This window comes from Canis lupus, chromosome 29 (assembly GCF_003254725.2).
Source record: "Canis lupus dingo isolate Sandy chromosome 29, ASM325472v2, whole genome shotgun sequence".
NCBI classification, from domain to species: domain Eukaryota; kingdom Metazoa; phylum Chordata; class Mammalia; order Carnivora; family Canidae; genus Canis; species Canis lupus.
The window spans coordinates 15402356-15504176 of NC_064271.1; the positions used below are offsets into that span (position 1 = coordinate 15402356).

Genomic DNA, 101821 nt, shown 5'->3' on the forward strand with positions numbered 1-101821 from the left:
CTTCCGGCCACGCTACGCAAGTATTCCTGCTTCAAGCCGTGTTCTCATGCTTGCAAAAAGAAAGCAGAAGAGCTAAGAAAAAGAATCCGCCTTCTGTGGGGCACCTGGCTGGTGCAGTCGCTGGAGTGGCCTTGGTTTCGGCTCCGGTGGTGATCTCAGGGTCGTGAGATCAAGCCCTCTGTCCCGCACTGTAACCACACTTCACTGTCTCACTACTGCTGTATTATAACTACATCTTTACAAGTTTTCTCTCCTTCTAGTTTGTGACATACACAGAAATCTTCTATTTTTATTTATATTACTAGAATCTAGCATACTACCTGGAAAAGAGTAACTCCTCTTTAAATGTATAATAAATAAATACATGAAAAAATAAGTCAATTATTCACTCATTAGGTTCTATAGATTTACAGTGTAATTTAAGGAGATATGGGTTTACATTCACTATTTTTATGTAAAAGTGTCTAAAGATAATAATTGATGAGAAATAGCTTCTTTGCTTTATTGGATGATTCGCAAAATTGTAGTAAAAGAAAAAAAAGAAGTAGAAAAATATGCTGATCCGGACATTAAGTATGCAATTATTTATTTTCTTATGGAAATGTCAATACATTATGAGGGTTAGTTAGATAAAGATACAAAGCCTTCTACCTCACTGCCTGACTTCAGAAATGAATGCATTCATCCTAAAAAAAAAAAAAAAAAAAAAAAAAAAAAGTCAGCACTAGGTTATTTTGTGCTCTCATCAAAAATGTGATGTTTTCAACTATAAAAGACTTATATTCCCAAACAAATGCTAAATGAATGCAATTCTCAAAATGTCCTATTTGGAATCACTACATCTTGTACAACAATACTAACCACCCAAAGTTGCTGAGAATCTTTTACCACTGACAATGGCTAGGTATCAAGTGTAATAGGACCAGACGCAGCAAACAAATTAAAATGTGTGTCTTTGTCAAATGACACTGTTTCGAGGAGTGTAAGTGACATGGCAATTAATGTCTGTGAACAGCTGGTTTTAAAGATTAAAGAAAGTGATTATTTTGCCCTGCCAGTGGACAGATCCACCTAAATGTGCTAAGATGTTGGCATTTTAAGATACATTTCCACGAAATACTGTGGATAAGTTCATGCTGTTTAGAAAAATTTAATACAGTCTTAACAACAGGAGAAGACCATTTTGAAGTATCACAAGAGGCAACCCAGAATTGCAATATATGAACCAGGAATTTTACATTGTTCTTTATATGGCCAGAGCCAAATTACAGACTTATCAAAGTAGGAAATTATTTGATTACAAAGAATAATTCAGATTCTTCCTGGATATGCTGCTTTTTTTATTTACATAATATTGGTCTTTAAAAATAAGGGTTCCTGCTCCTCCCTCTGCCTATGTCTCTGCCTCTCTCTGTGTGTCTCTCATGAATAAATAAATAAAACATAGATAGATAGATAGATAGATAGATAGATAGATAGATGATAGATAGATAGATAGATAGATAGATAGATAGATAGATAGATAGATAAAAGAAGTGAAGGGAAAACACATGTTTCCATTTTTTGGAGGACTGTCATGAGTTTTAACAGGAATGTTCCTCAAAATGGCTGTATGATCAGGGAGCCCTAAAACCATGAAGACAGACTATTTACAAAGTCCAAGTATCAACTTTTCTTTAAGCCAAAAATGTCACCACTGGCTGATTGGTATGGTGAGCTCCAGTTACCAAACCCATCACAGTAGAGCCTTGATGTCCCTAAGGGACGTGTCCAGTGACCTTCCAAATCTTAAGAACATTCAGGAACAGTAACACAGCACTGGCAATGGACGGTGTTTTGAAGGATATTTTCACAAAGTAACAACATTCGTAACTCCAGATTTACTCCTTGGATGAGGTCAATTAATTCACATTGCAAATATTTATTGAGGTTTTCTTTCAGAGATCAGATACCTCCAAATTAGTTTCACAACGTCCTTGACTCCCATTCACACTTCAGCAGATCTACAGGTTGAGGAATTACTTGCATATAGTTGAGTTTTCAGCTCTTAATCTCAGCTCAGGTCTTGATCTTGGGGTCATGGGTCTCGGCCTGGTGTCAGACTCTGACACCATGGTTTGTTTTTTGTGTTTTTTTTAGAAAAAAAAATGCTAAATCTGCCAGTGTAAATATTATAATTTATTTAATACATACAATATTTATATACATTTTTTAAAGGAATGATATACTCTAAACCTTCCTGAATTATTCCTTATTTGGGAAAATATGACAAAGACATTGCCCTGAGGTCAATCAAGAAATCTCAGACAATGCATGTCACCTTAACTCCCTTTCTTACCAGGACGGCTGCTTTTTACATTTTTTTTTTTTAAACAAAATAACCTTTGGGGCACCTGGGTGGCTCAGTCAGTTGAGCGTCAAGCTCTTAGTTTCAGCTCAGGTTGTGATTTCATGGTCATGAGATTGCACCCAGAGTCAGGCTCCGTGCTGGGCATACAATTGACCTCGAATTCTCTCTCCCTTTGCACCTCCCTCTGCTCTCTCTCTCTCAAATAAATAAATCAATAAAGATCTTTAAAACCAAATAACTTTGCTTCTCCTCTTTATAGAGACAGGCTTATCCCCATATCTCAGGAGCCCAATAATAAATCCAAAAGCTCTCTCCACCACATTCCCCAGGAGGCTTAGGCTCCTTATGAAAATAAGTTTTCTAGTATATACAGTTATCTCAAAATTTTAAGGTACACTTGCCAACTAGGCCCCATCTATGCTACTTGTTGCATGAGAAAACACTAAAAAACGCAAGTAAATAATAAGTCATATTAAGTGTGATGACCTATTTTTAAATACTTATGTGAAATGGATTACTTAGGAATTAGGATTTTGAGAACAAGTCATAACCTTGCTTATGAGTAAAGTGTTGTAATACCATAAACAAAAGTAGAAACCAGCACCTCTTTATCAAAAGGCTTGCCAGGAGAAGAGGCTGTGTCTACAAAGTGTCATGAATAGATAGAAGACAAGATGGTTCCTGCTCCTTCATTTCAAGCAAAGGAATTTAGATTTGATCAAGCAGATCTGCTCTTAAGTAGAAGAACAGCAGGTTGATACTTATCTGGGGAAATGTGCCCTCTTAAAAACTGGAGGAAAATACATTCGAAAGAAACCGAGCTACCATATTGTCTCAATAATTCGAACACAAAGTGATAAGAGACAAACTGAGGTCTAGCTGTAGAAGCAATGGAAAAGAACCTAGATCAAGAGGCATTGTAGATAGTGAATATACAGGACCACAGACTGATCAGACAGGAACCTGCAGCAGAGGCTAGCATCAAAATCACTCCAAAATCTGTGAAATTCGATACAAAAGGAGGTTGAATCAGATCATCTTTAAGGTCCATTCCAAATCATACTGTTATGAATTCAAAAAAGATGGACAGGGCCCTCACATTTTTTAGAAATGTGTCCTGGTTGTCAAACTTTCTTCATTCTAAAAGTACCTGCTGAGCACAAACTACATACCAAGCATTGTCCAAAGCTCTAAAAATACAGTGGTGAACAAGCCCCTAAAGGGCTTAAACTGAAATTGGTCTGATCCAATTTATGTTTTAGGAAGGTCACCTTGGGAGCACTTGGGTGGCTCAGTGGTTGAGCGTCTGCCTTTGGCTCAGGCATGATCCCGGGGTTCTGGGATCAAGTCCCACCTCAGGCTCCCCAGAGGGAGCCTGCTTCTCCCTCTACCTATATCTCTGTCTCACTCTTTGTGTCTCTCATGAATAAATAAATAAAATCTTAAAAAAAAAAAAGGTCACTTTCCTGCCCTACAGAAAATGAGTCGAAGGGGATCAGAGGCTAAAGAAAAGATTCCTTCAAAGGCAGGAAGATGAAGATGTAAAGGGGTTAATGTTAAAATATGTGAAGATAGGGCTCCTGGTTGGACTGGATGTGATGGTGAAGATAATGATGGCATCGTGGATACTGCTATGTTCCTGGTTGAAGTAGTCAGAAGTATGTGATGCGGGATGCCTGAGTGGCTCAGTGGTTGGGCGTCTGCCTTTGGCTCAGGTCTTGATCTCGCTCGGGGGATTGAATTCCCCATTGGGCTCCCTGTGAAAAGTCTGCTTCTCCCTCTGTCTATCTCTCTGCCTTTCTCTCAATGTCTCTCATGAATGAATGAATGAATAGATAGATAGATAGATAGATAGATAGATAGATAGATAGATAGACTCTTTAAAAAAAACAGTATGTGATGCCTTTTACTGTGACTTGGAAAGTTGGTGGGGGGATAGAAGTTTAAGGGAAAAGCAAGGTTCTTAAGGAAAACTTTCTTATTGGATATTTTTAACTGGAAATGTAAGTAAGGAAAGGTAGGTCAAGTGTCAAGTATTAGAGCTGTACTGTAGCATCCAGGTGTATGGAACTCATCACTCTAGGATGGATATGAGTATTTGGGGCATTGCTCTATTGGCTTTTTTAGCATCCAAGTGCAAATATTAGGGGTTTCAGTGGGCAGGGAGAGAACAAAGCTTGCAGATTGAATCTGAGTAGATTCTTTGATATGCAAGCCAGGAAAAAAATTACAAAATATTTACCCATCATCAAGTAGCTTATTAGCACTGTTACACCACATATCACTGACAGTGAAGAGTCTAGGCAGGGATATTCTTTACCATCTTAGTGCCACAGGCAAGACTCAAAGGCAAACAGAAATGTTTTGGGGAAAAAATTAAATGACTTTCCTGTAATAATTGAGGCTGAATGGCAGAGTCAACATCCTGTCCCACGGCTCATGTAATAGAAAACCTTTATTTGCAATACTGGTCTCTGTTATTGCATTAATTGGTATCCAAAAGTCACTGCCTCTCCCTTAATCCTTATTTAGAAACATCCAGTTGCAAAATATATTGATGGTACCCAGAAGCAGCTAATCAATAGTGCAGAGATTCTTTCTGACATGGAAAATCAGAACTTGGCAGGTAAATGGACTTTCTGTCTTGGCTCTCAAATCAATAGGTCAATTGGTTCTGGCTCCAAGTATTCAATATATATTTAGCCTAAAAATAATAGACTCTTTTGACCCAGTTCTACGAATCTCTATTAGTGAGCTATAAGTTATTGGGAAAAGGCTTAAAAATAATTGACAGGATAATTCAATAGTGAAAAGGCAGGGAATCACTTTCATATCAGATCTTACAGGCATCTCTGGTTCGTTTTTTTTTTCTTTAAGTCTTATAGATTCTACTCATATAAGAGCTCTCCAATCTTTCCCCTCCTTTCTTCTTACCACTGTCATGATCTCACCCTCCAATGCTATTTAATTAATACAGTCAACATATATTAATTGATTAGGCACTATTCTGGGTACTTGGGAACCAAACAGACAAAACTTCATGTCCTGAAGAAGTTTACAATCTACTGAGGCAAACACAAAAACAAGAAAAATAACATGTAAATAAATTATATAGTAAGAGCAGTCATTAAGTGCTACAAAAAAAAAAAAAGACAAGACTAAGTAAGGTAAGGAGGAATCAATATGGTAGTAAGAGCAGATATCTAGTCAGGGAGTCCTCATGGAGAAGGTGAAGTCTGAGCAGAGATTTGGCTAATGGAGGAGGAAGAGCTGGTAAAGCAGGACCTGTGGGGAAAGCGTTCCAGGCAGAGAAAACAGCCAGAATTAGAGCTTGTGGCCAGAAACGCAAGAAGCACTAGTTGCCTAAAATGGGTGAATGAATGAAAGAAGTGAGATTGGGTTCTTTCCCCTTTTCCTCCTCAGGACTTGAGTCAGACATGTGGAGTTACCACAGACCCACAGACTTCTTTTCTCCTCCCGTGGCCATCCACTGCATCATTGCGTCCTGTGGCTTTTCCCTCATCAGTACCCTTCCAATGTCTCTTCTGACTTATTTTACACTGTCATCATTCCTTATAGAGATTGCTGAAGTAGATCTTATCTCTCTTCCAATCTACTGGTTTTCCAACTGCATTCCTATGAATTTCAGTAATGCCTCAGAAGTGACTCTGGTTGGTCACCTCAGGAAATTGAAGAGGACCCATTTATTTCTCTGATAATAAAGATATATCAAAGAATGTTTTCCAAAATGTTAACTGGGGTTACACTGGGTGATCTTTACTTCTTTTTAGAACTTTTTGTATTGCTTACTTTTTCTTTGGAAAAATATGTGTTACACTTAAAATAAATAATGATTTTATAATAAAAATGTTAATAATAAGCTCCTTCATTTGGTGGGGGTGGGAAGACTTACCCTACTTATTAACTGACTTAGGGGAATACATTGTTGGGTAAAAGTCAATTAGTAAAATGATACTGTAAAAAAAAGAGAGACAGAGAGAGGCAAACCAAGAAACAACTCTAGAGAACAAACTAATGGTTATCAGAGGGGAGGGTGAAATAGGTGATGGGGATGAAGGAATGCACTTGTGATGAGCACCAAGTGTAGCACAGAAGTTTTGGATCAGTATATTGTACACCTGAAACTAATATTACACTATATGTTAACTAACTGGAATTTAAATAAAAACTTTAAAAAATAGGAGGGGCAAGATGGTGGAAGAGTAGGGTCCCCAAGTCACCTGTCCCCACCAAATTACCTAGATAACCTTCAAATCATCCTGAAAATCTACGAATTCGGCCTGAGATTTAAAGAGAGAACAGCTGGAATGCTACAGTGAGAAGAGTTCATGCTTCTATCAAGGTAGGAAGACCGGGAAAAAGAAATAAAGGAACAAAAGGCCTCCAAGGGGGAGGGGCCCCGCGAGGAGCCGGGCTGAGGCCGGGGCGAGTGTCCCCAGGACAGGAGAGCCCCGTCCCGGAGGAGCAGGAGCTGCACCGACCTTCCCGGGGGAAAGGGGCTCGCGGGGAGGTGGAGCAGGACCCAGGAGGGGGACACTAACAGACACCTGCGCCCCGGGAGAATGCGCCGAGCTCCCTAAGGGCTGCAGCGGGCACGGCGGGACCCGGAGCAGCTCGAGGGGCTCGGGGGCGGCTCCGCGGAGGGGGCTGCGGGGCGGGAGCAGCTCGGGGGGGCTCGGGGGCGGCTCCGCGGAGGGGGCTGCGGGGCGGGAGCAGCTCGGGGGGCTCGGGGGCGGCTCCGCGGAGGGGGCTGCGGGGCGGGAGCAGCTCGGGGGGGCTCGGGGGCGGCTCCGCGGAGGGGGCTGCGGGGCGGGAGCAGCTCGGGGGGCTCGGGGGCGGCTCCGCGGAGGGGGCTGCGGGGCGGGAGCAGCTCGGGGGGGCTCGGGGGCGGCTCCGCGGAGGGGGCTGCGGGGCGGGAGCAGCTCGGGGGGGCTCGGGGGCGGCTCCGCGGAGGGGGCTGCGGGGCGGGAGCAGCTCGGGGGGCTCGGGGGCGGCTCCGCGGAGGGGGCTGCGGGGCGGGAGCGCGAATCCAACAGCGCAGACCGGGAGCCCAGGGCGCCGGGACACAGCCCAGGATCCAGCCTCCCTCCGGGACAGGCAGAGGCCGGGAGGGCCCAGGACAGCGAGGACGCTCCTGCCCCGAGCTGAGCAGATCAGCGACCCCGCCCGGAGCCTCCAGGCCCTGCAGACGGAGAGCTCTGTGGTGACTGCGGGAGCTGACTCCAGGGCTCCAGAGCTGGCCCCGCCACTGCGGTTGTTCCTCCTGCGGCCTCACGGGGTCAACAACCCCCACTGAGCCCTGCACCAGGCAGGGGCAGAGCAGCTCCCCCAAGTGCTCACACCTGAGAATCAGCACAACAGGCCCCTCCCCCAGAAGACCAGCTAGACGGACAAGGAAAAAAAAATTATTGACCAAGCAGCACTGGAAAGTTCCAGGGGAAGTCAAGGGATACAGTATACAGAATCAGAGGATACCCCCCGTGTTTTTTTTTTTTCTTTTTGATTTCTGTTTGCATCCCCCACCCCTTTTTTTTTCTTTCTGTCTTTTTCTATCTTTTTCTTCTTTTTTCTTTTTCTCTTCCTTTTTCTTTTTTCTTTCTCTCTTTTCGTTCCTTCTTTCTCTCCTCTCTTTTTCTCCTTTTCCCAATACAACTTGTTTTTGGCCACTCTGCACTGAGCAAAATGACTAGAAGGAAAACCTCACCTCAAAAGAAAGAATCAGAAACAGTCCTCTCTCCCACAGAGTTACAAAATCTGGATTACAATTCAATGTCAGAAAGCCAATTCAGAAGCACTATTATACAGCTACTGGTGGCTCTAGAAAAAAGCATAAAGGACTCAAGAGACTTCATGACTGCAGAATTTAGAGCTAATCAGGCAGAAATTAAAAATCAATTGAATGAGATGCAATCCAAACTAGAAGTCCTAACGATGAGGGTTAACAAGGTGGGAGAACGAATGAGTGACATAGAAGACAAGTTGATGGCAAAGAGGGAAACTGAGGAAAAAAGAGACAAAAGACCATGAGGATAGATTAAGGGAAATAAACGACAGCCTGAGGAAGAAAAACCTACGTTTAATTGGGGTTCCCGAGGGCGCCAAAAGGAACAGAGGGCCAGAATATGTATTTGAACAAATCCTAGCTGAAAAATTTCCTAATCTGGGAAGGGAAACAGGCATTCAGATCCAGGAAATAGAGAGATCCCCCTCTAAAATCAATAAAAACCGTTCAACACCTCGATATTTAATAGTTAAGCTTGCAAATTCCAAAGATAAAGAGAAGATCCTTAAAGCAGCAAGAGACAAGAAATCCCTGACTTTTATGGGGAGAAGTATTACGGTAACAGCAGACCTCTCCACAGAGACTTGGCAGGCCAGAAAGGGCTGGCAGGATATATTCAGGGTCCTAAATGAGAAGAACATGCAACCAAGAATACTTTATCCAGCAAGGCTCTCATTCAGAATGGAAGGAGAGATAAAGAGTTCCAAGACAGGCAGGAACTGAAAGAATATGTGACCTCCAAACCAGCTCTGCAAGAAATTTTAAGGGGGACTCTCAAAATTCCCCTTTAAGAAGAAGTCCAATGGAACAATCCACAAAAACAGGGACTGAATAGATATCATGATGACACTAAACTCCATATCTTTCAATAGTAACTCTGAACATGAATGGGCTTAATGACCCCATCAAAAGGCACAGGGTGTCAGACTGGATAAAAAAGCAGGACCCATCTATTTGCTGTCTACAAGAGACTCATTTTAGATGGAAGGACACCTACAGCCTGAAAATAAAAGGTTGGAGAACCATTTACCATTCGAATGGTCCTCAAAAGAAAGCAGGGGTAGCCATCCTTATATCAGATAAACTAAAATTTACCCCGAAGACTGTAGTGAGAGATGAAGAGGGACACTATATCATACTTAAAGGATCTATCCAACAAGAGGACTTAACAATCCTCAATATATATGCCCCGAATGTGGGAGCTGCCAAATATTTAAACCAATTAATAACCAAAGTGAAGAAATACTTAGATAATAATACACTTATACTTGGTGACTTCAATCTAGCACTTTCTACACTCAATAGGTCTTCTAAACACAACATCTCCAAAGAAACGAGAGCTTTAAATGATACCCTGGACCAGATGGATTTCACAGATATTTACAGAACTTTACATCCAAACTCAACTGAATACACATTCTTCTCAAGTGCACACGGAACTTTCTCCAGAATAGACCACATACTGGGTCACAAATCAGGTCTTAACCGATACCAAAAGATTGGGATCGTCCCCTGCATATTCTCAGACCATAATGCCTTGAAATTAGAACTAAATCACAACAAGAAGTTTGGAAGGACTTCAAACACATGGAGGTTAATGACCATCTTGCTAAAAGATGAAAGGGTCAACCAGGAAATTAAGGAAGAATTAGAAAGATTCATGGAAACTAATGAGAATGAAGATACAATCGTTCAAAAGCTTTGGGATGCAGCAAAAGCAGTCCTGAGGGGGAAATACATAGCAATACAAGCATCCATCCAAAAACTGGAAAGAACTCAAATACAAAAGCTAACCTTGAACCTAAAGGAGCTAGAGAAAAAACAGCAAATAGATCCTACACCCAGCAGAAGAAGAGAACTAATAAAGATTCAAGCAGAACTCAACGAAATCGAGACCAGAAGAACTGTGGAACAGATCAACAAAACCAGGAGTTGTTTCTTTGAAAGAATTAATGAGATAGATAAACCATTAGCCAGCCTTATTAAAAAGAAGAACGAGAAGACTCAAATTAATAAAATCATGAATGAGAAAGGAGAGATCACTACCAACACCAAGGAAATACAAACGATTTTAAAAACATATTATGAACAGCTATACGCCAATAAATTAGGCAATCTAGAAGAAATGGACGCATTTCTGGAAAGCCACAAATTACCAAAACTGGATCAGGAAGAAATAGAAAACCTGAACAGGCCAATAACCAGGGAGGAAATTGAAGCAGTCATCAAAAACCTCCCAAGACACAAAAGTCCAGGGCCAGATGGCTTCCCTGGGGAATTCTATCAAACGTTTAAAGAAGAAACCCTACCTATTCTACTAAAGCTGTTTGGAAAGATAGAAAGAGATGGAGTACTTCCAAGTTCATTCTATGAGGCCAGCATCACCTTAATTCCAAAACCAGACAAACACCCCACCAAAAAAGGAGAATTATAGACCAATATCCCTGATGAATATGGAGCAAAAATTCTTAACAAGATACTAGCCAATAGGATCCAACAATACATTAAGAAAATTATTCACCATGACCAAGTAGGATTTTTTCCCGGGACACAAGGCTGGTTCAACACTCATAAAACAATCAACATGATTCATCATATCAGCAAGAGAAAAACCAAGAACCATATGATCCTCTCATTAGATGCAGAGAAAGCATTTGACAAAATACAGCATCCATTCCTGATCAAAACTCTTCAGAGTGTAGGGATAGAGGGAACATTCCTCAACATCTTAAAAGCTATCTACGAAAAACCCACAGCAAATATCATTCTCAATGGGGAAGCACTGGGAGCCTTTCCCCTAAGATCAGGACAAGACAGGGATGTCCACTCTCACCACTGCTATTCAACATAGTACTGGAAGTCCTAGCCTCAGTAATCAGACAACAAAAAGAAGTAAAAAGCATTCAAATTGGCAAAGAAGAAGTCAAACTATCCCTCTTCGCCGATGACATGATACTCTACATAGAAAACCCAAAAGTCTCCACCCCAAGATTGCTAGAACTCATACAGCAATTCGGGAGCGTGGCAGGATACAAAATCAATGCCCAGAAGTCAGTGGCATTTCTATACACTAACAATGAGACTGAAGAAAGAGAAATTAAGGAGTCCATCCCATTTACAATTGCACCCAAAAGCATAAGATACCTAGGAATAAACCTAACTAAAGAGGTAAAGGATCTATACCCTCAAAACTATAGAACACTTTTGAAAGAAATTGAGGAAGACACAAAGAGATGGAAAAATATTCCATGCTCATGGATTGGCAGAATTAATATTGTGAAAATGTCAATGTTACCCAGGGAAATTTACATGTTTAATACAATCCCTATCAAAATACCATGGACTTTCTTCAGAGAGTTAGAACAAATTATTTTAAGATTTGTGTGGAATCAGAAAAGACCCCGAATAGCCAGGGGAATTTTAAAAAAGAAAACCATAGCTGGCGGCATCACAATGCCAGATTTCAGGTTGTACTACAAAGCTGTGGTCATCAAGACAGTGTGGTACTGGCACAAAAACAGACACATAGATCAATGGAACAGAATAGAGAATCCAGGAGTGGACCCTCAACTTTATGGTCAACTAATATTCGATAAAGGAGAAAAGACTAGGGATCCCTGGGTGGCGCAGCAGTTTGGCGCCTGCCTTTGGCCCAGGGCGCGATCCTGGAGACCCGGGATCGAATCCCACATCGGGCACCCGGTGCATGGAGCCTGCTTCTCCCTCTGCCTGAGTCTCTGCCTCCCTCTCTCTCTCTCTCTGTGACTATCATAAATAAATAAAAATTTTAAAAAAAAAAAAAGGAGGAAAGACTATCCACTGGAAGAAAGACAGTCTCTTCAATAAATGGTGCTGGGAAAATTGGACATCCACATGCAGAAGAATGAAAGTAGACCACTCTCTTGCACCATACACAAAGATAAACTCAAAATGGATGAAAGATCTAAATGTGAGACCAGATTCCATCAAAATCCTTGAGGAGAACACAGGCAACACCCTTTTTGAACTCGGCCACAGTAGCTTCTTGCAAGATACATCCACAAAGGCAAGAGAAACAAAAGCAAAAATGAACTATTGGGACTTCATCAAGATAAGAAGCTTTTGCACAGCAAAGGATACAGTCAACAAAACTCAAAGACAACCTACAGAATGGGAGAAGATATTTGCAAACGACGTATCAGATAAAGGGCTAGTTTCCAAGATCTATAAAGAACTTATTAAACTCAACACCAAAGAAACAAACAATCCAATCATGAAATGGGCAAAAGACATGAAGAGAAATCTCACAGAGGAAGACATAGACATGGCCAACATGCACATGAGAAAATGCTCTGCATCACTTGCCATCAGGGAAATACAAATCAAAACCGCAATGAGATACCACCTCACACCAGTGAGAATGGGGAAAATTAACAAGGCAGGAAACAACAAATGTTGGAGAGGATGCGGAGAAAAGGGAACCCTCTTACACTGTGGGTGGGAATGTGAACTGGTGCAGCCACTCTGGAAAACTGTGTGGAGGTTCCTCCAAGAGTTAAAAATAGACCTGCCCTACGACCCAGCAATTGCACTGTTGGGGATTTACCCCAAAGATTCAGATGCAATGAAATGCCGGGACACCTGCACCCCGATGTCTCTAGCAGCAATGGCTACAATAGCCAAACTGTGGAAGGAGCCTCGGTATCCATCGAAAGATGAATGGATAAAGAAGATGTGGTCTATGTATACAATAGAATATTATTCAGCCATTAGAAATGACAAATACCCACCATTTGCTTCAACGTGGATGGAACTGGAGGGTATTATGCTGAGTGAAATAAGTCAATAGGAGAAGGACAAACATTATATGGTCTCATTCATTTGGGGAATAAAATCATAGTGAAAGGGAATAGAAGGGAAGGGAGAAGAAATGGGGAGGAAATATCAGAAAGCGAGAAAGAACATGAAGACACCTAACTTTGGGAAACGAACTAGGGGTGGTGGAAGAGGAGGAGGGCGGGGGGTGAGGGTGAATGGGTGACGGGCACTGAGGGGGGCACTTGACGGGATGAGCACTGGGTGTTATTCTGTATGTTGGCAAATTGAACACCAATAAAAAATAAATTTATTATTAAAAAAAGAAAAAAAACTTTAAAAAATAAAATAAAAAAGATACTATGTGTCTATTTGTACAGAACAGAGACTACAAGATACATGCCAGCATGTTAGTGATGGTTTTCTCTGGACACTGTGATGATAGGTGACTTTCCCTTTGTATGTTTCTATGCTATTACATGTTTTATGCATTGAATAAATATATACTGATTTATAATTTTTTATGAATAGTAGTGTTTTTTTATATGTTCTATACATTTTAGAAAAACTACTACCACAAAACTTAATAGTGTCTCACATTTACACTGCAACTACTTTTTTTAATGCTAATTAAATCTCTAACCCACTTGGGACACCTGGGTGGCTCAGTGGTTGAGCATCTGCCTTTAGCTCAGGGCATGATCCTGGGTCCAGGGATCATCAAGTCCTAAATCCGGCTCCCTGAGAGGTGCCTGCTTCTCCCTCTGCCTATGTTTCTGCCTCTCTCTGTGTGTCTCTCATGAATAAATAAATAAAATAAAATAAAATAAAATAAAATAAAATAAAATAAAATAAAATAAATCTAACCCACTTTCACCTCTTGATATGTGCTTCTAACCCTACTTACTCACCGCCATTCTTAGAAACTCAGGAAAAGAAGATGTTCATGCAATTGTTTCTCTTTGTGCAGACTTAAGATAAGGCAAAATGACAGACAAAATGGCATTGGAGAGACTGTATAGGAAGAGCTTGTCATTCTTTTAAACACAAATAATGAGGGCTGGGGCTATAAGCATAGACCTGGGCACCACATTTGTCTCCTCCAGATTCCCACACAATAATGTTGTGTGTTTGCCTGTTCATTTAATCCCTGTTCTTTGATTTGTAATTCTCAGATCCGGAAGCCCATTTTTTCCCTCATATGGAAATACATGCATTATCATTTGAACCTCTCCCCTTTGGAACTGCATAATCTTGCTCACATTCTAATCATAAAGGGTTAACTTATGGACCTTACCTTACACTTGTTCCTAGAAATCCTGACCAGAAAAGCTCTCCTCGGTGAGCCCTCCGTGTCTTTATTTTATATCTAAGCCATCTTCCCAGTCAATGAACCTCCCTAAAAGATTAATGTAGTTTGAACTTTTATAGAGGAATATCATTTGTGCGCTGTCATATTTAGCACAAATGGTGTTTCAGTCACAGCTCAGTAATATTCCAGCATATTATTTCCATGGCATTTGAGAGTTTAAAGAATTATTGAAGGGCACACTGTACTCATTTGGTAATAAGGCAGAGAGCACTGTCGTCTACATATGATTTCAACAAATGGAATCACTGCTAATTTCATTGCACGTAGCAAAATAGTTGTGATAATAATCCAGGTAAAATATCCCACTGGAGGAAATAGAGAAGATAGAGTCTTTTATAAGACCTCCAAGAAGTATTGAAGAGGAAGTCCTAGGAGTTGAGGGCAAAATGTTGAGACATCAGCATCCAATGTCGAATACATACCTTTGACGTTGTAGTTTTATCAGTCCTGGGTGTGAGGTCATGGCCGTCACTGGCCATTAGTTTTCTCCAGAAACTGCCAAAGCTGCACAGGTATCATGCAGCATGATGGGACCATTGGAACCACTGAAGAGGAATGAAGGGGCTAATGTCATTTAGGGGGAAACCATAACCACACCAAAGTTCAGGTATTTGGTAAGAGAATTCCCTGATTATTGGAGATTTGTAAGGCACATAGGTGAGCCTGGTTTGAACTTTTTCTTAACATTTGAAATGACAGATAAGCTTTAGAGGAAGGATAGGTCTTGTTCACTGTCGGGTGCCACCAAACAGTAGTTTAAAGGTTTCTGGATCTGCACCGAATCAGAAAGAGAGAGAGAAACCTGCTGCCGTGTGAAAGGTCCTTCTCGTGTATATTATTCCAACTCTATTTCAGGTACTGACCTTTTTTTATTGCATTATCCATTCCAAGCAATGCCAGTATTTAAACCTCCAAGCTACGAGAATCCTGAAAGCAGAGATGGATCTCATCTTCCATTTCTGAATCAAGAAATGGATAAATTTGCCATTTGGAGAACCGGCTTCTTCATAACACATTACAGTTCTTCTGCCTATTAAGAGTTATTATCTGCAATTAGCATTAACTTAGCGAGACATTTTGAGAATACTAGTTGTATTAGTTTGAAAAAACTCAACCCTTAATTTAGACAAAAACGGCTTCCTATCCAGTCTTCTCCTGTTGCTTCCCAACAACTTCAAGCCCCACCTCTCCACCTGCCATGTCTTTAAGGAGTTTAAACCTTTTAGGAAAATGCTCCTGGAATCCCAAAGGCAGCATCTATCTGTTATTTATTAATGGAGTGTGAAATTATTCCAGCAACCTTTTGGTATCTCTCAACCCTTGGGAATTACAGTAGACGTAAACTAGATAAAAATCATAAAAAGTATACAAATGCCAACAAATGGTTCATCCACATACAGCCGAAGCAACCACATATATGCCCAAATCCTCAAAAGTATGAAAAGGGAGTCTTGAGAGATTTTCTTAAAAAAACAGCAATTATATTACATGGTATTTGTTATTTTTTATATAATATCAGGATTTGTTTCCAAGCATCTTACTCTCTCCAGGTATCCCATGTAGACAACAACATACCAATACATTCTGTCTCCGTGGCTATCACTGTTCAGGAGTGGCAACGGACCTTAACCACACCCAGTAAACATGAAATTCATCATATCGGTCCAGACCTTTGCTTTCTCCTACTAAGATATGGAAGGAAACAGCACACTGCATTGTCAGTAATGACAAGTTACCTTACAATCAATAGGGGGCATCAGACCTGGGATAAAGATCACACTTTAGAAGGTAAAGTGGAAAGGTAAAGGTAAACTGGCCCTTAATAACATTAGTAAGCTCTAAATGAAGTTCCCAAGCCTGGCTTACCCTATGTTTTTCAATGACCAAAAAATCAATCTTTTTTAATCTTAAGGTGGTTTGAGACAGGTTTTCTGCTATTTACGACAGCAATAAAAAAGGTACTGAAAAACTGAATTACGTCTATTAACAATCTAAATCAAGAACTAATTAAAGCATTTGGTCTATAATTTTATACACTACTCATCACCAGGTCACCCAAGTGCTGTGACAAATGAGCAAGTGTCATAAACTAGAACAAGATACCATATATCACTTCTTAGGCCCTACCTACAAAAGATCTCTTTTATCTTTTCTTTTCTTTTTGTTTTTGTCTCTGAACAAAACTGGAACTGAGGATAAGATACAAGTTTCTCTTTCATTCAAGGCCCAGATGGCAGATTGCAAAAACTTAATTTCTGGTCTCTTGGTAGAAATTTTAGGACCATCAGCTCTTAAGATTTTAAGTAATTCAGTCAAGTGACTATAGACACTGTATGTTTGGGAATTGTGCTGTCTTCAGTTTTCTGTTGTTTTGTTTTGTTCTTAACAACTCTAACATATCTTAATATTCACAGCTGATCCTCAGAGAAAACCAGAGGGGGTGCCCCCTGTGTCTGACAACATGGATTGTTTACAGGCCAAGGATCCCCAAGGATCGAGCTTTGAGCAGCTGGAGCTTCTGAGGACTGGTGTAATGGAGCTCATTGAGCATTTGGGAACATTTGGGGATTGTGCCATGAGATGCTGCCTTGAGGGAGGGTTGAAAATGGGAGAACAATGACATGTGACCAAGTCCGACTAGGACAGAAAAGGAATTTAGGTTGTCCACGATACTCTGCAGAAGGCTTTTAAAGCTCACAGATTGGATTCATCATAGAGTCTTAGGAAAGAGAGGAGTGCTGTGTAAGTAGGACTCTAATTGGCCCTAAGATGTCCTGCCTCCTCCTGTCACCCCCATAATAATCTTCAGGACTATGAAATCTGAGGGCTTTTACCCTATGATTAGATTATGTTATGTGACACAGGTGACTTTAAGAAAGGAATGTTACCAAGATGTACATAACTTAATGGCCTGAAATCTTTAAAAGCTTGGAGTTTTCTCTGGCTGGCAGCAGAAGAGGAAATCAGAGATTTGGAGCATGAAAAGGATTCAACTCATCATTGCTGGCCTGAAGATGGAGGGGACAGAGTAAAGTATATGGGTGGGATCTAGTTGCTAAAAGCACTTGCCAGCTGACACCCAGCAAGTGGGCAGAAATCATAGTCCTGAAACAGCAAATATTTGAATTCTGCCTACAATAAGCATAAACTTAGAAGTTGGGTTTTTGTTTTCCCAGAGTGTCCAGACAAGAACTCAGTCCAGTTTATACCTTTTGATTTTGGCCTTGAGTTCATCCCAAACAGATAATCCAACCCTACTCTGCTGGACTTCAGACCTACAAAACTGAGGGCTAATAATTCGGTATTGTTTGAAGCCTCTAAATGCGTGATGGTTTGTTTCACAGCAATAGAGAACAAATATACTTGTCAAATCAAAGTGGTAAACAGAAAATTATTCTGGTAGGAACAGTGAAGAAACTATGTCAGAAGGTAGAGCTGAACAGAGGAATCTTACCAAAGAAAAGTTATTCACATATTAAGTGGTGAACAGTAATTGAGTTTTGGATAAGGCAGATAATCAGATATAGAAGGTACATGACAATCACATAGGGATGGACATAGTCATTATAACTTCTGAAGCCTGGTCCTTCTGGAAAACTGATAGCATTTGGAAATGAAGAACTGTAATGTATAATTACATTTATAACTCAGCTGAATATGAATTTGTAGGCAACATACATGATTATGATATATATTTACATGGGCCAAATATGTGATTTGCTCCCAAAACCTAACAGATTCGCTCAGCAAATGGTCCAACACATGTGGGGTAAGAAATCTGAAGTAACGGGATAAGCTAAGTTTTCTGTTCTCTGGTTTACACACTACCCCTATATGAATTGTTTAATTTTTTTTTAATTTTCATTGAGTGATTTTGAACTATTCCTACCAACTAGAGAACTGACAGATTAAATGACAGAAAAGTAGCTTTTTCATTTACCAAGAGTTGTATCTGATTATGTACAACTTAATACATATGAATATTGGAGTACTTAAAGAATAAGGTGATTTTTAAAAAGGATTGGGGGCACCTGGCTGGCTCAGTTGGTAGAGTGTTCGATGCTTGATCTCAGAGTCATGAGTTCAAGCACCATGCTGGGCCTAGAGCTTATGATGATAGATAGATAGATAGATAGATAGATAGATAGATAGATAGATAGATAGATAGATAGATGATAAAGTGAAGCTATCACTTACAAAAGGCTATCACATGCATAGCCTCTCTCACTATCAACATCTCCCACCACAGTGGTACATGCCTTCTAACTGCTGAATCTACTTTGACACATCATTATCACCCAAAGACTATAGTTTATATTAGGATTTATCCATTCTTGGTATTACACATTTTATGGGCTTGAACAAATGCAGTTTCAGTGCCTTAAAAATCCCCTCTGTTCTGCTCATCATCCCTCCTCCTTGAACCCCTGGCAACCTCTGATCTTTTTATTGTCTCCATAGTTTTGCCTTTTCCAGAATGTCACACAGTTGGAGCCATACAATACGTAGCTTTTTTAGATTGACTGCTTTCACTTAGTAATATGCATTTTTAAGTTTCCTCCATGTCTTTTCATAGCTTTATAGCTCACTTCTTTTTAGTACTGAACAATAGTCCACTGTTCGGTTGTACCACAATATATTTGTGGGGACATCTCGATTGCATCAAAATTTTGAAAATTATGAGCACAGGGCAGCCCCGGTGGCTCAGCGGTTTAGCGCCGCCTTCAGCCCAGGGCGTGATCCTGGAGATCCAGAATTGAGTCCCACGTCAGGCTCCCTGCATGGGGACTGCTTTTCCCTCTGCCTGTGTCTCTGCCTCTGTGTGTGTGTCTCTCATGAATAAATAGATAAAATCTTAATATATATATATGAAAATTATGGATATAAGTGCTATAAAGATCCATGTTCACATGTTTATGTGGACATAAGTTTTCAGCTACTTTGGGTAAATACTAAAGAATACAATTATTAGATCATATGATAAGAGTATGTTTAAATATGTAAAAACAAAAACAAAAACAAAAACAAACACCAAACTCTCTTCCATGGTGGCTATACCATTTTGCATTCCCACCAGTAATAGATGAGACTTCCTATTGCTCCACATCCTCACCACCTTTTGGTGTTGTCAATGTTCTGGATTTCAGCAATGCTAATAGGTGTGTAGTGGTATCTCACTGTTATATTAATATGCATTTCTCTTATAACATATGATATTGAGCATCTGTTCATACATTTACTTGCCATCTGTATGTCTTCTTTGATGAGGTGTTTATTAAAGTCCTTGTCCAATGTTTTTAATTGGGTTATTTGTTTTCTTATTGTTGAGTTTTAAGTGTTCTTTGTATATTTCAGACAAGAGTCTTTCATCAGATATTTTTTGCAAATTTTTTCTTCTAGTCTGTGCTTTTCTTTTTCCTTTCTTGATAATGTTTTTGCAGAGCAGAAATTTTTAATTTTAATGAAGTCCAGCTTATCAATTCTTCAATACACCACACCTCCAGGGGCACCTGGGTGGCTCAGTCCATTAAGCATTTGCCTTCAGCTCACGTCATGATCCCAGGGTCCTGTGATTGAGCCCCATGTCAGCTCCCTGCTTAGCGAGGAGTCTGCTTCTCCCTCTCCTTCTGCCCTTCCCCTGCTCATGCTCTCTCTCTCTCTCTAAAATAAATAAATAAATATCTTTTTTAAAAATCACACCTTCAGTGCTTTATCTCTATAGGCACAACTCAAGGTCATCTAGATTTTCCTCCTATATTATGTTATAGGAGTTTTATAGTTTTGCATTTTACATTTAGGCCCATGATTCATTTTGAGTTAATTTTTATGATAGATATAAGGTCTGTATCTAAATTAATTTTTTTATATATGGATACCCAGTTGTTTTAGCACCATTGATAGAAACACAAATATTTTCATTTCCCTACCAACTTTTAGTGAGAGGTGCCTGGTAGTATGTTAATGTATATTTGTTTCTAATAATAATAATAAATCTTGCTAAACACCTAGGATGCAGGCATTTCATATGAAGACTCAACAATAGTGTTGCTTTTATTCATTTCTCTCACAACTGTTCTGTGAGCTGGATTAATAGTGGGACATCATTTTATAGACAGAAAGGCTGACATAGAGATGGAGCAGGAGAGCTGCCTTGATTGCCTCACAAAGCCCACTGCAGAGTGAGAATTCACATTTACTGTCTCTGTCACCTGATCACCAGACTGCCTGATGCATGAGGGTCACTCATTTGTACTCTGTCATTCATAAAACAATGAAGAGGATGCACACTGGATTCTCTCAGTCTTGCATTAAGGAAACACCTAAGGATAACATTTTTCAGAAGTGACCTTTCTCTCATATTATAAGATATATGTGAGGAGAAACCCTGAGTCACCCAATCTCAAGCAGTACAAAAACCCCTTCTTATCAGGAAAGGAGACAACTTACTGTTTCAGTTGTGTTACTACAAAAGCAAAAAATACTAACCTTGTTCCCTTTCCTCTCTTTGGCAGTAACTGACCCCAAAAAATTCCAAATTGTGAGCCTGAGTTACAGGTGAAGGGAAACATTAGAGGCCTACCTGAAAATGTTATGCTCATTTTCCTAAGTGATCCTTCACTAAAATTTTAACAAAAAATAATTTTGGGAATTTGGGAAGTTGAGAGGATCAGAACACATGGGAATAATTTCAGAAGCAGAAAGAAGATGCTTGTGTCAATCTACAGCAGTCCTAACTTAAGTATTACCCTTCCTAACTGAACAATACTACTGATTTTTGTGATTACTTCACTTGTGAATGGCAGGGGCAGGGAAAAAGTTATATGGCAAATTTATATATGATTCCTTAAAAGAATACTCTAGGATTTGTGGGACTTTGCACAGACCTTTTTTCGCTTTGGAGTCTAGCCTTCCTATTGACCTGCTTCTGTTGGGGGCAGCTGCCATCGCTCTGAATCAATGCTGCTGTCACAAGGAGATCTCATACTTCTGTCTGACATGCTATGCTTCCAGACAGCTGTCCCTGTGGTCACCAAGCACTTGTGTTTTTAGAAGTTGTTCATATGTTGACTCTAACAACTGAATTTGAAAAAATATGACTCAGAAAGAGGACCCTTCAAAAAAAGGCAGTGTTTTTAACACAGAGAAAGATTTTAATTGAAATAGAGATAACTGAATCCCTTGGCATAATACCTTTTTTAAGTGTGATATGAGTTTTCTCTTTGTTCCTATATCTGGAAGGTAACCTATTGCAGTGGGGAGGGGACATGGTCCGTAGAGAAAGTCCTATCTTTGTCGTAGGACTTTGGACGAGTTCACTCACATTAATGCCTACTTTGTAAGTTCCGTGGGAGGATTAAATGAGATGCTGCCTATAAAACACACAATACAATAGGTGTGCCATTAATAACTATCTGGCTTCAGCCAACCCATTTAACTTCTTTGTCTCAGCTTTTTCAACTTTGCAACGGTAGTGATAATATGTGGACTAGCAATAAAATGGAAGTAAGGCAAAGCATGCAGAGTATGTGGGAAGCAGTGAGCACTCTGCGAACGTCAACCTCCCACCCATGATTGATACGAAAAAGACCATCTGGATGGAAGTTTTATGATTCCATGTCTTAAAATATACACTTTTAATGGCCTTGCTAGGTTGGTAAATCCTGTGACCATTGTTTTTCCTGTGAATTGAGGCATCATATATGTGTTTATGATAATTACAAGATTCCCACTCATCAACTGGTACTTTCTCAATAAGGCAAATGCCATCATTTCCTCCATTTTTCTAGATCAATGTTTTCTCAAGTGTGCCCTGGAGAGCATTCAAGGTACAGGGTATTTAATTAAAATTACATAATGAGGCAGTTCAATAGAAAAATAAGTTTAGAGCATATGAAGGAGGAAGACTTAAACAGATTCTCTTAATTGAGGATAACTTAGAGCTTTTAATGTCCAATTGTCCATCATGACACTCCAAAAAAGTAACATACTAGTACTATACACTGTTTTACAAAGTTCATCAAATTGGTGTAGGTGTGCCATGCTAGAGGACATGTATTCTTAGGAATACACATTAGAAATGCTGCTCACAGTATGATCACTAGCAGGCCATGTTGTCGACTGAGGACTGAGTAGTTTTAATTAGCAACACATAAGCTACATTCAACACTTTGGGACACCACAGACTTAAGACTCTTTAAAACATAGATTTCTAGGCCCTACCCCAGATCTACTGAGTCCAAATCTCCTAGGATGAGGTACTGGCATCTGGATCTGTAAAAAACTTCACCAAAGGGTCTGATGCCCAGTTGATGTTGAGAGCAACTATTGTGGAAGGTTTACATAGATCATGAAGACACCACCCTTCTGGATTTTAATACATGATTTGATATATAAATTCCCACTTCACAATAAATTGAGTCATATTCAGTCCTCCCTGAGGTCCTATACACTCATTAGTCCAAGATCTTGCTAACTATAGGAGGTCTTATTGAGACCCTTGTGAGGTCTGACTGGGGGCCTGGTATAAGGCACAATGCCTACAACTCACTGATACACAATGCAAGTTTTTCAAGAAAATGGCAACTTTAGTAGATTAGTTATAGATAACTCTAATGTCCATCTTATATGTTATTGAAATTCTGACAATAACTACATCACAATTAACAAGATAATCTCTATGCTTCCTTCCCACTTCACCTTTTTGTACTACTAGAGGTAGTATAGTCTGGAAAAGAAAAAAAAAAGTAGTATTGTCTGGAATCTAGCCAAAAAATATATCCAATTGGACTTGCACTTTATTCCACTAAGTGGTCTTGGATCCTTGTTAAAAGCAGTAACCCACTGTGCTGGTTTCCTCTTGCTATTACAACAAAGTGCCTCAAAGTGGCTTACAGGAACATATTTATTCTCCTACAGTTCTGGAGGTTGAGATTCTAAAATCAAGGTGTACACAGGGCAAGGGACTATAAGGGAAAAGAAGGAAACTGAGTGGGGAAAATCAGAGAGGGAGACAAACCATGAAAGACTCCTGACTCTGGGCAACAAAAAGTTGTGGAAGGGGAGGAGGGTGAAGGGATAGGGTGACAGGGTGACAGGCACTAAGGAGGGCACTTGATGGGATGACACTGGGTGTTATACGTTGGCAAATTGAATTTAAAAAGAAAAGGTGTACACAGGGCTATATTCCTTCTGGAAACTTCAGCAGAGAACTTATTTCTTTGGCTTTTTCAGCTCCTAGAAACTGCCACATTCTTTGGCTTGTGGCTCCTTCCCATCACTCCACCCCCTTACTTCCATCATCAGTTTCCTACCACTGACTGATCTTCCTGCCTCCCTCTTACAAAGGCTCTTGTGATTATACTGGCCTACTCAGATGATCCAGGATAATCTCCCTGTCTCAAAATCCTTCATCACCACTCCAAAGCCCTTTTTACTTTGTAAATGACATATTTACAGGTTCCAAAGACTGGGATTTGAGCATTTTGGGGACAAACATTGTTCAGCCTATAGCACCAATGATTTCTCAATTCATCTAAAATATATATTGACACACACATTGTTTAAAAAGTACAGGGCACTCTAGGGTGCTAAGGATAATAGACCAAGTCCCAAATCTTAAGGATCCTTTTGAGGATCTAACAAGGTGAATAAAATAAATTTATAAATGATTTTCAGTTCAAAGATTCATATAAGCAAGCAAAAAGGACAGAACAATATGGTCTCTCAGAGCCAAACACAGGAAATTAAGTAGGACACTAAATTCAGAAAGTGCCAAAAGTTAAGGTTGCCATGGCAACGTGAACTCAGTAACACAGCAAAACCTGTTCTTCAAAAGTATACACTTAACAGCTTCACACAATTATGATCTGCTGAAAGAGCAGCTTTCATTCAATGATCCAGAACCCTTTACAACTACAGATTAGCCCTTGTTCTATAGCTATAAGACAAGAAATGGCTCGCCTCAACAAAGTCAACTTCACAAACATTTAGATGTCATCCACTAGGTCTAAGATCTGTAAGACACGGAGCTAAGTTCTGAGAGGGCACAAATATTCATAAGACCTAATTCCTGACCCCAAGAAACTTTTCATCCAGGGCTAAGCATCAAGTGATGACACAGAAAGTCCATGAAACAGAAGGAATGCTAGGGAATCAGAAGTACAAGGGCTCAGGCTGCTAGGAACGATGACAGGTCCCCTGGATCAGGTGGCATTTGAAAGGAGCTTCAAAGGATATTTGTAAGGAGATGGTAAGGTGGCAACACCCCAGCAAAAGCTCAAAAGCTGAAGAGAGCAGAGTGTAGAGAACAGTAATTATCAGCGTGGCTGAAGTGAGGATTATATGAGGGGTGCCTGGGTGGCTCAATTGGTTAAAGGTCTGACTTCGGCTCAGGTCATGATCCCAAGGTTCTGGGAAAGTGCTCCACGTCAGGCTTTCTGCTCAGTGGGGAGCCTGCTTCTTCCTCTGCTTATGTCTCTGCCTCTCTTTCTGTGTCTCTCATGAATAAATAAATAAAACTTTAAAACAAAACTACAAACTAGGAACCTTGGAGAATAATGTATTTATCTTCTATCCCATAGTCTCAACACTGCCAAATTTTGCCAACTGTCTTCTGTCCCAAATGTTTCATCACTATCTCTTCCCTTCTATTCCTCACTTACTATAGGTTTAATGAGTTTATTATATTTTCTCCGCTCTTTGCCTTTATATTATCCATATTACTACTGACAAAGGTTATTTTCTGTGTGCTTTGCTTTAAATGGGGCAAGTTCACTCTCTAAGCCATAATGCCATCTCACAGGCCTTTGGATCTGGTCAAAAGTCTTCACTGTGGTCTTCCTCAAGACACTACGAGAATTACCTGAATTCTTTAGCTTCCTCCTGGTTCAAGGTCTCCCCCTCTTGTCAGGCTGATCTCCTTATGATCTCTCCCCACTCTGCCCTTCCAGTTTCTTCTCTTTCTGCTCCTCCATTCATTCAAATTGTTACAGAAATTTTCCCCTCCTTTAGACCCTTATTAGGTAGATCCTATACCATCAGGAAATCCTGTCACCATGTCCCTCAAAATATATACAGAATTTCCACATCCGCTGTCACAATGTGGGGTGGGACAGCACCCCCTCTTTCTAAGATTATAGCAAATTATATCTTGCTAAGATTATAGCAGTTGTGGGACGCCTGGTGGCTCAGTGATTGAGTGCCTGCCTTTGGCTCTGGTCATCATCTCAGGATCCTGGGATCAAGTTCCACATCAGGCTCCCAGCAGGAGCTTCTCCCTCTGTCTATGTCTATGCCTCTCTCTGTATGTCTCTCATGAATAAATAAATAAAATCTTTTTTAAAAAAAGAGAGAGAGATTATAGCAGTCGCCTCCATGGATCTCTGGCTGCCCCCACTGCACCCTGTTACCAACCAGCTGTTCCACTGATCCTTTTAAAAATATAATCAAATCACTTCTCTCCTCTGCTCTAAAACCCTAGGTGGCTCCCCTAATCACTCGTAGTAAAGGCAAAGTCCTCCAGAGCCTAGACTATCACCTGCTCTCTTCCTCTCTCACTTCGTACCGTATTCTCTCCCCCTTGCTGAGTGCTGTCCAAGCCACATATTCACAAGGCTGGCCACGGCCCTGGAGTGTTGGCATACGCTAGCTCTCCTACTTGGGGCTCTCCTTCCCCATTTATCCACTCCTTCAAGTCATTGTTCAAATGCCATCTTATTCATCCTACTAGTAAGACCTACCCTGACTTAAATATATAACCCATCCCCTTTCCCTACATTTTCTCTTTGGAACTGATCATGGCCTAATAATACTAAGACTGGTTTATTTGCTTAATTTTTGTCTATTTCTTTCCCCAAAACAGTGACTAAAACAGTGCCTGGCACATGGCAGACACTCAAAGCAAACTTGTTGAACGAATGAAATCAAAGCATTAATGCATGACAAGCTTTATATTTTGCCCTTGTTAGTACTACAACTTCATGGAGAAATAGGATAGAGAACACAGCCTGTCCAGCGCAGAAGTGCACATCCATGGTTTTGCCTTTTTTATATATTTCATTCATAAGCATCAGAGCCATGCTATTTTGTTTGTGAAGTCACAAACAACAATGCATTCGGTGTATTAAGAACCTCAGAGGGGTTCTGAGACACCAGACACACAGTGAGCAGTCCAGACGATTAGATGTAAGCACGGTTCAAAAGTGGACCAAGAAGGGGGAAAAGGTAGAACAAAAAGAAAAGTTACTGTGCAAGAATAATGATACGATGCTGCCTTACGTACTAAGAAAAAGTTGTTCCTAATGGTCTTACTTGCACTTCGTACTTAGGATCTTATAGTGTCAGGGTTCACCCCCTACCCCGATCATACAAAGCCAGAGATATTTGTTTAAAGGCCCTGGATCCTCAACTTATATAACCAGTGAGATATAAGACTCAATAAATAAGGGGATCCCTGGGTGTTTCAGCAGTTTAGCACCTGCCTTCGGCCCAGGGCCTGATCCTGGAGACCCGGGATCGAGTCCCACGTCAGGCTCCCTGCATGGAGCCTGCTTCTCCCTCTGTCTGTGTCTCTGCCTCTCTTTCTCTTTCTCTCTCTTTCATGAAAAAATAAATAAAATATTTTTTAAAAAAAGATAAATAATAAAATAATCATGGGGCTTGAAAAAGACTTCTGAACTTGAAATGTTACACGTGTCTTAGATTTTTAATTCCTGCCATTTGTATGAAATGTTGCTCCAACGTCACAGGGAATAAAGAAGAGTCTGAATCCTTTGGCAGAGAAGCCCTATTGTAAGACCATCTTTGCCAGCATTAGCCCCTCTGTGCGAAGTAGCAAAGATGACAAGATGCTGCTGCTGCTCCCCAGGCTTGTGGGCAAGGGGAGCCACCATAAGGCGACCACTCAGAATCACGCTGGAGCCCGCAGAGGGGTCTTCGCGGTGCCCCAGAGGCAGTCAGGCCCTGGCTCTGCGGGCCCTGGGGAGTGGGTACATTGCAGGGTGCCCTCTCCCTCCTGGAGAATACCCTGGCCCTGAGCTCCCAGACCTCAAGCCTTCAGCTCCTTCACATCTGGCACCGTGGAGGAGTCACAGAAAGGAGGCTTCCTGGCCAGAGCACATTTCAGTTGTACTGAGGCCGCGGGGCCACTTCCCCCTGGAGCCTGCAATGTCAAGGTTGCACGGGGTAGTGACATGCCAAGGAAAGGGGAGAGCTTTTACAAATATCCCTGCTATCGAATACATTTAAAAACTTGGGAAAGTGTGTCTTCTGTCCTCTGCTGCCACCGTTCAAGCACAGGCTTCACCTTAAAATTTTTAAAAAGAGGACACTTGATCAACATGTTCTTAGGTTTGTTGCACAGGCTCTGCCCACTTTGGGAGGATGTAACTGTAGGATTTTATTACTAATTTCAGTGGTGGCGTCCCAGTTCTGAAAATGCTGTTTGGTGGAAAGTTTAGATTTTAAGTACACAAAGATAAACATACAAAATTGTCTTCGTGCAGCATTGTTATTGGCAACAAGAATAACATGGAAAACACATTCATCAATTGAGGTACTTTAAGAAATTACATCACCAACATGTTCTGGAATAATATATGGCCTGTAAAAATTAAACATGGGAAGGTGTCTGTGATAAAGTAAATGTAAGAGGTAAGCTGCAAAACAGTGTCAGTGTTGCATGATCTCATTTCATTAAAAATGTAAATGTTTGGGGGCACCTGGGTGGCTCAGCCATTGGGCGACTGCCTTTGGCTCAGGTAGGGGTCCCAGGGTCCTGGGATCGAGTCCTGCATTGGGCTCCCTCCAGGAAGCCTGCTTCTCCCTCTGCCTATGTCTCTGCCTCTCTCTGTCTCTCATGAATAAATAAATAGAATCTTTTTTTTTTTTAAAGGAAAAAAAAGAAATACCTTCTTTCCCCAAAGCACTGCCTCTCTTCAGGCCCTACCCACACAAGCTGCCCCCAGGCCCCACCGTGTGAACACCACTTTCTTCCATTGTCTTGCTTGTTGGTGAGAGTAGATTGTCAATGACCACAAAGAACACAGTAAGATCCCAAAGTTTATTGTTCCTAGATTTTCTAAACTTACTTAAGAGAACCTGTGACCGGAACACAAAGACCTGCACCTACACTGACTGCCCCATGTTCAGACCTGACTCACCGCAAAATATGGCAAGCAAGGAAAACAACTTTAAGACAAATAAAGAAAATAAAATCCTCAGCACAGCTCTCATAAAAGGCCTGAGAAGTGGTTTGACAGCCCTCGCTGGCTACTTTTATGTTCAGAAAGAACCGAATTACAAAGGTTAGTCTGTTTTCCCGGGGAAGTGCATTTATAACAACCTCTCTGCAGATGATAAATTTAAATGAACATTTCTCTGCTGCCATCTCGTGGACTACTGAGGTAATGCAGCCAAAGCCAAAGAGCATGCAAATCTGAAGTCCTGTCCCCCTCCCCAGATTATGCCAGATATGAAGACTCATTGGTTGTTTATGGCCATTTATTGGACAAAACGAAATATAACTCTATTTATACGGCATACTATTTCTAATATATTATATTAAACATCTTCCTGAGAACCAGATTTATTTTTAAGTTTAAGATATTTTAGCTTTCAAATGTTACCTTGATAGGGAAACAAATGTTTCTGTCATTGTTTAGGCAATATTTATTATAAAAGACATTATAAATATGCCATATTGAGGCTTTGATCACTTAAAAATAAACTAATGTGGTAATATACACTGTTGGCGTTATCTCTGTCACCTAAAACTGAAATTTAGAAAACAAAGTTAAAATCCAGGGGCGCTGACTGGCTCAGCCAGAGCGACAATGCGACTCTTGATCTCAGAGTTGTGAGTTTGAGCCCCATGTTGGGTGTAGAGATTACTTAAATCAATAAACTTAAAAAAAAAAAGTTAAAATCCCATATCTAAGAGGTAATATACATGGTATTTTGGCCATAACTCCAAACCCAGCCCCTCCAAACCCACATGCCATTGGGAAATTGTAGTCAGGGTGCAGGCATGCAAGAGCACCTAACTCAGGAGTCCCAAACAGATCAGGTTCAGCCACTAGCTGCTGACAAAATCCAAAGACAGAGAAACAAGTGGTGGTGTAAGGAGAAAGGAATTTATTTCAGTGAGGCCAACACTGGGAAGACAGTAGACTACCATTTCAAAGACTCTCTCCAAAGTACCAAAAATAATTCCATGTTTATGTAAGGAAAATGTGGGACAAAGGTGGGTGGGTACCTGCAGGTAGACAGTGAAGATCGAATAGATCACTGTCTTGGAGTCCATCACAGTGAGGGTCTTGCTGGCCCAGGGCAGTCTTAATTGCTTGAGGGAGTCGTTTTGGTTCTCTTCAGGGGATGCTTTGCCCTCAAGGTCTTCTGCTTGAGCTCACCTGGTGATGTGACTGTGCAGTAGAGATAGGACACTCACTGAAAAAACTGCCAGCCTGCTTTTGACAAGGTCAGGTGGGAGTAAATAACTTCAGAGGTGTCCCCCCCCCCCCCCGCCCCGCCCCAGACATTGAGAGGAAGGGAAGAGGGAGCAGGGAAAAGGGGTAATGGCAATGTAATATTGTGATTATGATCCCATCACAGAGCTCCTAAAACTCTGGAAATTTCCTGGATGATAAAAACAATAAAGGTATCTTTTGTTACGTTAATGAGGTGACTTGGGACCACATCTAAGGATGGGCCCCAGAGTTCCCATCAATCACCAATAGCCAATGCTTTAATCAATCACACCTATGTAATGAGACCTCTTTATAAACCCAAAAAGGGAGGGTTCAGAGGGTATCCAGGTTGGTGAACATGGGAGATTCAGGGAGTGTGTTGTGCTGGGAGTGGGCACAGAAGCTCTGCCCCTTTCCGCATACCTTGCCCTGTGCAACGCTTCCATCTGATTGTTCCTGAGTAATGTCCTTTTATAATAATCTAGTAATCTAATTAGTAAAATGTTTCTCTGGGTTCTGTGGGCCACTCTAGCAAACCAGTTGCACCCAAAGACAGGATCCTTAGAACTTCCAATCTCTAGCTAGTCAATCAGAAATAGAGGTGACAATCTGGACTTGCAATTGTCATCTGAAGTGTGTGCAAGAGGCAGTCTTATGGGACTGAGCCCTTGGCATGTGATATGAGACAGTATCTCCAGGTAGTGTCAGAACTGAGTGGAATTCTAGGACTCCTAGCTGGTGCCAGAAAATTGCTTGGTGTTGCAAAACACACAGAATGAAATCGGTGTCAGGATCGTGGTATCATCCCTTGTTAGGTTCTGAATGCAGTCCCAGTGGGTGAATGCTACTCTGATGTGTGGGGAAACATTTCATATGTGGCTGCCAAACCCACTGTCAAGTGTTGTTACTGATTCATGCTGAAATGTCCCATACCATTTCTGGGCTTGCAGGCATTCTTTGGAGTACCCAAGTTTTAGGGTCAGCAACAAATCCAGAAAGGGACAGAGGGGGAAAAAATAGAAATTCTTGTTAGTCATAATATATATATATATTGGAAAAAAATTCTGCTGCCTACCCCCCCACCCCCGACTTCTTTTCCTAGTAAACCTGAGAAAATACAGCATTTTCCCACTTGAAAGAACTTAAAAGAATGTGTCAGGAGAACCTTTATGACACCCTCCAAATTTGTTCTCCAGAATCCCATGACCAAGGTGGAGGACGTGTATTTCTACATTCATTATCAGGTCCCCACCTTCCAGCAGGTTGGTATTCTGGGCATAATATATAGAGTGAATCTGTTTCTAGGAAAGATGAGAAAGCAGGGTAGTAATGTACACTCTCAGTTGGTATTTATTTACCTCTGGTTGTAATTTAGATGTCTCCATAAGAAGAGAAAGGTGCTGACCTGAGAGTTCGTATCCCCTGAGTGAGATCCTGAGATCCTGAAAGCAGAGTTGATACATGTGTGATATATACGGAATGACAGGAATCTAGGCGACCCTCAGATTTCACCCCCCTCTGACCTCCATAGAACCTGGTCTCATCACTAATGAGGTGTAACTCTCAGGTGAAGAGATTTATCTTAAACAAATGGATCTGAACTGATTCTTGGTTAACATAAAAACCTACACATTTTCGGGGTGCCTGGATGGCTCAGTCAGTTGAGTGGCTGATTCTTGATCTCAGTTCAGGTCTTGACCTCAGGGTTGTGAGTTCAAATGCTGCATTGGGCTTCATGCCCAGCATGAAGCCTACTACAAAAACAAAATAAAACAAAACAACAAAAACCCCACACACTGTCAGGTAATAAAATGATAAAATGTCAAATCTGGAAACAACCTTAAAAATCTCATCCAGTATGTCTGTTTCAAGAAACAGAAGCCTCTGGGACACCTGGGTGGCTCAATGGTTGAGCATCTGCCTTCGGCCCAGGGCATGATCCCAGAGTTCCAGGATTGAGTCCCACATTGGGCTCCCTGTGAGGAGCCGCTTCTCCCTCTGCCTGTGTCTCTGTCTCTGTCTCTCTCTCGGTGACTCTCATGAATAAATTTTTTTTAATCTTTAAAAAAACAACAAAAAACAGAAGCCTCCAGCCCTATATCGGTGACCATCAGAACAGCTGCCCCCTAATCTGCAGACTCCATCCAGAGTCTTGTCCTGGCTGCTGCTTTCTTTCTCGGGTGAAGTCTGGCCATGAGGGTGGACTGGTCCATATCTCAGGTTCCAAATAACAAATAAATTCATGCCTCCACAAACCAAAGCTGTCAAAGCAGAGAGAATTTTTAAAAGAGTTACAAGAATGACTGCTGCCACACTGTGACACTCCAACTAAAGCAAAGTGCACAGTGGGTTTCGGAAAGAAAATAGAAAAAGTTATTAAAGTCAAATGTGATGCTTCCTGCTAATTCAGCAGGTAAAATCTATTCATTCCATCCTTTATTGTCACAAAGTTGAGTCAAAAGGCTTATGTCTGAACTTAACTAAAAGAAACTGGTTAGGACAATTCACACTGTTTTGGCAACTAGTTCACAGAACAGATATTGGCCAGTCTCTTGCTTACTGCCCTCCATTTCAGTAAAATGCCCAATACTCATCTGCCTTTGCCCCTACATTTTCAAAACTTTTTGATTTTTCCAAATTATGTGATTACAGAAAATATTTGTTACATTTTGTGCCTAGGATCCTCCTCCTTGTGGTTATCCCATTTTGCTCTGTTGAGCCATACCCTGTATACTCAGCCCTCACGTTTCATTCTCACTTTGAGTTCACTCCACAATCTAGGCCTAAATTCTGAGGTCAGATAGACCAGATGGGAGAAAGATGGCTATAGCTACCCTAGTACAAAATTTCCAGATTTCATTCCTACAACCATTGGAGTATGTTTAGGAATGTGCCCAGTCAGAATCAGTGAGGTACCATGAGGCACCTGCTGGGAACTACAAGAAAGAGATCCTCATTTATTCTCATGCAACTTTAAATTAAGTAGGCTGAGCTGTTGCTGTCTCTTGCTACCATGAATGGAACTAGAATAAACAGAGGTAAAGTTTAGAAAGATAGAAAGCAGATGCTGGTATTACTATGTAAACTCCCATATAAAACTAAACTTGTCTAAAGAAAGCACTACTGCTCAACCTTTTCAGTTTTGTGAGCAATAAGTTACCTCCTTCCTTTTAGATTTTCTGTCACTTTCAATCAAAAGAACTGAATATAATTAGTACACTTAGAATATTTGAGTTAATAAATGAGGGATGCTGCTTTAAAAGGGGAGCAGAGAACCAGAAAGAGTCGTAAAAATAAAAAATATAATTTCTTAAATAAAAATTTCAGGGACACCTGGTAGCTCAGCAGTTAAGCATCTGCCATTGGCTCAGGCCATGATCCTGGAGTCCCAGGATCAAGTCCCACATCAGGCTCCCCACAAGGAGCCTGCTTCTCCCTCTGCCTATGTCTCTGCCTTTCACTCTCTGTGTGTCTGTCATGAATAAATAAATAAAATCTTTTTTAAAAATTTCAATAGAAGGCCTAGAAGACAAAGTTGAAAAAAATTCCACAATGCAAGCCAAAAAAGTGACACAGTGAAAAATATGAAAATAAAGTTGTAGAATGGAGAATCAACTGAGGAAGTCCAATATTAGTCCAAGGCGGGGGCGGGAAGAGAAACAACTAAAGCAAGAAATTTCCTAGAGCTGAAAACACAGAAAGTCTTCAGGATGATATGCCATGCAAGATAGATAAAAAGAATTTACGCCAAAGTGTGTATGTATATATACACACACACATATATATATACCTTATGCCAAGGTATATCCCTGTAAAACTGCAGAATTTTTTTTTCAACTGCAGAATTTCAAGGAAAAAGTAATGACCATTCTAGACACTAAAAACAGGCTCGCTACAAAAGAATAGAATTCAAAGTAATATTAAACTTCTCAACAGGGTGCCTGAATGATGTAAGACAATATCTTAAAACTCTGGAGGAAAAAAAATGATATAGATCTACAATTCTGTACTACATAGTACAAGCCATCCTGATCAAGGAAATAAGATAAGAAAATGATAAGAATTGGAAGGAAAAAGATAAAACTGACTACCGGTCAAATCCTTAAAATAACGAATTGATCAAAGTTCCCAGATGAAAAATGAACTCAATAGCAGTATTCAACACTCACCAATTAGAAAATATAACTGAGGGGTGCCTGGGTGGCTCAGTCAGTAAAGCATCTGACCCTTGATCTCAGCTCAGGTCTTAATCTCAGGGTCATGAGTTCAAGCCCTGTGTTAGGCATGGAGCCTAGAAGAAAAGAAAAGAAAAGAAAAAAAGAAAAGAAAAGAAAAGAAAAGAAAAGAAAAGAAAAGAAAAGAAAAGAAAAGAAAAGAAAAGAAAAGAAAAGAAAAGAAAAGCATAATTGGAAGTAAGATACCATTCAGAGCACAACAAAGCTAAGTGTGAAAAAAAATTAAAAGCTTCATAGATATTCAAGGACTCCTTGGACACATTCTTCTGGAAAAAATTTCATAGAAATTTTAAAACAATAGAAATAGAAATAGAAAACAATAAGATTGACCCACATTACTATGAAAAGAAATCGCATGATGAGAAATCGCATGATGACAGCTATGTGGCTAAAACAAGACATTAGAAGATGTAAGGAAGAATGTCCTCAAAAAGAATGTTGGAATGGATTTTACTCAGCAAATCATATGAGTAAGAAGCTGAAAGAACCTACTGACATGGCAAAGAATCTTGTGGGTTTTTTCTTTCAACAAGAACTTAAAAGACAACTCTGGAAACCCTGGGAAAACTTTAGAAACCTGCAAAAAAAAAAAAGTATGGGCCAAAAAGGAAGCATCCTCTTTAAAGTGGCAAAGATTTGATTTGGTGGGAGTATGTTTCTTTCTTTATTGGTTAAATCCTACTGGCTCTGCGTTAAATAATATTACATGTATCACTCACAAAATTTAACTTGAAATGGATTAAAGACTTAAATGTAAGACCTGAAATTGTCAAACTCCTAGAAGAAAACATAGGAGAAAACCTGTTTTACATTGGTCTGGGCAGTAATCTTTTGGATATGACATCAAAAGTACAAGCGGCAACAACAGCATCAACAACAGAAAAGTATAAGCAACAAAAGCAAATTAACCAAGTGAGACTGCATCAAACTAAAAAGCTTCCACACAGCAAAAGAAGCAATTAGCAAAATGAAAAGGCAATCGATGGAATGGGAGAAAATATTTGCAAGCCATATAAATGAGAAGAGTTTAATATCCAAAATGTATAAGAAATTCATACAACTCAATAGCAACAAAAATTTAAAATAAATCCAATTTTAAAATGGGCAAAGGAGTACCTCACTGGCTCAGTTGGAAAAGCATGTAACTCCTGATTTCAGGGTTGGAGTTTGAGCTCCATGTTCAATGTAGGGATTACTTAAAAATAAATAAACTATAAACAAACAAACAAATAAATAAAAAGTGGGCAAAGAATGTGAATAGATATTTTCCCAAAGAAGATATATTCAAATGGGGGCCCCTCACTGATAATGTATGCAACCTTTGATCTCAGAGCTGTGAGTTCAAGCCCCACGCTGGATGTGAAGCCTACTGAAAAAAAAAAGATATACAAATGGACAACAGATATATGAAAAGGTGCTCAATGTCACTAATCATCAGGGAAATGTAAATCAAAAACACAGGTTTAGACATCACCTCATATCTGTTAAGATGGCCGTTATCAAAAAGATGAAAAATAACAAGTACTGGTGAGGATGTGGAGAAAAGGGAACAATTGCACATTCTTAGTGGGAAGGTAAATTGGTGCAGTCACTATGGAAAATAGTTTGGACGTTCCTCAAAAACCTAAAAATAGAAATACTATATGATCCGACAATCTCACTCTTGGATATATGTATCCAAAGGAAATAAAATCACTATTTTGATATATTGAAGAGATAGCCCCATGTTCACTGCAGCATTATTCACAATAGCCAAAATATGGAAACAACCTGAGCGTGCACTGGTGGATGAATGGATAAAGAAAATGTGGTGTATATATGCAATGGCATGTTATTCAGTCATAAAAAAGAAGGAAATCCCACCATTTGTGACAACATGGATGGACTTTGAGGACGTTATACTAAGTGAAGTAGGTCAGAAATACAAATACTATATGGTCTTACTTATATATGAAAGCTGACCTCATAGAAACAGAGTAAATTGCTGGTTGCCAGGGCCAGGGGTCAGTGGAGGATATAGATGAAGGTGGTTAAAGGGCACAAACTTCCAGCTGCATGATGAGCAAGTTCTAGAGCTATAATGTAGAGCATATTGATTATATTTTACACTGTATTGTATACTTGGAAATTGCCAAGAGAGTAAATTCTAAAAGTCCTCACTACTGAAAAAAAACGGTAATTATATGAGGTGCTGGATGTGTTAACTACCCTTATTTGTGGTAATCATCACACTGTACTCCTTAAACTTACACAATATTATATGTCAATTATATCTCAGTAAGGCTGGAAAAAACAATTAAAAAATGAAGTTTGAAAATAATTATATTACATGTTTTATAAGATTATACGCTTGTATTTTGTGGTTATAATAATTTAAATACTATTTTTATTCCTAACTTTAGAACTGACACAAAGCATGGATGGTTACACTTTGTAATTATAGTTAAAAAGCAATATAAATATGATAAACCATGTAATGAATTAATGACAAAAGTAATGAAATAGATGACAGAATTTGGGAGAGATATGAAGGGGTTAGGGAAGGAGATGAAGGTTACTCTGAAGGGGAAATGACATCATCTTACCCATAAGATGTGTATCAGTTATCTATGACTACATGAGAAATATTCCCCAGAAAAACATACTGGCCTAAAGACCAATACACACTTCTTATCTCACAGAATTTCTATGGACAAATTAGTTGAGTGGTTCATGAGGTGGTTGTCAAGAAATCGGCTTCAAGCTGCAGTCATCCAAAGGCTTAACTGAGGCTGGATGATTTGCTTTCAAGATGGCTCATTCACATGGCTGGCAAATTTGGTGCTGGCTGTTATCAGGAAATCTCAGTTCTTTGTCACATGCACTTCCACTTAGACCTGCTTGCATATCCCCAAGACGGGGCAACCGACTTTCCCCAGAGTAAGTGATACGAAAGGCAGCAAGGTAGAAGTCGCAACATCTTCTCTAACCTAATCGTGGAAGTCACACACCATCTTTACCATCTTTCAGCAGCATCGTATCGGTTACACAGGTCAACCTTATTCAGTGTGAGAGAGTCCATGATTATAAGGAGGGAAGAATCACTAGGAGCAAGAAATGGCTGGTTCCATAGGATATTAATACTTTTTTAAGATTTTATTTTTAAGTAATCTCTATACACAATGTGGGGCTCGAGCTCACAACCCCAAGATCAAGAGTCTTATGATCTTCCAATTGAACCAGCCGGGCACCCCTTCATAGATATTTTATTTCCACTGATGGAATAAAGAATAGACATTTAGGTATATTATTTAAAGTTCGAAAAGTAACCACCTCCAAAAGAACACAAAACTATAACATAACTAAAGGGGGCACCTGGGTGCTTAGTCAGTTAAGCCTCTGACTCTTAATTTTGGCTCAGGTGGTGATCTCAGGGTCCTGAGACCAAGCCCCTAGATGGGCTTCCCACTCCTTCCCAAGCAGAGGATCTGCTTGTCCCTCTCCCTCTCCCTTTGCCCCTCCCCCTACTCATGCGCGCTCGCTCTCTCTCTCTCTCTTTCCCTATCAAATAAATAAAATCTTTAAAATAATAATAACAATAAAACTAACAAACTCAAGGGAAGGCGGGGAGGTGGGAGTTACCTTTCACATTAGGACATTGAATATACCCTAAGGATGATACATCAAGAAACAGAGAAATGTGAGTATCATTTACTCTGGTGGAAGCCACCTTTGGAGCTAAAAATAGAACAGTTAAGAAGTGACTGTCTCTGAAAAGGGATACTGGGAGATTTTAATTTCTTATTTAAATCCATTGTATACCAATCTATTTTTTAAAAAACTAATGTGTATTATTTAATAATAATAACTTAAAAAGTATAATTTTATCTTAAGGATATAAACATGTGTTTTTATATTTCACATGCTGGGATTAACCCAGAAACAGTATGCTGAAGTCCAAGAAGCTGTTAAAGTACTTTCACTGCCTCAAAGCTAAGTGATCACCTAGTAACACTGACATATGCTTAATACAGTTTTAATTCTATAAAACAAAACATTGTGCAGTCAATTCATTTGGATTTTTTTTTTCATTTGGATTTTTTAATATTCTAGTGTAAAACTCTTACTAAGATTTGTTTCAGGGGGCACCTGGGTGGTTCAGTGGTTGAGCATCTACCTTTAGCTCAGGTCATGTTCCTGGGGTCCTGGGATTGAGTCCTGCATTGGGCTCCCCGCAGGGAGCCTGCTTCTCCCTCTGCCTATGTCTCTGCCTCTCTCTCTCTCTCTCTCTCTCTCTCTCTATGTCTCTCTCAGGAATGAATAAATAAAATTTTTTTTTTTTTTTAAAAAAAGGATTTCTGGGACGCCTGGGTGGCTCAGCAGTTGAGTGCCTCCCTTCAACCCAGGGCGTGATCCTGGAATCCTGGGATCAAGTCCCACATCAGGCTTCCTGCATGGAGTCTGTTTCCCCTTCAGCCTATATCTCTGCCTCTCTGTGTCTCTCATGAATAAATAAAATCTTTTTTTAAAAAAAGAATTTGTATCAGAAGTTAGGAATTTGCTTACTTCCCATAAATTCACACTCACTGTCTTTAAGAACATTTCTTTTTCATGTTTCACAAGTCCTAAAATGCAATTGAAAATAACAACTTTTAGTGAAAGATTATATTCTTAAGCTTATGGTGCTAGGGGCTATTGACCATTTTAGGAGCGAATAAGAAGCTTCCAGAAATAAAAACTAGTTCATTGCAGAAAACCAATGAAAATATATCGTCCAATAGAAATTTCCCTGTCAAACACGTCCTTAACTAAAATTAACCTGGTGAGTTGATTTCTGGGTGGGAGAAGAGTTAACAGGATCATAGAGCGGCCTGCTTGCTGGACCTCACCCCAGAGTGAACAGACCAGCACTGACACGTAGGTGTAACAGGAAAGCAGTTGCTTCCAAAATTTATGATGAGAAAGTAGACACTGGGAAATATTTTTGATACAATATCTGACCCAATATGGATAGTAGGAATTACTCAAGCTGCCACAAAATGTCAGACAAAACAAAGGAAAACTGAGTTAGCCTAACAACTATTTTAGGGACCGAGGATCAATCTGGCATTAAGTACCAAATAGAGCTAACCATCTAGAGAATGGTTGCTTTTACTCAGGCTTCTTTCTTTATGGATTGAAAGCCTGTCACATTTCACTCGTTTCATGAGCATCATCTACAAGCCACACTAAAAATTAATTAGCAAAACAGCTTCATCACTGTGATTATAGGACACGGAGAGTCTAGAGTCAGGAATGTAATGTTTGCCATAGAACTATCTGGTTAGGCTGGAAAGACAGGAGTGCCTGACCATAATAGGATGATTAATCAAAGTTCACGAAGCAACTCTTCCGTGGTAAGCCCACAGTAAAAGAGGAAGTGCTGCAAGGCATAGTCTCAGAAAGCACAACTCCAAACAACGTGATAAAACTGTAGAAACAAGGGTAGAGAGGCCAATCTGATACATCAATCAGAAATAGAGCAGCTAATTTTAAACACATGAAAATTTTATGGGCTAAGAGCTTCCACTGCAGACATTGACAGGGCCTAAAAATCTCACATGTTATTCCAAACTAAAGGACACTGGTAGACACAAACTGGGGGAGCTGCCAGTGATCACCCAGGGTCACGTCTGTGCTGCTGCTCTTCACTGCTCTCTAACAGCTCTTGCTCCCACTGGTCCCAGAGGTAGCACATAGCCAGCTTACTCACACAGTTCCTTTCCCATCCTGGCCACGATGTTGGTCCGGGTTGGACGATGGCCAAACCTATAGCTAGGATGCAGACTCCATATTGCCTCTCAGAGTGGCACGGGAGGGTTCTGGAGTGGCTTGAGCTTTGTTCCCTGCCATTCAGAGAAAGCCCTTCCTTGGCAGTCTGCAGAAGCAAAAATGAAGCTAGTGTGTGCATGGGTTCCAATTGCATTCAAATCCCTAGATGCCACCAGACCTGGGGCTGACTCTGAACCTGCCCTTTCTGCAAGGTGTCCATATGAGCCAATGCATTCTTCTAGCTTTGATTATAGTTGGATTTTTGTCATTTGAAAGAGGCTTAATGTCTGTCATCTGTGTAAATAGTTTATTGAAGAAACACAGCTCTTTAGGGGAATAAATGTAAAACAATTTTTTAAATTATTGCCTGAAGCTATACCACTTTGAGTCTCCCTCTCTCATCTTTTAAAGATATGCACAAATTAAATGCCTTTTGGTTTTTATGGGGGTCAGTAAACTTCTGTAAAGAACCAGATAGTAAATATTTTAGGCTTTGTGAATCACATATGATCTCTGTTGCATGTTCTTGTTTATTTCGGAATCCTTTAAAAAATGTCAACACTATGGATTGGGCCTAGATTTGACCCATGGATTATTATAAGAGTTCAGTTTTAAGCTTCAGTCTCATTCTTGGGAGAAGCACGTTCCTGCCAAGTGTGCTGGACTGCCAGGTGTGTGTGTCCTCTGGCACGGAGCATATTCTGTAGCTACTGAGGTAGACAATGAAGTAAGTCAAAGTGACTACCAGGTAGTCCAGCATGACTACCAAAGCCAGGATTAGGAAGAGGCAAGCAAGATGCCCACGACAAAAAAGTTAAAGAGGTTCTCATGCTTATGTGCTAATCCTGCATTTGTGCAAACCTAGGACTCAGTGCTTCCCTAAATTTTGCATCATGGATATGATCCCTTGCCTCATCCTTCTCCCAGCCCAGACAACTACCATCTAATTGCTCACTCTTAAGAATAGGGGAACTGGCTTGCTTGCTCTTTTCTACAATGTTTGCTGCTTTAGGCCATGGTTCTCCTGTAGCATAACTGACTCCATGTATTCATATTATCTCAGCCCATGAATCACCCCACCCCCAATGGAACTCGGGAGCAAAGAATCCAGCCAATATGCTGAGGCTCATGCTTTTATCTGTGATGAGTAATAGAAGCAATTTTTCTGACCTAGGAATCTAATGTCTTTTGCCAGCAGACATGAAGGCTAACTTGTTAGCTTGCAAGATAAAATCAGACCCTCCACAGTTCTTGACATTTGTATCTGATGCAAAACCCTTTGCCCATCCTTACCCTTAAATCCATCTCCATCATGGGCTGGATGGCAACTCCAGGACTTGTAATAGCATTGTCCATCCTTGTGATACTTTTTCCCTTTCCTTTTTAAAGTCTGGATCTGGGGACAAGGAAGAAGGATCAGGGAGGTAGAAATATGGAACTGCCCCTTGCCTGGTGGTGGTGGTAGGAAGGGTCCCTCATTTCTCTTGACTGGACTTGGTTCTGTCTCATGGTGGTGATCTCCGAATAGGCTGTCTGTGTGTTCTTCTTGAGCTACTGTCAGCTTCATCCCAGCTCCTTAAGGGAAAAGGATCTTGTTGTGTCTTTGACCCATATGTGGCAAATGTCCTCAAAGCCCCTCTCGAGCTAAGTAGTCTTCTCACTTGACCTAGGTAATTGTACAGTTCCTGTCCTTCCTTTAAGTTACAAGTTCCTTCTCAAGGAGCCCAAAGAACCTCTAGATAACTATTCCATAGCCTGAGGGCTGCACAAACTTGAACAGGGTGACAGAGTGCACCCTCTTCTACGTCGGCACTCACACCATATCCACATGTGAAGATCCCTTCATACTCTGCTGACACAGGCTACTCTTGCTGACCTTCTGCCTTCAGGGACCTGTAGACAGAAGCACATAGTATCTCTATGCACATATACTGCTCCAAAATTCAATGGGAAATATCTTCTGCTATCTCTAGGCTCTGTCCTACTCCCCTACAGTGACAATGCAAGAAGGACCTATTGGCACCTTTGGTTTCAGAATGATTGTCTTGAAGCCACCCACACCACTCCTCAGGATTGGGAGAAACCACCAGGAGAAGAGTAACAAGTCCCCTGCTACACTATGACCCCTTAAGGTCAAAATTTTACTCCTCCTTCCTCAAACTTCTCCTTCCATAAATTTGTGAGGGAAGGAAGTGTTGATACAATAAATCCAGAATTTGGTAGTGCAGGGCAGTAAAATACAGTACACTTTGGGTTGAGAGGGAGAATTTAATACCCTCTCTTCTCAGCTTCGGGATTGCCATAAATTCCAGAATAATAGGGGAAAAAATTTTTAAGATTTTATTTACATATTTATTCATGAGAGACACACAGAGAGAGGCAGAGATCTAGGTAGAAGGAGAAGCGGCTCCCTGGGAGGAGCCTGATATGGAACTTGATCCCAGGACTCCAGGACCATGACCTGCGCCAAAGGCAAGCATTCAACCACTGAGCCACCAAAGTGTCCCAATAGGAAAACTTCTACAGAGTATTCTAACTCCCTCATTTGTGAGACATGGGTCTTTTAAACACATTCAAAATGATCATATGCAACAACTTTGCAACATTGTTAGGTTCTACTCTAAAATAAATCCCACAATGGGAAACTTTGTACTATTTTCATAGGTTTAGTATATATGATGATACCACAAACAAAAGCTGGTCTCAAATTTAAGGGAAATTTTTTCAAGAGAAATTTATAACACATTCAAACATATTAAGCAGTAAAGACAACTTCAGAAATTATAAAAACAAAAATTTCTTTCCTAGAAGTACAAAACTGTTTTCTGACTCAATAGAGGGTTTACGGTTTCTTCAATGTTCAAATAACCTTATTGTCTTGTGCACCAATGGTGACTCTACCAAAAATATCATCTTGTGTAGTTTTAGGGTTGGCCTCAGAGGGGTCTAGATTTTTAGAGCAGTAGCTCTTAAACTTCAGCATGTATCCATCAGAGTCCCCTGGTGGGCTTAATAAAAACCCTAATTGTGGACCCCAACCCCAGGTTCTGGCCCAGCAGCTACTGTTGGGTGAGGGTCTGAGAAATTTTCCTTGCCAACGAGTTTCCAGTGATGTTACTGTTTGCTGGTCTGGGAATCAAACTTAAAAAAACACTGCCTAGGGCATCATTTTCTAGCTCAGGGCAGCCCAGGGGCCCAATTCAACCTGTCCTCTCTTTATACACCTTTATTATAACACAGCCATGCTCATTTGTTTACATATTGTCTCTGGCTGCTTTCTTGGCACAGTTGCAAAGTTGAGTAGCTGCAACATATTTTATAGTTTACAAAGCCCTTTTCTGGTCCTTCACAGGATATTCACTGTTGGTAAATTTGGTCCTTTATAGGAAAAGTTTGCTGATCTAGAGCATCATCTTCTAGCCCATAGCCAACCCTGCCACATAGCCTCCTGGACTGGACAAAGGACGATTACAGAGCATAACCATGCAAGGCTGCTGCCATGACTAGGGCTTATTTCATTAATGATGCAAATTCGACTAAAATGTATAATAGCCTTGACTTTGTATAGGTCATTTATAGCTATATACAAAACTTTAAAACTCTTTGCTAAAAACCTTGCTTTATATTCAGGTCATTGTTTTAATTCCTTTAATGTAAAAAAAATTTTTAATGTCTCCATACACCTTGGAAGATAAGGAACTGTTGTAATTATCTATTATTATCCTGTAACAAAGGGAAACTGGAAGGATGCAGCTTTTATTATAGTGGAGTTTACTTCTCATACAGACATGTACATACAAGGGAAAAAACCTCATAAAGTCAAAATTATGCCTGGAAATCTAAGTCACCTTTAAAATACAGTATACAACATTTACAGACCATGTTGGAGGCAGACTCTCAATATGTCCAACACAGCCAATTTTTCCTTCAGCATTCAAACAGATGGCTCATTCTTTGGGTGAGCACCAGATGAAGTAGTTGGCTTGTATTTGAGGCCATCTTGTATAAAAAAAAAACTTATCTTTAAACACTGAATCACACTCTGCACAGTGAGAAGCTCACACTACAAGGCACAAGGAATCAATGACCAATTGAGGGAGCCATAGATTAATGTCTCCCTTTTTAACACCTAGTCTGGGGAATACTCGAGAGAAATGGTAGGCAGAAGTGACTGCATGACTTAAATTCTCAACCTCTCTCACTTTCTCTCTGGCCCAGCACTCCAGCTGGAGTCATAAAATTTGAATGTGTCTCTGATGGGATTCCTCTATGTTCATGAAGACACTGATAATGAAATAAAGGTCTTGAAATGGTAATATATATCCCACTCCTGGTACCAATCTCTGTTATTGCTTAGCTCAGAGTAAGGAACATGCCAGGTAAACTTAAAGGAGAAAGATTTAAGATACATCAGCATCAACGATGGTAGTAGGGCTTTGACAGTGTTATCTCTGTTTATGTCAGGGCTTTTTAGCTCCAAAAAATCCAAGCTGAAAGTTGACTGGGTCATGTTGTCACCATCCATCATCTCTGACCCCTGAAGAGTCATGGCCACGGCTGAGTCAACACTATGGCAAAATCAAACACTCCTATTCCACATAGACAAAGCTGCCTTGGGCTACTTTCCTCTGACAAAGGCAATTTAACAGGCTGTCACCTTAAGGCTCCATCTTCACTTAGTTCAAATGCCAAATCCCAAGTCCCTCCAAATGATCACAAAGATTATTTGAAGCCCTTATGTATTCTTCATGGTAAATTCACATGAGATTTTTATTTTTACTTATTTTTAAAGATTTTATTTATTTAGTTACTTAAGAGAGAGAGAGAGTGAGCAGGGGGAGGAGCAGAGAGAGGGACAAGGAGACACTGCACTGAGTGCAGAGCCCAATACAGGCCTAATCCCACAGCCCTGACATTGTGACCTGAGCCGAAATCAAGAGTTGGATGCTTAATTGACTGAGCCACCTAGGTACCCCAATGTGAGATTGTTTTTAGAAAAACAATAAAAACCTGGTTAAAAATTCTTAAAGATTCTTAAGTCCAAATTTCATTTCAAATAAAATTAAAATGCTAAGTTGAGCGTCACACAAATCCTATGAAGATAGGTATTAACCTTATTCTGTATATGAGAAATTGAAAGGCACAATTAGGTCACCCAGGTTTTGGGCTACAGCCAAGCCCTAAATCCAAATCTCCTCAGATTCCAAGAAACTGAATTAGTAGGTTTCTTGATAAGTAAATCAACAGCTAACTTTGGTGTAAGCATTATAGGGACATGAAAAAAATATAAAATAGTTACTATACAATGATTTTAATTGTTGACTGTATAAGTCCAAAATAGGATAAGGTAAGATAGTTTGTGACTTGAGTAACAGCCTTAAGAAATACAAATTTTATAGTTTCAGCAATTTGTATTATAGTGCTGGTAATGCCATCTATCCCCATCTTGCTGAAACAGAATAACACAAATTTTAAAGATTCTTGTTCCTAGTAACACAACCTTTCTGTTAGCATATTATTCATCTAGCTAAAGCAAAAGGTCAAGTGAGCAAGCTGAATTTTACCATTTTTCCTACTTTTGCATAAAAAACCAGAAATATACTTTAAGGAAGCTTGAGCTCATTAGAAAAATGGATGGTTTAAATTTTTCAAAATTAATGTAAGGAATTCAGCATATTTACCCCCTAAGTCATTGTTTGATTCAGTTTGATGAAATGTAATGGTTTCTTATATTTAATGTTATGAGTGGAGATCATTTAGATTGACCGACCCATCTTCTATTAGAACATCTGTCAATGATTAGAGAAACATCTCCCGAGACACCTGGGTGGCTCAGTGGTTTGCCTTCAGCTCAGGACGTGATCCTGGGGTCCTGGGATCGAGTCCCACATCAGGTTCCCTGAAGGGAGCCTGCTTCTCCCTCTGCCTATGTCTCTACCTCTCTCTCTCTTTCTCTCTGTGTCTCTCATGAATAATGAAACAAAATCTTAAAAAAAAATTTCCCCACATTAGGGATTTAGGACTTCATGATTTCTTACTGGTTACCATAATTTTACCTTGAGATTTAATGAACAGGTAACATAAAAAAATCTTCTGTTCCAATTTGTTTTAAAATCTGAGCTTGCTACTGATTTATACTCAAATAAAATGTGAAATATCTTAAGATATTTCATCTATTCACATATTTTCTTAATTGGCAAAATTATGGTATGATTACTGGTATGCACTCAATATATTTATCATTAATGTTTCTCTACTTGCAGTTTGGATAGAACAATTCTCCACATTTGGGATTGTCCTGAGCACTGGAAGATGTTTAGCATCTCTGATCTCAGCACGCTAAATACCAAGAGTTCACTACATTACTATAAACATAGCGGTGTGTGGGTACAATCGATGAAATGTGCTCTCAGTTACTGTCAAAACACTACCACTCCTCTCACCCTTTCCAAGACCACCATGATGGACAACATAGTAGACATAGGTAAAGTCTGGCAAAGATAGCCGGTTCTTTGGAACAAGTTTTGGGAGACTAGTCAGTGTAAGATTTAGCTAGAAAGATTTATTATAACTCATAATTTGACTTGCTGAGTTATTTGACTTTAGAGTAATGTATCCATATATTATGAGTAATGAGCTGTTTATTCTAGTAAGAATTGTGTTAAGTCAAAGAAGGGTTCGGAGTCAAAACTCTAAACTCAGGAATTGTACTTTTCTCTTCCTATCATGGCTCTCACTCATCCCTAAACACCACACAGGACTTGATTATCTATTATTATAACAGATAAACTTGATTATCTATTATTATAAACAGATAAATTTCACATATCATCCAAAATTTTTCTTTAAAGCAATTCAGATTTATTAATATTAATTGATTTTATAGAGCACATTTATACATCAGTTTCAGACTTACTTCTGGAAAACTGTTATGCCTATACATATCCAAAGATATTACACTGCAGAGCCTTTGCACAATTATGCATATGAACTCCAAATCAGAAAGCCTTAACTGAATTAAGTAAGACTGCACGGAGAAAACTTTTATTAAAATGTGTGTGAATATGATATCTAAAAAGTGGGTACAGAATCAATCTGCTTTCATACTTTTTCTTCAATAATCCATCTGCAAAAAAAAGAAGGCGGCAAAATTTCATTTAAAAACTTTCAAGTCTTGAAACCGAAACCACTCCTGAGAGAGTACACGGCCACAGAATCTGTTTTATATAAGCTTGTATTGAAAATAACCCAAAATATCCATTACATTTGTGTATTTGTTATAAATTGCAATATACATTACAGATCCCTGCATCTACATATGCACATAAACTGGCTATATTTACTGTAATAATGAGATTGCCTCTATAGAGTAAATGATACAATAAATGTTAAACTATCTCAAATGGTTGGTATTTCTATTTTATGGTCAGGGATATGTCTTCATTGTTTTGAAAATGTAGACAACTGAAATTAGATTGTCAATACCATTCCTCTACAGTAAGCACTAATAGGTATGTTATACATGGACACATCCTATGCATTCCTTTGAATCAGGTGAAGAAAAATAATAGCCATAACTTGCTAAAAAGTCATATAGAATAGCTGCCTTTCTCTGATAACATTCTTGGTTCTAGTGTTGGATTAATATTTTTAATTTGGAGAATTTATAAATATACAGGAAATGTGTGACACCCATTAACCAAGACTCACAGACTAACATAATCCCATGTTTATATAATAGAAGCTGTAATTTATAACAGATACCAAATACAATGCAAGTTTATTACAACTATCAAAGGCTTCCTCATCCTAAAACATTTATGCTTTTGAATAGTTGCTAGCTCTAAAATTTTTATATCCACTTTAAGTATTCATTTGCTTAAATTTAAGTGTTCTGGCCAGCAGTGGCTTGAGAAATTTTTAAACCACATTCTTGACTTTTTACTATCTTTTTACTTTGATCGTAGTCTAGATTATAGATATCTGGGGAATCCACACATTTTGGAGTATATGTGTAGAAATATTTCAGAACAAGTGATACTACTGGGGGCTAAAATACAGGAAAATTTCAAAGTTAAGAAACTCCAAATCTGTAAAGAATATCTGCCATCAAATAGGTGGCACCACACTAGATGCTATGTGGGGAAGACAGAGTATATCCTGACATTTATAATAGAAAACACACCAGATGTAAGTACAAGGGCAAAATGAGCACACTAAAAACCATACAAAGCCAATAACTAATAAAATAGCAAAGATATTCAACTAACAATTAAAAATTTTGTATATAAGCTTTCACTCTGAATTTCAGTTTCTGAAACCAATTGGTTGGAGGAAAGGAACTTTCCTAAACTGAGCAAAAGCTGAAGGTAACACCTCTCAGATCTTTAGATCTTAAAAGTATAAGAGCTAAGTCATGATTCTCAGTCTTGACTGCATATTAGCATTACTACAAAGCTGTTTAAACAAACAAGCAACCGCCCCCTCTGCCCAAGTCCTCATCCATGCCTTTGCCCTATCCTTAGAGACTCTGGCTCAAGTGTTTGGAGTGGGGACATGAACAATGCTATTTATTAAAATCATGCAGGTGATCCTAATGTACAGACAGGGTGAGACTCCCTGAACTAAATGAAAGGATCAGAGAAAGCGGATGGTAAACTAGGAGTCTAATGATGTCTCATGGAAAGAAACTCATCCATGCTAATATAAAAAATACAAGAGTCTAGTAAGACTAAGCATATTCACATTCCAATTTAATCTTAAATAGACTTAAGAGAAAACCATTCCTCTTGTTTTTTTAATCCACTAGGAATGTAAGAATAGTAATATAAGGAATGTCTTAATGGGTCAGCTGTACAGAAGGAACCAGAGGAGTTCATATATCAAAGGCCAGTCCTCCCACCCCTACTATAAATGTACTTGCTTCTGAACCTCATTCTACATTGAATGCTCTTTTCTGTGTCTCATCTCTCTCGAATCCATCCCACTAACATTTAAACATTTCAGTCTCTCTTACCTTAAAACACACATGCCTAGATCCTTGACATCTTTGCCTACAATCCCATCAGCACAGCCCACTAGAGCGCTGCTGACAATCATGGGCATTTCCTCTCACAATGAACCACCGAGTTCTTCTATGATACTGCCTAAAAAGACCTGTCACATAGGTCACCTCTCTCCATGCCCACTGCTACTTACCCAAAGCCAAGCCACCATTGCCCCTGTACTCCAAGTATGGAAATAGCCTTATAATCTGATATTATAGATTGGTATCCTCAGATCCACTTTTCTCCCTTTTCCACATTGTAGCCTAAATGCGTTCACTTTGGCAAATTACCAAACCCAAGCTTCAGTTTCTTCATATGTAAACTCCATTTATTTTTCTCACAGACTTTATCAGATTGTTATGAAGATCAAATGGATACCAGACTAAGGCAGTTAGCAACTGCAAAGCAGAAAGTCACTGTTATATTTATTAATGTACAAACAATAGTGATTGAACTACTTACATTAGGAGATGAAATTATTTAGGGACTAAATCAAAAGGCCTACAAAGTCTTGTTTAAGCTGACCTCCACCAACATTCCAGTCTCATTTTAGACTCCACACACCAGCCTCATAAAGCTGTTCCTCTTGCCTTGCCCCATCTGACCAAGTCCTGCTCATCATTCAAGTTCTGGCTTAAACCTTAATATCTCTAAGAAACTTACCCTGACTCCCTCTTCCCTTTCCCTCCCAATATCAGGTCTCCCAAACCTTCTGTATTATTTCCTGCTACATACATTTGTCGTTATCTGTTCCAAGGTCTTCCTTCCCACTAGACTGTGAACCTCATGAAGGATTAGGTCTATAATCCTTCCAATAAGCACCATGAATTAGAGACTACAGGTTTTCAAATATTTAGTAACTGATTTTAATGACCTAACTGAAAAATACCCATAAGTGTTACACTCTAATAGAAGCCTGTGGCTCCCTTTAGCATGAGCCAGTAATTGCTGGTATTTCTCTATCACTTTGTCTCCTTTGAGCTTCACCAACCAGAAATACTACACCATAAAGAGTAAGGAAAGTACCTTCATTTTTTATTTCCAATATAACTTTTTGAATATAAAAGTTATATTTCTAACATAACTTCTGTGGTGGTAACAGAACATCTGCTTGGCTTATTTTGTTACTTCAACACTAGGAAATCATATACTGAAGAAAAAACACTGATCTGCTTTCCAGTCCATCCTAGATAATTACTAATAGCTTGGTGATCAGGATCTTAGTTTACAATACATTTTAATGCACTACTTTACTTGGTATGCTTGCTACTTATTATCCAGTCACAGGGTGAGAAGAGAAGATTCCCACAGATTGTCATTTCTAAGAATTTTACTACATACTGCTTCCACAGTTAATAAAAGACTAGTAGTCCTTCTATCAAGCACTATAAATATCTTCACTCAGAAGTGATATTACATTATTGCCTGTAAGCTATTTTTCTACTGAATTTAATATTAAATTAGTTCTGGGCAGCCCGGGTGGCTCAGCAGTTTAGCACCACCTTCAGCCCAGGGTGTGATCCTGTGAGACCCAGGATTGAGTCCCTTGTCGGGCTCCCTGCATGGAGCCTGCTTCTCCCTCTGCCTCTGTGTCTCTCTTGAATAAATAAGTAAAATCTTTAAAAAAAAATTAAATTAGTTCTTCTATCTCAATGGACTGGAGACACTTGATTTTGTTTCTACTAGGTACTTGCTTTAATCCTGTGTCCCATGGATCTAATTTTTAGAAAGCAGACCTTAAATTGCCTGGAAGAATGTGGTACGTAGAAAAATAAAATCAAAACTAAGAGTGTAAATGCCTACGCAGTTTGTTTTACAAACCTATTTATATTTTTACATATACATTTTCTTAAAACAGTATACTTTTTCTCCGACTTTACACTGAGAGGCAAGGATTCCTTTTTCCCTGAAGTTTACCTACTAAAACGGAGTCCTGACTTCTGGCTCAACATTTTCACAGTCTGCCTTAGGGTTTCATCTACATTTGCTTTTAGCCCTGTTTTTTTTTTTTTTTTTTTTTTTAATTCACTGGTAAGGTCGGTATGGCTGAGTTTCCATGTATTGCCTCCCTTCTTCTATCTTCTTTCATTTTCTGCTACCATTTTGTAACTCATTCACTGGTACTTTCTTACCTATCTTAATATTCCTTTTTTTTTTTTTTCTATCAATTGCAAAACCATTTTTTTCTCTGAAAGTTTATTTTTTATTGCCCAATTTTTGCTCCCACTGGAATATTTGTTTGCATAGACTGCAAACTGAGTATTATTTTTAATGTGTCCTCATCAACTATCTTCCTACCTAAAATATTTAAACATGAAAAAATGGGTACCTACACGACTTGTATTTTTACAAGAAACCCCTTATCAGAAGAACATGGGTTAGAAAAGGGGTTCTGAGCCATTAAAGGCTGGAAAGAACCTCAGCAAACTGGCTGGTCCTGAAGACAGCAGTAATGAGGAAGGTTGGTGAGGCTTCAGTTTGGGCTTAATAAGTAAAAGGCAGTACAAAAAGAGGAAGCGAGAGTTTTGAAAGCAAGCTCTGCAAAAATGAACACATTTGGGAACGAAGAGACAAACAATACAACTGAGTGGTCAAATGTACATCAGACGCTTTAAATGCTGAAAGAATTTAAAGAATTGGGAGACAGATTGGCAAGGTCCAAAAGGGATAGACAAGGAGGGTTTCATGAATAGCTGGTTCTGGAAAACTAGAATCTGGTAATTTAGGATGAGGACAAACATAAAATGCATTTACTGAAGACCAAAAATATCACCTGAAGAAAAGTGGCAGGTAAATGAGAATAGCATAGGTTCCAGAGAATATTGAAGCCAGAACAATTTGGATGTGACACAATAAAAGTCACTAAAGATTTATAACCAGAAGAGTAGAAGAAATTTAAAATATCTAACAATTATTTGGGCAAGTATTTGGTCATGAAGAAGGAAGACCCCGCCCCTAATACTCAGTAGCTGTATTTGACTCCAGTTACTTTATTTCTTCTGTTAAATGAATATGAAAAACCCTAGCTCACTGGACCATGGTGATGATTAAAGAAAACAACACAAGGACTTAGTGCAGAGCCTGAAACACAGTTAAATGCCCAAGTAAAGTTAAATGTCACTAACAAGCAGGTAGCAGTAATCCAGATGTACAATAGTTAAAATCCAGACAAGATCGGAACCAAAGTACCAAATACCCATCCCTTCGACATAGAAATACTGCTATAATTGTTCTATCTCCATAACTCATTCGTAAACACTCCCCAAATGCTCAGCACACACAGTATTATGCTCCACAGTGTGGCAAACATTAAAACATAAGAAACACTCCCTCCCCTTAGGGATCTTGATCTCAGTAAGAACATACTCAGGGAAAGTAATGGACCATAAATGACAGGTCCCAAACAAAGAAAAAGTAAATATAGCAGTTAAGAGGAAGAAGGATCCATGGGGTGAAAATTGTTCACAGGATTTGTATAAGAAGCACTGGGAAATACTGTTGCAATGTGTGTGCTGCAAATATTTTTATTAAAAAAAAAAGGGCAAATCTGTTTAGTATGAGGACTTCCATAAATTACATAAGAAAACTCAAATCCCCTCCCCCCAAAAATGAAAGACAGTTCAAAGAAATACTGAAATAGCTCTTAAATCTATAAAAAAGCGAACTCTCATTCAGAAGATATCCCCCCTCCCTTTTTTTTAGACCACAAAGGGTTAAATGTGGGATAATACAGTTGGAGAGGCTGAAGGGAAATAGGAACTATCATATCATTCTAGTAAGAGAAGAAACCAGAATACTCTCTAAGGAGGCAGGAACTCTCCAAATAAAAGCACTCACAGGCTTGATGTAGCAATTCTACATCTAGAAATTCACTCTACAGATACACTGACACAGCACCATTTGTAATAGCAAAGGATTGCAATCAAAGCACTGCTAAATAATTGGTGGAACATTAATATAATACTATGAAGCAGGACACCTGGGTGGCTCCAGTGGTTGAGCATCTGCCTTTGGCTCAGGGTATAATACTGGGGTCCGGGGATTGAGTCCTGCATCAGGCTCCCTGTGAGAAGCCTACTTCTCCGACTCTCTTTCTGTGTCTCTCACGAATATATACATAAAATCTTAAAAAAAAAAAAAAATACTGTGAAGCTGGGGGGAAAAGTTGCTTTATACAAGAATAAAGTCGGTAAATTAATAGAATATTCTTGATGGGCACACATAATTAGTAAAAATAGCTATCTCTGGTGAGAAAAACCAGGTGAGAGTGGTTCAAAGTCATTTCTCACTGCATACCTACTTTGAAGACTTTAAAAATTTCAAGTGTAGGGGTGCCTGACTGGCTCAGTCAGTAGGATCTGTTAACGCCTGATCTCTGGGTCATGAGTTCAAGCCCCACACCAGGCACATAGTTTATTTAACAAAAAAGTTTTTTTAAATGTATACTTAACAACTGAAACAAAAGAAAACAAATGAGAATAAATCGAAATGTTGTTATTAATATTGTTTAGGTTGTAGGATGACAGAGGACTTTTTTTTTAAGATTTTATTTATTTATGCATGAGAGACATAGAGAGAGAGAGAGAGAGAGAGAGAGGCAGAGACATAGGCAGAGGGAGAAGCAGGCTCCACTCCATGCAGGGAGCCTGACATGGGACTCGATCCCGGGTCTCCAGGATCCCATCCTGGGCTGAAGGCGGCGCTAAACCGCTGAGCCACCAGGGCTGCCCAGGACTTGTTTTCTTTATGCATTTCTAGAACATACTGACCTTATTTTCATAATAAAATATTTTAAAGGAGATGACAGTATAAAGGAGGAAACTCCAGATAAGAAAGAATACAAGCAGGGGTACCTGGGTGGCTCAGTGGTTGAGTGCCTGCCTTTGGCTCAGGTTATGATCCTGGGATCCTGGGATCAAGTCCCTCATCAGGCTCCCCTAGGGGAGCCTGCTTCTCCCTCTGCCTATGGCTCTGCCCCTCTCTGTCTCTCATGAATAAATAAAATCTTAAAAAAAATAAAAATAAAAAAGAACATAAGCAAAGATTTAAGAGTAGGATGAACACAAAATACTTAGGTTATAATAAATAGACTAAATAAAGCAGAGTTTGTAACAATGAGATAACTTGCGCTTCACGTCTAGAAAGTCTGTAATAATGCTATAGACTGTATGAAAGATTACGTTGGTAGCTAAACTCTGACACTTTTGGTGCTAGACAGCACAGTCTAAACTAAGCCATAGTCCTTTGTTGACATCATGCAGAAAATGACAAAAATACTGTTAAGATTAATCTGACAGATGAGAATGTGGCTACAAGTAGCCAATTTCTGGCCTAGACATGTTTTATGTGGCACAGGTGGTATTTTAAGGGTCTGGAACAACCAGAACATCCAGAAGCTTGGCATTGTTAAAAGCCCAGAATCCATGTAACAAACATGGTTTCCCTCTTTAGACAGGCTAGCTGCTCTACACGTGTTTTCCTTTGTTGTGGCCTAACGAGACTTAATTCTTTCATGTACTTGACTTTTCTGGTGTCCAGAGTTTCTGATTGCTAATAGACAACCAAGTTAGGTCACTTGACATGAATCAGGCACAAGGATCTGAATAGGAATGGTGGTGAAAGAACCAGGAAGGCACAGCAGCAGGACCCCTAAAATGCAGGCTGCCTTGTCAAAGCGTGTAGACTCAGGAGCCAGACTGCCTGGGTTGGAGACCTGGCTTCACCATTTACTAGTAAACTCTGTTATCTGGGACTAGTGAGCTACTTATTACTCCTCTGCCTCATTTTCCCCATCTGTAAAATGGAGATACAAAAGCACCTAACTATAGTTGTTAAGGGACAAATATTTGTAAAGCACTTGGCACGGTACTGACACATTTAATTTTCAAGTCTACTGCATGCCTACCATGAGCTTGGTTCTAAAAGAAAAATTCACAGACTGTATCTGTCCGGTATGGCAAAGGAAAGGAGAGCTATCAAAGATGATGGTACAGTGGAGATTTAGAAATTATTGACTCAAAGGTAACTGAAAGCCTAACAATAGATGAATTCTTCAAGGGACCTTCAGATAAAAATCAAATACCTGTGAACTAAGCCTCAAAAAACACCCTCAACTGGATACAGAAAGCTGAGGAGCCAGATAAGTGTGTTTACAAAGGTATAGTGTCTCACTTGGAATCGAGCACAAGAATAGAATCGTGTCAAACTTCCAGTTACAATAATTCCATCTTACACTTGTAAGACTTTAGTTTCAAGTTACTCATGATGATCTCACTGGATTCAAATAATTACCCCATAAAGTATAAGAATTATCTCCATTCCATTAAATGAAGAAAAACCCCAGAGATTAAATTATTACCTAAAATTACACAGCCATTAAGTTATAAAACAGGAAATCGAAATAACTAGTAATAAATTTCTCCTATAACAATTCTATAAGACTCATGATATTATAAGTTGACCTTAACTTCATTATTCAGTGGATCAAGTATTATGCTCCCCTCCCACTTTTTTTGAAAAATAAAAACCAAATGACAAAGCAAATAAGAAACTTGATACTCACCAATAGACCATAAACCTGCCAGAAAAAAAAAAAAAACAACCTGACATTTTCCCTATTTGCCCAACAAGTTAATTACTACCTGTCATTTGTTTTTACTGATTTAAGAAAAAATTCTAAAAAAAAAAAAAAAAAAAGAAAAAAGAAAAAATTCTTTGTTCATCCTCCAAAAAAAATACTTGCACAGTTACTGCTAGCCAGTTACAGCTACAGACTCTCGGTTCTCAAAGAGCTCAGTTGGGAAGAAACACTGGTAAATATCATTTCAATCTAATTTAAGTGCTACAATGAGTGTATGTAGAGAAGCAGCTGATCCAAACCCACGGAGAGGCAGGTGTGGTGCTGGGAAGATGAGGGGAAGATGCATGGGAATGAGTCGGGTAACGCACCTGCAGGGAGTTAGGAGAAGGTGCCAGGCAGTGTGGATACAAACAGGCTCAAGAGTAATCAATAATGCTTATATCACAAAGATGCAATATCCATTCAATTTTAATTATGTTACCTTTTATTATTTTACAATATATTTCAAAAAATGCCATTACAGTTGCCTTAACTGCTCTATAAGACCTGGAATAAAAGAACACTTAGAACACACAAACATCAAGCTGTAATACCTACTTGTACTGAACCATTACTACCAAAGAGACGTAGTTTTTTTTAAATAGGCAGATGTGTGGCGATGCAAAATAAAATACAAACTTGTTAAAACAGAACAGTAAACTTTGTTTTAATGGCTATAGAAAGGAGGTGGTTTTGTTTTTGTTTTTCAACACATCTGGTTCTGGCAGCAAGTTTATTATGCATTTAAAACAATACAGGCCCTGAAAGCTTCTATTTTCAGTTGTGCGTGTCAGCTGAATCAGAGCCCAGATACATAAAAAATATTCTCAACACCCTCAATACCTCTCCCTCCAGAAGGTTGTGAACTCGAGATTGTTGTTGGTGAAGTATATTACAATAATTTTTTTCCAGTGATACTGGATGCTTTTAATTTTCTCTAAAAGAGAAGCGATGAAAATGCAAGGAAACCCTCAAGGGTCCAATTTTCACTTCATATTCTCCACAAGCAGTACAGTAGCAGCTCTACATGTTGATGAAAAAGAATTTCAATTTCTCCATATGAGTTTCTTAATCATATTAGCACTAAAAATTTATCTGGATTTAGCTGGATTTCCACCAAAAGGAAAATTTTAGTTGCCAAATATTTCAGAAATTTAATAAAGCATTCCATATATGTAATTAGCTCTTATCTACCAAAAAATATATATGTATATATATTTATATTTATTTATCTTACCTTCACTGAAGTTCTTTTTTTCTGGCTGGACATGAGAACAAAATTAAGTGGACCAATGCTGGCTTTATTTCTCTATAAGCAATAATTTGAGTCTTTTTTGTTCATTCAGTATGATTGCATGTTCATAATAAATTCACAAAAGGCAATACAAGGAAATACCTACTGAATAGGCATCTGCCAAGCAATTCATGTTTTAAGGTTAGACTCTACCAAATGGCACTATGGCATAGGCATTTGATTTTTGTTTTCTTTCTTCAAGTCTGTTAGTTCTTGACTTTTTTTTTTTTTTTTTTCTAGCAAGGGATGGTATATGAACACAAAGTAAGGACTAAAGACCATCTATAGTCGCTCTCAATATTATGCTGGACGGAACTCTTAAGAGCTGATAAAAACCACACTGAGCAACAGTCAACTGGAGCATCTGATCACACTCAGTCTCCAATAGTACTTTGCTAATATACACGTTTCGTTCTTCTCAGCTGATTCTGGGTTGATCTTATTAAAATTACAACAAAATAAGACGACAAAGTTTTTGTAGACTTGTATTTTTAGAGGACTGCTTTGTCCGTATGAATGTGTTTTAATTTGCAAAATGTCTCTCTAGTAATGTTCTTTCTATAAACATGGTTGGCAAAATTAAAAAAGGCACAAAAGGGGGATGAGAAATGTTTTCATCAATTTTCAGTGAAGAGTATCAAAGCAAGTATCTTTCATGAAGAAAAGCAGAGAAGATGTTCAGTAATTCATGCACAACTTGAGCTAAAAAAAACCCCCCACAAACCCCCCCCCCAACTTCTCTTCAGATAGGTCCTGAGGCTTGAGGAGAAAATAAGTTTTCCTAATCACGTGCTTCATGTAAAATAAAATGTAAAGCTGCACATACATATGTTTGGTTTAACAGTGGACCCATGTTTTTTAAAAAGTGAGGCAATTAAAGGAAAACAGAACCAAAATACCTTCATAAACAAAGAACTCCACCTGTAGCCTCTGTCCTTCTTACCACTTAGTGGGGCAAAATGTCCAATAAAATGTAAAATGCAGCATACGCAATCATATAATCTAAAAACTTTTCATGATAACTTATTGCAAATTGCACTTGACAGTTCACCACAACAATGGAAAACTGGCCCCTTGTTGGTTCACACAGTCCTTGAGACTCAAACTGAAGTCACCAGTAAAAAGATCTGGATAAAAAGTTTGCAGCTGTGCTCAGCCAGCTAGCTCCACCCTCTGGGTGTGAGCCGACCCGGGACACTGCTTTGTCTTGCTCCTTTGTCGGACTCTCATCCTCAGGCAGGTAGTCAGGCAGTTCTGTGTTCTGCTCTACTTCCACAGGTGTATCCTGGAATGGGACCAGCATCTGATATGGAGAACATGTTAAGAGTTAGTATAAAATCAACCTAAGTGACACGGATACATGTCTTTAGTCAAAAGTCAACTTTACTCCTCATTCTAATCACTGTTTCTCTCAAGAGCTATGTTCCTTTAAAAATTTTCCTCTTACATGAAGGGTAGGCCCAATTGCTGAGCACAGAAAAGCAGAAATATGAAAACTAAGATGATTTTCTCCTGAGGCTCCAAGAATAAAGGTGCAACTCCTGTCTATTTAAAGAAAACAAAAGCAATTATTTGGCTACTGTAGGCCCCTGAACCTCCTTTCTGTGGGAAGACAAACAGGCTAAAGGGATACAAATCTGTCTTCCCTATCACAAAACTGGGGGCAAAAGTAGCAAGAGGCAAAGACTTTCACCAAATTTATCTATCCGTGGTGGGAACAGACCTTTATTTTTTGGATTGGCAAAACTAAACTAAGGTTAAAAAGACTTTAAAAACCAATGCAAGGAAATTAGATATCCTTTATTTCCGTACAAAATTAGGAAAACCTCTCCACTGAGATAAAGAACAGACTCTGAAATCCACAGAATATAAGAATAGACTTTGAAATCTATAAAATCTCTCTATATTTCTAACAGAGTTAACCTTAGCCAAGAAACATTAAGATAACCTGACCCAACAACACTCCTATATATTTGGCAACTAATAGCCTGAAAATAATAGCAATCTGCTAGCCATAAAGGATAATCAAGAGTCAGGTATAAAGAAAACTAAATAAAGCATTTACCTCTTCTCCACTTTCACTTTTCACAACTTGCTGAGCCTTCATAACCTTGGTTGATGCTATCGCTGATGCCAAAGCCTAGGCCAGGATTAAAAGGAACAATTTTGAACACTGATTGGTTTACCCATAAACTCAAGAATATTCAGCCATTTAAAATACTAACCTCTGCTTTCAAATCTGAACGGATCCGCACCACACATCTCTGAACAGCCATTTGAAAAGTAAAGCTAATAACACCTTTAATTTTTAACAAAGCCTCTTCACAGAGATTTCTCCGAGACTGAAAAGGTAAGAAAATCACAAATTATTAAAATTGCCAAATAATAAACGGAAACAAATTAACTCAAACCACACTAAATTAGTCATTATATGGGGGGAGGGGGGTAATAAATATGCCTATTTCAGTTCTACCGTCTCATACTTAAGGGCATGCTGGATATAGTGTTTGGTCAAGTTTATTAAATTTTATAAAATTAACATACTAGTAATTCCTGCTGGATTTTTTTCAAGCTTCATTACTAATACTTAGTTTCAATAATTTTTATCAGAAACAAGTTTGCCAATGTTAATTCTTAATGCAAAAGGAATGGAAGAACAATACAGAAAAAAATAAATTTTTATAAAGTTTTACTGGAACACAGCCGCACACATTTGTTTATCTAACGTCTGAGGCTAGTTTCATACTATAGCAGAGTTAGTAGTTACAACAGAGACCATATCTGCTTAACCTAAAATACTTACTATCTGGTCCTTTAAAGAAAAGGTTTGCTGACCTCTGCTCTGGCTTAAAAATCTAAGGATAATTCTGATAAACTGATGTTACAGTTAGTGAGTGTTCAGTGTTTGAGTCATTTTTTTTTTAAAGCAGTTGGTATTTATAAATATCACTGCATCCTTCATTTATGGCATTCTCAATGATTACCATTGCATTCTCAAGGGTTTTTTTTTTTTTTAAGATGTTATTTATTTATTTGAGAGAGGGAGAAAGGGAGAGAGAGCATGAGTGAGGGGTAGGAGCAGAGGAAGAAGCCAACTCAGCCACACAGGTGCCCCCCTCAAGAATCCCTCATTTTAGTTTTCATTTTCCTCTGACAACACAGTGTCACATACTCCTTTAGTGTTTGACTCCTAGTAATACACTACTGAGACCACTGTTTATTCCATCTGTCTCATCTTACCTACAAGGTCCAGTGCCTAAAACTAAGTGACTTTCTTTCCTACTTTGTCCCTTAGTAGACTATTCTCATCACTTCAACCATTATTACCATGGAAAACATAGATGTATATCTCCAAGACGACTTTATTTTTCATTTGCTATCAGACATACCCACTTGGATATCAAGTGGTCATCTCAAACACAAGATCCAAGCAAAAATGGATTAAAAAGTAACTAGAGGGGTGCCTGGTTGGCTCAGTCTGTTAAACATCAAATTCTTGATTTCGGCTAAGGTCATGCATGAGATGGAGCCTGCTGTTGGGCTCCACACTCAGTAGGGAGTCTGCCTGAGAGTCTCTCCCCCCACCTCTTCCCTTCCCCCCTACTTATTTTCTCTCAAAAATAAATGAAATCTAAAAAGAAAAGAAAAGAAAAAAAAGACAGTTTCACCTTATCCCTCCCCTCCACCTCCAGCTCACATATCGTATCAGCACCTCTACATTTTCCTGTCTTTACTGAGACCAGGCATCTGAATCAGTTATTTCTGACATGACAGACATCTGCAATTGACCCTAAGTCCCTGGATCACCCTGAGAAACACTGCTTCAAATTACCTGATTCACTCTTTTCTTCCATTGAATACAGTCAATCTTCAAATTTATTCCAACAATCCTTTAAAAGAACTCTTTAATCATTGCTTTCCTCCCTACTAACATTATAGTACGGAGCCAGATTCAACTTGCTAACACTTTATTTTAGATTTTAGCAACCGATTTCATACAATATATTGCCCTGTTTTCTTGTCTGTGCTTTGTTGAGTTTTATCATTTGGTTTGTGCTGGCTTTCAAAAGGAACTGTATTATTTTTATTCATTAAACTTAGATGGCACTGTTGATATTTTATATATCCTAATCTCATCCATTCAAACAATTTACATCTACCAGAGCTTGTTTTCTAGAAACTTTTCAGGACCTTGTGACCCCAGTTTCAGTAAGATAGTTGTTAACTATCTTATTTGGCAATGTCATGGATAATATGCATATGAAAATTCTCCCCTCACTCTTACTTCAAGAATCCTAAATCCTGGGATCCCTGGGTGGCGCAGTGGTTTAGCGCCTGCCTTTGGCGCAGGGCGCGATCCTGGAGACCCGGGATCGAATCCCACGTCGGGCTCCCGGTGCATGGAGCCTGCTTCTCCCTCTGCCTATGTCTCTGCCTCTCTCTCTCTCTCGCTCTCTGTGTGACTATCATAAATAAATAAAAATTAAAAAAAAAAAAAAAAGAATCCTAAATCCTGAGGCCTAAATGCTGTGGATAATCTAAAGTAACCTACCTGGCATAGCTAAAAAGCTAAGTGGTAATCAGGTTGCTACTCTTAAATATATAAAGTTATATAACTTAGCACTGCTCAAAATAACTTCAGGAAGACTTCCAAATCCAGTCAAGATGGAGTAACAAGGACTGGATCTAACCTCCAGGCTTAAATAACTGAAAATACAGACAAAATAAAATGAATAAAATAATAATTTCCAGACAATGAGAAACAAACATCCCTGAGAGAGGGAAAACAAATGAAATGAGCTCCACAAGAATATGAACATATTGCCTAGAAAGTTTCCAGGCTATAACTTAGAAAAGGAGAACTCAAGGGAAACCAGCAGTCTTCTTCATTTAAGGACACCGCTGAAAATTCAGGGAGGTCAAGGCACAGAGCACAGGACAGAGCACAGGAGAGGGCAGAGCTATGCAAAGAGGGCCCACAGAGAGAGGCATGCACTGGAGATCTGGAGTGAGCTCCTATCAGGTTTTCAGCTGAATGATTATCAGTACATGCATGTGAAGAAAGAACCTGAGGTTAGGTAAAGAACCAGGTTGCAAAGGAATAGAAGAAATAGTTCTGCAGGCTCAAATCACACTGGAAATACTTCAGGTTTCCATCAGACAGAGTGAAAAAACTTTGATATACATGGGGCATGAACAGAGAACCCAGAAGAGTACTGACTCAGTAGTGTAGCAAAATTATCCCTAGGATAAAGGGTGCTACGGTCTTGCCTAACAAAACTTAAAAGCAAGCCTCAAAAAGAAGTGTTTGCAAGTAACTGTGATCGAGAACAAATCTCAAGAATATTTTTAAAGGATATGCATACAAATAAATATATGCTATATCCAACAAAGTTTGCAATGCCTAGCATCCATTTAAAAATTACCAAGAATGCAAAGAAAAAAAAAAAACCCCAAACCAATCTGTAATTAGAAAAGTCAATCTATAGTTACAAAAATCTATAAAAAACATACTCAAAAAACACAGATGATTAAATTATAGATAAGGACATCAGAGATAGAGAGAAGTGTAAACATGTTAAGGAGATACACAAAAGACCCAAACAAGTCAAACTTCTAGAATAAGGGGAGCCTGGCTGGCTCAGTTGGTAGAGCATGCAACTCCTGATTTCAGAGTCATGAATTTGAGCCCCATGTTGGGCATGGAGCCTACTTAAAATAAGAAAATAAATAAATATAAATAAAACAATGTCTATGGTAAAAAAAAAAATACACTGAATGAGATTAACAGGAAACTAAACACTTGTAAAAGAAAAATTTAGCAAATACAACAACAGAAACTATCCAAAATAAAAGAGGTAAAAAAAAAAAATTAAAAAAAAAAAGCAGAGTATCAGTGATCTGTGAGACTTCACATGGTTGAATATGTGTAATAGGAATCTCTGAAAGACCAAAGGGAAAGGTGGGCAGTAAAAATATTTGAAGAAATAACGGAGGGGTGCCTGGATGGCTCAGCTGATCTGAAGAAATAATGGAGGGGCACCTGGATGGCTCAGTTGATTAAGTGTCTGCTTTGGGGTCAGGTCATGATCCAGCCCCGCATCAAGTTCCTTGCTCAGTGGGGAGTCTGCTCCTCCCTCTTCCTTTGTTCTCCATTCCCCTTCTGTGCTCTTTCTCTCTCTTTCAAATAAATATATAAAATCTTTAAAATGAAAAAGAGATAATGGAAAAAATTGCCCAAATTTGCTGCATACTATAAATTCAACTGAATAAACATGAAGAAAATTATACCAAGGCACATTATAAACAAATTGATCAAAAGCAATGATGAAAGAGAAACTCTTAGAAGTAGGCAGAGTGAGAAAAATAAGATATATTACATACAGAAAACAAATAAGAATAATAGAATCCTTGGGACACCTGGGTGGCTCAGCGGTTGAGCATCTGCCTTCGGCTCAGGGCGTGATCCCACAGTCCCGGGATCGAGTGCCGCATCAGGCTCCCTGCGTGGAGCCTGCTTCTCCCTCTGCCTATGTCTCTGCCTGCCCCTCTCTCTGTGTCTCTCATGAATAAATAAATAAAATCTTTAATAAAAAAAAAAGAATAATAGAATCCTGAATAGAAACAAGGCAAGGAAGATGATAGTAATGTCTTAAAGTATGGTGTTTAAAAAAAAATCCTGTCACCTGGAATTTTACACCCAGGGGCGGGGGGGGGGGGGGGGGGGGGGGAGGGAAGGATTCTTCCAGACATACAAAACCAAAGGAGTTAAAGACTTCAATACCTGACTTTCAAAAAGAATAGAATAACTAGAGAGAAGATGAGCAAGAAAAAGAAGACTTAAGTAACAGTATAAATAAACAAAACTTAACAAACACTTCTAATATTCCAAACAACAGTGCATACATTCTCAGGTATGTGTGGAACATTCACCAAGATAGACCATGGTAGGCCGTGAAACAAGCCTCAATATACTGAAAAGGATTGAAATCATACAATGTTGTCAAATCTCACATGAAGTGAAATTAGAAATTAATGACAAGGAAATTTGGAAAATACAGAAATACATGGAAATAAACTCCTAAATAACCAATGTGTCAAAGAAATCACAAGAAAAATTAGAAAATACTTTGAAATGAATTAAAAAACCCCCACCACATAACAGATCTGATGGCATATAAAGTACTGCTTAAACAAAAATTTATATTCACTACATTAAAATAGAAGAAAATCTCAAATCAATCACCTAAATTTCCATTCTGAGAAAGCCCAAAGCAAAAGGGAGGAAAGAAATAATAAAGATTAGAGCAAGGAAAAAAGAAACAGAAAAAAGGGGGAAAAAATAGAAGAAAAAAATATCAATGAAAATAAAGTTGGTTCTTTTAAAAGATCAACAAAACTGAAACCTTTTAGCTAGACTAAGAAAAAGAAAGAACCTCAAAGTACTAAAATCAGGAACAAAAGACATTATGACCAATCTAACTAAAACAAAAGGGTTTTAAGCAAATCTATGAACAAAAGTATGACAACACATTAGATAACTTCAATGAAATGCACAAATTCTTGAAAAAAAAATAAAATTTCCAAAACTGACTCAACAAAAAACAAACAAAAAACCCCAACAAACCTATAATTAGTAAAGAAATTAAATTAGTAACTAGAAAATATCCCACAAAGCAAGCTCTGGACCAAATGGTTTCATTGGTTAACTCTGTCAAATGTTTCAAAGAATCAACACCAATTTTTTTCACAACTCATTCAGACAGTTCCCAACACATTTTATGAAGCCAGTGTTCCCCTGATACCAAAACCAGAAGAAGATATCACATGAAAGAAAACTATAAATAAAACTGTAAAATATACTGTAGGTAGACACATGCATAATGCCCCAACAGAATCCCAGCAAACCGAATACAGCAGCATATTAAAAGCAGCATATACCATGATCAATTGGGATTTACCTTAGCAATGAAAGGTTGATTCAGAATATGAAAATTAGAATGTGAAAATCAGAATATGAAAATCACCAATACATGATATTAATAGAATTCAACAACAATGAAAAGACAAATAAGCAACTTAAAAATAGACGATCAATAGGCATATCTTTAAAAAAGAAAATATATGACAAATTAAAGATGTATACAATAAACCCTAATGCCTGGAAAATGGCCAATAAGCATATGAAAAGATATTCAACATCATTAGTCACTAGGGAAATGCAAATCAATACGTCAATAAAACAAAACAAAGCCAAAAAAACAAAAATCCCCCATATAAGATACCACTTCATAGCTAGTAAACAACAGAAATGTATGTTGACAAGGCTGTGGAGAAAGTAGACTCCTCCTATGTTGCTAATGAGAATGTAAAACAGTGAAGCCATTGTAGAAAACACTCTGACAGTTACTTGAAAAACTAAATAAAGTTAATGTATCATTCAGCCCCTCCACCCCAGGAACATATCCAAGAGAACTGAGAACATAAATCCACACAAAAACTTATACAAAAATGTTCACAGCAGAATTATTCATAATAGCCAAAAAGTGGAAACAACCTAAATATCCATCAACTGATAAATGAAAGAACAAAATACAGTATATCCATACAATGGAATATTACAAAGAGGAATGATGTACTGATACATGCTACAATAGGGATGAACCTCAGAAACATTATGCTAAGTGAAAGTCAGACATGAAAAGTCATATGACCTATGATTTCATTTATACACAATGTCCAGAGGAGACAAATCCGTAGACACAGAAAGTAAATTAGCGGTTATCAGGGGCAGTGGGCAGTGACTCCTAATGGGCATGAGGTTAAGTTCTGGAGTAACGAAATGTTCTTGAATTAGATGGCTGTACAACCCTGTAAATACACTAAAAGAACTGAATTGTACACTTCAAAATGGTGAATTTATAGTATGTGAATTCTATTTTAATTTAAAAAAAACCTGAAAGAATTCATGGCCAGCAGACCTGTACTACTATAAGAAATGTTAACAAAAGTCCTTCAGACAGAAGGAAAATGGAATCAGATGAAAATATAGAATTTACACAAAAGAAAAAGAGCCCTGGAAATGGCAAAAGTGTAGGTGGACAGAAAATACTTTTTCTTATTTTTAAATGTCTTAAAAGAGACTGACTTTTTCAAAATCATAGAGACAGAAAGTAAAAATAGTGGTTGCCAGGGGCTGGGGGAAAGGGGAATTATTGCATAATGAATACAGAATTTTATGTTTTACAAGATAAAAAACTGTACATTCATAAGAAGCATAGATGTGATGGTTATACAACATTATGAATGTATTTAATACCCCTGAACTATATACCTGACAATGGTTAAGACAGTAAATTTTATGTTTATCTGTATTTTATCACAATAAAGACAAAATTTTAAATAAAGACTATTTAATGTACTAACAAGTGGGAGACCTATGCTCCTTTCCTTTTCGAGTCTGCCAGATGCTCCATCTGTATCTCTCTGTCTTCAATAAATTGTTTTCACTTCCAAAAAGATAAAGTAATAATAATGCACTGGGGATTTATATCATATGTGGAAGCAAAACATGTAATAACTGCAAGGAGGCAGAGAAAGAAGAAATGGAAGTATAATGTTCTAAGTGTATTCTATGCATGAAGTGATATAATATTAATTGAAACTTCAGTATGGTAAATTAGAGATATATAAAATAAACCCTAAATCAACCAACAAAAAGAAAGGAAGGAGAATTGTAGCTAATAAGCCAACAAAGGAAATAAAATGGAATCATAAAAAACATTCAATTAGCCCAAAAGGCAAAAAAGGCAAAGGGAACATCAAACTGTTGGGACAAATAGGAAGCAATTAGCAAGGAGTGCCTCGCTGGCTTAGTTGGAGAAACATGCAACTTTTGATTCCAGGTAGTGAGTTCAAGCCCCACTTTGGGTGTGGAGATTAAATAAATACATAAACTTAAAAAATAAATAAATAAATAAAGGAAAGCAATTTAGCATGATAGTTGTTTTAAAACCAACCATACCAATAATCATATCAAAAATAAATGACCTCAACACTCCATTTAAAAGGCAGAAATTGGGCAGCCCTGGTGGCGCAGCGGTTTGGCGCCACCTGCAGCCTGGGGTGTGATCCTGGAGACCCGGGATCGAGTCCCACATCTGGCTCCCTGCATAGAGCCTGCTTCTCCCTCTGCCTGTGTCTCTGCCTCTCTCTCTCTGTGTGTCTCTGAATAAATAAATAAAATCCTAAAAAAAAAAAAGAAATAAAAGGCAGAAATTTTCAGAATGGATTAAGAGGCAAGGCTCAACAATATAGTGCCTGTAGGAAATCTACTTGAAATATAGACATGAATAGAAGATACACACTAATCAAAAGCAAGAAGAAGAAACTAATATTAAAAGCAAAGTAGAATGAGTTCAGAAGAAACTATCCTGTACTATTACAATATTCTATATTAGAATACTATACTATATTCAATATTACTATGTTATACTATGCTATACTCTAAAAATCTGTGTACAACTGGTGTTATTTCTTCCTTAAATATTTGGTAGAATTCACCAGTGAAGCCACCCGGTACAGGTTTTCTTTATGGAATGGTTTTTAACTACAAAGTCAATTTCTTTAATAGGTATTGAACTATTCAAGTTATCTATTTCTTTTTTTTTTCTTTTAAAGATTGTATTTATTTATTCATGAGAGACAGAGAGAGAGAGAGGGAGGGAGGGAGAGCACGAGCCAGAAAGACACAGGCAGAGGGAGAAGCAGGCTCCATGCAGGAAGCCCGATGGGGGACTCGATCCCGGGACTCCAGGATCACGCCCTGGGCCTAAGGTGGCGCTAAACCGCTGCACCACCCAGGGACCCCCCAAGTTATCTATTTCTTGAATAAACCTTGTCAATCTGTTTTTCAAAATTTTTTCCTATTTCATCTACATTATCAAACTTATTGGTACAAAGTTATTTAAAATATTTATTTTCCTTTTAATGTCTATAGGGTATATAGTGATGGTTTCTTTCTCCTATTTCTGGTATTGATAATTTGTGACTTTTACTCTTGATCAATAGGTCAATTCTATTGATCATGTCAAAGAATCAGCTTTTGATTTCATTGGTCTTTATTGTTTTTCATTTTACTAATTTGTTATGTTTCTTCTACTTACTTTGGATTTAATTGCTCTCCTTTTTCTAGTTTCTTCAGGTAGAAGTTTAAGTCACTGAGATCTTTTCTCTCTTGTATATCAATATTTAGACATTTGGTGCTATTCAATTACCCTCTAAACTCTGCTTAAGCAGCTTCCCACAAAGTTTGATACTACGTTTTCACTTTTATTCAGTTTAAAATGCTTTAGAATTTATCTTCTGATTTCTTCATTGACTCATGTATTATTTTAGAAATATATTAGTTTCCAAAATATTTTGGGGGAGGGGTTCCAAATACCCTTCTGTTACTGATTTCTAATTTTTCATTGTGCTCAGAGAACATACTTTGCATAGTCCTTTTAAATTTATTAAGACTTGTTTTATGGCCTACAAGAAGGTCTATCTTGGTAAATAAATACCCCCATGAGTATGTGAAAAGAATGAATGTTATCCTGTTGCTGGATATGGTGTTGCATAAATATTGATTAGGTTAAAGTGGTTGTTAGTGTTATTCGAGTCTTTTATATCCTTAATTGATTTTCTTATACTTGTTCTAATAACTGAGTAGTACTGAAATCTCCTTATCTAACTGTGGATTTGACCATTTTTCCTATCATTTCTGTCAGTTTGGGCTTCATATATTTTGAAGTTCTATTATTAGAACATAAATATTTAAAATTATTATGCCCCTGACTGACACCTTTAGAACAAAATGCCCCTGTGGAACTTATTCTTCAAGACTTCTGGCCAGTGGGGCGCCTGGGTGGGTCAGTGGTTGAGTGTCTGTCTGCCTTTGGCTCAGGTTATGATCCTGGGGTCCTGAGATCGAGTTCTGCATTAGGCTCCCTGTAGGGAGCCTGCTTCTCCCACTGCCTATGTACCTGCCTCTCTGTCTCATAAATAAATAAAATCTTAAAAAACAACAACAAAAAGACTGCTGACAAGTCACTGAAGAAACTATTTACAGTAGGGCCCCCCTTCCCATCTTATCCACGGAGATCTATTCCAAGAATAGTAGGGGATGCCTAAAACCTCAGAGAGTGCCAAAACCTGTATATACTGTGCTTTTTTCCTGTACATACATATGATACATTTATAAATTAGGCTCAGTAAGAAATTAACAACAGTGATTACTAAAACAGAACAAAGAGTTATATGAATATGATCTTTCTCTCAAAATATCTTATGGTAGTATATTTACCCCTCTTCTCGTGATAATGTGAGGTAATAAAATGACTACGTGATGAGATGAAATAATATAAGCATTGTAACATAGCTTCAGGCAACTACTGACCTTCTGATGCTAAGTCAGAAGGAGGATCATCTGCTTCCCCACCCACCTTATGAACCATGTGTTTCTAAAAGTCTTACCGTATCATCAAGACCATCTATGTGCAAAACCACTGTTTTGGCACGTTTGTTTGTAGTTCCCAGAAAAAACTGAGCTTTCCTTCTACGTGAGTTCATTTCATTGAAACTATCACCATCTGCCATACTGGAAGATTGAAGAATGTCATAAATTTCAGAAGCCAGCAGTTTTGTTTCTCCTGGAGTTGTAGTCCTTAAAAAGAAACACATATAAATTAATTAGTCATGTCACTTCTGTTGATTCTATAATTTTATTCTCAACTTTGCAGAGCTTTGTTTTCTTCATTCTGATGCTTTGTTTGATGGAAAGGAAAGACCAGTGAATCGTAGAATAATCAACAACATAGAAAAAGCATCTAGTTGATCATAAGGCCTTCTGATCTTATCTATTTTTTTTCTTAAAGATTTTATTTATTTATTTATTATAGATGGAGAGAGCACATGTGCATGTACACATTGTGGGGGTACTTTTAAAAGCAGAACTTTTAAATCCTACTTAGTTCCTCACAAAAACACCAAGTGTCATTCTGTCCAAAAGACTTTCCGCACTGGTAGAAATGTTCTTATAGCTGCACTGGTCACTCACTGCATAGGGCCACTCAGCAACCACAACTAAAAACAAATGATTTTATTTACTTTGAATTAAATTTAAATTACCACATGTGGCAAGTGTCTACCATATTGGACAGCACAAATTACTGCTTATTAAACTGAATAAATAGTAAATATACATAACTGTAAAAATAACCCTCATTTCACTTATAGATAAGCTCAACTAAGTCCAAACCTTATAACATATATTCAAAGCTTTTAAATCTATCCCCAGGGCAGCCCCAGTGGTGCAGCGGTTTAGCGCCGCCTGCAGCCCAGGCCGTGATCCTGGAGACCCTAGATCGAGTCCCACGTCAGGCTCTCTGTATGATGCCTGCTTCTCCCTCTGCCTGTGTCTCTGCCTCTATGAATAAATAAATCAAATCTTTAAAAAATAAATAAATAAATCTATTTCCACTGAGATCTACCAACATCAGCTCATTTTTATGAATACTTTTTACGGATGCCTTTTTTTCTCAATCAAAAGAGCTTTACCTAGATCATATGCTTTCAAACTCTTATTCCTCCCTTGAAGGCTCAACCTTAACTACTATCTTTGCAAAGCTTCCTCACCCCAACAATCCATTTCTCCCTCTACATTTAGAGTACTATGCTGGGGCGCCTGGATGGTATCCAGTCAGTTAAGTGTCCCACTCTTGGTTTTGGCTCAGGTTATAATCTCAGGGTTGTGAGATCGAGCCCTGTGTTGGGTTCCACGCACACGGCAGAGTCTGCTCGAGATTCTCTCTCCCCTTTGTACCCTCTCTCTAAAATTAGTAAATTAATAAAATATTTTTTTAAAATAATAAAATGTACTCATACTACTGATCTTAATTTTCTATGTTTTTCTCTTCAAGAATGGAGATCTATTCTCTCCACAGGGCCTCACTAAACTTTTTAGAATCCATTTATTTACTTAATGAGCAGAAACACATCAATTTTCAATATTCAAACTATAAATCTTCAAGCTATATACAGAGCTTCAATTCCAGGGGTACTAATTTGGCAATTTTCTGGGCACTCAATTTACTATACTCACTGCTACTGTTGACCACAGAGATCAATTACCTTGAAAAATTTTGGCTGTGTATTGCAAGAAGCTATCAAAAAGACTATTTTGAGGGGAGAGATGTCTCAGCACTTTTCTGATAGCTGTTCTTACAGTATTGAAAAGGTCACTGCAGTTCTGAGATACTTTAAATACTAGCCAACCACAAACTGTAAAAAGTATGACAACAGTAGTTAAAGATACTCATGAATTTAGGAGGAAAAAAACAATGTCTTTGCTACCCCTTTCCACCACCAATACTGTTTTCAAGCATTTGCACCAACTAAGAAAAAGAATAATCACAACATATAATAGAAGACTCAACTAATGATCTTCCTATAAAACATTTTAAAATGAATACATTACTTCAAAAACTGTTCCTGATGAACCAGTAGTGCTGAAAAATATTAAAACACTATAACAACAACAAAACAAAACAAAAAAAACACTATAACATCAAGTTATTACTTTCCTGTCCTGCAGAGTAAGAACTATAACAGTAGTTCTAAACCACACAGGGCTTATTAACACCTTTGAGAAGATGATGTAAAATTCGAGAATGAAAAATGCAAATACAAAAATTTTCTACATCAAATTCAGTGAATTTATGTACGTACCCATGCCATCCATCTTACATCAACCTGGAAGAGGTGAACATTTTTTAGTTAAACATTTTTTAAATTGATCTAAAATTGGAGAAAGTAGAATAGAAGAACAGCAATGTAGCAATCCATTCACTGTTTGAAAAAATTCAATAAAATAGAAACAATTGGTAAGAATATAATCAATTCTACTGGGAAAAAATGAACAGTGATAAGACACAAAAGTATTTTTACTCTTTGACTCATAATTCTTCTACTGGAACTTGTTAAGAAAATAATCCGTGAAATAAAATAATCCAAATATAAAAATAGCCTTTTATAAATAGGCAAAGAAATTTTAGAACAGTACTGCCCAATATAACTTTCAGAGATGATGGAAATGTAATAAATTACTCATATGACTACTGAGTAATGAGAATATGGCTTGTAAATACATGTGAAAAATTGGTTTTTACTTTTTTTTTTTAAAAGATTTATTTATTTGACACGGGGGGGGGGGGATCACAAGCAGGGGGAGCGGCAGGCAGAGGAGAGGAAGAAGCAGGATCCCTGTGGCGCAGGTAGCCCTATAGCCCTACGTGGGGCTTGATCCCAGAACTCTGGGATCATGACCTGAGCCAAAGGTGGATGTTTAACCAACTGCCACCCAAATGCCCCAGTTTTTAAATTTAATTTTAATTAATTTAAATTTAAACTGCCTGAAGTGGCTAATGAGAACCATATTGGACAGAAGTTTTAGTAAAAAGGGAAGACAGCCTCTGCTGTCAGTTTCCTTAAGCTAACTCTTCTTTTCCTGGTTAATTATTGCTCCCATCCGTCTGACAAACCATTCCTCTAATACCTTTTCTGACTGAGGTGCTATAAAAGATTTGGCTCTATAAGGAAAGTATGTAAGTGACTATTTTCTCAATTCTCTGGGAGATGGTATAGAGCTAGAGCCAATCCAGATTCACAGGAGAGAAGATAATCTGTACATCTATTGGATTTCTTAGGGGCTGGGGCTTAATTCTCTCATAAACCTGTACTAGTCCATATTAACAGCAACAGAGGGGAGAAAATTCCATTTATTGATTAAAACAATTTACAAAGGTTATACATGTGCATTTACAATAGCCTGCGCTGCTACAGGGGCTATTTGCACTTTCAATTAGAAAATTAAGGATTTACAAAAAAACAAAAAACAAAAAAAGAAAGTTAAGGATTTACAACAAACTATATTTTACCTATAGAGTCACACAGTATGCCTGCTTAGATAAAGCAATTAAAGAGGACAGATTAGAAAAATGGTTCTAGTAAATACACTGACCACCACCGTTTTTAACTTCCTTATTTCATAATTCCAAAATTTCATCATTTTCACAAGGTAATAAATTCCTTTCTAGAAGATTTTGTTTCTATCTACTTAAAAACCAAAGCCAGAGTGCCTGGGTGGCTTAGCTAGTTCAGCATCTGCTTTTGACTCAGGTCCTGATCTCAGGGTCCTGGTGTCCAGCCCCATGTCTGGCTTCCTGCTCAGTGGGGAGTCTGCTTGAGATTCTCCCTCTCCCTCAAACCCCACCCCCACCCCCACCCCCGTTTGTGCTCTCTCTAAAAATAAATAATCTTAAAAAAATTAAAAACCAAAAGATTTTAAAAAGATAACAATCAAATCAATGTGATGTTCTTACTGTTAAGAATGGTCTTCAGGTGTACTCAAAGGACTAATTTTATTGCTACCTTTCTTATGAAACAGGAGATCTATTTACAGACCCAGATCCCTCTTAAAATGAAATAAAATTCTGTCTTGGGCAAAATTAAATTAACAAAAGCACATAAGAAAACTGAATTACAAATGAAGTTATTTCTTGATCTGGGCACTAGAGGTATTATTCAATAAATCAATTATAAATAATTATGTCCTTATTTTTAAAAAATACTTTTAAACCAAAAAGGAAAATCCAAGAGCATCTACAGATTTGGAAGCTATCTTAGTCTTTAAAAAAAAAAAAAAAAATTACTGTTCAGGGATGCCTGGGTGGCTCAGTGGGTGAGGGTCTGCCTTTGGCTCAGGTCATGATCCCAGAGTCCTGGGATCAAGTCCCACATAAGACTCCCCAAGGGGAGCCTGCTTCTCCCTCTATGTCTCTACCTCCCTTTGTGTCTCTCATGAATAAATAAAATAAAATCTTAAAAATTACTGTTCAAATACTATCATTCAAAACATTCAAAAAGAAAAAGTCTAGAGTTTTATGGTATATTTGGCCATAAATGTAAGAGAGATTGTATAATTAAACAAGTATTAATTGCCCTAATCTTTTAAGGCAATTACAAACTGAAAGAGCTGATTAATGCCCTGGATTTAGTTCAGTCTTTAAAATCTGACATCAGAAAAAAAAAAAATAACAAAAAAAAAAACTATCTTGAAAAGTTCTTTCATCTAAGTAATTAGAATTTTGCTCTCAGTAATTTACTATTCCATAATGAAGTATATTGATTCCTCACCACTTTTTCTAATTAGTCTTCTATACTGAAAAGGTTCACAAAATTATTCATAAAACATAACTAAAAGAACCTTGATCTTTATTATATATCAAAAATAATTTTAATTATGAATATATTTTCTTATCCGTCCTAAACACCAATTTACTCTTATTCTAGATGCCACTAGTAACATTTTATGTTACTCACAAAGGCCAGGTGAGACTTCCATATACTCTACAAAAGCAATAAATATACTATTTTACTATTAAGGCTTGCTATTATCTTTTGAAAAAATCCTAACTTTTCCATTAGGAATTTCTCTTGCTTTTTCTTTTTTTTTTTTGTATTGTTTTCTAAGAAAAAGTGTTCTGGTAACATTTATGCAACTCAAAAACATTATCCCACACTTTCCAATGCAAAAAAATCTAACTTAAAAAGGGTTCTAAGAAAGAAGTCAACAGCTCTGTTCAGGTAATCCAACACAGGGAAACAATAATCCTTGAGCCAAAGCCCACTTATTTATATATTAACTATGACTGTTTTGACCCACTAGGGTAATGGCAACAGAGACTGTATGTCCGGTAAAGCCTAAAATATTTACTATCTAACTTTTCAAGGAAAATAATTGTTAACCTCTGTTCCAAATAATTACAAAAAATACACTGAAAAAAAACTACGAAGGATGTGGGATGTAACTGCACCCATTAAGAATGATGCTGCAGGAAAATGGCTCAGAAGAGTGTTCCTGATATATTAACTACTACCTCTGTCCTTATCTTTATGAAATATATTAGCATCAGATTTCTCAAAAACAAAATAAAAATCAAGGCAAAATGGAGCAAAATGGCAACAACATTTTCAAGAATCTCAAGAAAACAAAAGGTGAGCCATGGATCTACTCCTTCAAGTATTAAGGTTATAGAAAAAGAGTTTTAAACATGAAAGAAATCATGGAATATTTGAGCCTTTCTTGAGCAATCTACTAGACAATGAGCTTCAACACCAACAAAGAGATGACTAGGAAAACTTTTACAAAAGGACTGAGAATGAGCATTCTCTATATTTAACTGTGGCTAGAAGTTTAAAACAAAGGTGGGAAAAAGAATGAAATGTTCTACAGAGCAGGAATAACCCAAATTAAAAAAAGGAGAGTCACCTGAAACTACCATAACATTGTAGATCAACTATATTCAAAACAATTTTTTTTTAAAGGAAAAGGGAGAAGAAAAGTGCTAGAAAAATCTCAATGACTATGGAATACATAATAGGTGGCAATCAAAAGATTATCATTAAAAATATCAAGATAGGGAATCCCTGGGTGGCTCAGTGGTTTAGCGCACCTGCCTTTGGGCCAGGGCGTGATCCTGGAGTCCCGGGGATCTAGTGCAGCATCGGGCTCCTGGCAGGGAGCCTGCTTCTCTGTGTCTCTGACCCTCCGTGTGTGTGTCTATAATGAATATATAAATTTTAAAAATATTTTGAAAAATTAACAAGATAGTGGAAGTTTAAATAAGAAAACTCAATACTTTTAAGAAAAGTGTAAGTGCAGGGAAGCCTGGGTGGCTTAGCAGTTGAGTGTCTGCCTTCAGCTCAGGACTGATCCCAGATCTGGGGATCAAGTCCTGCATCAGGCTCCCTGGGAGGAGCCAGCTTCTCCCTCTGCCTATGTCTCTGCCTCTCTTTCTGTCTGGCTCATGAATAAATAAATAGAATCTTTAAAAAAAAAAAAAAAAAAAGAAGTGTAAGTGCAAAAGCAACCACTGTAACAGTAAGATAAATCTTTTTAAGTATCAGAAGAAATTTTTGAAAGAAGAAAACTATGCAAAGATATACAACTACTACCACATAATATACATGCTAACTGTAACAAAAATGAATTGAGATTAAACCTATCAGTCACTCAATAAATACATACGGACTTAGCTCACCAATTAAGAGAAAAAAATTTTCCATTTGGCTCACAAGACAAGACAACTAAAACAAAGTGATTCAGAAATAAAGGAATGGGCAAATGTAGACCAGGCAAATAGAAACAATGATTACAGGGCTTGTATACTGAGCTCAACACAGAATTCCAGCAATAAATCCAAGCATTAACATGACAAAGGGTACTTTTTCTAATCCTAAAAGACATACTTCACAATGAATATATGTATGTTATGAATATTTATGTACTAAATAACCTGTATGGACAGTGAATGATAAAACAAATTAAAATGGTAGAATTAAGGAATCTAGTATGTATAAGGTATCTAGATAGAGTTGTATGGTTTTTACAACTTTTCCGTAAGTCTGATATCATTTCAATCTAAATTTAAAACCACATAAAGAAATAAAGAACACAAAAAAATAAGGTACAAATTTTTTAGTCAAGATTTTAACAAGAAGAGACTCATTTATTATGGCATCTTTTCAAAATCTAAGATTTTCGAAAGTTCTCCAAATGAAATGAGATATTTTAAAGTTGAGATGCTACACTTTATTATAGTGGCTTTTATTTATAATATACCTCATATTATATATTCACAAGTACTTTTATAAAAACGCATCTTATATCAGAAATATTACTCCTGAAATACCGATTACAATGTCTTACAAATACCAAGACCAAATGTCTTAAATCAGATTTAGATGTTCTCCTAGGTTGACATTTTGAAAATTCTCTTCATAAAGGGATCTAGAACTAAAAAAATAAAATGTAAAAGGGTTCTAACCTTTTAAGAGGGTTTTATTTATAGAAGAGATTAAAATTAGAACATAATGCCAGATTTATCCTGAATGACAGAGAACTTTCAGTTCTCTTCACAATTAGAAAAGTGAAAGTGACAGTGACTTTGAAGTCAATCCAATTGTTGATCTGTAAGCATCAATTTGACCTCAACACAAGTAAAACCTATTGCTGAATAAGTGTTAAAACCTCAGCAAAATTCTGTAACAAAACAAAATATGGTGATTAAGAGTGAAAATTTTAGTTGCAGAATCTTCTCTATTTTATAAAATAATTTTCTCAGCTTCCCATGTGAAGAATAATGTCCACTTTCTAAAGATTTTATTCATTTATTTGAGAGAGAGAGAGAAAGAGTGTGTGTAATAGCACAGGTACATGCACAGGGAGAGGGACAGAAGGGGAGGGAAAGGGAGAGATACCTAAGCACACTCCATTCTAGGTGCAGAGACCTACGGGGCTCAATCCCACTACCCTAAGATCATGACCTGAGCTGAAATCAGGAGTCCACGCTCCATCAACTGAGCCACCGAGATATTCCAATGTCTAGTTTCCATACCTACTTCTGCTGTTTGGTTTCCCCTTCAATCACTGCAGAGTGGAAGGTTTCTCTTTAGTCAATAGAGAAACATCCCTTCACAACATATTTTCATGTTCTATGAATCTTTCTGGAGTATGGGAAGATCTTTATACTTCCTTAGTTGCACAGTTCCTTGGAATCATAGCTAAAACTCTAACTCAGTACTCCTAAACAGAAATATTGTTTGGAATCCCATCCTAACTGGCTGGCTATCATGGGACAGCCATATTGAAGAAAGCAATTAGAGCAATAGATCTCTTGTGCTATAGCTTAGCAAAGTGATCTATATAATAATGAGGTGCCAATTCATTCATAAACTAGTTAAGTTAGACTAACAATACATCAGTCACCTGTATCTAGTAACGCAGATGTCAAATGGAAAATAACGTCTAAGCTGTATTTACCAAATCAGTTATGCATATATAAAACTCATCCTGACCTATGTAAGAATTTTTCATTCTGATTTTTAACAGAGGTACCCAAAAGAAAGCAGATGAAGAGATTATAAAACTTACAAGAGCAATCTAATTTCTTAAAAGAAAATCATGTCCAAACAAGACAGTTCACAAAACAAAGTTAAACATGCTGAACCAAAACCTGAGTCTAACACTTCTTTAATACTTCACAATCTTCATGTTTACAACCCAAACACTTAGTCTTATTAACTAACTTTTTGATTATATTCAAATACAAAAATAGACTTCTAAGATGCTTATTTTGGTAAAGAGGTGACTTTTATTTTATTTTATTTTATTTTTAATTTTTTTTTTTCATTTATTTATGATAGTCACACAGAGAGAGAGAGAGAGAGGCAAAGACATAGGCAGAGGGAGAAGCAGGCTCCATGCACCGGGAGCCTGACGTGGGATTCGATCCGGGGTCTCCAGGATCACGCCCTGGGCCAAAGGCAGGCGCTAAACCGCTGCGCCACCCAGGGATCCCAAGAGGTGACTTTTAAAAAGCCTAAAAGGCAACCTTCAAATCTGAGATTTCCAATAGTCAAATGAGCTGCAAAATGTACATATAAATTATTACATCATATCTCCACTTTTGAGAGGGCTATCGGATCAAATTATAATGGAGCATACAATGGTTGTACATCTGTTTTACTACTGGAGAAGCCGGCAATGATCACATTGTCCTAAAAAACATACCTTGAGTTAAAAAGCTAAGCCACTTGTGGCAGCCAAAGAGACACACTACATGGACTTCCCTTTAAGAAAGAAGCTTGCCTTGGGCAGCCCAGGTGGCTCAGCGGTTTAGAGCCGCCTTCAGCCCAGGGTGTGATCCTGAAGACCCGGGATTGAGATCGAGTCCCACATTGGGCTCCCTGCATGGAGCCTGCTTCTCCCTCTGCCTGTGTCTCTGCCTCTGAGTCTCTCATGAATAAATAAATAAAATCTTAAAAAAAAAAAAAAAAGAAAAAAAAAAAAAAGGAAAGAAGCTTGTCCTTTAACTGGAGGAAGTAGAGTGGTAGAGGCACCAGCTGTCATGACTTTGAGATCCATCACGCCATTACAACCTTCATACCAAGGCCTGGTTCTTCCCCCCGACCAATGACTGAGCAGTGGAGACACTAGGGCCTGGCCATTTCTGCCCAATGCAAAACTCATTCTCAGGGTAATCCCTGCTCTGGATTACCTGCTGAATTAACTATCAAATTTGCACTGCAATCTGAGACTCCTTGCCTCACTGTTTCCTCTCTATTCTTTTACAGATGACAGATACGCATTGAAATTTGAAGACTGTAGTCCTGCTTCATTATCCTCTATCTTTATAGACCTTACCCACAACAAACCTCTTCCATTTCTAACTTCATCTTAAAATCTCCTCTCCAGATGATATATCAATGACCTGAACTGACATACCACTTACCTTACAAAGATATAGTCTCCCTACTATTTTAGAGATGTCTCTCTCACATATATACACATTCACACATATATACTAAAACCTTAGCCAACCAAACTAAAAACTGCTTTACAGGTTTAATCTATGAGACCTCTAAAACTTGCTCTAAATCTTTAAAGTTCAAATTTACAGTGGTTCATCTATGACCCTATGAAGGTCTACTTCAGGTTTTCTTCCACCTGAAATGCCAGAGTTTCTAAAGAAGCAGCTTGGGTTAACTCAGTAGATTGATCAAAGCAAATGTGGACTGAATCTGCTTGTTGGTCAGTGTTGAGAAAAGCGCAAGAGGAACTTTTATATATTTGACAGTGTAGGAAATTGTCTAATCCTGGTATAATTACTGTAGTACTTTGCCTAAGGTGAGAGTTTCAAACTCACTGGTGAAATAAACCCAACTATTCATGATTAAAACAATTAAATTAAAAACAAAGTTCAAATTTAAAGTATATTTTGATATAACAACATTAATTTTTTCATCTAATTTCTTATACTTAAATAATTTTTCACCATGTTTTGAACTTCAATACCAACACCTGTTACAGGATATACAATCTTAAGTTCATCACATAAATAAAATAGCCCTGGGGATCCCTCGGTGGCTCAGCAGTTTAGTGCCTGCCTTGGGCCCAGGGTGTGGTCCTGGAGTCCCGGGATTGAGTTCCACATCAGGCTCCCTCATGGAGCCTGCTTCTCCCTCTGCCTGTGTCTCTGCCCCTTTCTCTCTCTCTCTGTCTCTCATGAATAAATAAAATCTTTAAATAAGTAAATTAATAAATTAATAAAATAGCCCTACAGAAGCATTATGCTTGAACTTTTCATTGTTTCCAACAGAGCTAATATGCCAGTTAAAAACAGTTAATTATCTGGCATTAAAGCATACCAGAAACAAGAATAATGCAACCTTATATTTCATACATTTTAAAATATACAAAGCATTTCTACATATGTCATCCCATTGTGTCCTTGATCACTTTGCAGGTGTCACACTGCAGGCTTTAGTAAGGAAACTGAGGGTCAAAGAGATTCTTTGTCCCAAGTAAGAACTAGAATCCAAATTTTCACTAGTGGATGGGACATCTAGGTGGCTCAGTGTTTAAGTGCCTGCCCTAGGCCCAGGGCATGATCCTGGGGTCCCGGGATCAAGTCCCACATCGGGCTCCCCGCATGGAGCCTGCTTCTCTCTCTGCCTGTGTCTCTGCCTCTCTCTCTGTGTCTCTCATGAATAAATAAATAACATCTTTAAAAAAATTTTTTTTCACTAGTGGAATTGACCTCAAACCATAGGGAATAAATTAAGAAACTGACAGCAGTTAATATTTTGTTATTTACTCCTAACTGACCACTTGAATAAAAACAAGACAAAAACTTCAGTCTCTATCTTGTTATTATCAAAGATCAAGGCAACACAGAACTATCCTACCAGGCAGCTGGCCAGATGAGTATAAATATTTTAGAGATTTCTAAAAAAATAAGACTAATAAAATAGAATTTATTCAGAAGCCAAGAACACTAAAACAAAGAGCACAGTGCCTTGGAAGTCAGTTTAGATGATTCTTCATTGATATAATTTAACCATCAGCATTTCGGAATTACAGAATTTTTGTGAGCAGTCAAGCCAAAGAAAATGCAAGATTTCTTTCCTGTGGTCATTTAGAGTGGATATTTATTGTTCTTGACCCTTTTATGCCCTAGAATGCTGTGGGGGTTACCATGTTGAATTTGTGCAGAAGCTAAAAGTACTGGATGTGCCAGATATGCAATTTGTGATTAGGTTTGCACTGAAATTGTGATGTGAACAAGACACAACTAATGAATTCTTTCCTTTGAGGTGAGGAGGAGGGTTTTAAATTGAGACTTCATATCCTACCCTTGTAGCTCAGAGATAGTAGTTGTGTCTGAGGCTGATGTGGGGAGCTGCAGACAGCTGGACCTCCTAACATGCATTAGATCTTGCAAGAAACTGAAGGTGAATGCAGAGGACTCTGAAGTGCCACCCAAGAGCCTTTTAAAATAAATACAAGTTTTTAAAATGCTACTTAAGGAGTCACTGCATAAGTATGAAAAAAAAGAAGACCCAATTGGGTGGGGGGGGCAGGGGGGTTGTGGCAAGGATTTAGGAGGAACAACTTGCATGTAGTTGTAAATTATCTCATCTGTATACCTGCACCGGATACTTTATTTCTTAGCACTATTGGTGTCTGCATTGATTAGACGGCAGGAAACAGAATGTCAATACATTTGTGTTGGCAATTACTCAATTTATTTTAAATCAAATAAATTAAATGGTTACTCATTATAGTTTTTTTTTTCATTATAGTTTTAAAGGCAGTCAAGTCTAGTAGAAGATCAAAATACAGAGTAAACTAAGATTAAGCTACAGAAGCACAGCTTTTTTGCTTCCAGACAGAGTGGAAATATAAAAAAACACGTAATCTTCAATTTCTAGCCTTTTAATAGGAAATCAGCAAAGACTAACAAAGGAACAAAACCAGGCATTCCCAGGGGAAACTGAGCTGAACGACACTAAAGGATAACCGAGTTGGACTCTGTATTCTCCTTGCCCATAAAACTATCATCTGTCAAATCTACCTCAAAAGGTTGTAAGTAACAAAATGAGACAATGGAGATTAAAAAAAAAAAATTAGATGAAAGGTACAATTAAAAACCACCCGTTTGGGGCAGCCCAAGTGGCTCAGTGGTTTAGTGCTGCCTTCGGCCCAGGGCCTGATCCTGGAGTCCTGGTATCGAGTCCCACGTCAGGCTCCCTGCATGAAGCCTCTCTCTCTCTCTCTCTCTCTATCTCTCTCTCTCTCTCCCTCTCCCTCTCCCTGTCTCTCATGAATAAATAAAATCTTCAAAACAAAACAAAACAAAACAAAACACCCGTTTATGGGTCACCGAGGTGGCTCAGTCAGTCAAGTGTCTGCCTTCAGCTCAGGTCATGATCTCAGGGTCCTGGGAATGAGCCCCATGTTGGGCTCCCTGATGAGCCTGCCTCTCCCTTTCCTTCCAGCTTGTGCTCTCTTGCTATCTCTGCTTCTCTCTCAAATAAATAAATAAAGTCTAAAAAAAAACAAATAAAAAAAAACAAATAACAACCACCTATTTGCTAAAATTCAAATGAAATGGCCTTAAGGCTGTAAGAAATGTCTTAATAATGCTCAGGAAAATATCAAAAGCCGCTTTTCGACATGATACTGATGAAGGTTCTTTTGAGGAAGATGAAGTAGCGAAAGAACTTTGTAAGGTGCTATAATACTGCATACTTTCAAATGCAGTTAGTAACCGGTGTTGCTCTGCTAGCAAATCAATTTACATATACCTCACATAATTTCATATAATGTAGGATTCTATTTTTAAACATATGATTCATAAGTATCATATTTATCAACATTTTAAATAAAATTTGAGCATTTTCCTAAGTACTATTAATATCAATGTTTAAGAATAATCAGAACACTGATCATCCGAACATTTCTGGACATATAACTCACAAAAGTATGCCTTCATATCAGAATAAAAATTTTAGGAAAATGATGTATTAACAATCACCATACACTTAATAGGAAGATCCATTTTTCTACTGCCTTAGGAGACCACCTTCTGTACAACATTTTGCAGGCTTAACATACTTACTTCTGTATAACATTTTGCAAGCTTAACATCATTCCCAGCTCTCCTTTCATCTTTTCTCTGTTAGCGCGGCATTCTGCCAAGTAGCGAAGAGCCTACAGCAAAAACAGAGACCGGTTAATTCACAAATTCAGACTATTCAAAACTAAACCCATTACTAATGTACTGCAAGAAGAAAAAGAGTGAAAAACAGGGTTTTAAGAATCAACTGGTTTCAAAGTGTTTAGACACTCTTCTTTCAATGTGACAGGCAGCGCAGCCCCGTTAGAAGAGAAATGATCCTTTGAGCTGAAGTGCCTCAATCTGCTCTTTAAAATGATGGCTTCTAACTTATCCACAAGGTTAAAATCAGGTTGTTCTGGCTTTATTTTCACCACTTCATCTTGCCACAGATACAAGGGAACCACATTCCATTTATTAATTTCAGGGAGTAGCCCCAAAAACCACCATTTCCCCTAGATGCCTTTTACATATTAATTAAACTGCTGAGAAAGACAAAACATACAACCACCTTTACAGAATGAACTGTTTCTAGTTCTACAGTTCACCTTTAAAGTGTTTTCTGGGACGCCTGAGTGGCTCAGTGGCTGAGCACTTGCCTTTGGCTCAGGGCGTGATCCTTGAGTCCAAGGATCAGCCCTGCATTGGATTCCCTGCCAGGAGCCTGCTTCTCCCTCTGCCTGTGTCTCTGCCTCTCTCTGTCTCTCTCGAATACATAAAATCTTTAAAAAAAAAATTTTTTTTTAAAGTGTCTTTTTTTTTTTTTCCGGAAAAGCAAAAGATAAACTTACACAAATTGCTATTTTGTGAGTTTAATTTTTCTAAGGTGTTTTTCTCTTAAAATTTAAAGTACATTTTTATAAATATCCCTTTTGCTGGTGATTCTTTAGGGATTTCATTTAGCTGTTCTATAGACCTCCTAACCTCTCATCATTTACCAAAGACTCTGGCACCTGATTCTAGGGAATAGGTCTGTGACTGAAACCACCCAAAACTCTGCCATCTCAGCCTACTGACTTTCACACATCCTACTGGTCTTCTATACTACATTACCCAACTGCCCGGTAATTATTGATAACGGTACCTTCTACCAAATCACAAATTCAATGACCTCTGACTACAATCTCCTGTCCTTTCTGCATCTCCTCTTAACTTTATCACTTCAGTCCATAAAGGATTAAATGCCATGGGAACTGCCCTCCCTCCACACACACAAAAAAAAAAACTAACAAAGAGAACAACATATATTAAACACAATGAACAAGAGGCAGCATAGGACTGTAACCTCTGAAAGAAGAGAAATGATGAGGGCAGCCTTCCATCTCAGTGCTTTGGAGGCAGTTTTCAGACTAGCATAAGGAGAGGGAACCCAAACGGAGCCCAGTGGTCTTGCTGAGTTAGGGATACAGAGATCAGAGGCGCGCAGGTTAAGGTGGTACAGTATAATAAAAATAAATATTTGGTCTTTGTCCATGTCCTGGTGCAGAGCTCCTAAAGCCCTTAGAATTTTCTGAGTGACAGCAGTCTCTCATAAAACAGCCTTTCTGATTACATCTGGGTTTATGTAAAAGAAGTGAGTTACAGAGCATCTGGGTAGCTCAGTGGGCTAAGAGTCTGCCTTTGGCTCTGGGTCATGATCTCAGGGTCCTGGGATCCAGCTGCACATCAGGCTCCCTGCTCAGTTGGGAGCCTGCTTCTCCTGCCCCCTTGTGCCCCCCCAACTCACTCATGCATGAGCTTGCTCCCTCTCTCTCTCTCAAATTAATTAATTAATTAATTCTTAAAAAAAAAAAAAGTGAGCTGGCTGAGGCCCCAAGTAAGCCTCAAAACGAGGCTAGTCACTAGAAGGACCAAGAGATTAAAGGGTAAGAACTTTTAGCCCCACCTATTGGTTGTGGGTGGGGAGGTGCTAGAGATTAAGTTCTATAAAAACTCTTGAGCTAGGAGATTCAGAGTATCTGAATTGGTGAATACATAGAGTCTGCCAGGAGTGTGGCACACCCTGATTCCACAGGGACAGATGGTACCGCACTCAGGACCCCTCTAGATCTTGCCCTATATAACTATTCATTTGTACCCTTTACGATAAACTGGTAAGTATAAGTCAAGTGGCTTCCTGAGTTCTGGAGCCATTCTAGTAAATTATCAAACCTGAGGAGGGGGGTCATTGGACACCCAATTGATAGCTACTTAGTCAGAAATTTGGATGACCTGATACTTGCAACTGGCCTTTGAAATGAAGGGCGGTCTTGTGGGAGTGAGCCTTAAATTTGGGCAGTCTGACAATTAACTCTGTCTGAATTGAACTCAATTGCTGGACACCCAGCTGGTGTCCACACAGAATCTGAGAATTGGCTGGTGTCAAAAAAAACACCCCAGGTGGCTCGAATTTGCGGAGAATAGAAGAGAGGCAGGATCTGACCAGGAGGGGGGAAAAAATCAACAGAAACAGATCAAAATGTGAGAAAGATGGAATTAGAAAATAAGGGCATTAAAACAGCTATGATAAATATGCTCCATATGTTCAAGGATGAGAGGAGGGGAAAAAAAGACTTAAAGAGGGGGAAAAAAAAGAAAAAAGAGCACCACAACGATGACCTGCAGGACAAAATGAAATATCTAACATACATGGAACTGGAGTCCTGAAAGAGGAGAAGGCATTAAAAAAACCTGAAAAAACAGTGGATGACAATATCCTCAAATTAATGAAAACTATAAAACCACAGATCCAAGTAGCTCAACAAATCCCAAGAACAACAAAAACAAGACAAAAAGAAATTCATTCATACTAAGCACATCATAATCATTTGCTGAAAAATAGTGATAAAGTCACCAAAAAAGTCAGAAAGAGAAATTACGTAGAAAGGAAAAAAAGAAAAGAATTACAGCAGTCTTATTAGAAATCATATGAAACCAGGGGATCCTTGGGTGGCTCAGCAGTTTAGCGCCTGCCTTTGGCCCAGGGCGTGATCCTGGAGTCCTGGGATCGAGTCCCGTGTCGGGCTCCCGGCATGGAGCCTGCTTCTCCCTCCTCCTGTGTCTCTGCCTCTCTCTCTCTCTCTCTCTCTCTCTCTCTGTCTCTATGTCTATCATAAATAAATAAATCTTAAAAAAAAAAAAAAGAAATCATATGAAACCAAACAAAACAGTATAGCTATAAGCCAATAGTGAAGATAAAAGAAAATTATAAAAATGCCACACCTGCTTTTCAACCTCAGAGGGAACTTGTACCCACTTATTCCCCTCCTTTTTCTCTAGCTCTGTCCTTACATGACTAATTTCCCTTCTTGCTCAGCCTGGCATCTACAGTCTACCATTTCAACCACTCTCTTGCCAAAATCCTAAATTCCCTTGCCTAACCTCCTGTATAACTTACCTGGCCAAGAAATCATCCCTGAACAAATTCAACTATTTGGCTCTCAGGGCCTACAGTAGCCTGAAAGGAGGTGAAAAAGGAGTTTCATAAGCCAAAAGTATCTTATCCATTCGGGATTACCAAACTAATCGGGCCCTCAAAACTGCTGAACAATCTCATCATTCTCCTTAGTTAGCAACCTGTCCTATTTTCTGTAACAACTCTAGAAGAGCCTTCTCCTCAAACCTCTTCCATTCTGGCAGAACCTAGCCTTTTTTTAAAAAAAATTATTTAACCCCTAGCCTTCTGAATTTAAATAGGTCCAAGTCTAGTCCACTGAAAAAGACACCTCCTCCAACCCTAAGATCCTATCTAGAGACCAACACTCTTTTCATCCTTATTGCAATTCTAATTGAAGATCAAACTAGGGGCCATGCAAATTTTCCCATTTGTTGCTACCCTTAACTTGTCAACATCTGTCTTGCCTGTTAAATTTCACTCCACGAAGGCAAAATAGAAAATCTTCAAATCTTATGAAGTTTGATTTTTGAAAAGGAAAATGCATATATTACTGTTCTGTACAAACTTATGAAATTAGACTAGTTGGGAATTCATCATGGGTGTTTAAGTAAAAGGCAATGAGTTTAAAATTTCTATTACAGTAATTTTCTTTCTTTCTTTTAAAGATTTATTTTTTCATGAGACACACACACACACACACACACAGAGAGAGAGAGAGAGAGGCAGAGGGAGAAGCAGGCTCCATGTAGGGTGCCGACATGGGACTCGATCCTGGATCTCCAGGATCAGGCCCCGGGGCTTGAAGGCAGTGCTAAGTCACGGAGCCATCCGGGCTGCCCCTAGAGTAATTTTCTTTTAAACATTCTTGTAATGAAAATTTTAGAGAACACAAAAGTAGAGAAAACGTGTGGTGACCCTGCTGAACTCATCATCATTCACCATCAATAATTATCAACCACTTGAGAATCTTGTTTCATCTATCTCTGCTGTCAGTAACTACACTGGAATGTTTTATAGCAAATATCAGAGAATATATAATCTCATTTGTAAATACTTCAGTAAATTCTCAAGAAATTAGATTTTTAAGTTAACTTAATATTATACCCTGCAAAAGTAATAACAATTCTTTGATACCTACTATCTGATCGATATTTATTTCGAACTATCTAAAAAAACAAAAAAACATTTACGGTTGATTTGTTCAAATTAGGATCCAAATCGGTTCCACATATTACTCTTGGGTGATATGTCTCTGAAGTCACTTTTAAGCTTTAACAGTTACCACTATTCCTTTCCTCACCCCAAATGCCTTTCTTTTCAATGTCACTTACTGGTCACAGAACCAGATTACTTGTTCTTGAGAACTTATCACATTCTGGATTGGCCTGATTGCTTTGCATTATTCTTTCACGTCTCTTGTTCCCACACTTCTCATAACATGGTAGTTCCTTCGACATTATTAGCTATGATCCTGTTTGTTTTTCTCTTTTCCTCTCCTTTCCTATCTTTCCCTCCCATCTTCTACTAAAACAAGTGCTAGGTCTATCCACTAATAAGCAGATAAGGAGAATGTGGTATTTCTCTGCAATGGAATATTATTTGGACACAAAAATAAATGCAGTATTGATACATGTGACAATATAGATGAACCTTGAAAACGTTATGCTGAGAGAAAGAATTCACAAAACCCACATATAACATGATTCTATTTATGTAAAAAAATATATAGGCATTTTTGCCCAAATAGGCAAATACAGAGATAGAAAGTGGTTACTTAGGGAAGGAGGTAGGCGGTTGGGGAGCAATAGGTAGAGAAGTTTCTGAGGTGATGAAAATGTTCTAAAATTGACTGGGTTGATGGCTGTGCAACTCTGTGAATACATTAAAAAACAATGAATGATACACTTTGAGTGACTTGTACAGCATGTGATTCAGACCTTAATGAAGGTACTACAAAATAAAAATGGAACAATAAATATCTTTTTAATGTGTCTATCCATACTGAAATGATACAGTCCAAGATTTCTTATGAAGTTGCAGAACATTCCATGCAGTATGCTACCATTTGTGTCAAAGGACTATACACACACATACGTGTTTGCACATATAGAAATATACTTACTACTATTTACTCTATAGTCTACTTTTTTTCTCTATAGTCACTTTTAATTTTTACCATGTCATCTAACACTTTTTCAAAATCTTCTGAATTGCAAAATTATAACACTGAGACTGAAATTACTAAAGGCAACTTACGAGCAAAGCTGAATGGACAACAGGGGGGTTGGGGTGGTCCATAAATAAAATAAGGCCAGGCAGACATCCCTGATCCTGGACAATGGCTCTTCTATTTAATGGATCTGCTGCTAGATCCCGTAGCTGGTTAACTACCGAGAGAGCATCAGGTTCTTCATTCATGGTGGAGGACGAAGAATTCATCTTCTATGCCATACACATGAACCAAATCTTCTTAAATTCTGTAGAAACGGTTTGCAAAATTAGCTCTAGGCTGCTGAGGTACATTATGGCATTTGTTAAATAATCAGGATTACAACACCTTTAGAAAGAACAGATGAATCTAAATCACACAAAAACGTGAGACTTGGCAATTCCACAGTTTAAGTAAAATGAACATAAGAAGCTAAGTAAAAAAAAAAAATCAAGTTATTTATGTGCACAATATTTAAAGAACATATGTCATCTTCAATATTCCAATAAATTCCATTTTAGCAATACATATTTTAACACTAAAGTCATAATAAACAAGATCTTTACAGTTAAAGCTCATAACCTTCACTATACTTCTCAAATTCTACCACTGCCAGTGCTTTTTTCTAGAACACTTCTGGAGCCTACAAGAAGTGTCTCAGGGAAAGGTGTCGTCTAGCTGAAAGCTTTTTTTCGTATTCATCTATGAACAAAACCCAGCATACTGGGCTTACAAAAGATAAAATCCCCTAGGAAAAAGGAGGGAGTCAAAAAAGGCTATGAACAAGAAAGCCAAGAAGGGTATCTCATATTTCACCCTGTGTCTCAGGCCCCAGGAGTTAGAGATCACAGTGAATCTGAACTGAATCTGTAATACACCTTTTCATCTCTGAGTGTGCCATATTCAGAAGAATGGAACACAATTTGAGGTAATTCATTTATTTTTTTAAGACATTTATTTATTTATGTATTCATGAGACAGACAGAGAGAGGCAGAGACACAGGCAGAGGGAGAAGCAGGCTCCATGCAGGAAGCTCGACGTGGGACTCGATCCTTAGTCTCCAGAATCATGCCCTGGACTGAAGGCGGCGCTAAACCACTGAGCCACCTGGGCTGCCCGAGGTAATTCATTTAACAGATAAGGAAACAGTCACAAAGAAGTTAAATTATTTGCCCCATGTGACAAAAGCTAGTTAGTATAAAAGTGTGCTAAAGGGATGCCTGGGTAGCTCAGCAGTTGAGTGTCTGCCTCTGACTCAGGACAGGATCCCAGGGTCTGGGACTGAGTCCCACATTGGGCTCCTTGTGGGGAGCCTACTTCTCCTTCTGCCTATGTGTCTGCCTCTCTCTCTCTGTCTCTGTGTCTCTCATGAATAAATAAATAAAACCTTAAAAAAAAAAGTATGCTAAAATCTTATCTCCTAATCAACAGTCTTTCCACTTTCCATTGTCTTTTTGTTTACTTTTCTCCATACAGTACTTTAAAAAGCAAGAGTTGGAAACTCAACCACCTGAGCCACCCAGGTGCCCATCCATACAGTCCTTTTAAATTTGCATACCTTTCTGCCATAAAAGTAAACCTTGATATGCTAGAAAATGTAACATGTTAAACATACAAAAACCTAAGAAACAAAATATCAAGGAATAATCTTCATTTGTGCAGAAAGTTAAAAATAATAATTTCCATTAACCAAGTTACATAGTATATTCCTATTAGTAAAAATACTTTCCATGAATCAATTTAGTGCCAAAAATACTTTCCATGAATCAAAATAAGTTTAGTGTCAATTTCAAAAACAATACCAATTAGGGGAGGAAGGGGCAGAAATTCTTCTGTTACTCAAAAGACTATTACAGGTTATTTTTTGGGAAGAAGGTAATAATGCATAACCGACCTCACCAGATTGAAATATACAAAGTTATAAATAGTAAAGCGGGGGTGGGGGTGGTAGGGGGGGTGTTGGTTGAGGTGCAGTAGGAAGGTATTTCTCCCAGGAAAGTTATTTATGCATTCAATATAAGAAAGCAGGCTCAGTGAGTCAGACCAAGGCTCCACTACTTGGTAAATGTGATTTCAAGCAATTCCTTTACTCTTTTGTCTCAGTTTCTTCATCTGTAACATAGGGCTAATCATAGCAGCTACCAAAGGTGTATGATCTAGATATAATGACAATATACAATGTGCCTAGCACATTGTAAATGCTCAATACATAACAGTGTTAAGTTACATGGAGCAAAATATTAATAAAAAAAATAGTAAGATTACTCAATAAATGGTACTGGAATGCCTTCTAAGCAATTTAAAATCACTGCTAAGCAAGTTTAATTTATACCACATGGGTCATCCCTGGGTGGCTCAGTGGTTTGGCGCCTGCCTTTGGCCCAGGGCGTGATCCTGGAGTCCTGGGATCAAGTCCCACATTGGGCTCCCTTCATGGAGCCTGCTTCTCCCTCTGCCTGTGTCTCTGCCTCTCTCCCTCTCTGTGTGTGTATCTCTTGTGAATAAATACATAAAAATCTTTTAAAAAAATAATTTATACCATATGGCAAAAGAAAACCATACTCAAGATAAAATATGATAAATTTTAAGTATACAAGCAAGTGCAAAATAAAGGACTCAGAGGAAACAGGGCTTTAGCAAGACAGAATCTGACAGTTATTTTCAAAATGAAAATATGATAGTTACTGTGGCAATTTTAAAAATATTTTAAAAAAGCAATAGACTGAACACACAGAGATAAGATTAACAGGTTTGGGGGCATGCTGCCTCTTATGTGCCTCTGTTATCAGCATACTCAATATCCCTGTTTACAAACCACCTTAACCAAGAGCTTTACGTGCTGTTACCAGCACAAATCTTAACCAAAGTGGAACCTGAAGAACCAATTACTGGCTAAAAGGTCCAAGAACCAAGTTACATTAAGAACCAAATACGCTGGAAGAGGTCCTTTTGCATTCACTTCTGACCTTGGAACTGGAGAGCTCCATTCTTATCGGAGTCCTTTGATAACTATTCAGTGGGAATAACGCTGAAAAAGTTATGGCCTTCCCTGTTCCTTTGGGATGAATAAAAGCCTAAACTTAAAACTTCCAATCTCCAAAGCCCACAGACAAGGAGAGGGTCCCTTTTAGGATCTTCCAAGGAAAAAGTCAAGAATATCACAAGACATCAAAAATCCTAACACAACGGGCAGAAGCTGTGGTCAAGCACTGCATTTCCTCTGGCATTTAAATGAAGGCAAGAAAGGTAGACAGAATCAATGATTAGTTTCCTAAATTAAACGGGTTTTTAGGTAAAACTTCAAGAGAGATTTCCTCTCTTGAGTGTTAGAGATCAATTTTTTTTTTCCTCATTCAATATTCTTGGCAATATCAAATTACTCTGAGAATTGCCTGGATCCTGTTAAATGATCAATATTTCTGTGTTTTGAGGAATTCACAGAGCAGTTTTTATAAGATAGTTATGGAACAGTTGAGAAAATTGAAACAAGTAAGCAAAAGTTAGAACTCTACCGCCATCTGATGTATTAGATACGTTTAGTCTTGCTACGTTAATTGTATCATTTTCACATACTAAAGTTGTCTGATAAAAATGTTAGCCTTCAGAGGCTGGAAAAACTTTTAAAAATGATACTTCTTGGTATTCTATCTTACCCTCTCTTACTCTCAAATTGGCAGATCTCAAAACAATTTTTAAATAATATTTTAAATACACTTATCTGAATGATTTTATAGCAACCAATGAACCATAATGTAAGTCAAAAAAAAGTATTCTATAATGAGTAATGCATTAGGTTCAAAAGAAAATAAGTTTGCTTTCTAGTTGCACTTTTCATTTAAAATACTAATGTGAAAAAATATGGACTTGGACAGCCTATACCAGAATAAGCTGGGGTTATTAAAATGCAGATTCCAAGGCCCATACCCAGCCCTCACTAGGAATCACTGGAGGTAGGGCCCAAACGCATGATTTTAACAAGCACACCAGGTGATTCCTGGTGCAAATAAAAGCAATTAAAACTTTACAATGGTGGATAACTGCATGTCCTTTTAATATGGCTAGAGATGTCTGAATAAAATCCTGAACACTAAAATTCTATAAGATACTTTCTTTAATTACAATGCAACATGACAGTAAGTGAATTTGGGACTATGTTTCAGCTTCATTACCAGGTAACTAAATGAATAAACTGAAAAAAACACTAGCAGTAGCAAATTTACTGACTCCTTCTAAAGAAAGTGATGATCAAAGGAACAAAATTGTGGGGGGGCATTATGGTGGAGAATCTTTGTATAGATTTTGTGTGAGTAAACAGAAGGTTCTTTAAATTTTATTTGTTAGCAGTAGTTTATCTTTCTTGTCTCAATTATTTTCTTTTTTAGACCAGTACTTGATGACTTATAAGTTAGTTTTTGATTACTTTTTAAATACTCTTCAATTTTAAGATTTTGGGCTACTAAGCTAAACTTGCCAATACAGACGTACTTAATTAAAGAAAAATCAAAACCTCACTGGCAAATGAGGAAAACGTGAAAAAAAACCTTCTTTTCGTCTATTAGAACACAAATGCATATACTGCATACCTTTTCTCTTATGTTCAGTTCAATTTGGACAAACACATCATAAGATAATGCATGCTCCCCGAACTTTAAAGTGCACTTTGATTACAACCTAAGGGATTTTTTTCAAAAGCAGATCTGATGGAGTGAGGCTTGAGATTCTGCAGTTCCAACAAGCTCCCAGGTGAGGCCTATCCTGCTGGAACTGGGAACTTAGGTGATGGGTGTGAGACTACAATTAGGAAAGATTTTCTTCAGCCAAAGCTTAACATTCAACTCAAAGAATGATTTCGGTCTCTTACAACTAAGAGCTGCAGAGAGTACACACCCACAATCTAAATGCACATTCAGTTAAGCAAGTTTTTACAAAATAACAAAAGCGCTGAGGTCAGATCTGGCTTTCTCTTACTAGCATCAAGTGTAACTCTTCAAGAAGTTGGGTTATCTCCCTTGAGCCTCAGTTTCCTCTCAATAATCCCGAGTGACTGCCAGTATCAAAGAAAATTAGAACTTGAAACCAGCACCAGCAATGACCAAACAAGAACAATACTTGATCCTGTGGTGCTTCTATCCCACCAGGCGTTGCGGTCTATTCCGCACCTCCCTAACACATCGGTGAACTATCCCCAAAGGAGCTGCTGAACTGCAGGAAGGCCTCCGAGAAGTGATTAAAATACAGGGATATGAATGCCTGTCTCTCCTGAATGGAGACAAACACAGCAACGTCCTTCCACCCTTAATAGACACGCAGGTGCACAAAACCTGAAATTGCCATAGGAACAAGCTAAAGGGACGAAGAAGTGAGACGACATCCATTAATAATAACGCTAGGGTTTGTAAAAAAAAAAAAAAAATCGGACGTGCGGGGGACGGGGACGAAATGACCGAAGCTAACATTTTCCCCAGGCACATCCGGCCAAAGCACTTGAAGGCGCTCGGTGGGACGCACTGCTGGGTCGGCAGAAGGCCAGCGGAGAGCGCCTCCGCCCAGGCCGACTCGCGGGCTTGATGAAGGGGCCGCTTTCCGCGGCCTTCCTTGGCTCCGCCGCTTTGTCTGCCGTCCCTGGACCCTTACCTACCGCGCCAGAGCCTCAGGAGTCCAGAGCCTGCCGCACCATCAGGGCCACACCAACGAGTGAGGTACGGAACCCAGGAGCCGCACAGCAGGTCCCTCCGTTCGCAGCCGCGGCGTCAGCGATGGCAAACGACCAGGTTAAATTCTAGGAGCCAAAGAGCGAGGACGCTGGCGGGGAAAGGTTCTCCAGACTCTCCCCCATGACCCTGCAACATCCGTCGGTTCTGCCCTCTCATTGGTTGATCCCATTCCAACGCGAGGATAAAACATCCAGTACGTGAAGGCCTTCTTAGACTCACGCGTTGATTGGTTACCTCGGGAAAGGCCCTAAGTGTTGAACGGAAGAGGCCAATGAGAGCGCAGGATCGCTTGACTTGGCCCCAACGGGTCTCCGTCCGCTGAGCGTCAAGCGAAGAAGCTTCAATCCGGCTGAGAAGCCGCTAGCTTCCCGCGTACACTCCCGGGCTCACGGCGTTGCGGGAACCTGCGTGCTGCCGCGTTCGGAAGTTCACATGGTATGTTTTTCTCTAGCAGTTCTTTCAGTTCTAATAAAGTATTTTCGTGATATTTCATTCGTTTTTGTGAGTCGTAGTTGATCATCTTTAAAGGTTTTTGAGCTTTTGGTAAGAACGTTAGCCCTGTGTGAGGCGTTTCTCGGATTTCGTTCCTGTTCGTGTCCAGTCTTCCCAACAGCGCGAAGGCTGCAGAGTACGGCTTTTTATTTGTTTTAAATAATAACTTCTGGGCAGCCCGGGTGGCTCAGCGGTTTAGCGCCGCCTTCAGCGCGGGGTGTGATCCTGGAGACCCGGGATCGAGTCCTGCGTTGGGCTCCCTGCTTGGGGCCTGCTTCTCCCTCTGCCTGTGTCTCTCTCGTGAATAAATAAATAAAATCTTAAAAAATAAATAATAACTTGTTTTTGGGAGGAATTTTTTTTTCTTGAAAGGGAAAGGGGGAACGCCTGGGTGGCTCAGTGGTTGAGCGTCTGCGTTTGGCTCAGGGCGTGATCCCAGTTCAGGGATCGAGATCCCGGTGGGGAGCCTGCTTCTCACGCTGCCTGTGTCTCTGCCTCTCTCTGTCTCGAATGAATGAATGAATAAAATCTTTTTTTAAAAAGGGAAAGGGAAAGGGACTTCGAATCAGAATGTTCTGAGATTTGTCATGAAGTATTTTTTAGATACTGTCTGCTAGTTTATCATGGTAAGAATTCATATACTTTTATCCATGCCAGTCACTGTCGGTTTTGTTAAGTATAGATCTTGGTTTTTATTTATTTTTTATTTTTTAAAAAAGATTTTATTTATTTATTAATGAGAGACAGAGAGAGGGGAACACACACGCAGGCAGAGGGAGAAGCAGGCTCCATGCAGGGAGCCTGACGTGGGACTCGATCCCAGGTCTCCAGGATCATGCCCTGGGCTGAAGGCGGTGCTAAAGCGCTGAGCCACCTGGGCTGCCCTAGATCTTGTTTTTTTTTTAATTTTTTTTTTTTTTTGTATTTATTTATGATAGTCACACAGAGAGAGAGGCAAAGGCACAGGCAGAGGGAGAAGCAGGCTCCATGCACCGGGAGCCCGACGTGGGATTCGATACCCGGTCTCGAGGATCGCGCCTTGGGCCAAAGGCAGGCGCTAAACCGCTGCGCCACCCAGGGATCCCTAGATCTTGGTTTTTAAAGATATTTCTCTACATGTAAGCGAAGTCTAAATTCCCCAGGCCAGTCTGAGAATAATGCATCAGTTGCACCCAATAACTTCACTGAATGGAATCTAGATTCTCTTTCACAATTTGATTTTGCCCCGTAGCTCGTATATTAAAGTCTCAAGGGATTCAAGAAGCTTCTACTGGGGAGAGTGCGTAAGAGTAAATACCCCTGTGGCGCCTGACTGGTTGAGGCCTAGACATGCGACTCTTGATCTTCACGCCGTCAGCTCAAGCCCCAAGTTGGTTGTGGAACTTACTTTAAAACAAAAAACCCAGACTGTGTTCTATGCAGTTGTCTCCAATACTTTGATTCCTAAGTGAATTTAAAATCCACACAGTTACTTCTCAAATTTCTTTGCCTTTCCTTATTCTTGGTTATCCTCTTCCTTCTGTAACAAGCTGTCAAGAAGAAACTAGGAGCAAAGTGGAATAGAAAAGGTCCCTTTCACACCATTTGACCTATAGCAAAAACAAGTCTCCGGCATGATTTCTATTTCCCAAAGTCATAAGAGGGAGTGGTGGTAAGCGAATGTAAAAACAAAAAGTAAAAAAAGTAAAAAGAAATGATGCGTAATGTCTAGTGGTAGAGGCACCAGCCTAATTAATTAGTAATCAACCAGACCAACCAACGGCTGGAACTGGCGGGGTGTGTGTGTGGGGGGGGGGGGGGGGGTGTCGGGGGGGGGGTGGGCAGGAGGGGAAGGAAAAAAGGAGATTGTGATACATTTACTGTAAGGAAAAAAAGCTGTAAAAAAAAAAGTAAATATAGGAAGTTCAAAAGGCACAGACAGGTTAAACATAATCCAGTTGAGTAAATGAAATTTTGCTTAATATTGTTATTAAAAACAATGCAACAACACAAAGTAAACTTGGATATTTTATTTTATTATTTTATTTTATTTTATATTTTATTTTATTATTTTATTTTATTTTATTTTATTTATTAAATGGGCTCCATGCCCAACATGGGGCTTGAACTCACAAGCAACTGAGCCAGCCATGCACCACAACTTGCTCTTTTTTCTAAGGTTAATTTGTGTATAAGAAAGTGAGACAGTTGGGATTTTCCCAACTAGTAATTGATGACATAGGTTTTTGGCAGTGTTCAGAATGTATGTTCAACGGAGTCTTTTAGAAGTTCAAAATCTAAAATTACTGTCAGAGGCATGATTATATTTAAAGTATTGAGAAGATTAATTCTTCCTTGGCAACAGCCATTACAGAGAGTTAGATGACTGGCATTAAAAGGCAGGGATTGTAGTCACAAAGAAATGACAAACAATTTCATAAGCACCAATGGGTTACAAGCCCAGTGAAGTCTTTTAAGGTTTTAAGAATTTATATTCCCATATTAAAAATGTATGAACTTGACATCAATAAAGTTATACTACCAGCTATTATGAGTCATTCCTTGTTCTTAGTCTCAGATAGCTTGCCACAGGACACAGCTGGAATGTCAAGTTTCTCAATGGCTGTGTTGCTTAAGACCTGTGAACCAGATAATGGCAGCTTCATTTATTATTTTAAAATTATTTTCAGAACACATACAATGTGCTAGAAACAGTCTTAGCAATGAATTCAAAAACAAGAGAAAATATTATTACTGTCCTCAAGTTGTTTATGGTCTAGTATGGTAGCTTCCAAACTTTATGATGAAGTACTGCTTTCAGCTTAAAAAAAAACACGTTTTGAGCACACAGCTCTAATACATATATATTATTTAGTCATAAATTCTATACACAGACTATCAAACTAATATGTAGACTAAAAAGCATATCGAAATAGAAAAGTTTAGAAGATGATAAATAATTACAAATAGAAGCACTTATATTTGAGATTAAAATTATGTCCATATACATTATTTACTAAAAAAACCTTAAATTCCAGATGGATTAAAACTCAAGTGTAAAACAAAATATCAAAAATCCTTTAAGAAAATCTTGGAGAGGGCAGCCTAGGTGGCTCAGTGGTTTAGTGCTGCCTTTGGCCTAGGGTGTGATCCTGGAGACCTGGGATCGAGTCCCATGTCAGACTCGCTGCATGGAGCCTGCTTTCTCCCTTTGCCTGTGTCTGTACCTCTCTCTCTCTCTCTCTCTCTCTCTGTCTTTCATGAATAAATAAATAAAATCCTTTTTTTAAACATTCCTATAACAATATAGAAGTAGGGAAGAGCTTAAAGAAGATTAGAAACTCAGAAGTTAAAAAAGAAAGAAATGGTCATATCTCATTTGTTTTAAAAAGCAGCTTATTTCTGTGGCAAGAAAATACATAACCAATGTCAACAGACAATAGATTTAGGGGTAAATTTGCAACTTGGTGGACAAATAGGGGTTAACATTAAAAAATTGATCACTCATTGTCAAGAAAGGAATTAACAGCCCTATACAAATTGGGTGAATAAAAATGAGTATTTAATCAAGAGAAAGTCCAGGTGGCCAATAAACATGTGAAGATATTTAAACTCACCTGTTATAAGGGAATGCAAATTAACAATGAGAATAATCACAATGCTGATCAGACTGGCAAAAAAAAAAAAAATGACACAAAGTTGCTGGCAGGAATAATGTGTAGTGAGAAAACTCAGATTTTGCTGTGGAAATGTAAATTATTACAGACTTAAAAAATAATTCAAAATCTATTCTAAAAATTGCATTTTTTGACTCAGCTGTCCTGAAGCATTCAAACCATAGAGACAAAAAGCATCATACAAAGGCATAAGAACAGAGATGTTTATTGCAATATTGCTCATATTGGCAAAAACAAAAACCAAACAAATGATGTAAATGAAGTAAATGATATATCTACAGACCATGGGCCATTCTGAACAATATATTAGAAAACCTTTAATAAAGGGAAATGAGAGCTATAGAAGAGACATTGAGGTATTTCCATGATGCTTCAAAGTGTGTGTATATATATATATATATATATATATATATACACACACACACACACATACACTGATTTGGTTTCTGGAAATAACATCATAAACTACATTTTTATATATTCTATGAATATGGAAAATATATAGAGAGATACACTCTAGGTTTTTAGCATATATTACCTGAATAGGACAGGATCTGGGAGAGTAGGAGCCCACCACACACACAAAAGTTATAAATAAACTAACTTTACTGGGGAGGGTGGGGTGTAAATATAATAAATTTTCATTAAGTAAAATCACATGTAAATGAAATGTAATCAACAAAAATCTAGGTGGTATTTAGTAGTTTCAAGCAACTGCTTTCACAAGTATGAGAGTGATAAACTTGGGGTCACAAAACAGTCACATCTGAGGAGGATATATGGTGAGAGGTAAGATAGGAGGTTGGTGAAGTATCCAGTAAGCTGTACCCAGTGACTCAGTGTAGGACCTCATTCAGAAAAGCTACATGGTGCCATTTGGGTCAGACAGATCTTGATTTTACCACTTGCTGGCTTTATGACTATACTAAGTCACTTTGGCACTAAGGACCTTAATCTCCTCTAAAAAACAGAAATCCTGGCACTTCCAAGACTGCTATAGGACTCCCACTTCGGGCTCCTGGTGCATGGAGCCTGCTTCTCCCTCTGCCTCTCTCTCTCTCTCTCTCTCTCTCTCTCTCTCTCTCTGTGACTATCATAAATAAATAAAAATTAAAAAAAAATAAAATAGTGTAAGAGAGAATACCTAGCCCAGTGTCTAGAAGATGTTCCATAAATGTAGAATTAGCCCCACTTCTCTCTGCATAAAAATATGCTCTCTAGAAAAGATCTGATAAGACCTAATTTGTAGTGATAAAATTATTGAGTTCTTACTAATACTGGAAAAGATAGAAAAGAAGCATCACTAGTCACCTTCAGAGAATTTGAAGCAACCAACTCATTTTTCTGAAAACTGGGAAATAAATGGAGAGAAACCAAGCATTAAATCTACCTTTCTTGGGGCACCTGGATGGCTCAGTGATTCAGCATCTACCTTCGGCTCAGGTTGTGATCCCAGGGTCCTGGGATCAAATCTTGCATCAGGCTTCTCGCGGGGTGCCTGCTTCTCCCTCTGCCTATGTCTCTGCCTCTCTCTGTGTGTCTCTCATGAATAAATAAAATCTTCAAATAAAAAAAAAACATGCCTTTCTTATATGTATTATATTTTAGTGTAACAAAATAGTTGGTGTATGATAATATGAAAACTGGTACACATTAAGAAACGTTCAACTTGCTTTTCTTTACAAATGTGCCTTAAGGCGACCAGTTAGCTCATAAATGACACATCCAGCCTCACCTTGTCTTTTTTTTTTTTTTTTTTAAGATTTTATTTATTCATGAGAAACACAGAGAGAGGCAGAGATACAGGCAGAGGGAGAAGCAGGCTCCATACAGGAAGCCTGACATGGGACTTGATCCTAGGTCTACAGGATCATGCCCTGGGCTGAAGGCAGTGCTAAACCGCTGAGCCACCCGGGTTGCCTCTCACCTGGTCTTAAAATGCCTCTCACAAGGGCACTTCATTGTCCTACCAGTGGTCTTTTGCTAGTTAGGTTTTTCTAGATTCAAACTCAGAACCTCTTAAGGCCCACTTCAATGTATTATGTTTTCTATAGACAGGTAGTTGGAGCTGGAAAAAGTGCAGAACTAGAGAGAAACGGTCTGGATTTTCAGAGAAGACACTAAAGCTTGCAGGTCATTCAACCTATCTTACCAAATGGGATTGTCATTAAACTTCATGTGAGACAGACTGATGGACATATTTGTCCCCTACTTTACTAACCACTGGTCATACCACACAGCTGACTGAACGTACTTCATGGGTAATATTTATTGGGCTATTGTGATAAGCCAGGTGTTATACTTAGTATTTTACACATGTTACACAATTGGTTCTCAGGCTACCCTGTGAGGTGGCTCTTTTCCCTACAGTGCAGATCAGGAAATTGAGGCCTAGGGAGGGTGATTGACTTGCTAACGGCCATGCAGCTGATAAGTGACAGAGGCATATTTTCAGTATGGGTCTGTCTGACTTGGAAGCCCAAGTTCCTTCTGAGAATTCAGCCTCACCATCTGCCAATATAAACAAATGGGAATCTGCCCTTTTGGTTAAATCTCTGCAAGGAAGCTGGCCTATAACTGGCTTTGGTCATCTTTCTATTGCCTAAAATACATTTAATAGTGACTAAATCTCTGCCTAAACAATAGTACTATAGTCCTTTAATCTGTTAGGAATTTGGAGGTCTAGAAAGGTCAAGGGACTTTTTCAAGGCTGCACAGTGAGGAGAGAGAACTCTGATTCTCCTCTACTCAATAAATACGGAAGTTTCAGTTATTCTGGATTCTGCCAAGGAAGCTGAGCCATTTATTTGGATGAAGAACTATAAAGGATCAGACACATAAAAGAAAAGTCAATTTGCTTCTAAAATCCCGGAATGGATTGCCCTGTAACCTACATTAGTTTCCAAACTTAGTTACGCAAATCATCTAAGATTTAGGGAAGGGGTATGGATATGGATTTTTAAACATATGCTCAGAAGTGGAGTTTCAGAATTATCAATCTTATGGAAAAGATATAAATTGTATTATTTATTGCTTCCTAACAAATCACTCCAGAACTTAGCAGCTTAACAAAATAATCATTTATTATCTCATGGTTTCTGTGTATGTAGAATCCATGTGGGCCTAGCTCAGGGTCTCTGGTTTAGAGTCACAAGATTGTAATCAAGGTGTCAGTGGGACTCTAATCATCTCAAGGCTCAATAGAAAGAGGATCTTTTGCTGAGTTCACTCACATGTCTGTTAGCAGGATTCAGTTTCTCAGAGGCTGATGAAAAAAAAGCTTCAGTTGCTTGATGGCTGATGGCCAGAGGCCTCTCCTCAGTTTCTTGCCACATAGGCCTCTCCTTAGGGCAACTCACAATATGGCAGTTGGACTTCTCTCAGGAGAAACCAAGAAAGAGCAAGCAAGATGGAAGCCACACTCTTTTAACCTAGTCTTGGAATTGCCATCCTATCACTCTTGTATTTGATTCATTAGGAGGAAGTCACTAGGTCAAACCCACTCTCTTCGAGAGAGAATTACGCAAGGGTGTGACTACCAG

The 101821-nt window shown here is 38.5% G+C and overlaps 1 protein-coding gene across 2 annotated transcripts; it reads right to left on the minus strand.

Annotated features, from left to right (window-relative positions):
- Nucleotides 1-55896: 55896 nt before the first annotated feature.
- ARMC1 (armadillo repeat containing 1) lies at nt 55897-94195 on the minus strand. 2 transcript variants are annotated; one of them, XM_025477850.3, is made up of 7 exons: nt 94056-94195; nt 88464-88684; nt 82835-82926; nt 69285-69474; nt 58994-59110; nt 58834-58908; nt 55897-58071 (listed from the first exon to the last, which is right to left on the minus strand). In XM_025477850.3, exons 2-7 carry the CDS (start codon nt 88644-88646, stop codon nt 57880-57882), a joined length of 849 nt encoding a protein of 282 aa, XP_025333635.1. In that variant the 5' UTR covers nt 88647-88684; nt 94056-94195; the 3' UTR covers nt 55897-57879. The 2 variants fall into 2 exon arrangements, with proteins under 2 accessions (XP_025333635.1, XP_025333636.1); XM_025477851.3 differs by having other exon boundaries at nt 94052-94191.
- Between the last annotated feature and the right edge of the window lie 7626 nt (nt 94196-101821).

What these genes read in the sequence shown, in the direction of transcription:
- ARMC1 (XM_025477850.3), bottom strand. Translation starts at nt 88,646, where the DNA reads ATGAATTCTTCGTCCTCCACCATGAATGAAGAACCTGATGCTCTCTCG. An exon ending in GTTCAGATTTGAAAGCAGAG is followed by an intron (nt 58,909 to 58,993) that starts GTTAGTATTTTA and finishes ATCCTGGCCTAG; the next exon opens with GCTTTGGCATCAGCGATAGC. An exon ending in AAAGTGAAAGTGGAGAAGAG is followed by an intron (nt 58,072 to 58,833) that starts GTAAATGCTTTA and finishes TCTCCATATCAG; the next exon opens with ATGCTGGTCCCATTCCAGGA.